The following is a 121,896-nucleotide window of genomic DNA, read 5'->3' as shown; positions in this document are numbered from 1 at the left end:
GCTTCCTTTCCTAGATAGCAATGATCTCCATTTCTGTTAATAACTTATTTGGAATAAACAGCTTACTTTGTTAGGTAGATGAGCCAGTTATGCAAATTATTGACAATAACTCAACCTCACTGTGTAGTTTAAGAGCTAATGCTTTTGAAAAAGTCTACTGGCAGTTAAGCATGCTTATTGCCTTAGGTGCTATTTTTTAGTAAAATCGTTCTATTTGATAAAATCTTTGATTTCAAACAATATGAACAAAGACGTGTTAATTTCTATTGTCTTGTTTTAACTTATCCTTAAAAACCCCGAGTTGATACAGTGAGCGACTGATTGAAGATTATAAATGCTCCATTTGCATAAAAAAGTCATTTTACATTTTAAAACCTTTTTGCATTTTTAAACAACTCGTGGTTTAAATGCTAGTCGCAACTCTTCCTAACTCGCCTACGGGGGGAAAATCCTAGAAAACGGAACTAATGGAATACAACTTATACTTTTAAAATTCTAATTATGACATTACATTGAAGGTGAGACCGAAACTGCTGCATCTGCTAGGTCAAGCGGCGGAATATGTCATACATGTTGTTTAAGTTGCGGGTGTAAAAGTCAAGTGCCCGGCAGACACCGGCGTGCCTCCTTTCTGTCTTCTGGGAACTTATAAACTAAGCAAATTCTCTCGCCCAGCGGTCCTCCTCCCTTCCTCCTCCGCCCTATTTTAAATGTAGATAGGGCGACTCAAGCCTTTTGAATTTGAAGGGCTGCTATCTGGGGCTCCATTCTTTTCATCATCCTGTTTTGAATGACACTGTGCCCGTATGGATTCTTTTCTAAAAACCAGCCCCCTGGATGCGGGGCTCCGTCCTCCGGGCGGTTTGCTGCTTTTGCATAGCAATCAGTACTCACTTCTCCAAACTGGCCATCCAGATACAGTTTGAGGATGCCTCGCCTAGCTCCTCGGAGATCTGGGATAACCTTGTGCTTTTTTTTTTTTTTTTATTTCACACCCGAGGAGGAGGAGCTTGCATAATGACTCAGTTCCCCATTGGAGTGGTCTGGAGGAAGATACAGTAGCCCCCAAACTACTACGTTCATTCAAACCCTCCCCGCGACTGGCCGCGAAGAAGCCAGCATTATGCCTTATTTTAAAATCTATTTTCTCTATTCACTGACCGGGGCAGGCAGGGCTGGGCCACATGGTCCTCTCTCGCAGCCGGTGCAGCTGTGAGCAGCAGATGGGATCATTTGCATTTTTCTTATATTTTCTTCGGCGGGCAAATGAAAGGATTTTTTAAAAAAAATTACATTCTCGCTGTGTGCCTAAAATATGCGGTTTAATTGTTGGATTGGGCTTCCGTGACCCTCACCAACCACACCCCTTCAAGTCACGGAGACTTGGAGGAAATACCCGAGGGGGTGGGTGGGTTGCCTATTTGTCACGTGGAAACCTCCAGGTCCGGAATGAAGTCTAAAGGATCCACCTTGATTCAGAGGGTGACTCGTGTTTTTCTGTTTTTAAGCGCTGGGCGCAGCTATCCTGTGGCGTGAGAGTCTGAGCGCGCGCGCTTCTGAATCTCGGGCTCTGCAGCCTGCAAACTTCGGGGAACAGGCGGGAGGCAGGTCTCCGGTCCCGGCTCCCCGCGGAGGCGGCCACCGGCTGGGGGAGTGGCCAGCCGCGGCGTTTCCCAGCGCCGCGGGCGCCCTCCGGCAGCCTCGGCCCCCGGCCGGCTCCGCGGGGTCTCGGGGCCCCCGGGGTCCCCGCGCCCCGGTGCCTTTGTGCCGAGCGCGGCGCGGGAACACGCGCCCGAGGGCCCTGGGGGCCGCGGAAACGCTGAGAAGCCGGGAGAGGCGCGGACGCGAGGGAAGGAAACGCCCCGCACGGTCGCCGTCCCGCGGAGAGAGGAGAGAGAGAAAAGAAAAGTAGAAAAAGAAGCTTTTCAGGTCAAACTCCTCGGGTCTGGGAAACCACGTTTCAGAGACACGACTCGTGGGGGCGGAGGGGGGAGAACACGCGGCGCGCAGGGGTCCCTGTTAGCAGCGCCGCCCGGGCGCCGTGGGTGCGCGGCCCCCGCCCCCCGCCCGGGCCCACGTGGAGCGGCCGCGCGGCACCCGCTGAGCGCCGGGCTGCCCGGTCCCCGGAGCGCGCGCCCGGCTCCCCGCCGCGGCCGGCCCTTCACGCCCCAGCGCCGCCGCCGCCGCCGGTCCCGCGTGTGCCCCGCTGGGGGGGAGGGGCGGGCCGAGGGTGGGGGCGGAGGGGTTGTGGTTCTAAGGCGGCGGGGGCTCCTGTGTCCTTGTGCGGAAATGACACACGGAGTCCCGTCACGTCACGCGAGAGCGCAGCGCACGGACACACACAAAGAGGGGAAAATACACGGCGCCCGCTCGCCGCCCCCAGCGCCTGCTCCCCGGGCCGCCCCGGCCAGGCCCGCCGCGCGCGCCCCCCGCTCCCCGGACCGGCGCTCCCCGCGCCCCCCCACGTGGCGCCCAACTCGGCGCGGACCCGCTCCGCAAAGTACAGAACTCGTGTCCCAGGTAAGCGCGGGGCGGAGCGGGCTGGCCGCGCGGCGGCGGCGGCTCGGGGCCGGCGGACGGGCGGGGAGAGTGGCTGCAACATCCATGCCGGGGTGGGGGCGGGCGCAGGGGAGGGGACGCGGAGGGGGGCTGCCGGAGCGCGCCCGGCGGCGGCGGCGGCGGCGGGAGCGCCCACTCCCGTGCAGGGCCGAGCCGCCGAGCGAGCCCCCGGCGCCCACGAGCTCGCCGCGCCCATTGTGCCGCGCTCCCCTTTGTGCCGCTCGGAACGCGGCGGCTCCATGGCGTCCCCGGGAGCACGCGCGCCGCGCGGGGCAGGCGGGGGGGGGACGCGGAGTGGAACGGTCCGCGCCGCCGTCGCCGCCCGCCCCACTCGCGCCGCGCGCCGGCCCCGCACCCCCGCCTGGCGCCGCGATGGAGCGGCCGGGGCCGCCGCCGGAAGGCTCCGCGGAGCCCGTGTGGGGGCTCTCGGTGCCCGAGTACGGCCGGGCTGCCGCGGGGGACGGTTCGGCGTGGAAAAGGGGGTGTCCGAGCGGAGCAGGGGGCGGGGACTGCTGGAGGGAGATGCCGAGCGGGGAGCGGGAGGCCGGAGGAGCCGCCGCTCGGGGGGAGGCTGTGTCGCCGGAGTCTGCAAATGGAGTGAGGCCGGCCCGCGGCGGCGGCGGCGGCGGCGGCGGCGGCGGCCGGGAGCGGACGGACACAGGCCCCGCCGCCAGGGGGCGCCGCGCTCCCTCCCCGTCTCCCACGGCGCGGTTCGCGCTTCCCGCTGCCCGGGAGCTGGAGGCGGGCCCGGCCCCCTGGGTGTGCACCCCGGCTGGCGCGAGGCCTTCGTGGCCGGCCGCGGGCTGCAGCCTGGGGCGCTCGCCGCTGCTCCTGACCTTCCCCCTTTCCCTCTGGCAAACGTGCTTACCCACGCAGACTTTGCCCACTCGCCTTATTGGTGCAGAACCTAACCTGTGTACCGAGACGTGTAATTTTCCCCGAGGTGTTTTTACAAAGGGGAAAGGGTGACTGCTCTGGTGGCCCATCTGGAAGAATGCTGTGCGCCGAGGCTAAGCAGACAGGGGTGCGTGGGGTAGTGCTAAGCACTCCAGAGTCGAAAATGATCCACTTTACCTTTTTAAAGTAACTTCGGGATGTTGAACGTGCCACGGGGAGGGGGCAACGTGTACGGCAGCTGAAAGCTAAGACTGCAGAAAACTGAGGCAAGGAACTGAGCTCTGGGTATATAAACAAGGAGGATGGAGGAGGTTTTTAGGCTATCCACTCCCCATCCCCACCCCTTTTGTGTGTGTGTGTGTGTGTGTGCGTGTGCGTGTGCGTGTGCGTGTGCGTGTGTGTGTGTGTGTGTGTTTTTAACAACCATTCCTGGTTTGTGGCTTTGTATCACCCATACAGGACCCTGTTAGTTCCCACACCCTCATTAATGAGATTTGCCCAAGATTTTGTATTTTCTTAAAAGAGTTTTCCATCCCTAGCCACTAACCCAGAGTCTGATAGGTGCTCAGTAAACATTTGCTAAATGAATGGGGAGCCCCTTGGATTCCAGAAGAAAGGTGGGTTCCCCGCAGCCTGTTCTTGCTGCTGGGTTCTTGCGGCCTGTGCGTGGTCCTTAAAATGTAATTCCCGGAGGAGCCTTTACAATTTGTCACAGGAAAACTCCTGCCACTGAACGTGGGTTTTACCAGAGACACCATTTCCTTGTTGAAGTAATTTAAAAGAAAAGTTTTGTGTCGCGCCCCCCCCCCCCCCCCCCGCCTTTGCTACTAAAGCACCAGAAACAGTAAAAGAGACCAATTAGGACCTAGCAGACAAGATAGTCAGCATCCCAGTCTGTTGAAGTGTATTACAATACATTTGACACACTGAATTCACACCTTCCCTTCTGGTCACTTCTGAGTTCCTAAGCATCCCTTATGTGAGCAAAGGAATAGCCGAATGTCTAATAATTAGGAAGAGAAAATTGGAATCAACCCTGATTAGGTGAAAATGTCCTGCAGAAATGTCTCATCTACCACTTTTAAAAAGCAAAACAAAACATTTCTTTATTGATTTCAGAGAGGAAGGGAGAAGGAGAAAGAGAGAGAGAAACATCAGTGATGAGAGAGAACCATTGGTTGGCCGCCTCCTGCATGCCCCCTACTGGGGATCAAGCTCGCAACCAAGGCATGTGCCCTTGGCTGGAATCGAACCCAGGACCCATCAGTCCACAGGCTGACGCTCTATCAACTGAGCCAAGCCGGCTAGGGCTCGTCTGTGACTTAAAAAAAAAAAAGTTATATATATATATATATATATATATATATATATATATATTATTGACTTCAGAGAGGAAGGGAGAGGGAGAGAGAGATAGAAACATTAGTGATGATAGAGAATCATTGACTAGCTGCCTCCTGGGGAGCAGAGCCCACAATCTAGGCACGTGCCTTAGACTAGCATGGAACCCAAGACCTTTCAGTCTGCAGGCTGACACTGTCCACTGAGCTAAACTGGTGAGGGTTCGTCTCCCACGTTTTAGAGCTCTCTAGAAAGCCCCTGAAACACTGATGAAAGAAACAACATGCATCTCAAATTTTATAATGTAGAAACATGAAGGTTGCTGTCAACCAGCAAAAACAATTTGGTGTTATTGAGTGGGAGGCTGGGTGCAGTGTTTTGTTTCTGGTACTTAATTTTGATGGCAAGTGGAGAATTATGGTTGCTACTCCTTTTTTTTAAATATATATTTTTTTTAATTTTACAGAGAGGAAGGGAGAGGAATAGAGAGTTAGAAATATCATTCAGCTGCCTCCTACACACGCCATACTGGGGATGTGCCTGCAACCTAGGTACTTGCCCTTGACCGGAATCGAACCTGGGACACTTCAGTCCGCAGGCTGACGCTCTATCAATTGAGCCAAACCAGTTAGGGCTGGTTGCTACTCTTAATAGTCATTATTGGCTAAAGGTCGTTTGGAGGAATTATTTGTGAAATTAAATCTGTGGGGTGATGGGACTTTTTTGTATCCTCCTCTCATTAGTGGTTACAGGGAGATATTTTTCATCTGCCTTTTCATAGAGCAGTACGCCTTCCCTCCAGAGAGTAAATTTTACTGTGTGGTAATTTTTTAACAATAAAATTTAAAGTCACATAAAACCCACATGCCAAAATCATGGCTATCTGAATGTGTTTTGTGTGCATCACCTTGCTCTTGCCTCCCCCTCCGGAGTAGACACTTCTTTTCTCTGCCTGCTGGTGTTCCAGTATCTCCTGCAGCATGATGATTCCAGCCCAGAGCTCTTGGGTTCTGGACCCAGCGGCCACACATGACCTGCCCTTGCCACACTGGGATCTCTCCACGTGGGCAGCAGGCCTTCGGCGCGTCAGACACTTGGAGTGTCGGGTTATGTTCGTCCCCGAATGACCAGGCTGTTGTCTCAGAGCTGAGTTTTTCTCCGCAGCTCACCCGGCACCAGTACCTGGCCTCCATTTTTAAATTTTTTTTTTTTTTTTAAATATATTTTATTGATTTTGTACAGAGAGGAATGGAGAGAGATAGAGAGTTAGAAACATCGATGAGAGAGAGTCATCGATCAGCTGCCTCTTGCACACCCCTTACTGGGGATATGCCCGCAACCAAGGTACATGCCCTTGACGGGAATCGAACCCGGGACCCTTCAGTCCCCAAGCCGACGCTCTATCCATTGAGCCAAACCGGTCTCGGCCTGGCCTCCATTTTTAATCCAACTTGCGACATGTGTAATCTCAGCCCTCTTTGTGTTTTGTTTCCTACCAATGACCTCTTCCTCTCTCCTGTCTGATCTTCAGTTATCACTGGACAGGGAGACAGCGGCACCCGTCTCCACAAAGGCCCGAGTGAACAAATCCCTCAGTGGTCTTGTGTGGAGGTTTGGGAGCAGGTGGGGGTTAGTTTTGCACCAGATTATGCCCCAACTCTAATGAGCTCGTGTGGTCATAAGACAACATATGAAAAAGTGGGAAGTACAGAGGAAATTCAGCTTATACCTCCCAGGAAAATTAGCATCATTGTCCAGTCAGTCACATGGGTGGCTGCTGGGATGTGCTGGCTCCCCTGTCCTCCCTGTGCCGAGGTTAAACTTACAAGCAGAGTCTTACGCCTCCTACCATTGACGCCGAAAGCAGATGCCCTTCCTTTTGCTAAGGAAGACGTCAAGTTTAGTCACATTCAGATAACTCAGTGTCGCAAGGGTAAGAGGCCGAGAGTCGCAGGCAAGCAGGGCCGTGTGTGTGTGTGTGTGTGTGTGTGTGTGTGTGTGTGTACGCGTACTTCCCTGCGTGCTGAGAGATGAGTTTGTGCTCTGGCTGAATAAGGAAGGCATTGACAATTACAGCGTCAGAACAGCTCGGGACAACATTGCCCTGGTTCTGTGAGGACTGGTGTTTCTCAAACAGCGTGTGCAGATGTGTCCAAAAATAAAAACAGATTGCAAGCATGTCGTGCACGTCCCATGGGCAGGATGCCACTGTCGTGAGGGCTGGGTTCTGAGAGACCCCGAGGCTCCCAGCCCTTCGTGTAAACCCGGAGACCGGCCCGGCCGGCGGGAGAGTGTGGCATGGGAACATTCTTCCCGTCCTTGGGGAGGCCGTTTGATTTGGTCCCACCGCCTCCCAGTTTCTCTCACTTGAAAGACAAGTCATAGTAGCCTTTTCAAAGGCTTGAAGTCATTTCATTTTGCAAATGTTAAAAAAGCAGTCACTATTAAGATGCACTTTAAACATCTTTTCAAAAAGATAACATATACTGGGTGCTGCCTGCCAGGCACTTTCCCCATTGTAGTTTTCGTGCACACTGGGCTCAGCTCCCATTTTACAGAAGAAAGAACCAAGGTTTGGGTGGGTAAGCACTTGCCCAGGGTTAGAAACCAGACATAGGTGGAGCCAGGGTTTTAACCTAATTATGGCCGACCCTAAAGGTTTGTAGGGGTTCCTACTTTTGCCATCAGCAGCACCAGTCCCTGCCTTGGTGATCTGAGGGCCCCTGTGGCCAGCGGACCTGCTCCCGCCTCTGAGCCCAGCCTCCAGGTGGGTGCTCAGCAGGGAGGGATGGGCATGCCCCTTGGGTCCCAGCTCTTCTTGGGAGACGGGGTGAGTCCATCAGTACGGGGTGCACCCCACTCCTTCCCTCTCCTCCACCTCCAGTGAGACACAGATTGCTGCCCCCCTGGTTCTCCGTCTGCAGCAAAAGAGGGCTCTGGTGAGGATGACGTGGCTAACGTGTGAAACGCGCAGACCGTGGAGCCGGCGCTACGTGGATGTCAGCTGCTGGCCTCCTCTTTGGTTTCATTTTTAAAAATCAGTGTGACCTGCAGGAGGGAGGTGTCAGGAAGGCAGGTCCTAGGGTGTGACCGTTGAGAAAAGGATGAAGGACTGGTGGGTTTCGTTAGGTCTTTGTGAAACCTTTTATATCTTCGGATGTGTTTTATTAATAACGCCTGTCAAGTGGTTTGAGCCTCCTCTTTCTGCTGTGCCTTTTTTAAAAATTTAATATATTTTATTGATTTTTTACAGAGAGGAAAGAGAGATAGAGAATTAGAAACATTGATGTGAGAAACATCCATCAGCCGCCTCCTGCACACTCCCCACTGGGGATGTGCTTGCAACCAAGGTACATGCCCTGGACCAGAATCGAACCTGGGACCTTTCAGTTCGCTCTATCCATTGAGCCAGACTGATTAGGGCTGCGGTGCCTTTTGTATGTGGCAGTGCTGCCCAGCCCCGGCCCCCCTGGTCTCAGGCTCCAGTCACATTCACCTCCTACGGCTCCCATGCTCAAGGAGACGTCTTCAGGGGTGAGAGCTTGCTTCCCTTTGCAGCTGGAAACCTGACGGGAGGTGAGGAGGGCCCACCCCGGCCTGAGGCCTGAGGCCTGAGGCCAGGGCCGCCGGGCCCCGCTGGCTGTTCCCAGACCCACACTGTTCCTGGTTTGGTGGCGTGGGACCCTGAGTCAGCTGGCTGGGATTTGAACCTCGGGCTTTCAGGAAGCCCACGTACTTCCCATTTCTGGGCCTGCTGCTTATCCTGTGCGACACAGGCCGGCCACAAGCCTCTGGCGCCTCTGATTAGCCTCGTGCTGCTCGCACCAGAGGCCTGGTCTGGCCGATCACTCAGGTCTGGCCAGTTCTCTTAGGAGAATGTGGTAGAGAGGCGCCACGCCCTGTGGGCAGCGCTGGCGAACGTTTTCCTTCGGAAGCCTGTGGGCATTGAGGATGAGGACAGTGAGCCTTTGCCTTTGCCAGGGAATCGCCATGCCAGGTGTCCCTGGCTCCTGTTGCCGTGGTCTTGCATCCAGCTCTTAACAAGAAGAATTTCCAAGTCAGATTCTTGTGTGACTATTACCCACTTTTTAAAAAAAAACACACACATATATATATTAATTTTTTTTACAGAGAGGAAGGGAGAGGGATGGAGAGTTAGAAACACCTTTAAGAGAGAAAAACAGCAATCAGCCACCTCCTGCACACCTCCTACTGGGGATGTGCTTGCAACCAAGGTACATGCCCTCGACTGGAATCAAACCTGGGACCTTTCAGTCCACAGGCCGATGCTCAATCCACTGAGCCAAACCGGTTAGAGCCTTATTACCCACTTTTAACCAGTGACCTCTCTACACTCCTTCCTTTTTCTGTGGCCCGGCCACTTCTCAGCTCCCCAGGCCGCCTCACCTTCTCTCTGTCCCCGTGCTGCCCACTGCTCCACCCTGAAGCTGGGGCCCCTAGAGCAGGCCTCCGATTTGCCCATTTGGGTCCAGTGTTCAGGTGTCAAGGAAGGAGGGGCCCAAACATCTCCCAGGGTGCTCACACGCAGGAGGACCCGGGAGGAAGGACCACAGGTAACAGTTGTCCACCCTCCAGAGTGCAGACACCCGCTGACTCACCCAGCTGCTCTCGGTCAGTCCGCTTTCCCACCAGCCGCACGGCCTCCTCGTGACCTGGCTCTCAGCCCTCAGCTCGGACCCTTCCTTCAGAAGATTCAGTCCCAGTTTATTTTTTCCTCCTCTTGTGAATTTGGCTCATTTTGATAAATACTTCAAGGTCCAGGCAAATGCATTGATAAAGCCTGTGGTGCATCCGCCAGGCAACGATGAAGCTGATCCCTGCCCCTTCTTTTCTTTTCTTTTCTTTTATTTTATTTTATTTTATTTTATTTTTTTATTAAGGTATTATATGTGTATAGTCCCTGCCCCTTCTTATGTGCTCCTGGGTTTGTGGCTGAGAATTTTCCCACATCCCCTCTCCCCATACCGAGGAGCTTTCTGTGATTCAGAGGCCATGATTCAGGGACAGTTACAAAATGAAAGGTCTTCACCAGTTGGTCAGTTGAAATGTAATGATTTGACTTCACATTCGTAGCTTGTGCTTCTATGTGTGGACATAACTTAGACTATGACCTCCCTAGTAAGGGTTACTACTTTTTTCTTTAAAAATGTATTCTTTGTTCCCAAAGAATTTGCATGCTCACTGTAAAATATCAGGAAAGTTGAGGAAACCATAAAGAGAGAGAGAGAGGAAAAAAAACCAACTATCCATAATCCTCCTAATTGGAAGTAATTACCATTTTGGCATATTTGCTTCTGGCTGCTTTATGACATTTTTAATTATGTAGGTGAGATATCCCCAGTGCACTGGGAAGGGTGTTGTCATTGACTGGCCAGCCCTGTGCTGACCAGTTGATTTTGAAGCTTTTTACACGTTGAATGCTTGGCTCTCGCTGTCAGTAGAGGTTGAGGCCATGCGTGGAGAAAATGTGTGGAAGTGGACTTCCTAACTTTGTGTGATGGTCTCGGTCCAGGCCACATTCCACTTGTTGGCCCTTCCGTTTTCTCTGCAGCTTTCTGTGGAGTTTGCCGGTAGTGGATTGTGGCTGGCAGTTTTGGCGTGGCCTGCCCCTGGAGTCCCTGGCTGTGCCTGACCTAGGTCAACTGTGAAGGGAGAGACCTACTGGCCCCGCTCCGTGTTTAGCCCTTCCGGCCGTTGCTCATCGTGATGATCACATACCGTAATTGTTGAGTGTGTGAGCTCCATGACAGAAAGTCTTGCTTTGGGGTCTTTCTACACAGAAAAAGATGTGCCCATTTGAACACTGACTAAGTTATTTTCAAAGTAGGCCTTTCTGTCCTGGAATTTTCTTGGATTAACATCTCTCCCCCGCAAAGGAAAAGCGTCTTGTAGGTATAAGTAAAAGTTTAAAATTAGCCTTATCTGGAGCACGGAGTTAATTATAAGTGTGAGTGGTCGTCTGCACAGCCCTGGATGCAGCCTGTTATAGAAACCCTAATGTAGTATCTTCTGACCTTGGAGTTCTGGCTGCTCTTTCCTTACTTATCCCCCTCGGACAGAAGTTCCCAGAGGTCCCCCTTGTCCTCCAGGCGCTCCCATGTGTTGGTTGTGGTCCCTTGTATAAGGGTACCTTTGGTGGATTCCCTGCACAGAGGACAGTGCCCCACTGCCACCAACAGCTCCCGTCACCCAGTGGGGCATGTGGCCACCAAAGCCCAGGGTAGGGAGACAAACGGCCATTCCTGACGGGTGATCTTGAGCATGAGCCCCCAGTCCCACGCCTGTAAAACAAGATGGTGTCTGAGGTTCCTTTGGCTCCATGGATAGAGCATCGGCCTGCAGACCAAAGGGTTACATTCCATCGGGGCAGGTACCTTGGGTGCAGGCTCCTCCCCGGCCACAGCCCTGGTCAGGGCATGTGCAGGAGGCAACCAGTCGATGTGTTTCTCTCACATCGATGTTTCTCTCAGTCTTTCCCTCTCTCTTCCACTCTCTAAAAGATCAATGGAAAAATATCCTCTCGTGAGGATTCAAACAAACATCAAACTGCCTGTTTCCTCACTTGTGAAATGAGGCCCACAGGCTTCTCCCTCACCGGATTGTTAGATTGGGTCGACTGTGAAGCTCTTAGCAGGGCACCTCCCGCACTGAAGGAGGCAGTGTGTGGAGTGGTGGCACCGCAGGGTGGCACAGTGGGGCTGCTGGCTTCCAGGACTTGTCCAGATGGCGGGGACCACCCTCTGCGCCCAGAGGTGGACACCTGCAGTGGTGCCCTCGGCATTGCCGACAGCCGGGGGCTTCCTCGCGGGAAGCCCGTTAATTTGTCTGGGACATGTTTCCAGCCCTTCACTCTCTTCCCAAAGAAACGGCTCCAAGTCCCCGTCTCAAAGCTTGCCTCTGGGGGAACGCAACCTAAAAAAAGAAATAAAATTTCCATGATACATTAAGTGAAAAAAGCAAGGAATGAAGATCCTAAACCTATTCTCAGGATTCCTTTATACTCTTTTTTTTTTCTTTTTTCTTTATACTCTTAACAGTTGTTGAGGGCCCCAAAGATCTCTCCTTTGTGAGGATGAAAGCTGTCCAATTTTCATGTGTTAGAAATTAAAACAAACATATTTAAATATTCATTTTAAAATTAACCATAATGCATTCATTATAAGTTCATATCAAAAGTATGTTTAGGGGAAACAACTATTTTCCCAAAGAAGCAATCTTGTGAAGAGAGTGGTACCACTTACATTTTTGCAAATCTCTTTTAACATCTGACTTAAGAGAAGACAGGCAGATTTTCAGATCTTCCTCTGCATTCAGTCTTCTGCAGCCCAGTCTTCTGCAATCTGACACATCATGCAGCCTTAGGAAAACTCTCCTGTGAGCCTGTGTGAGAAAAGGGGCAGTAATGTCCCAGTGTTATGAAAATAGTTTTGATCACATGGACCCCCCTGACAGGGTCTTGGATGTTATGATAAATGTGCTCTCCAAAAAAAGAAAAAATGCCCTCGTAGTAAAAGTGTCAATTTCCATGGTGTAAATTCTCCCGCTATGGCCGATTTCAGGCTACAAGCCTGACCCAGCTCACAGTGGAGTGTGTGTGTGTGTGGGCGGGGGGGGGGGGGGGGGGGGGGGGGGGGGCGGGGGCGGGGGCGGGGGCAGAGGTTGAGAGGATCTGGACAAGCCCGTGTAGGCCAGCTGCAGGGAGCCACCGCGTACGAAGCACACGCTGAGAGCCAGACGGACGCCTCTGGTTGGGCTCACCAGGAAAGTAGCACGGTAGCTTCCAGAAGAGTAACCCAGTGCCTGGAGGACTGGGCCTTTTTTTTTTTTTTTTTTTTTTTTTAATATATTTTATTGATTTTTTAGAGAGGAAGAGAGAGGGATAGAGAGTTAGAAACATTGATGAGAGAGAAACATTGATCAGCTGCCTCTTGCACACCCCCTACTGGGGATGTGCCTGCAACCAAGGTACATGCCCTTGACCAGAATCGAACCTGGGACCTTTGAGTCCACAGGCCCGATGCTCAATCCACTGAGCCAAACCGGTTTCGGCAGGACTGGGCTTTTAACCAACTCTTTTTTTTTTTTTTTTTTTTTTTTTTATGGCTTTTGAATTTGTTTCACATGCATGTATTATCTAGTCAAAAAAAAATTTTTTTTAAAGGGTCTTCCCTTTTTAAAATGGACTCTAAAAATGTAAATGGACCTGTAATTGTACATCTTTCCAGCTCTTCCATCGCTTTGTGGCATCTCTTAGAATTGGTTCTAAGCACCAGTGAATGGTTCTCACATCCTTGTCTTGCTTCACAGACTCCCTTCCCTCCTCAGCATCTTTCCAGCGCCCAGCCAGGTGCCTGCTGATAGCTGGGATTTAGATCCAGCCTCATTTCAGCATGAGGCACAGGAGCAGCTCCACTAGCTGGTACATTTATGCAGCCACTTTAAGCAACGTATTCTTTGTAATTTGAGATTTGAGTGGCTAGAGCATCTTACTTGTGAACATTTGGGATTACCTTTTCACCGTCTCTTTTGTGCTTTTTGTAAACTAAAGGCTTTTCTGAGAACATCCTGATCTTCCCTCAGCCACAAACAGAATTATACCCGTCCGTGGAAAATTGAATATTGTCCATCTGACTCTGTGCAGAAGGATAGAGAGAGACCAGGAAGGATTTTAATAAAATTATATATACTCCTGCGTGCTCTGCAACATTGCAGACCTTTCTGTCACAATGACGGTCACTTTGCCTCAGGCTTCCTAAGCTGTGTGTGTGTGTGTGTGTGTGTGTGTGTGTGTGTTTGTGTTTTAAAGAACATTTCACTTATTAGATTAACCACTGGAGATTAGTTCTGTTTGAGAGTTACCCTCGATGGCTCATTGATGCCTTAGAGCCTGTGCTGGGTTAGCTGGAAGCAGCAGCTAGCTGCACTGGTCTTGTTGACACACGTCCCCTTCATTCCGTTGAATCATCTTTCCTTGGGCTCGGTCAGAGGCTCTTGAGGGATGTAGAACAGCCACCCCTTGGGAAGAAAGCCGATTTTCAGGAACCCTGTGGCTGCATCGATGGCTTCACAATTTGAGATTGTGGCGAGAGAAATAAGATTTTTAAAAAGGAGAGAGACTGTTAGCAAGAGAAATGCTACAGCGTCCAGCAGGCAAAGGAGAGATTGCAGCCTGAGCAGCCTGGGTGGGCGGGAGCCGTGGTGGTGGGTGGCTCCTCCGTAACCTGTAGTTAAGTAGCGGAAGGAATGTCTGTGGCACGCCTGGCATCCGGATCCTCCGCATCCACCCAGGATGGGCAGCCCCGTGTGACCTTGGTGTCGCAGATAACCAGGAAGCTGAGGTAGCAAACACTGTATCCGTCCCCTCTCTGCAGCCCTGACGTGGATGTGCCGTCGCTGCGTCCGCCCAGGATGCCTGGAGTGACCCACACACTCCTCTGGTAGAAACTTCTGTGCTTGGGCGGGAGTCTGTTCATGAGCACAGGGCACACAGGTTTTCCAGGTGGTTGCCTGCAGATGAAGGATTTGTATGCTCCGGCTGCTGTTGGACTGAGAAATCGAGGGCTGAAAATTGGCCCCATGTTCAGCAGGGGAACCTCAGCAGAAAGCTGAGGATTCTCCCCGTAGTTCCTCTCCTGGCGGCTGACCGGAGAGAGCCCAGACTGGGCTTCAGCACTACTTCTGCCACTTGACAGTGTGTGACATTGGCAGGTTACCTGCCCTCCGTTCCCCCTTCCCCCCTTTCCAGTATTCAAATATTCTATTTCCTTAATCAAAATGTTAAAAAGGACTTTCCCAGCCCTGGCTGTGTGCCTTAATTGGTTGACCGTGGTCCGTGCACTGTGAGGTCACTGGTTTGATTCTGGTCAGGGCACATCCCAGGGTTTCCAGCTCAATCCCCAGTAGGGGGCATGACGGGGGCAGCTGATCTATGTTTCTCATCCTCTTTCTCAAAAAAAAAAAAAAAAAAAAAAAAAAAATCTTGAAAAGTATTTTTTTCCAGCTTGAGTGACAAATAGAAATTGTGTATATTTGAGGTATTGGTAAAATTGGGATTCAGATAACTCGGGGAGATGGAGATGCGGTGTCTGGGCGCAGGTCAGGGCTGCAGATGTTAATGAGGACCTTCAGCTCCCTCCCTACCACGTAGTTGTGGGTTTTCCAGGCCTTGCACATGGGAAATTCCCCAGCTTCCCAAAGAGCACGGCCTCTTTGCTGGCTGGGAGGAAAGGGCCTGCCATTCTGGGTTCTGGGCCTCTTCTGGGCTAAGTCAGCATCTGTCCCTGGTCTGTAAATGAACACGGACGTGCTTTCCAAGGCAGATGCGCCACAGACATGTTTTCTGAAGCAGATGCACTCTGGGCATCTTGAATGCTCAAAAGCCAGCCTCTCCCATCCCGCCTCCCTGCCCCTGCTGTGAGCCTTCTAGCTCCCCCTCTGCTTTTCCTCACACCACAGGTGGCTCAGGTGTGTGCTCCTCCTTTATGATTTCCTGACAGGATAATCCTAGGAGCTCAGAATTCGGGTGCTGGGTTGCCTGCAGTGTGTCACGTGGAGGTGGTTCAGAAAATACTCTTCCTGCTCACTGAGCCACAACCCTGCAGGGGCCACACCCAGCCCATGACTCCAGGCCTCATGCTCAGAGGTGGGTGGATGTAGTATTGGATGGCAATTCCGTCCTTGCTCAGCACTTGCGGTTGTTGATGTGTTTTTTCTCATTGGCTTCTGTTTTGTTTTCTAGGATTTACTCCTTTTATTTTATTTTATTTTTATTTTTAAAAAATATATTTTATTGATTTTTTACAGAGAGGAAAAGAGAGGGATAGAGAGTTAGAAATATTGATCAGCGGGGATATGCCCACAACCACAGTACATGCCCTTGACTGGGATTGAACCCGGGACCTTTTAGTCCGCAGGCTGACGCTCTATCCACTGGAGCCAAACTGGTTTTGGCGGATTTACTCCTTTTAAAGCTCTCTGCTAGCCAGAGTCTTTGTGGTTTTCTCCCACTTTGACCCCTTTCCCCCCCAAAAAAATTATCCTCCATCTCTTCCCTCTCCCTCTTTTTCTCTTCAGAATGTGCCTTGTTTTGTATAGTGTACCCCCTCCACCAGCATTTTCTCCTTTTCCCATTTCTCATTGCTCTGCTGCTCTCACCTCTGCCCTAGACTTGAGGGAACTGGTTATATGACCCTGTGGCAGGTTTCCAAAGGCAGTTGCCACACTCGGGCCTTCGCGTGAAGCCTGAGGTGCATCCCCTTGAGAGGCCCCTGACGAGGCTGGATTTCTGCCTACCATTGCTCACCCTCCTGCCCGAAGTGCAGTGGTGGGCTGGGCCCGCAAATGGGAAATTCCTGCCGGTGCCTCCCTCAGAGGCGCCCAGAGCAGGTGATGTCATCAAGCATGGGGCTTACTCGCCTGGACACGGAGGAATACAGAGGAAGGTGTATTTGCTAGAAATCACCACTGGTCGAATCAATTCTTGGACTATTGAAGTGTACTTACTGTTTATTTTCCCTCAGTATCACCTGTGTGTTATGTTTTCCCGATAGGAGATAAGTTTTTGGTAAGTAGGAATTATTTTTAGTGTTAATTTCAGTTTCAAATAAAGCTTAAATGTTCTTATTCATTCTGACTCTGAAAATGAGCAGCGCGGGGGCTGAAAGAATTGTGCCTGTCGTAAAGCCATGTGGCGCTCCAAGAGCAGTGCGTCCCATCATAAGCACCGTGCCCGAGGGGCTGTTATTAGTGAGTCTGGAAGTCATCCTGGGCCGAGGTCACGTAGATGCTCCTTCTGGCTTGCCCCATCCCCCAGCACGCCGCTCACCGGTGTAACACAGGACCATACCCATCCCACAGCGCCTCAGGGGATGGTTGCCTGGGCTTTGTAGATGGCCTCCCTCTTCCTTATAGAAATTAAAAAATATATATATTTTATTGATTTTTTACAGAGAGGAAGGGAGAGAGATAAGAGAACTAAAAACATCAGTGAGAGAGAAAAACATCGACCAGCTGCCTCTTGCCACACCCCTTACTGGGGATGTGCCCACAACCAATGTACATGCCCTTGACCGGAATCAAACCTGGGACCTTCAGTCCACAGACCGACGTCTATCCACTGAGCCAAACCGGTTTTGGCCTTATAGAAATTTCTTGAGCGATGCTCCTTAGTCCTGCTCTCCGGATCCTTAATCAGAGTGAGACTGATATTTGCATCCATCAGTTGTGGAAACCATAGCTCCCCAATGTCAACAGCAAAGGCTGTCCCGTGTATGCTTTCGCACTAACTCATTTATTCCTGTTGTTGTTATGGGCATGCTGGTATTTAAACTAGGGAATCTCGGAGACTTAGTAGTGCTTTTAGTCCTGGTGTCCCTTCCATTCCAGCTGGGGCAGTGGGAGTCAGGCCAGCCTGCACCAGGCCCTGAAACCCACGCAGGGCTCCTTCCACCCCGCCCGCCGCATTCCCTCGTCAATAAAAAAGAAGGGTTTGGGCCAGATGGTGTGGAACCCGGGAGCTATAAAAACCCACAGCACCTCTTTCTCTGAAAGAGAAAGTTGTTTCTGAGGGGAAGGCTGGACCAGCACCATCCCATAAAAATGTGATGCAAGCCACATGATGTCATTTAAAGCTTTCTAGTAGCCACATCAAATAAGATGGGATTAATTTCATAAAGTTTTTAAGTTAGCCCAATAAATAAAAAACATAATCATTTCAACATGCAATCAATATAAAAAATTATTAATGAGCTATTTTACCTTCTTTGAGTTGTCCTGAGGCTTTGAAATTCAGAGTGTGCGTCTCCACTCGGACCAGCCACGTTTCCAGTCCTCAGTAGCTCCATGGTCAGCAGCTGCGCTGATGGGCAGCACAGGTCTCCCGGGACCCCTGGAGTCCTAAGACCTCAGCTCTGTTTGCAGGGTCCACAGCTGGCATCCTTGGCCAGCCTTTTCGTTTTTTGTTTTGTTTTTTTTTTTTAAATATATTTTATTGATTTTTTACAGAGAGGAAGGGAGAGAGATAGAGTTAGAAATATCGATGAGAGAGAAACATCGACCAGCTGCCTCCTGCACACCCCCCACTGGGGATGTGCCCGCAACCAAGGCACATGCCCTTGACCGGAATTGAACCCGGGACCCCCCAGTTCGCAGGCTGACGCTCTATCCACTGAGCCAAACCGGTTTCGGCAGCCTTTTCGTTTTTGTGGCTGGGATTTATAAAGCGGAGACGAACGGATGACTTACACTGGAGTCTGTAAAAAGACCGCTCTTCTTCAGTAACGTTCCCCTTGCTCCGTAAGCGCTCTCGGTTGGAGCTGGAAGACCCGTTGGGCCCACGTAGAGTCTTGGAGAAGCGCCCCCCGCAGGTGCACAGAAGGCCTGTATACCTTGAGCAGCTGTAAACAAGAATAAGGGGATGCGATTCTCCATGATGCTGCTGAGCCACGTGGGCTTAATCTTCTTCTCTCCAGAGCCAGGGTCGGGAGGGGAAGGGAATGTCTCTCTGGGAAGGAAAAATTAAGAAATAAATCAAGCAATAAATCAAGACTTTGTCTTTGTCTTTTCATGTAGTGGAATAGAAGATGAACTCAGCTGAATTCGGTGAAGATGTAGAAGAAGGTAAAAAAAAAACCAACTTACTAAAATTATTTTTTAATCCTATTATTGGGCCATACATTCACAGGGTTCAGAAATATAAAAACGATACAAAATGAGAAACCAGCGAAAAGTCTCCCTGCCCTGGTACCTTGTCCATGTGTCTTTCCAGGGTTACCTTTTCTAAGGACATCATTTAAAAGTGTTTCTTTCCCTCCGTCTCCTCTCTCTCCCCCACCCTCCCAAAAGACTTCAAACGCAGTTTCGAGCAAAATGTTCTTGGGACGGGGTTTCATTGTGTAGCGCCAGTGTGGAAAGATAAAAACCCCTTGGTTGGAAGGTGCAGTTTTATTGTGACCAGACTTGATCACCAAGTGGTCGTATCAGAGGGCAGCCCACAAACAGCCTGTCACCGCGCAGGTGGGTGGGGGGAGAGACCCCGCTGATCTCTGAGCCGCCCACGGTCTTCTCCCGCTGAACCCTCTCTCTCCTCTGCCGCAGTTCTAAACAATAGCACCGTGAAAGTGGAGACGGAGGCGGCGGATGCTGCCCTGGACTGCTCAGTGAATTCGAGGTCTTCGGAGAAGCACCCTCTGGACAGTGCCTTCACCTCCCTCCAGGACTCCAGCAAGCGCAAGCAGCCGGGCAGCGAGGGCCAGCCGGACCCCGTCTCCAGCGTGAAGCGGCGACGGCTGATTCCCGAGGTAAGGGCCACCCCTGTGGGCGCTCACCCTCCACCAAGATGCTGGATCTCTGCTCGTGGGATCTGGGCAGCTCCTGAACGCCTGGGCGTGGGAAGGCTTTTGCTCCAGCCGTCCCGTCTCTGGCTTGAGGGTCTAGAAGGTGTCCTTAACTGGCATCTTGACTGTCTGGGCTCGGTGTGGGGAAGGGAGTCTTCGCAGCATCTGCTCGCAGGGAAGGCAAGAATTTGTTGACGGCAAGCCTGGGTTTACATGGTACGCTCTTAGCACCGATTCCTGGGAAGGTGCCAAGGGTAAGCAGGTCTTTTCCTAAATCAACTTCATCTTTTATGTCTATTGTGGGAGTTCGTTGCCTAAAGAAACTGTTCAGTGAATCATTTTTGTAAAGTGGGGAATTCTTCTATGTCATATCTGTTTTTCCTAGAGTTATCTATTTTATGAATTTATTTCTTAGCACCTTCTGGTTATATTGAAGTCTGCTAAATTCTGGGAAAGTGGAACTGACATAGTGGCCCCCTCTAGCAGCCTGTAGTCCAGATGGGAGATAAGACATGTACACAAAACATTGAAGACTGAGCCCGGCTGGCGTGGCTCAGGGGCTAAGCGTTGACCTATGAACCAGGAGGTTACTGTTTGATCCCCGATCAGGGCATGTGCTTGGGTTGCGGGCTCAATCTCCAGTGTAGGTTGTGCAGGAGGCAGCCAATCCATGATTATTCTCTCTCGTTGATGTTTCTCTCTCTCTCTCCCTCTTCCTTCCTCTCTGAAATCAATAAAAATAAAATATTTTTAAAACAACAAAAATGAACAGTGAAGACTGGGGAGGGATAAGAGTAGCGGGTCCCCTGGGATATCTCGTCAGTGAGCCTCCCCACAGGTCAGCAGAAAACACCGCAAACTCTTAGAACATGTTCCCAAACTCTCCAACGCGCGCCCCCCCCCCCCCCCCCCCACACACACACACACACACTTCACTCACTCTCTTTGGGAGGACCCAGGCAGTTACTTCAGTTTCTGCATGTCTGTCCCAAAGAGACCCCGTTTGCAAGGCTCATTATGATGGGGTATCATCCTGGGACTATTATAGGTTTTCATTATCTACTATTACATGCTAGGAAAGCTCCGAATAAATTGGGCATTTATGGATTTTGGAGACTGGGTCTTCAATAAGTAAAAACTATTCTTCGAGTGGCAAACTGATGAAGTTAAGAATTTCACCAGGATTCAAATATACGTGTGTACGTTACATCATAATGAGTACTGACCTGCATGCCACATCATGGAACATTGAGCGATACATTATCTACCTTACTACCTACCTATCTGTTTGTTTGTTTATTTATTTATTTATTTATTTATTTAATCTACCTATCTATTTATCTAGATCCTTCCTCCAGAAACAGCTTTGTTGACATACAGTTTATATACTATACAATTTTCTAATTTACATTGTATAAATCGGTGGTTTTTCGTATGTTCATAGAGTTGTACGACCACAATAAATTCCAGAACATTTTCATTACCCCTCGAAGAAATCCTGTACGCACTATCAGTCAGTTCCTATTCCCTATTGCTCTAGCTCCTGGCAACCATTAATCTACTTTTTGTCTCCGGATTTGCCTATTCTCAACATTTGTTAGAATTGGAATCATAGAATACGTGGTCTTTCGTGTCTGGTTTCTTTTACGTAACACATGCTTCCGGGGTTCATCGCGGCTGAGGCATGTATCAGTGCTTCGTTTCTTTTATGGCCGAGTAAGATTCCGCTGTGTAAAGATACCAGTTGGTGGACATTTGAGTTGATTTCACTTTTTTATTATCATGAGTAATACTTGGGCAATACATTTTTAAATATCTATAATGTCCGGGGGGGGGGGGGGAGGTTGAATTTTCTTATACCTATATAAGCATTTTTTATTTTTATTTTTTAAATACAGGGTTGATTAGAGATATCTCACCTTTGACTGGCTTCCTAACACCAGCCACTGGCTGTATTCCTTGTTACCCTGGGGAAATCTTCCTGTGTGAGTGGCAGTTTCTAGTGCTGTAAGCAGTTACTACAGATTAAATCTCAGATTTCTGTCTGCTGAGATACCTTTTGTAGCAAATGAAAGCTACAAGATAGTTAGTAGACTAGCTTCTTTGAAAAACATTTAACCATTTGCTTTTTCTTACGTTTTACTTTAAAAGGTAATTTATTATCCTTTTCCCTAATGACTGGTATGTAGGTGTTCTGCATTTTTATACTTTACAACAGTGCTGCAGGACCAGCGTGTAAGTAAGCCAGGGCCCTCTGTGAGTGTCCTTTGGATTGGGTTCCTCAGTTTATTCTAAAAGTGTTGAGAAGTTTGAGAAGCACTATGTTAGCTCCTGATGGAGCACCTGAACATTTTTCTTTTGTTTGTCATCTGCTTATGGTCAATCCTACAAAGCTTTCCCTCGCTGGTTTGGCTCAGAGGATAGAGCGTCAGCTTGTGTACTGAAGGGTCCTGGGTTCGATTCTGGTGAAGGGCACAGGCCCGAGTTGCAGCCTCGATTCCCATTAGTGGGTATGCAGGATGTACCCTATCAATGATTCTCTCTTATCATTGATGTTTCTATCTCCCTCTCCCTTCCTCTCTGAAATCAATAAAAATACATTTTTTTAAAAAAATCCAACAAAGCCCTTTAAGTGTGTGAGTAAAGCCACAGTTTAGAAGTGGGACACAGAATTGAGCCTATGGATTTACTTTTGCTGTATGCCAACTCCCCCGCACCCCTGGGGGGGGGGAGGGGCGAAGGGACACCAAAAAAAACAAAAAACAAAAAACCTTAAAACAGGGGTCTTCAAACTATGGCCCGCGGGCCACATGCGGCCCGCAGAGGAGTCTGATCCGGCCCGCCAGGTTTTTTGGGCAGTGAGCGCAGCCGAGGTGTTACAGTAGGAATTAGTAGTTCATATAGTCTGGCCCTCCAGCTCTCTGAGGGACCGTGATCTGGCCCCCACTTTAAAAAGTTTGAGGACCCCTGCCTTAAAACAACCACCATTTTATTCAAAATTGTGTGTGTCAGCTGATAGTTCTCCTGATTTGGCCTGACATGGCCATGCCAGGTAGTGTGGGATGACCTCACTCCCACATCCAGGGATGCCCCTGGGCTGGCAGGGAGGACTGCAGCTTCCCCTGTGCACTTTCTCACCCTCCCCGAGGCCAGTCCGGGCTTGTTCACATGACATGGAAGAGTTCCTGGGAGCAAGACAGGTCAAGCTCAGGACTGCAGACTCATCAGGCCTCTGCTTGCATCAGTTGCTAACGTTCCACTGGTCAACGTCAGTCATGTGGCCCAACCCAGGTGCCCGGGTGGGAAAATAGATCCCACCCCTGATGGCAGGAGCAGCCAAATCCCATTGCAAAGAGGCTGTCGCACAGGGTGGGGCAACTGGTGTGCCGTTTTCATCAACAGTTACCACAATCAGCATCAAGCTCCACACCTAGAAGGAATTCTGACCGTGTGAAGCCTGGGTGGTGGCCTTTGTGGACACAAACAGTATCACTCTTTATGCCTTCATTCAATCAGTCTCTGTTCCCACAGCATCATAGAGAAGGGAGCAATTTCATATTCTTGGAGCAGAAAGAGAGAGAAGGTTCTTACGATTTGTGTTTTAGTTGAGTCCTTCAGGATGTGAAGTAAGTCAGAAAAGATCTGGAGGGTGAGAAAGTGCACAGGGGAAGCTGCAGTCCTCCCTGCCAGCCCAGGGGCATCCCTGGATGTGGGAGTGAGGTCATCCCAGACTACCCACCGAGGCTCACAGCGGAGGTGATTGCCCGCACATCACATGAGTGATGTGATGGTTTCAGCTTTGTCCGGCCCGAGCTTCAGGTACCACCTGGGAATTCTGACATGTTCAGAGAAAAGGGAACCAAAATATATTTGAGTATTTCTAGTATGACTGGTCCAATTTACATATTCTAATTGGTCACATATGTTTACTTGGCAGTGGTTTGCTCTAGTTCTAATTCATTGGATTTTGGCAAGGAAAGGACATGTTTACTCCTGGGTTTTCTTGTGGGTGTTTCATTAGCTGTGTTCATTTCCCTTAGTGATTATAAAGTGAGGCTGATCTCCCTGCACCCCTTTCTGTGCTGTAAAGAGAATATATATGTGAGTAAAACCTTTTGAAATTCTTGAGCTCCTTGTAGAAAGGTGTCATGTGATTTCAAGGCAGTATTTCCTTCTAAACTTTGTGTGAGTCAATTTGTCAGTAAATCAGGAGCCTCAGAACCCTGGAGACTTCAGAACAACCTGTCAATTTTATGGAATTATAGTGCATGTTGATTTTTCAGGATGGTACTAGTCCTAATTCAGAGTGAATAGTCCTTTATTCCCCCCCCCCCCACACACAAGTTTTCTCTGATCCCTCTTACATACGTGATGGCAGGGGTGGAGGTGGAGGTGAGTGTGTGCAGCTTTCTTCAGCACAGTCATCACAGGGTGAGACCTGAGGACGCAGGAGGCTGAAACAAGCAGGAATCAAAAGATGGGAAGCAAGCGCAGTAACAGCATTGGGGGGAGGTAGGAAGGAGTTCAGGGGGATAAATGGTGATGTTAGGCGACTTGACTTGGGATGGTGAACACACAATACCATATACAGATGATGTATTGTAGACTTGTACACCTGAAAGCTATATGATTTTATTAACCAGTGTCACCCCAATAAATGCAATACAAATTCTTTAGAAAGTAATAAACAATAACAGTAACAAACAAACAAAAAAACAACAGTTGAGTCCCTACTTGACAAATACCACCATTCCTTATTTCATGTATCCAAATAATAAATTAGTGATGAGAGGGTTAATATCTTCAGACAGAGGAGAAAACTCAGGCATGTAAGTTAGTAAAGTGCTGGGATGCCGGGGCGGGGTGGGGGGTGGGGGGGCAGCCCTGTTCCTGGTGTAGAGTGATTTGGATGCGCAGCTCCCTACTCCCCATCCAGGCAAGTGAGCCCCACCTTCTCCTATCCAGCCCATAGGAACAGGAAATAGCAGAATAAGCTGAAATTCTGGAGTCAGATAAGGGGAAGTTCGCATTGGGGCCTTTGGCCAACTAGTGACCTCCCAGACTCAGTTTCCTACATGGTGATGAGGGATGATACTGCTCACTTGTTTCCTAGGTGTGCCATTGAGATCCATGTAAGGAGCCCAGCACGGGGCCTGACCCATGTCAGCCTTCAGAAATGTTTACTTACAGTCCCCCACCCCCATATCCAACCCCACCCCTTGTGGGCACTATTCAACTGCCTTCCTCCAAGGGAAGCCGTCTGATGCCCTTTAGGACACCCAGGCCTGAGCACCCTTGGTTCTGAACACCATTCAGGTCAGAGCTCAGAGGACCACCTGTCTTCGTCCCCAAACCCAAGGGGAGGGATGGATTGGAGTGGTAACTCTTTTTTTTTTTTTTTTTTTTTTTTTTAATATAATTTATTGATTTTGTACAGAGAGGAAGGGAGAGAGATACAGAGTTAGAAACATCGATGAGAGAGAGTCATCAATCAGCTGCCTCTTGCACACCCCCAACCGGGGATATGCCTGCAACCAAGGTACATGCCCTTAACCGGAATCGAACCCGGGACCCTTCAGTCCGCAGGCCGATGCTCTACTGCTGAGCCAAACCGGTTTCGGCTGTAGTGGTAACTCTAACGCTAAAGGTGCGTCATTTGCAGCAGACTCATCAGGGCCGAGGGCTTGTTCATGAGTGACCTTTGGTACAATATTAAGAGGAAAAATAAAAACTCACTTAAAAAATTTAACAAAAGGCTCTAAAAAGATTGATTGGGTGCCTCTGCTGGAACAGACTTCATGGACAAACACAGCAGATGTAGAAGCAGCCAACACTCTTATTGGAAATAATCTTTTTGTTCATGGACGTGGGGACGATATTCAAAAGCTGTATGTCTGGCAAAACTTAGCTTTGTTCTCCTCGGGGGGTTGTTATGTTTGTTTTTTATCTTGAAGTGTCACTGGTTTGTTTTTGGAGAACAGAAATGCCATCTCGTTCATTCAGTGCAACTGTACTGAACACCTCCTCTGTATCAGTTACTGTGGGACCAGCTGGAGACGTATAATGGTTTCCACACAGCCATAGCCGATAGGCATTATGGCTGGTCCTGTTTCCACGAGGTGCAGGAAGTCGGCACTGCAAGCCTGCTCCATTGGGATCTGTGCACTTCGGCACCCTGGTGGCTCTCGGGCTGTGGGGCAGTTATAGGACGCTGTGAGGACGTCCTGCCCTGATATCTTGCAGTTGCTTCTTTTTCTTCTCGTTCCCATTGTAGTTGCTTTTTCTGCCAAGATCCTTATTTTTCCAGGACTCATTCCTGATCCTCACCGTACGCTGTTTGGCAGTGTGAGGGTGACCCCAAGGGAAAGGCCATGAGGGCAGACATTGTGTCTGGCTCGTTCCCTGTGAGCCCATGGCCTTGCACAGTGCCTGCCACATGTTGGGCACTCAGTAGTATTTGTTTACTGGCTCTGTGGTAGAGAGCTCTTCCATACCTTATTGCTAAACAGTAACTGATCAATTAATGATGATGATGATATGATACGATATGAAGTAGAGTAAGAAGAGGAGGAGGAGGAGGGGGAAGAAACATTCTATTGAAAATGGAGAAGGTGAGCATCACTCCCACTTCATTTACTTGGAGGCGTTTCACACGTCTGCCCTTGATGCCGCATTAATTCTCCACTCTCTGCCCTCTCGAAGGCATGCTGCTCTCTTGGTGGTCCAGTTTGCTTGGTGTTCCAGTTTGCTGACTCTCTGGGCACCGTTTAGCAGCTCCTCATTCGCTGAACTGAAATCGGTGACTGCTCTTGGATTTGAAGTCCTGAGAAAGCTGTTTAACCCATGGAGCATCTCCATGGTGACACAATCCCCGAGATGTCGCTGAGCACAGACCCGTGGGATCTCCCCTAAGCAGTCTCCTTAGCCCTCACCTGCAACCCAGCATCACCCCTTTTGTTCAGATTCTCCAGCGGGGAGATTGGGGCATCCCCTCTCGAGGCCGAGGCTGCTGGTGGTAGAATGAAATGCCCTGATCACATCCAGGATAGATGCTGGCACTGCCGAGCCTCAGCTCTGCTGCCGAGTTCCCATCTGGTTAGAAGATGAACCTTGGAGAATCACGAATGGTGTGTCAGCCAGACACTCAGTGCCAAGTAGCAGATTTAAGATTTCTTGATACTCCTAGACAGCTGAGCAGAGATTTTATCAGCGGCTGCAAAGGCAGCCAGCCCGTCGTCGCCTTGTCAGCATTTGTGGAGTAAATTGGAGCACTGAGCTGGCAGGTCACCGCTGTGGAGATGTCTGAGAACCTTCTCTTTGGTGCTTACGTTGTGTTTTGTGTCGAATTGTGTATCCGAGGTCTCTGGGAGTGAGGAGTGTTGCCCTCTACTGGGACTCAAACTTAATTTTTTATTCAAGCAGGTTAGCCAAAAATGTTTCAGCCGGTGGCGATGTTTCTCATTTGTTTGGTAGAAACTGAAATGTTTTTATTAATGAGGCTGAATATTGAGAGTTCTCGGGGGGATTTCCAGTTGCGATGCACCCTGGCCTTCTGCCTGCTGTGGGAGGCCGGGGAGGCAGAGGTTGTCTCATGTTGGAATTCAAACAGTTCACCCAGAAACTTCCCCCTGCCTGCTTCCTAGCCTGGGATTGGTTCATTCGGGTCTCTCTCTAGAACCTATACTCTTGCTGCTTGGCATGTGGGTTTCTGGTGATCTCTCTGCACAGAATCTTTTTTTTTTTTTGACAATCTAAGGGAAAATAGGTCATTGTCCCTGATGAAATACTCAGGTAGTGCATGCTTTAAAAATTCTTGCGGCACACCGTTGAAAATCGCTGAACTAGTTTCTATTCCTTAGCCTATGCCTGCTGATAAACACTTGTTTCCCACACCGGCGCTGCCCATTCTCTGACAGCGAAAAGGAATCTGACCTGGGACCTACAGGCACTGAGCCTGGGGGAGGGGGCCTTGCACAGAATCTTTTTAAAAAATATTAGTGGAGTCACTTGTAAAACAAAGACCCTGTTTCTAAAATCATTCCTAATGCAATTATTATTTCTTTAGTGATGGGCATTACAAACTCAAATTTCTCTATATTGGTAAAACCTCATAGTTATCTAATGATCCACGGTACCGCCAAAGTTATTTTGGTATAATAGGATTTAAGGTGCATAAGTTGCTAATAATCGAATTTACAGCCTGCAGGAATTAGCAAATAAGGCACCTTGAATTTATTTGGGCAGTGCTTTTCAACAGTGACCCACAGCCATACTCCATCTTGCAGAGAAATACAGCTCATATATATGGATTTACATGTGATTATGTAGCTACACACAGAAAACTTTCCCGAATTTAATTCGTGTAGAGTGCACTGTGGTTTTTCTATTCTAGTTTCTTTCGTACTTCCTCCTTCCCTCCCTCTTTCTTCTTACGCTAGTCATGATCCATCAAGTCAGTTGCACCAATTTATTAATGGGTCATGATCCACTGTTCCAAACACACTGCATTAGGGGTAAGATTTCTAACTCTCTCTATCCCTTCCTTTTTCCAGGTTTCTGATGTGTGTATTGAGGGTAGGGGTGGGGGCTTTCTTCCTTTCATCCTTCCAATTCCTTTGCTTTCTGCCAGATAGCAGAACAAAAAAAAATATGTTGAGATTAAAACCCCACCTCCAGCTCAGTTGTCCTGTACTCCTCCCCGGGCAAACAGACCTGTAAAATGCACCGTCCCCTTGTGAGCTACCCTGCTCCTGGCGCTGTAGGCAAGCTCTCTTGCTTACCAGTTGAGAGTAATCATTACAACTAGTTTTATAAAAGGCCCATAGGGTTAACTCTGTTCTGGCTTAGGAGTAACATTATTTAATAATAGTCATAACCCTGGCCGGATTTCCCAGTGGGTTACAGCATCAGCCCATTGAAGGGTTGCAGGTTCAATTCCCGGTCAAGGACATGTACCTGGGTTGCAGGTGGGGCACTGCAGGAGGCAACCAATCAATCTCTCTCTCTCTCTCTCTCTCTCTCTCTCTCTCTCTCTCTCTCCTTCCCTCCTACCCTCCCTCCCTTCCACTCTCTCTAAAAATCAATGGATAAAATGTCCATGTCCTTGGGTAAGGATTAACGACGACAACAAAATAATAATAATCATATTGTAATAATAAATATTAAGTACTTATGCACATTATCTCATTAAGTCCTCACAACCCCCAGAGACTGGTACATTATTATTATTATTTTTTTAATGTATTTTATTGATTTTTCACAGAGAGGAAGAGAGAGGGATAGAGAGTCAGAAACATCGATGAGAGAGAATCATCGATCAGCTGCCTCCTGCACACCCCCTACTGGGGATGTGCCCGCAACCAAGGTACATGCCCCTGACCAGAATTGAACCCGGGACCTTTCAGTCTGCAGGCCAACGCTCTATCCACTGAGCCAAACCGGTTTCGGCGAGACTGGTACATTATTTATCCCTGAGTTATACACAGGAAGCTGAGACAGGAAAGGTCGTGTAATGTAACCAAGGGCACACAGAGGACAGACAGCATGACAGTTGAGCTGAACACTTATCCGTTCCTTTCACCTCTCTACAGTCATGTTATTCATGAAGCCAGCAGCCTGTCTGAGCTGCTCCTGTCTTATACATGTGTTTGAGAGTGGTAGAACCCCTTGCCCTGCCTTAAACTTCCATGCATGTGGTTGGCTGGCATTCATTGAGCTTCTCTGTGTCTCGGGCACTGTGCCAGGCACTGGGGGTAGACTCAGGAATGTCCTGCTCCCATCAGGTAATCATCCTGCTACTTGGGGACGGGAACAGCTTGGTGAGGAGACCCTAAGAGGGAGTAGGGCAGGGGCAGGCTCCTCAACCCAGCATGTCCTGCTCCTGTGCTCTTGGGAAGTGTGAGGGTGGTGAGGGACAGGAGGGGCCAGGGCCTCTGACCCTTCATCAGCTTTGACAAACCCTGAGAAAGTATTGGGCAGCTCTGTGGGAGCATTAAAACACAAGAATTCCTGTACTACCTTCTTCAGGTTCCTAGGAGAGTAACATAGCTTTTCTTTTGCATGGTTATCAACAGAGATATAAGAGGAAATTTAACCTTTCTGTAATATGAGTCATTATTTTGTTATCTAAAAGGGACAAGGACGTAGTTGATTCATTTTAATGAAAATGGCATGGAAGGTTTAGAAGGATCAAAGTTTTGTGATTATGTGACCTCTCGGCCTGTTTTACCTCTTCTCACACTGTGTTGCTCACCTGGCCTCGTGGAATTGTCTCTTTGCCCTGCGAGGGGAAAACCTCCCATGCGGTTTGATGCCGGCATTAGTTATCTGAAGGTTTACAGATGACACTGACCCTGCCTGGATGAGAGCAGGCCCCGGAGCGGACCAACGCACACTCCGCCCAGTAGAAGTGCAGACGCAGGGATCGGGATCCAGGCGACTGCGGTTTCAGAGCCCGGGCGGGGCGGCCTAAGCCAGCCGTGTTCCCCAGGTGCAGGAGCACCCTGAGGACGCACTTGGTTCCCGCCCAGCCCGCAGCTGCCTCGGCACATGCCCGTCTGTGGAAGTGAACCCTTTGTGCCTCAACCCTGTCTGCTCCCTGGACAGCCAGCAGTTAGCTCTTTTGCGTAAACCCTGGAAAGTATATTCCCATACATTGTGGGGTCAAATTCAACAATGTACAAAAACAGCTTGTACAGTTAGGACTGGATTACAATGAATGGCACATGAAGTGTACCGTTTGGTAAGTTTTGGCATGTAGGAGCTAGTATATCAGTAAAGCCATCGCCACAATCAAGATAATAAACATATCCATCATCGGCTACCATTCAAGTTTTGTGCCCCTTTGTATCCTCCCTGCACTCCATATAACCACTAATCTGCTTTCTGCCACTATCGATACGTTTGTGTTTTCTAGAAATTTATGTGAATGGAATCATAAAGTATGGTCTCTTTTGTTTGTTTGGCTTCTTTCAGCATAATTTCTTAGAGTTATGAGTGCCAGGTGTAACAGTTTTTATACATAGCAAGTGGATCATACATAGCAAGTGCCCTTCTTAGATGCCTAAGATACATGTCAGTTCATTGCAGACTGCGGGTGGCTTAGGACAGCGGGGCTTCCTTTCCTCCTGGAGTTCTGGCTGAGCAGGGCTGCTGGACCCGCAGGGAGACCAAAACTTAGACACCTGAGAGGCCCCATCGTTTCATGGACGCTCAGCAGCACGGGCTCTGGAGCATCTGGGCTAGCCTGGCCCTTTTCCAACCCGAGATAAGATGTGATTCCAGGCGGCGGTGGAGTGGGCAGCACATTCCACCGACCGGACCCCGTTCTTCTGTGCCCACCACCGGGCATCTCGGTGCCCACGTGGTGACAGCCTCCACTCCTGGAGGCTGTGGTCAGTGAGATCGCCGGCCCAGGAGCTCCTCATTCCCCGGGTCTCCCTCCCACCTCCAGCAGGGTTCTTGCCCGGCCTTGCCAGCCACCGTGCTGTCTCCGGTCGGGCCCTGGGTAGTAAGTCCAGCGCTGGCGGCCTGCAGCAGCTCCAGCCTTCCGGGTCCAGTCGGAGCCTCTCTCAGGAAATAGGGGGCATGAGCATTCTGGTGCATTTGTGGTGCATTCTGGACAGAGTGCCTCAGGGCGAGGGAATCAGCTCCTCACATCTCCTTGGCGCGTGCGCGCGCGCGCGTGTGTGTGTGTGTGTGTGTGTGTGTGTGTGTGTGTGAGTGAGAGAGAGAGAGAGAGACACAGACATGTGTGGGGTGCAGTAAATCAGAACATCCCCTAACACACCTTGTGTTTTCCAGGCGCTCCTAGCAGGCATGAGGAACCGGGAGAACAGCTTGCCCTGCCAGGGCAACGGGGAGCAGGCCGGCAGGGGCAGGAACTCGGTCTCCGCGTGGCCGGGGGAGGAGGAGCCCTGCAGCGACGCGACCGCCCCCTCCTACAAGAAGCCCCTGTACGGCATCTCGCACAAGATCATGGAGAAGAAGAACCCCCCGGCGGGGGACGTGCTCAGCACGTACGAGCTCCTGGAGAAGGCGAACCCCGGCAACAGCCCCTCGCCCCTGCGGCTCCTGAACGAGACTCAGAAGCGGGACGGCGGCCTGGCCTCGGCCACCACCGACGGCGACCCCAACATCTACTTCCTGATCCAGAAGATGTTCTACATGCTCAACACGCTCTCCTCCAACATGTCCCAGCTGCACAGCAAGGTGGACCTGCTGTCCCTGGAGGTGAGCCGCATCAAGAAGCAGGTGAGCCCCCCGGAGACGGTGGCCAAGTTCCAGCCGCCCCCCGAGTACCAGCTGACGGCCGCCGAGCTCAAGCAGATCGTGGAGCAGAGCCTGTCGGGCGGGGACCTGGCCTGCCGCCTGCTGGTGCAGCTCTTCCCCGAGCTCTTCAGCGATGTGGACTTCTCCCGCGGCTGCAGCGCCTGCGGCTTCGCGGCCAAGCGCAAGCTGGAGTCGCTGCACCTGCAGCTCATCCGCAACTACGTGGAGGTCTACTACCCCTCGGTGAAGGACACGGCCGTGTGGCAGGCCGAGTGCCTGCCCCAGCTCAACGACTTCTTCAGCCGCTTCTGGGCCCAGCGGGAGATGGAGGACAGCCAGCCGGGGGCCCCGGGGGCCGGCTTCTTCGAGGCCGAGCCGGTGGACACCGGCCACTTCCTGGACGGCAAAGACCAGGACGAGGCCCTGTCCCTGGACCGGAGCAGCACCATCGCCTCGGACCACGCGGTGGACACGCAGGACCTCACCGAGTTCCTGGACGAGGCCTCCTCGCCGGGCGAGTTCGCCGTGTTCCTGCTGCACCGGCTCTTCCCCGAGCTCTTCGACCACCGCAAGCTGGGCGAGCAGTACAGCTGCTACGGGGACGGCGGCAGGCAGGAGCTGGACCCGCAGCGGCTGCAGATCATCCGCAACTACACGGAGATCTACTTCCCCGACATGCAGGAGGAGGAGGCCTGGCTGCAGCAGTGCGCCCGGCGCATGGACGACGAGCTGGAGGCGCTGGGGCTGGACGGGGGCAGCGAGGGCGAGCCGCCGCGGGACGACTGCTACGACTCCTCCAGCCTGCCCGACGACGTCTCCGTGGTCAAGGTGGAGGACAGCCTCGAGGGCGAGCGGCCGGGCCGGCGGTCCAAGAAGATCTGGCTGGTGCCCATCGACTTCGACAAGCTGGAGGTGCCGCAGCCCGACTTCGAGGTGCCGGGCGCCGACCGCCTGCTCAGCAAGGAGCAGCTGCGCGGCATCTACGAGAGCAGCCTGTCCATCGGCAACTTCGCCTCGCGCCTGCTGGTGCACCTCTTCCCCGAGCTCTTCACGCACGAGAACCTGCGCAAGCAGTACAACTGCAGCGGCTCGCTGGGCAAGAAGCAGCTGGACCCGGCGCGCATCAGGCTCATCCGCCACTACGTGCAGCTGCTCTACCCGCGGGCCAAGAACGACCGCGTCTGGACGCTGGAGTTCGTGGGCAAGCTGGACGAGCGCTGCCGCCGCCGCGACACGGAGCAGCGGCGCTCCTACCAGCAGCAGCGCAAGGTGCACGTGCCGGGCCCCGAGGGCGGCCGGGACCTGGCGGGCTACGCCGTCAGCTCCGCCGAGAGGTTCCGCGAGGAGTACGAGGGGCCCCCGCTGCCCCCCGAGCGGAGCAGCAAAGACTTCTGCAAGATCCCACTGGACGAGCTAGTAGTGCCCTCGCCCGACTTCCCGGTGCCCTCGCCGTACCTGCTGTCCGACAAGGAGGTGCGCGAGATCGTGCAGCAGAGCCTCTCGGTGGGCAACTTCGCCGCGCGGCTCCTGGTCAGGCTCTTCCCCGAACTCTTCACGGCCGAGAACCTCCGGCTGCAGTACAACCACTCGGGCGCCTGCAACAAGAAGCAGCTGGACCCCACGCGGCTCAGACTCATCCGCCACTACGTGGAGGCCGTGTACCCCGTGGAGAAGATGGAGGAGGTGTGGCACTATGAATGTATCCCCAGCATCGACGAGCGGTGCCGCCGCCCCAACAGGAAAAAATGTGACATCCTCAAGAAAGCCAAGAAAGTGGAGAAATGACGGGTACCCGCCCCCCGGGCCTGAGCCTTCCTTCGGAGCTACGTGTACGGTATCCACAGACACGCACCTTACGGCAGGGGCAAGTGGCTTACTACTTTTGCACACAAGACACCACCCACCCAACCGCAAGAACGAAGCCTTACGTTTGGTCTCTCTGACTTACGGCCTGCGTCCCCGCGTCCCCCAGGGGTGTGGCCGGTTTGGGGATGGCGGAGCTGGGAGAGCCGAGGCCTCGGGAGCAGGCTTCTCTCTCTCTCCCGGCTTGCCCTCCCCTTCTTCTCAGTGTGAAATGCAAATTCAGCAACTCCTGTTCCTCTTCCCACGTTTTACATCTTCCATTTTTATCAATTGTTTTTTAAATTAAAAGAAAACCCTTTTTTTAAAAAAGATCACTTGGGCTCTTTGGGGGCCAATTTGCTTAGGAGTTGGGGGGAATCTTTTAAATATTCATGGTGAAATACTGTTCGATGACTTCAGTTGCCGGGGTTTCTTTTGAAGATAGTTTCAGATTTATGAAATGTTTAGAATGGCCGTGCTTCTGCACAGTGGCTGATAGCTGCAGGTGGCAGAGAGACCGACTTGACTGACCTTGTCTTTTACATCTGGTTTTGAGGAGTCCGGATGCCCCTTGGATGGCGGCAGGGGGACGGGGTGACGGACATCCCGTCGCCCCACGGCCCCTTCCTCCCTGCGCTGTGGTGCCGAGGAGGGGCTTCCTCGTGGCCTGGCCCGTTGGTCGTTGCTGGGTGGGTGGAGTGTTGTGCTCCCTCTCTGTAGACAAGAACACTGGATGATGATGATGAGATGAATGTAGATAGACGTGGAAACACGTTCACAGTGTCCTTTGAGCTGTGTCCTTCCACTGCCCCCTTCCCTCTCCATCTTAGGAGGCTGGTGGGAGGGGCAGACACGTGTCCTTGGAGAACAGTGTGTGTGAGTAATCGGCTTGTTTGCTGTAAGGACGGGTCCCTTTGGACCCACCTAGAACTGTTTACTTTCTGTGTGTGTGTGTACGAAACCTGGGTTCTGGGGGCTGTGTGGTGACTTCACCACAGCTCTGTGTTAGCTCCTCCAATCAGTATGCATCCTGTTCCTCAGGGCAAGCCCAGTCCTCCCGGTATTGGAAGGACACAGGTCATCTCAAATGGGGCTCCGTGTCCCTTCCCAGGGCCCACTCAGAGCTCTCCCCTCAGACCCCCTAGAAGGCCCTGCTGCCCTGCTGCCCGACATCTTGATCCCTTGCCTTGGACTGAGACGTTTCTTCTCTTCCCACCGGTTGGGAAGGTCACACTATTCCAGGCCAGTGGCGTGTTCTCCAGGAGTCCCAGCCAGGAAATCCCCCAGGAGTTAAAGTTCTTGAAAACAATACTTTTATGTACCTGACTTTGGGGCCCAAACGCCTAAGAGGAAAAGGAAACAGCCTAGAACTCAAACGGAATGCATCATACCAGGAACCTGCGGAATGAATGAATCACACGGGGCAGTCATAAAGCCCTGTGGCTTACACATTGGCTACCTTAAAACGCAGAAACAATAGAAGCAATCTGTGAATTGTCTTTATTCAGCTGACAAGGACTTTGGTTCCAACCAAGCAGGCTGGTTGGCTGGTTTGTTTTAATAGATATGACAGGATTTTGAACAATGTTTACGTGCCGGCCTAGCTTTATTAAAATTGCTTTTAAATGCCATTTACAGATTATTTCTGTTGGAACTGCAGTCCTACATTATTGAAATTTAGAAATGCACAGGGATTTAATGACTCTCTCACCCACCCACATTTCTTTTTAAAAAAAACAAGTGAGAGGATGGGGACCTACGTAAACAACTTCCGCTTCTTCGTGCCTGGAAAGAAGAAGGGACTGGAGCAGCCAGGAGGGTCACCCCACGCCCCCTCACCTGCGCCTTTCTCTATGCCTTAGTCTCCCAAACACACAAATGCACGCAAGCCAATGCACATGTGCACACATACATGCATGTACACACATGGCCTACCCCAACCCAAAGACGGCAGTGGCCGTCGCCCGCCAGCCCTGCTGGTCGGGGAGTGCCGTGGGATTCGTTCTGGTCTCCGGGATGCATCCGAGAGGATTCCAAGCCATGTGAACGTTGTCCTGCTTTCTAGAGGGTGGAATGTGACCCTGCAACTTCAGAAGCACAATCATTTTTTTTAAGGCCTATGTACCCACGTTAAAGAAATCAACAGGTTCTAGTTTCTAAGGAGGAACCTAGATCATGTTTTCTGGAAACTCTATTTGGGTGGTTTCCTTTTATACCTTTCCTGCGTAGGGCTTCTCCCCCTGCCCTCCCCAAATCTTAGTGTCCCTTTCCGTGAAGAGAGGTGGCCACACTCTGGGAGCTGTTTGCTATCCCTCTGGACGGTCTCAGCAGGAAGCGAATGCAGGCCCTGTGGCCTGTGTGGTGCCCTCCGTTCCCCAGCCATACAGGTGGGCTCAGGGGCAGTTTTTACATGAAGCAATAGAAGTACAAACTACTTATAAACTACTTGTATTTTGTTTGTTTTTAAAATGTATTATTTTCCATAAGATCTGTTGGCAAATCCCTTCCCCCTTTCTATCTAAATTTTTGGTTTTCACTTGTTTTTCGGGGTGTTTTTCTGCCTTGTACCCGGAGAAGTAAAGAATTAGCACAGACACATTCTGACGATAAGTGAAATAGCAAGTCACGTTAGGTGGTAGTGCCCCTCCTGTTCTGTGTTAAGGAGCTTTTAAAAGAATGTATGAAGGTAGTCATGGACGTCCTAAGTGTTCTAACCCTGCTTCAGCTCCCTCCGGCCGTGTCTGCCCGACCACAGCCCTGTGACAGGGAGTGAAGTCGTGTCTTGTGTCGAGGGTGTTCGTGTGCCCCTCCCCATCCCATGTCGGCCCTGAGCCTTCCTTTCTGTAAGTTGGGGGGGAGGGAGGTGTCATGTCAGCTGCAGTCATCAACCCACCAATGGGATCTACTGAGTGATGAATGGATTAGCTGTTTAAATGGTAAGAGTCACTGGCCTGACCAGACCCCAGCATGGCACCGGGTTCCTGTAGAAATGGCCTCGGTTTCCCCCTTTCCCCAAAACGTTTTGCCTCTTGCCTGAATGGGGAGGGGCTTTCTCAAGACCCCTGACTGGAGCCCGCTGGGCTCTCTCCCTGCCTGTGTAGCTAGGTGATGTGAAGTGGGGCTGGGGGCCCAGGGCTGTCACTGCCATTTGGGAATACTTGCCTTGCGTAGATCCAGCCTTAATGTTTTTCTGACATCCTAGTGGTAGCAGACCCTGCACAAAGCGGATATCAGAGTTAATACTGTGAGGAGACAAAATAACGAGAATAGTTTTACCAAAGATAATGAACTATCACATAATGTCTGCATTTTACCATGGATTTGAGTGCATCATTAGAAAACTGAATGTAACAAAAACCCAGGACATTTTTTGGAAATTGTATGCTCTCTAGCAACTTTGTGTGAATTTTTATACAAGCACTGTTTTATGAGTTATATAAAATGTTTAAAAATAGAAAAAAAAATATGGTCTCGTAACATCTTATTTCCTCAGGGAAGAGGTTTCTTGGTCTATTTGTCTTTCTCTGCGGCCTCCTCACTGCTCCCTTGGGGGGGGTGGGGGGGGGAACATGAATGCTTGGGGCACCCCAGCCCCTGGGGCTTCCCCACGTGGGGTGTTGGGGCTGTCGCTCACCGGATTTCAGTTTGTCACAGCTGAGTGAAAAGCTACCAAATAAATCCTAGCCCCTTTCTACACAACCCGCTTCCTGGCCACACGGTGTGTGTGGGACACACACACACACACACACATACACTCTATCTTTCCCGGGAGCCCAGCGCTCCCTGCCTGAGGCCTGGCAGAGCTGCTTTTCCCTTTGGATTAAATGGGATTTGCTTCCTCAAAGCTAACATGTTATTAACTGATAACAAAAGGATGTGTGTTTCTTCTCAGTCTCCAGCTAATTACAAATCGTCAACTTTAATATTTCATAGTAGCGGTAATGTCTCAAGCTGTCAGAGGGACTTTTTTTTGGCCCAAGGGCCGCAATGTTGAAGTAAGCTGTGGCTTGTGATTGGGACACTTTCCCCCCGGGAGTGAGGGCTGCTGTGAGCCGACACCTGTCCCCGAGCCACGCGCAGTTTGGGACTGGTCAAGGGCTGGAGCCCCAGAGGCGAAATATAATACACGAGCGAGTTTAAGCAGGACTTGACGCAAAGCTAAATTCTTAAGCCCCTTCCAGCTGTAAGTATCTTTGTTTTCTACCAAAAAGAAATTCAGCCAGGACCGGTTTGGCTCAGTGGTAGAGCGTCGGCCTGCGGACTGAAAGGTCCCGGGTTTGATTCCGGTCGGGGGCATGTACAGTGGTTGTGGGCACATCCCCAGTAGGGGGTGTGCAGGAGGCGGCTGATCGGTGATTCTCTTTCATCGATATTTCTAACTCTCTATCCCTCTCTCTTCCTCTCTCTGAAAAACCAATAAAATATATTTTTAAAAAAAAAGAAAAAAGAAAATTCGGAGGATTTCCATCTGTGTGAGCTGCTTTAGGAAGTCTCGGAAAAGAGCGCCACCCCAGATTGATTTCCACGGTCACTGGGAGGGAGATGCAGTGGGCTCTACGGGAGCTTCCAGGTCCGTCTGAAACCCCCTGGCCCGTGGTGGGAAGGGAACAAGCCTGTCCTGAGCCTGCTCCTCGTATTGGCACCTGACATTTGTGTAGCATATACCATGTGCGAGCTGTATCTGGATCCTCTCAAGAGCCCCGGAAAGTAAACCCCATAATTATGCCTCTTAAGACAAGAAAGCTAAGTCCCTGAGGGGTGTTTATGCCATCACACTTAATTCTCATAAAAACTCAGTGTTTTGGACACTCTGCTCTGTGGTAAGGAAGAAGAGAGAAGTAGCTTCACTGTCCAAGTTGACACAATTTGCAAATTGGGGTGCCAGGATTTGAATCCAGGTTTGTCTCACCATCGCATACTGTCTCAGGAGCTAAAACACTACATTCTGCCGAAACTGGTTTGGCTCATTGGATAGAGCATCGGCCTGCGGACTGAAAGGTCCCAGGTTCGATTCTGGTCTAGGGCATGTACCTTGGTTGCGGGCACATCCCCAGTTGGGGGTGTGCGGGAGGCAACTGAGTGATGTTTCTAACTCTGTCCCTCTCTCTTCCTCTCTGTAAAAAATCAATAAACATATATTTAAAAAAATAAAACACTACATTCCCAAGTCACAGTACACGAATGTTCAGGTCCAAAAACAATTGCAAGCCCATGTCCTGTCACCCACATCTGCTGAACCTCTGGTGGGCCTGGGTATGGGTGTGCTGGTTTTAGAATTGCCTTGAGTGAAATAACTGGGAATTGTGGACAGACATGTTCTGGTAGTGGTACATTTCTTGAGATTGTGAAGTTGACTGCTGTGGATTGCATTCCCCAAGAGCAGAATCGGAGACGGGGGTTCTTGTGCAAGTGGTCCAGGGTGTGCCGTCAGGAGGAGCATGGGAAAAGCAGATGAAAAGCCACGAGCAAGAGTGTGGTTTCCACTGTCGTCTAGCTTCATCCTGTCCACTGGGAAACCCTAGGGTATGGATTCGTTGGCAGAATTAGTCCCCGTTGAAGCCTTGGGGCTGGTTAAGGATGCGTCTGAGATCTTGCCCATGGGAAGGGGGTATCTCACCTGGCGGGGTGGCTCCAGAAGGGTCGCTGGCCCTTGCAGCTACAGGATAGAGGCAGTGGCAAAGGGGGGGCCGGGTGGAACTCCATCAACACCCACAAAGGGCAGAACCGCCAGAGGACGTGTTAGACCAGATTGTTGGGCCCTGCCTGCCAGAGGCTCTGATTCAGTAGGTTTGGGAGATGCTGGTGCAGACACTGGCACTCTGAGACCTCCTGCACTACAGTAACTTCACAAAATTCGCCGCGATTATCTGTGTATACCGAAACTGAAGGCTTAGCACTTTCCTGACCATTAGAAATAGATCTGAGCTGAAATAAGTGGTTTCCTGTTGTGTTCAAATAAAACTGACTGCTCCTTCACGAGCGCTGAACTCAATTTTAGCTTCTAGGTCAGTAGGAAGAGGCGGTTTGCCTCAGGGCTGAGGGGCGCTGCCCAACGAGATGCCTTCTGCCAGAACATTTCTGCGTGGTGGAGCATGTCCGTTGATTTTATTTGAAGAAGTAAGAATTTATTTGTTCTATATAAAGTTTATAGTCCTAAATTCATTTGTTCTCAATAGAGTTTATAGTCCTGATGGTCCAGATGGTGAGCTGTGCCCCTCACAGGGGTTGAGAGCACGTAATGCCACAGCCCCTCCTTCCAGAGGCTCCCCGTGTGACAGCTGTGTGTTCAGAAGGGCTGACCGGTCCTGAAGTTACAGGGAGCTCTGTTTTTCGTAAGCACTCCCATGTTGTGAGCTCCTGTAATGGGTCGAGAATGTGCTAGGGGCCTCATAAGCATTATTTCAGTTAATCCTCACAGAAGCCCTGTGGGCTAGGTGTTTTTATCCCCCATTTAACAAAAAGAGATGCTTCCAGAGGTTAAGTAACTTGGTCAAGGTCATAGAGGGAGCAGAGATGGCCAGGCTGACTCCAAAGTGTGTGCTCTTGATTTCTGTGCTGCCATTTGCAAAGCTGTGTGGAGTACATTTCTCCATGTCTCTACCTAGTAGTCTCCTTTGTTGAACTTTTGCTCACTGTCTGCAGTCTCTGAGCTTTCTGGATCCATCTAAGTAGGAGAGAATTTGACTCAAGAAAACTTTATATATATATTTATTGATTTTTTTACAGAGAGGAAGGGAGAGAGATAGTTAGAAACATCGATGAGAGAGAAACATCGATCAGCTGCCTCCTGCACACCCTGTATGGGGATGTACCCGCAACCAGGGTACGTGCCCTTGACCGGAATCGAACCCTGGACCTTTCAGTCCACAGGCCAACGCTCTATCCACTGAGCCAAACCTGTTTCGGCTCATGAAAACTTTTAATGCCACAGGAAATACAACAAGGAATGCAGGAGGAATTATCTCTGCCTCCAGAGGAAGTTCCTTCGGCAAAAGCATCTGAAACACCTGCTACCTTCTGGGCACTGTTCCATGGTTCTAACAAGTCCCAGCCTCCCTCGTTGGTAGTGAAGCCTGTCTGAACTTGGAGAGAAGGTGCTGGCGGTAAACAGCCCAAAACCTGACGTCCTGGCCTGGAACTTGTTTTCCAGACGCAGGTGGGCATTGGCAGCCTGAGGCCTGGCTCTGGCCCTCAGTGCAGACAGCTGAGCCATCCCAGGGGGAGCAGGGGTAGGCTTTGGTCTGAGGTGCACATGTGGGTCCCCAGTTCCCTGACTCCCCTGTTGCTCACAGGCCGGGACAGTGCTGCAGAACACAATAGCCCTGGTCTTCCTGGGGCTCCGCTTCTGACACAAGGTATTAAAGCCGAGTCTCCTTGGATTGGATGAGCTGAAATCTCCGCACGGGCATAGTCCCAGGCTTGATGAGGCATGTGCTCCAGCACATGTTAGGCCCATGGGGATGGGTGCCTTCTCTTCAGGTTATTCACAGCAGTGGTGCTGCATAGATCCAGAGCTGGCTCCTATCCTTTCAGCCTCACTTTGGTCTCGGAATCAAGAGTTAAGGGATTTTCCCCAGCATCCTAAAGAAAATTATCACATACTAGTATTCTGTGGGGAAATATAGGATAGTATCTAACTCCTCTGAGTGGAGCTCCAGAAAACGGATATAACCAGTCCAGAATAGAAACTGCTCACTTTATTTTTAGGGGAGAGATAGAAATATCCATGATGAGATGGAATTGTAGACTTCACCATCCTCCTTTTAATGTACCTGGTCTATTAACCAATAACGATGAGCAAAACAATAAAAGAGCCAGCAAGCACGGCTTTGAGAGCGGCGGGAGAGGCCGTCTCAGAGCCCTCTGTGAAAGTCCACGCTATAGATGGGCAGGCTGTAGATGGGAGCTTGTGTAGGCGGTGGGAAAACGGCACTGGGCACTGGGCGGCAACCTCGTCCTTGAGTTCGGCTTGAAAGAATTCAGAGCCAAGGAACTTAAGTCTTAAGAGGAAGTTTAGAAAGTGACAGAAGTAGTAAAAGGGCCCTTGGAGCTTAGTAGGAGGAGGAAGAGAGATATGCATCTTGAGGAAAAAGGGAGGAGAGGCACTAGGGCATACTCCTGGGAAGAGAGCATGCCCTGGGGAAAGCAGGGGGTGGGGAAGGGAGCTGGATGCTCCTTAGAGAGCTTTTATCTGAAGGCCTCAGGGCAGGATCTCCTGAGCTTGTTTCCCCAGTGTCTCCTGGGTGGGTGGGTGGGTGGGGAGTGTCTCCACTGAGTGGTGAGTGCCAGGAAGTCATTGACCAATGTAGCAGGTCCTGATATGGTTAGTAATTTTCTTCTTCTGACTGCTGCTTCTCTGGGCCTGGAGCTGAAACAACTGAAGCCTAGATGTCACCTTCCAGGAGTTAATGCTTAAGGGAGTGGTCAGGCAAGGGCCAGTCGTTTTGCCTGTTGCTAGGCACCTGGGGCTTTCCGCCCCGGTGACCCTCTGCACCTGGCCCAGGGTTCTGCTCTGCTCATGCTGTTTAACTGCCTGCTCCACTTGCATTACAGGAAAGGAAAACTTATGAAGTATGTTACAACTACCCCTCTTTAGACTACATTAGACTGGCAGAAGTCCAAAAACTGGGTCACCGTGCTAGGGGCTGGCTGAGGCTATGGGCCTGCAGGCACTTGGTGTGTTGCTGGTGGGAGAGCAGCCTGGTGCAGCCATGGTGGAGAGGAAGCAAGCACTGCTATTGTGGCGAGGGGAGTTGGTGGAGTCTGGGAGAGGAGATGAAGGCCTTCCCGGGTAGCTCAGTTGGTTAGAGCGTCATCCCGATAGGCCAAGGTTGCAGGTTTGATCCCTGTTCAGGGCACATACAAGAAGCAATTAATGAATACATAAATAAGTGGAACAAATTGATGTTTCTCTCATTCTCTCCTTACCTCCTTCTCTCTCTCAAAAAAAAAAAAAAAAAAGAAAGAAAAAAAAAAAGCCCTAGCCAGTTTGGCTCAGTGGATGGAGCGTGGGTCTGCGGACTGAGGGGTCCCAGGTTCGATTCCAGTCAAGGGCATGTACCTTGGTTGTGGGTACATCCTCAGTGGGGAGTGTGTAGGAGGCAGCTGAATCAATGTTACTAATTCTCTATCCCTTACCCTTTCCCTTCTTCTCTGTAAAAATTTAATAAAAATATATTAAAAAAGAAAAAGGGGGTAGGCAAAATGTGGTGGATGCACACTGGGATTTATTATGCAGCAGAGAGTAACACTGGATTAGATGTGCCTAGAGTGCCATGGATGGATCTTAAAAACCATTCTGAGTGAAAAAAGACTCAAAATGAAATATATAGTAATGCCATTTATGAAATGCAAATGTGTAAAGAACAGCAAAACACGTTTTACAAGAATGCATACCAACAAAGGTACACAGTGCACACATTAGAATAGTTGGCTAAAGTCAGGGAGCACCTGTGAAATACGTGAAACCAAGAGGAGGAAAAATGATCTGGAAGAGGGTGAGTACCGGTGTGAGGGCGTGTCCTCCTGGGAAAACTTGTGGGCGTGCGTCCCCATTCCATGCAACGGTGTGTTGGTAAATGGCTCTCCAGGGAAAATAAACTCTGATTCATGGTGTTTACGATTTCCAAGGTGAGACTACCCTGCTACCGTTGCCTTCAAGGCTGATTTTCAAAGACAGTTTGGGAGACACACCCATGTTGCTCCTGAGTCTACCATTTCCTCTGCTGCTCCCTGCTCATCAGTATCCTAACAATAACTGTTTTAAGGCCAAAATCTCTATGTCCCAGATAAGGCAGAACTTCAGTGCAAGTCATGATACACACGGCATACCCTTTGAGGCTCATGGACCAGGCATTACCACCCAACTGAAACCTATTTTCTTCTTCGTTTCTTGAAAAATGGTAGTTTCTATCTCCCCAATCATTATTGACCAAATAAACCACAAATAATCCCCCAAATGTCTACTTTTTTTTTTGTTGGCTGAGAAATGCAATTAGTACCATATTTCCTAGGAAAAAAAGCTATTTCTTTGAAAGGATTAACTATTGCTGGTAAAAGGGCTACATAGGCCTCTATCTGAAAAGGAAAATGGGACAGGGAGGCCTGCAACCTAGTTTGTATCTGGTTAAAACTACAGTCTTCTTCCCCACTCCGACTGGCTTGGGTGGAGCTGCAGAACCTAGCCCCAGGGCCCCGCCAAGACTGACTTGGGCGGAGCTTTGGGGACCCTCAGGGGCCGCCACAGGAGATGTATAGGTCAGAGCCTCCCCAGGAGTTGAGTTCAGGCTTTTGTATCTGAATTTCCCTGGACTAAGCAGATCTGCAAAATAAAGGTTAAACTTCCCTCCCTCAGAGTGCTGGCTGATCGTTCTCCCTTGCATCTGCTACAACATACCAAATCATAACTTTAAAATGTTCATCCTTTAAAAACTGCAAACAGCCGAAACCGGTGTGGCTCAGTGGATAGAGCATCAGCCTGTGGACTGAAAGGTCCCAGGTTCGATTCTGGTCAAGGGCATGTACCTTGGTTGTGGGCACATCCCCAGTAGGGGGTGTGCAGGAGGCAACTGATTGATGATTCTCTCTCATGGATGTTTCTAACTCTCTATCCCTCTCTATTCCTCTCTGTAAAAAATACATAAAAAACAAACAAACAAAAAACTGCAAACATACACTAGCAGCATTTCCATACTTCTCCGGAAAAACAAGAACCATTAAAAAATTTCTTCCTTGTCCTGCCATCAGAGGAGGGTCTCAACCTCATCACCATGGACATTCTGGCTCAGATAACTCTTTGTTGTGGGGGCTGTCTGTGCACCATAGGATGTTTAGCAGCATCCCGGGCCTCTACCCACTCCATGCCTATACCATCCCCAAACCAAAAGAATATCCAGACACTGTCAAATGTACTCAGTGGCAAAATCAGCCCCAGTTGAGAACCACTGCATTAGAAACATCCAAATCTTATCTGAGGCAGCTTTGCCGGGACACATCGTAAAACAGCTGTCATTTGTGTCCAGTAGGAATAAGTGTGTACAAAGAGTTCATAAATCTTTATGAAATGCTTTTGTTTATGATCAGTTTTTGCCACGAGCTGTGACCAAACCAACATTTTCCATTATCAGATATCTTCTTAGTTTAAGTTTTAGAAACAGAAAAGTCTGGAATGGGTCCAAGTCTGCCAAATAGCTAGCTAGGTACTAATTACCAATAGTTTCAAAAAGCTGTTCGGCCCTAGCTGGTTTGGCACAGTAGATAGAGCATCAGCCTGCGGACTGAAGGGCCCATGCCTGGGTTGTGGGCTTGATCCCCAGGAAGGAGTGAAAGTGAGGGAGAGAGAGAAACATCAGTGTAAGATTGGTTTCCTCCTGCATGTGGGCACCCCAACCAGGGCTGGGGATTCAGTATGTAAGCGAGGTACGTGCCCTTCACTGGAATTGAACCCAGGACCCTTCAGTCCTCAGGCTAAGGCTCTATCCACTGAGCCAAAGTGGCTGGGGCATCCTTTGTATTTTTCAAACTCTTTAAAAATGTAAAAACATTGACTGCCATGCAAAAGGCCTCTGGTTGCCTTAGTTTATATAACCCCTGCCCTCAACAATTAATTTTAAATGGGCCCTAACCAGCCTATTTGGCATTTATTAGGATTTTACTCATCCAGACTTCTGAAGAGAAATTGAAGGGGAACTAAAATTAGCATGTTGGTAATTCAGAAAGGCTGAGGAGAATGAGGTCTCCCAGTGCTCCCTTCAGGCTACGAAGGGTACCTACCCTGGGCTTGGTTTTGCCTTCAGAAGCCTAGACTCAGGGAAGCTGACCATCAGGGATAAAACTGAAATAAAAACACTAACAACAAAGCCAGGTTATGTTCCACCGCCTCCCAGGCAGTGAATGTGGGGAACAGCAGGCTGGTCGTTACAGCCCTCTCTGGGCTTAGTTCCTCCTGCATACATCTATCTCACTCATGCTCCTGAGGTCAGATTAAGCACAAATCAAGCCCAGGACAGAAATCCAGGCTGCGGCCGTGTCTCCAAGATATGGATCCTGATTGCTACAACATGGTTCAGCAGATTCCTCAAATGATGAGAACTTTAATAAAAATGTCAGCTTTTTGAGCTAGCTTCTTCCCCCACCAGTAGAAAACACTTCATCGTTAAAAAGCAATCCATTTATTTCATCACACTCTGTTTAGGCAATTTTAACTTTTTCCACCGTCGTAAGACCACTCTGTATTTTTCACTTTCGGTCTTCTCTTCAAACACTTTCTTCAGGAGAATCCTCATCACTACCACTGTTTCCGTTTCCTTATCTTCTCCAATTAGGAGATCCAACGTATCTCCCACTTTCACCTGAAAGTTAAGAGACAACAGAGCCTTTATTACATCTTGGGAAATGCAGGCCAATGCAAACATCTCTGCTCTGGGTTTTCACCAGGCGATCACCACCTGGGGCAGGTGAGCAAAGGTCCTGCCTCCTCTGTAACAGCCACTTGGTTCCTAGGGCCGCACTCAGCTGCCTCAAACACGTGCACCTCAATACCAGCCAGTGTCCTGCCTTCAGACCCAGACAACTGGCAAAACTTGTGGACAGTCCCTGAGTGGTGTGACTCACCTCTCAAATACTCACCTCTGTTGGATGATTTAAGGACACATCTGAACGGGGGCATTTATTTTTATAACAATGGCAAAAGACAACAAGTGGGGTGCAGTCTTTTTTTTTTGGGGGGGGGGCAGTCTTAGAGATTATGTGCATAGTGATTACTACATGCACTGAGAAGACAGTTTCCAGTGTAACACTTTTCACGGTTTCAATCCAGATGAGATACATGGTTGTGCACCAGGCAGTTTGCTGGGAGTCACTATGGAACAGTGCTCAGCTGTATCTCTTGGAGAAATGGAAAAAGCTGTATCTGCTTTTCTCTGACTGGCCCCAGTGATGCCCCATCATCAAGAGAAACAAGAAACAGAGACCAGCCAAAACCGGTTTGGCTCAGTGGGTAGAGCAACGGCCTGTGGACTGAAAGGTCCCGGGTTCAATTCCGGTCAGGGGCATGTACCTTGGTTGCGGGTGCATCCCCAGTGGGGGGTGTGCAGGAGGCAGCTGATCGATGATTCTCTCTCAACGATATGTCTAACTCTCTATCCCTCTCTCTTCCTCTCTGTAAAAAATCAATAAAATATATATTAAAAAAAAAAGAAAAAAAAAAAGAAAGAAACCAAAGGGATGGTTACCAGAAGGTGGGGGGCGGGAGGGCCTGCAGGGAATGTGGACAGGTGAAAAGGTGAAGGGGAATACGGTCAATAATACTGTGATAAACTGGCATGGTGATAGATGATTACTAAAATTAATGAAGCGACACACTTTAAAGTATAAAGATGTTAAATCACTACACTGTATACCTAAAACTAATAGAATATTATATACCAACTATACTTAGATGAATGAAAAGAGGGTCAAGCTGGATGCTGATTCAGTAGGTTCAAAGGGCTGAGGTCAAACCCATTCCTGCCCAGAGGGAGCTTTGGGTTGCGCTAATACAGGGCATGCCTAGGGCATTCAGTCATTGTTGCCAGGGGGCTGCGAGCCCAGGATGCACACCTGGTCTTAGCAATGCCGGATCCAAGGGGATCTGCCCAGCAGCCAAGGAAGGGGCTAACTGACCCACGCGCCATGTGCTGCTTCCTCTAGAACACAAGCAGGGATGAGCACGGCCATCTCAGACGGCTCGCCATTCTTCCAAGGGGAAGGGGAACCCCATGGGTGGGCCATGGACTTCAACTGGACACTCATGACCACTTAAAATCCTACTAGAAGGCTTCTGTTTAAGAGGCATGGCGCCAGATGCTGGCTTTTACCTTATTTCCCAGTGACTGCTCTCTGAGGCAGCCATAATTTCACGCTTCTGGAACATCTGTTCTCCCACCCACATAAGGCTTTTGTGGGCACAATACTCCGTCTACAACATGGGACCACACAGCTGCTCACCATGATGCCACACTGATCAATCCAGACAGCCCAGAGCAGGCGGGTGAAAACCCACACAGGCCTGTTTTAGACCATTAACTCTCTCCGCTTCGGGCCGAGAACCAGAAAGGCTCACCCACACCAGCAAGAAGACTGCTTCTCCCCAGGGTATGAAGAATAGACCGATCTAGGAATCACCTGGGGTAGGGGATCCTCCTGTAGTTCTACTGGGTTTAATAAAAAAATAAAAATAAAATAACCACACAGCTCCAACTGAGTGGACACCTAACGTCCAAAAATACAAGGCTCGGGGATCTGTTTCACTAAAGCTCATTTTAATTAAGTAATGTAGGCACATGATATGAAATTTAAAAGGTGCAAAAGGACACAGAGGAAGGGCACGCCTTCTTGTGTACCTTCTCATGCACATACTGTGGGTGGCGTCTGCCCTGTAAGAGAAGAGCAGGCTCACAGGTACCCGAAAAGCGGGAGGAACCGTCCTCTCCCCGCCTGTCCTAGAGAGAGGAGGATTCAGGCAGACTTCAATCCCCACACCTGGACCCACCGTACACTCCTGTCTGAATCAAGTTACCCAGCACCTACAGCACTCGGGTCCCAACTGGTTTGCAGCTCACAGAACAGCTTTGCTCAGCTGCAGGCAGCCACGATTACAGCTGCAGCATCAGGCCAGCGCCTGACCCTTCAGGCCAACAGCCATGCACGGGGAGGTGTTCTTTATTCCTTGCAAGGCCCTGTCCTTCCTAACATGGGAGACGGCAAAGCAGACACAAAGCAAACTGGGATTAGGGACAGTTCCAAATATCTACATTTCAAATCTCCCCTTAGCTGCAGTTACTATGGCTACCAGGTCTCCTAGTAACAAGGCGGTAGAATGTTAATACTGGCCCCTTCCTTTGCTGACCCTCAGGAGAAATCTGGAAGGCAGCCGAGATAACAGAACACCCAAGGCAGAATAAAGCAGCAGCAATTGGGCTGTAATTAACAATATCTGGTAGCAGAAGGGGAATAATATCCTTGGGGTGTTTGTAAATGAGACCCCAGCACAGGCACCGGGCACCAAGGTGTCTTGCCTTTGGGACATTGCGGCTGGTGAGAAGGGGGCTGGACTACAACCCCGAAAAAGCAATTAATGGTGGGGAAGGACCCGATCTCTAGAAGTGTGGCCGTAGTGCCCGACTTCCTGCGGCTCACAGAGCAAGGACTGACACCCAGGCTGCTAGTCAGGTGCCATCAGAGGGAGAGTGGGCCTTGTGACTTGGCAGCTGACCCGAGCGCTGAGGAGTCGTGTGCTGAGGAGTCGTGTGCTGAGGAGTCCCCTTATCCTGTCCACGCTGGTCCCGAAAGGGCTCTGAAGAAAGTGAAATATGAGAGAAGCTAAAATAAAACCAACCTCCAAAAGTGTGTCTAACTTGCCCGGAACGCTGGTTCCCTGGACATGAGGAGGTAGATTATGTCTGCCAATGCCTCGGAGGTCTGTCTTCCTAACTTTTTAAGGGTCTTTGTCATTCATATTTTTGTTTTGTTGACTTTTACTTTCATTATTGTATTTTCCAATTATGAAAGGGACACATACTTATAAGAAATTCAGAAAATGAGAAGCATGAAGAAAATATAACCCAGAATGCCCCACTCAAAGAATACTAATAACATTAATATTTTAATTCTAGATGCATATATTTATGTAATTTACTTTCACAAAAGTACATATATTTAACAGAATTAACAAATACGATTTACTCTAACAGTGGATACTGGAACTACATTTTCTAAGGGACTTCTTTTGCTTCCAGTCGTGTTGACGTGGAGCTGTCAAGAGGACATGACCGCTCCTGTGTGACAGCGCCGCACAGAGCAGGGTACCCAGCAGGTGCTGGGGGGAGGGGTGGCCTCCGCCGGCACAGAATTACACATCTGCTCAGGTAACAGCGGGCCAAAAAACCTCACCACAGATCAATGTTTCTTTTTAGCCCGATTATGACGACTGAGAAGTTTAAATTACAGATTTTTGCCAGTTCTGATTGTCATCTTAAAATTTTAAAGAAAAAAAAGGGAAAGCTTCCCCTCAAAGTCAATATGGCTTCAAAAGAGCAAGTGATCCGTGTGACTGAGGCCAGCTGGTGATTCTCACTAGCGTGCCCAAGCCCCGGGGAGACCTGAGAAATGGAAAGACAGACACAAGGATGCCCCAAGTAAGGAGCCCGAGGGGAAGTTAGGGGCATTAATTGAGTACTTGCAAATCAACAGCTCAAAAGCTCTGGCGGTCTTAATATCTCACCGTTCTGCTTTTCTTCCATAATTTCTCCCCGTTCAGCCTGAGTTCACCTTTGTAGAATGCATCTTCCACTTTGCTTGGGAAAAAAAAAAAAAATCAAAGTGCTTTAAAATAGAAATATATTCAAAACCATTACTACACAAGTTCGAGAAACACACCTGCCATTAATGCTTATTCTGACAGTGACTTATTTCCCCACAAAATCTTCAGCCTGGGTGCTGGGATCGTGAAAGTCAACTGCTCCCTCATGTATGTAAAACAGGGAGACCAAAGGGAACTCCTAAATAGACGCTGTCCTGCTGCAAAGATTTGCTAGTACCATCAGGTAATCAGCACCTTGCCGGGGCTTTCCAAGAGGGCTCGCACTTGCACCAGCCGTCTCAGAAAGGGGCCCATTCTCCGCTTGACCTTCTGTGCAGCAGCTCCCTTCAAGGTGGCAGCTCCTGTGATTCTCAACCAAGAATGAGCACTGCTCTGTGCTCTGACAGAAAAACCAGGCACCTCACGTATGCTGAGGCCATTAAGAAATCCCAGTAGGGGGTGTGCAGGAGGCAGCTGATCGGTGATTCTCTCTCATCAATGTTTCCAACTCTATCCCTCTCTCTTCCTCACTGTAAAAAAAAATCAATAAAACATATTTAAAAAAAAAAAGAAAGAAAAAAAAGAAAAAGAAACCCTCACTAGTCTGCTCTGAGGATTGGGGAAACTCCAATCCCAGCAGCTGCTGATCTGTCTGAATTTAATCACTGGAGCAACTAGACCAGGGAAGGATGCAGACAAAATCAATGCCCTTTCTTCCTGATGCTCTGATTCCAAGTGACTGACTTTGAATGGGGCTGAGGAACCTGCAATCGGGGTATGTGCCCTTAACTGAGAACTGAACCTGAGACCTTTCAGTCCACAGGCCAATGCTCTAACTACTGAGCAATTGGCCAGCGCCAGAGCCTGCATTCCCCCCCTCCCCCCAAATATATTTTTATTAATTTCAGAGAGGAAGGGAGAGGGAGAGAGAGATATAGAAACAAATAAGAGATTGTAACAGTGGATACTGCATGCCCCACACTAGGGATCGAGCCCACAACCCAGGTTTGTGCCCTGACCAGGAATCGAACTGTGACCTCCTGGTTCACAGATCTACACTCAACCACTGAGTCACTCCAGCCAGGCCAGAGCCTGCATTCTTAACCACCATGTTATATATACTGCTTCCGTTGATTTTAAGAGGTATTTTTTTCATGCTACAGCATTTGTGAAACCCACATGCATTTAAGCTTACAATATACATCTTTTTTTTTTTTTTTTCAGTATACATCTAACACATTCCTTTTCTCCTCAAAGATGTTATTAATGGTTCATCTTACAATCTTATGGGAGTTTTAGAAACAAGGAAATACGGCACATGGGATTTGCAGTCACTTGACTTCTTTGGGAATCAAATTTTTCATCTATAGAACTGAAAGAGGTTTCCTCTAAGGTCTTTTCATATCCATGGTTACTCTTCACAATACTGATAATGCTGACATGTTAAAATAACCAACAAGAAGACAAGTGATTTTGTAATGAAATGCACATCATACTTACTTTCTGCCAACATCTAGGCCTGTCTTCAGGATGACATCATACCGAAAAGACTGCACTACTTTCTCCAGGTCTTTGTAGTCTTTGACCACACTGGGGTCATCCTCCAGCTCCTCTTCTTGCTCATCCACCTCATGATCACTCTCTTCATCAGAGTCCTCTTCAGCTTCGGCTTTCTGCAGACCCTTTTTAGTGGATTTTTTAGAGCTTGTTTTACTTTTGAGCCTTATAGAAAATGGGAAAATATATTCTGGAGCTATTAAAAGTCCTGGGAGTCTCAGTGAGAAAATATTATGGAAAAATGTTTTATAACTTGGTGCATTTAATTTGGTATTAGAAAAATAGAAGTATCGATTCCAGGAAGCACAGTGTTTGTGTGAAGGTGTCCCTCGTAGCGCTCCCCAGAGCCCAATCCAGGCATCTGGTTTTCTTAAAATACTGGTGGGCAATCTGACACTAGTCACAGCCATGGTGCATATAACCTGCAACAGACAACGACTCAGTTTTACTTCACAAGTGCAGTGTCCTGGCATTTAAAAAAAAATATATTTTATTGATTTTTTTACAGAGAAGAAGAGAGAGGGATAGAGAGTTAGGAACATCCATGAGAGAGAAACATCGATCAGCTGCCTCCTGCACACCCCCACTGGGGATGTGCCCACAACCAAGGAACATGCTCCTGACCAGAATCGAACCCGGACCCTTCAGCTTGCAGGCCAACGCTCTATCCACTGAGCCAAACGAGTTTTGGCTGTCCTGGCATTTTTACAACACAAACCACACACACCCATGAACACTTTATACCTAGTACTGTCCTGAAGCTCCCCTACAAAAAGCCGTATTGGTTTGCATGTACGAAGGGCCATGCAGTGTACCATGGTCAGTCTTCAAGCTGCAATTAATGTGCTTACTTCATAGGATGGCCATAAGGGTCATACTAGATACTAATATCTGTGAAAACACTGGTTCTGTTCTTTCCAACCCTTGAATTAGCTTGATACTGACTGCTACTGAAAAATATTAACAATAGTTCTCGGTTTTTTTTCTTTTTAAAGAAAAATCTCATGGAGAGAAAGATTACTGACATAGGGCACATCCACACACCAATGACTTTGCCAAGAAAGGACACCAGAGCATGACTTCCTAAAACACAAAGTGAATCTCTAAACTTTATTTCAGCCTCCAACCCCAGCAAAACAGAGCTAGGAATGATCCAACTGGACAGGTGTACATTTTACCACCTTTACCTCAGATATCTTCCCACTGACTGCAGAGGCCCTAGCTAGCAGAGAAAGGGAGGCACGGAGGTGGTGACATGCCAGAGAGCAATCGATTCCCACAGTACCTCAAAGGCACAGCAACTATATGATGATGATGGTGGCAGACTTTTCCCACTCCCATCAAGATGGTTTTAATGGCCGAAGCCGGTTTGGCTCAGTGGTAGAGCATTGGTCTGCGGACTGAAAGGTCCCAGGTTCGATTCTGGTCAAGGGCATGTACCTTGGTTGTGGGCACATCCCCGGTAGGGGGTGTGCAAGAGGCAGCTGGTCGATGTTTCTCTCTCATCGACGTTTCTAGCTCTCTATCTTTCTCCCTTCCTCTCTGTAAAAAATCAATAAAATATATTAAAAAAGAAAAAAAGAAAAAAGATGGTTTTAACGTCGTGAATAGTAATGCGAGGAGGGTTGCCACGTGGTCAATACCCACATATTTTAAGTCTGAAAATGACTGCGCCAAGGCTATCCTTTCAGACTGATCTGGTCATGATTCGAACGACTTTTCCTTCTTTTTTTAAAATATATTTTTATTGCTTTCAGAGAGGAAGGGAGAGAGACAGAAACACCAATGATGAGAATCATTGACCAGCTGCCTCCTGCACGCCCCCAACTGGGGATTGAGCCCCCAACCTGGGTGTGTGCCCTTGACCAGAATAGAACCCGGGACCCTTCAGTCCTCAGTCTGATGCTCTATCCACTGAGCCAAACCAGCCAGGGCTCCTTCTTACTCTCCATTCATCACAAAGCTGACAGCAGCAATTACCTGTAAGCCCACTAAACAGCTCATAGCTAGCCACTTCTAAATTATATTTGTTAACATTTTGGGCCTTATTTTTGTTGGCATAAATGAGGCACTCTACAGAAGCTCAACCCTATATTTTAGTGCTCTTGGGACCCCAATGTGAGTTGTAAATGAGAAATAAAGCAGTCTCAATCTGAGGGTGTTTTTTAACACAACTGTAATTTGAAATGATTTTTAAATGCTACAAAATCCCTAGAGTACTCTAAAATACTGAGTAGAAACTACTTGAAGCAACTTAAAGAGAAATACTGAAATTTACACACGTGGTCTATCTATAATAATATAATACAGAACAGATAATTATTCATAGAAAGAACTTTAAATTTTATATCAGTCAGTGATAAGGAAGAAAATAGTTTATGGCCCACTATAATACAATTTTTTTAGTTACCTAATGATGAACTACTTTTTATTTTACCAAGTAAAATATTTTTACCCTTTATTTTGCCAAGTAAGGATTTTTAGTAGTAATGTAATTTTTAAAAGAAAAGAGATTTCAATTATTATATATGAAATATATTTTCATGGTAGAAAATTTGAACCCTGGCTGGGTAGCTCAGTTGATTGGAGTATCATCCGATACGCCAAGGTTTCGGTTTCAATCCCTGGCCAGGGCACATACAAGAAGCAAACAATGAATGCATAAATGAGCAGAACAACAGGTTGATGTTTCTCTCTCCCTCTCTCTTTCTAAAAAATAAATAAAGAAATAAAATTTGAAAAAACAAAACAAAGAAAAGTCAAATTACCAATCATCTCCTCTATGAAACTATTGTTAACATTTTTGGTATATATTCTTCACAGTGTAAAATTTTAAGAAAAATAATTCCCTTACTTCCCTGTTTCAACGAAAATAAGACAGTGTCTTATATTTTTTCTCCCAAAGTTGCGCTAGGTCTTATTTTCAGGGGATGTCTTATCTTTCCATGTGCTAGGTCTTATTTTCAGAGGATGTCTTATTTTCGGGGAAACACGGTAGTAGGTCCTCTCATACCTAGTCACTCAGCCAAAACACACAGGAAGGTTAACCATAAGTGGCCAGGGCTCCCTATCATCAGCCTCAGGAATTCTGTGTTGGGCTTAAGTTCAAGACTCATCAGAATTTATCCAGGTGATGTCTAAGTTATGGGCTAAGACAGCCTTGGTTGAAATCATCCCCTGCTGTTGGCCTAGACTAGACTGGTTTATAAGATGCTCATGTGGAAAAGATGAAGACTAACATTAATAATAAGTCAGTGTTTTTTAAACTGTGAGTCATGAACCATTATGAAGATGTCTACTTTTTAAGAGCTACAACCGAAGGGTACAGAGAATATTGCAGTGCATTACATATAATAAGGGTAAGTACTGCTAATGGTGCTTCATGAAACTTTTGTTACATTTACTCACATACGTATATATGTACACACACACACACACTGGGTTATCATGAAAAATGCATTTCTTGTGGATCACAATAAACAAAAAGTTTGAAAACACTGGTCTAAGTGACTTCAGCAAATTATTTTTTGCTGCCAGGTATAATGCCGAAGGCCATGTGTATGCCTTGGAGCTCAGGCCTGGCTTCCTGTTCCGTTCCAATTAACAACACTCCCGGAGCGGTTCCTGTCTGCAGAGACTGCAAGGCAGCCTCTCAGGGATAACTGTGCAAGCCCCTCATTTTACAAAAGAATACTAGTGAAAATGGGGCCAATTTAACAAGGTGCTAAATTAGTGATATAGCCAGGATTTCAATGACAAATCTTCTTAACACTCACTAATTACTGTGGGTCAGGCATTGTAATTAACTCATTTACCAGCATTCCTTCCAACGAGCCCATCTAAGTTACATGGTCACACAGATACTAAATGGACTCAAACCCAGGCTCCCTGGCTCCTAATCCAGGCTCTTCACACCCATGCTAAACCGCCCTCCAACCTTCTGACTCCAAATTCAATGCTCCTTCTGCTGCACCAGTGGTTCCCAGCCTTTTTTTTTTTTTTTTGGCTATGCCCCACCTAAGCATCTCTACAATTCTTTTTATTTTTTAATTTTTATATTTTATTGATTTTTTACAGAGAGCAAGAGAGAGGGATAGAGAATTAGAAACATCGATGAGAGAGAATCATCAATCAGCTGCCTCTTGCACAACCCCCACTGGGGATGTGCTTACAACCAAGGTATATGCCCTTGACCAGAATCGAACCTGGGACCCTTGAGTCCGCAGGTCCACTGAGCCAAACCGATTAGGGCTGTTTCTAACTCTCTATTCCTCTCCCTTCTTCCTCTCTCTCTAAAAATATCAATAAAAACTTTTTTTTTTTTTTTTAAAGAAACCTAGATTCTGCCTCAAGAGTTTTGAAACTGGTCAGAGGCATGGGAGTGCCAAAGGAGAGGGCTAACGAAGCAGTGCTGGTGAATACTGGGGTTCGTTGTATTTCATTGAAAATAAGGATTATACCACTGAAAAGAAGTTTCCCTCATTTTAACATGGCCTCCACTCTTCCAGGCTCCACACAAAATCCAGGCTTCTCCTCCACGCCCCCTGTCCACACTCACTGAGCCCTTTTCCAAACTCATGTTTGCACCAATGCTGTATGTCTTTTATAACATTCTTATATCCTAAGGGTAGTGACAGGGCCGGAACTGTGCCCCATTCCTCACTCCATCCCCCATCTGCTCAGCACATACAAAAACCAGTGAATACTGAGAATTCACTTTCGAGAAATGAAATGAGCATCCAACCTGTTACTACATCCACTCATATGCCGAGTGGCCAGTGAGGTCTACACAAAACACACAGCCCTTGTCAGGAAACTGCCATGGAAGCGGAGTGTGGCTGTCAGAGCAGTGAGTGAAAGCTGAGATCCAGAGGAGGCTGCTGTGGCACAGGCTGGAGCCAGAGCAGGGATGCCTGAGAAAAGTCCTGATGGCAAAAGTGGCCGAAAATGGAGCTCTGGGGAAACAGCAAGTTACAACAGCAATTTTTCACTTTCCAGTGAACCATTCTCATCAGCATGCTGTGACTTCTCATTCAAAACAAACCAACCAACTAACCTCTTAACCCCTCTACCCTCCAGCTGCTCTTTCTTTCTCCTCTTTACAATAAAACTCAAAAGGGTTGTCTATGCTCTCCTCAGTGCCTCTCATTTCTAAATCCATAAGGTCAGTTATTTGCCCCCGTCTTATCTTACTTTCTCAGTAGCATGTGAAACAACGATCCACTCTTGTTTTCCAGCTGTTTCACTTGGTTCCAGGACAACTCATTCTCGGCTCTCCTCCTACCTCACCTGCTGCTGCTTTTGGACACTTCTTTGCTGCTTCCTTCTCTTCTCCCTGACATCGTAATGTTGGAGGGCACCGGGGCTCAGCCTCCCCTCCTCTTCTCGCCTACATTCACTTCCTCCAGCTCCATCAGTTTTGGCAAATGTTTATCAAGACAACAGGCATCTCCATGGCTTTAAATACCACCTAAATGGCAATGACTCCCTAATCTATATCACCATTCTGGACCTTTCTTCCAAATTCCAGACTTCTATGTCTGTGCAGAACAGTTAATATAGTAGGCCTGAGACTGCTTTCCTTAGAAAGCCTGCTGCAAGGTGGCCCCTGACTGGTGTCTGGGAACCTGGATTTCAGGAGAGTTCTCACCGTTCACAGAACGGACAGGAGTGCTCGCTGTGCGTAATCTGTCTGTACAAACAACTTGATTTATGCTGAATACCTGCTTTCCTTCTGGGAGTCTGGAATTTTGGTCCATTTTCAATAGAGGATACTTATGTGACTAAATCCTAATGAAAACCGGGGACCTGGCTCTCTAATGAGCTTTCCTGATAGACATTTCACATGTGGTCACAATGTGTTGCTGGAAGAATTAAGCATGTCCAATGTGACTGCACTGGGAGAGGACTCTTGGCTTGGAAGGCTGATCCTGGTTTCCTCCAGTCTGTCTCATGCATCCTCTCCACTGCTGGCTGTGCTTCGTATGCGTTTGCTGTGACCCACAGCTGAATTCGATAGTCTTCCTAGTGAATCAATGAACCTGGCAGTGATCTTGGGGACCTCGGACACAATATCCAATTGCCTATTTCAGTGGTTGGCAAACACATTAGTCAATAAAGCCAAATATCAACGGTACAACGATTGAAATTTCTTTTGAGAGCCAAATTTTTTTAAACTTAAACTTGTTCTAACTACACCACTTCAAAATAAACTTGCCCATGCCGTGGTATTTCATGGAAGAACCACACTCAAGGGGCCAAAGAGCCACATGTGGCTCGCGAGCCGCAGTTTGCCGACCACGGGCCTATTCCATATCTCCAGTTCAGTGTGAGTGTGTAACAGGCACCTGAAACAACTGGTCCGAAAACAAACTCCTGATATATCCCCAGTCCCAAATCTGCTTTATCTGCAGCCTATCCCACCTCAATCAGTGACAACTCCACCCTTCTAGTTGCCAAGAACTAAAGCTTCCAGTCATTCTCGACCCTTCCCTTTCCTTCAGGCCTTTATGCATGATACCAGGAAACCAAGTTCCATAGCTCCCCATTTCCATTGCTACCACAGATTCAGGCCACCTCATCTATCACCGGGGTTACTACGGTACAAAGGCTCTCTGTTAAGAGTCTGTTCTCCATAGTGTCAGCGATTCTTTTAAAAAGTAACTTACACCATGTCACTACTTTGCTCAAAACCCTACGAAAGCACCTAGAAAAGCAGAATCCCTACCATGGCCCTAAGCCCTTCTGTAACCTGGCCCTTCCATGTCTTCTCTGAGCTCGTGTCTTACCTCTCTGGCCCTTCCTTACTCAGCTCCAGCCACACTGGCCTTCCCGATGCTCCTCATATACAACAGGCACATCTCTGGGGAGCCCCTTGTTCCAGCTGCACCTAGAATACTCTGAACCCGACATCTGCATGGATAACTCATCTTCACTTCGGTGAGGTCCACTCATTCTTTTTTTTTTTTTTAATATATATTTTATTGTTTATTTACAGAGAGGAAGAGAGAGAGACAGAGAGAAACATCAATGAGCAAGAGACATCGATCAGCTGCCTCTTGCACACCCCCTACTGGGGATGTGCCGGCAACCAAGGTACATGCCCTTGATCGGAATTGAACCCGGGACCTTTACAGTCCGCAGGCCGACGCTCTATCCACTGAGCCAAACCGGTCTCGGCAGGTCCACTCATTCTAACTCTGTTTAACAGACATCTCCCCCTCCCTACGTCCCTTTACTCTGCTCTACTTTCTTCCCCCGTGGCACTTACTTCCTGGTATCAATATATAACTTACTGGTGGGTTGTTTTTTTTTTCATGTTTATTTTTTGCCTGTCTCCCTTACTAGGATAAAAACTCTACAAGAGCCCTGACCGGTTTGGCTCAGTGGATAGAGCATCAGCCTGCGGACTGAAAGGTCCCGGGTTCGATCCCGGTCAAAGGCATGTACCTTCGTTGCGGGCACGTCCCCAGTGGGGGGTGTATAGGGGGCAGCTGATCAATGTTTCTCTCTCATCGATGTTTCTGGCTCTCTCCCTTTCCCTTCCTCTCTGTAAAAAATCAACATATTAAAAAACACACACACAAAAAAAACCTCTACAAGGGTAGGATTTTCACCTGTACTATTTCCTCTGCTGAATCCCAAGTGCCCAGAATAGTACCTGGCACGTGGTAGGTGCTTAATTACTCTGGAATGAAAGTAGATCAGGAGGACTGGACTATTGGAGCCCAAAAGAGAAGAAATAAAGACGCGGCTGGATGGATGGGCAAGAAGCTAGACCTCCAAAGATCCTTGCATATCTCAGATCTCCTTGGACTTGACCTAGAGGGCATGGGAACCATCCAAGGCCCTAAGTAGGTAAGTGACCAGAGATAGGAGTATTTTAAAAGATTTCCTTGGCGACACGGGGCTGAGCCTAGGGGTGCTCTAGGCGGTGAGCCTGCCGGCGGCGGTTTCGGGTGAGATGTTCGGGGAGGTAGAAAACCTGTGAACTGACCGAAGGCTGCAGAGGCGACGCTGCCCTTGACCCGCGGGAATCGGTCCAGGTCCCGAGCCTGTCCGCTACTCCATCAGGAGAACCTCGTCTAACCGCTTACAGGTTTGTGGCCATTAAAAATCCTCCCTTCTCCCGGAGACCGGAGGCGCACCGACTGCAGAGGCGAGGCCGGGCTCTCCTCGCGCCCTCCCCACGCCCGCGGGCGGCGCGCCTTCCCGGGTCCTCAAGGTCAAGGGGAGCGGAACCCCGGCGCCCGTCCCCGAGCTCCGGTCTGCGCCGGGGGACCGGCAGCAGCAGGAGCCGAGCCGAGCGTGCGGGCGGCAGCCTGGGCCGCCGGGTCCCCACGGCCCCTGGAGCCCCCGGGGCGTGCCGAGGCCGGCGGGCCACGGAGCGGAGACTCACGCGAAGGAGATCTAGCGGCGGCGCGGGCGGGGCGGAGGCGCGCGCCGAGCCCCAACTCCCCCAGGGCGCGCGGTGAAGCAACAGAGAGGGGTCACGGGCCGGGGGCGCCGCACACCCGGCAGGGACGCAGGTACCTGCACGTCAGAGCCGCTCCCCTCCCTCCCCTTCCCCCTCCCCCTCCCGCAGCCCGGCCGACCTCCGGCCTCCAGGCCCTGCCCTGCCCGCGCCCCGCCCCTTCCGGCGGCGCAGGCGCAGCGAGAACGGGTTGGGCAGGACGCACGGGTGCGGCGGTGGCGGCGGCGCAGCGACCCCTGGTGGAAGCTGCGCCTCGGAGGACTGCGCGGGAGGGCAGACAGAGGGACATGCCGCGGGCTCCGAGCCTAGCGCAGAGTTGCTGTTACACGTGGCTGAAGCGAGCTTAGGTTGATGCAGTGGGCCTTGAGTTCTCTGGAGTCCTTACCCTTGGGAACATCTTTGGGAATGACAGGCCGTCATCTTCTGCAAAACAGATACACTGCCAGAATTGACTGAGACTATAAAGGAAGTTCAGAGCATCTTTTCAGAAACAAAGCGATTGCGTAAGCCTGCCAGGTATGGATCCATTGGTTGGATGTCCTCCCCCTGCGCCTAAAGGTTGCTGGTTGACTTTCCAGTCAGTTTACCTGCCAGGATTTCAGGCTCAATCTCCCCTCCTTGTCCCCCTCCCCTCAGGGTGCGTGCAGAAGGCAGCGAATAGATGTGAGAGTAGAACATTATGTTTCTCTTTTTCCCTCTCCCTTCCTCTCTCTAAAAAAAAATAAAAGTAAATCCTGGCCAGTGGTGCTCAGTGGTTGAACGTCGACCTATGAAACAGGAGCTCAAGGTTCCATTCACTGTATGGTGGTCTGGGCACATGCCTGGGTTTGCCGGCTGGATCCCCAGATGGGGATGGGCAGGAAGCAGCCTATCAATGATTCTCTCCAATCATTGATGTTTCTCTCTCTCCCTTTCTTCCTTCCTCTCTGGTCAAAATATATTTTTTTTTAAATAAATAAAAATCAATAAAAATATTTTAAAAAGAAAATGACAGGGGAAAAAAGAACAAAGAGATTAAAAGATAAACTGAGTCATACCTGTCCAGCTTATTGGTCAGGCAGTAGGTGATTAGACGGCATAAAACAAAACAAAAACCCAACTGAAAATACTGCTTAGCAGTGAAACAGCCCTTTTGTGATGTAAAAAGACGAACAATGCCGAAATTGGTTTGGCTCAGTGAATAGAGCGTCGGCCTGTGGACTGAAGAGTCGCAGGTTCGATTCCGGTCAAGGGTATGTACCTTGGTTGCAGGTACGTCCCCAATGGGGGGTGTGCAGGAGGCAGCTGATCGATGTTTCTCTCTCATCGATGTTTCTAACTCTCTATCTCTCTCCCTCTCTCTATAAAAAAAAAAATCAATAAAATATATTTAAAAAAAAAAGATGAGCCAGAAATTAAAGGAAGAACTTCCAAGGACAACCTGTTGCATGAACACATGTTCACATTAATGTTCAGGAAGATGCATGCTCTGTTAAATTAGAAAGTATTTTTTCTTGTTTTCAGAGTGATCTCCCTTCCTTTCCCCATCTTACACACTTTCATTCCACTGTTCTTCACGGCTTCACATTGTGACTACTTGATTGCATTTGTGCAATCAGAAAAAGCAGAAATTCTTTCAGTTGCTGAAATGATACAACTGTTATTGGGGGAAAAAACATGTCTTCCCCCATTGCTAGTGGAAGTGGGGTTCTTGGGGTACTGTTGGAATGAGCATTTACAGAGGTCTCCAAGATACAGTACAAAGTGTTCTTTCCCTGGAATGACACCATGGTCCCCAAAGTCCGATTTCCCTTAGTCCAGTCATAGAAGAGGTGTTGCTGAGGTTTTAGTAAAGCTAGAAGCAAAGCCAGTGTCCAGAGTGTCCTTTCCATGTTGGAGCTGGGTCCCGTTCAGCATCAGGCTAGATACAGTTCATTAGTCCATTGCAGGGGTCCTCAAACTTTTTAAAGTGGGGGCCAGATCACGGTCCCTCAGAGAGCTGGAGGGCCGGACTATATGAACTACTAATTCCTACTGTAACACCTCGGCTGCGCTCACTGCCCAAAAAACCTGGCGGGCCGGATCAGACTCCTCTGCGGGCCGCATGTGGCCTGCGGGCCGTAGTTTGAAGACCCCTGGTCCATTGTGTGGGGTTCACATGGCCCCGGGCCATGTGGTCAAATGCAGGGACACAGGAGTGAAAGAGCCCCACAATCTCAGAGTCATTCGAGTCCTAAAAGAGCCGAGAGCACACGAGAGAGCATGAGAGCAAACGTCTTTGATTAGGGGCTTACCGTAAGTACCCAAATGTCCGCCCCTTGCAGTGGCCATGCCCGTTCTGGCCAACCATCTCTGTTCTCAGGTGTGATTGACAGCAAGCACCTTTACGGGGCATGTATCTGCCTTCCCTTTGTTGGACCCCTGTAATATCTGGCCTTTCCTTTGCTCCTTTCCTATTATTAAAAACTAGCTAAAAGAAAAAAAAAAAAAAAGCTAGCTAATTACAACTGTATCAGAACTTCATATCAATTCAGTTTACACTGTTGACATTCTATACAGGTGACACATAGTTGTATTTACTAGTTTAAGTCATTTGTAAAAGATTACAGATATACTGTTAAATCTTTCAGTAACAGGAGTTAATCATTATTATTATAAACAGACAAAATTGCCATATTGGGTTACATGAAATCAACTTGGTCATCGGCCTTTAAAAGACAAATATTTCGCCCTAACCAGTTTGGCTCAGTGGATACAATGTCGGCCTGTGGACTCAAGGGTCCCAGGTTCGATTCCGGTCAAGGGCACGCACCTTGGTTTTGGGCACATCCCCGGTAGGGAATGTGCAAGAGGCAGCTGATCAATGTTTCTCTCTCATTAATGTTTCTAATTCTCTATCCCTCTCCCTTCCTCTCTGTAAAAAAACAATAAAATATATATTTTTAAAAGTAAATATTTCACTAGATGAGTCAAGTTAAACTTTTAACTTAAAAATGCTAATTAATATTTTAAAATGGCTTTGAGGTTACAAATATTGTTTGTCTACTGAGCATAACTGATTTAGGAGACTTTGTAAGGAAATGAATACAAAGATTTATTCAAGGGTCTTAGGGTTTACAAACCGGAATTACAACTAGGCAATACTCAGAGTGTTCTGAAGAAGAAATAAAAGCAGAGAGGGTTCTTATGGTAAAAAGTACATCCTTATGAAGAATTAGGCCTGCATTCTTTTTTTTTTTCTTTTTTTTAAAATATATTTTATTGATTTTTTACAGGGAGGAACAGAGAGGGATAGAGAGTTAGAAACATGGATGAGAGAGAATCATCGATCAGCTGCCTCTTGCATACCTCCCACTGGGGATGTGCCCGCAACCAAGGTACATGCCCTTGACCGGAATCGAACCTGGGACCTTTCAGTCCGCAGACCTGCGCTCTATCCACTGAGCCAAACCGGTTTAGGCTAGGACTGCATTCTTAGCCACTGGATTCGTCTCAGTGTTTCTCTAGATCAAGCATGTCAAACTCGAGGCCTGTAGGCCCCATGCCTCATTTATTTGGCCCGTGTTAGCTTTTGAGTTTGACTTGCTTGCTTTAGATAACCAGTGGTCTGGATATTGGGTGTCAGATGGCCTGGATACATGAACATTCTTTCCTTAGTCCTTCAGGGGTTATCAGATGGTGATCTGGAGGTTTGATGTATATTCAGGCATTGCTGCAGAACTATCAATAGAAAGTTCAAAAGTTTAAATTCCCAAGCTAGTTAGAACAAGAATAAAATTGTTTCCCCATACCTTAATCCAGTGTCGGCAAACCGCGGCTCTTTGGTGTGACTCTTCCACAAAATACCACGTGCAGGCGCACATGTACAGTGCGACTGAAACTTAGTGGCCCATGCGCAGAAGTCAATTCTCGACTCTCAAAAGAAAATTCAATCATTATACTGTTGATATTTGGCTCTGTTGACTAATGAGTTTGCAGACCACTGCCTTAACCTATTAGATGTTAGTAATTTAACAGCTCGATTATAATGACTCCATTTTATTTCTTATTTATGATTTCTAACTTTTTCCACAAAAACCCCACATTTCTTTTCCTCATTTGAAGCAGCTCCTGCTATATTGCATTATGGGGATTGTAGTTTTTAGAGGCTTAGAATGTAAAGTAGACTAAGTTCTCATTTTGCTCATCAGGGTTGCACTAGTGCATACCAAAAACACAGAGTTAAGCTCAAAATTGAACCTACAAATGTGGGCTCCAGCTTTTTATTTAGCTCAAGTACTTAATCTTACATAAGAGAGGAGTAAGTCAGTGTTTATTACTGTTTTAGAGAGGGGAAGGGGGAGAGAGAAAACAAAAACGAAAACAAAAACACATCCATGTGAGAGAAACGCAGATTGGATGCCTCCTTATTAAATACATTTTCTTTATGCATTGAGAGATTATATGATTTTTCTTCTAATATGTTAATATGATAGTCTGTGTGTACATTTTCTTGTATTAAAGTATACTCGTATATACCGAGCTTTCTTGTTCACTTTTTGTTTGTTTGTTTGTTTTGTTTTTTGTTTTTGGTTAATTCTCACCTGAGGATATTTTTTCCATTGATTTTTAGAGAGGATGGTAAGGAGGGGGAGGGACTGAGAGAAACATCAATGTGAGACACAGTGATTGGTTCCCTCCTGCATGCACCCTGACCAAGGGCAGGGATCAAGCTGCAGCTAGTATGTGCCCTTGACTGGAATTGAACCACTGAGCCAAACCAGCTAGGGCAACTTGCTTGTTTTTTTTAAAATCTCCTTATGAAATTTATATTTAAGGTGAGTTTCTTGCAAACAACATAGTTGGTTTGTGTTTTTCGTTCACTATCACACTTATGAGTTTTGGTTACTAATACTTTGTTTATGATTTTTGTATCTATGTTAGGCTGGAATGGCACCACGTGTCTGACCCATGGGATCAGACCAAACAAGCTGATACCCAGAACAGTAAACGGAGGTGTTTTTCCCGTGATTGGGGTTGTGTCTTGTGCTACCAAAGAATGGACTCTGTGGAAGAAACTTAAGCAAAAGTGTGGAAAATGTATTACAAGCAGATTCAGATTCCCTGAATGGGGAGAGGGACCCAATAATGGGCTGCCAGTGAAGCCTTGTACTCTAGGGGTGTACATTTGCTACAAGCCTGCTCTGTAACTACCTGTGTCACTGCCTTATTGATTCCCTCATGCTTCTTGCCCAACCATGGATCTGAACTCTCCCTGCTTCTGTGTGTTATTTCTCAGTTCCTATGCTGAACTTCCTCTGTTTCTATGCATTAGTACACTTTGTTGTTACAGGCCCTCCGTTGTTTTTCCATGTCTCCCGCTTTGAGTCCAGAAACATTTTATTTCTGCTTGGTTGGTTTCTGTGGTTAGGCTTGCTCAAACCATCATGGTTGCCCCTGCCACTGTTCCACCTGCCTTTGTTTCCCACTGGACCCCTGCCATGACCCTCCCAGTCAAAAAGCAGTTTAGCTCTGAGGAGGGAGAGCATGTATGGAAGCGGCGGAGGGGGGGAGGTGGAGGCAGAGGGGGGGCAGCAATGGTATATATACACAGATAATAATTTAATAAATAAAAAAAAGCAGTTTAGACAGCCTCAGGGCACAAAATACCGAGGTTACTGCAACCTCAGTACTTTGGTTCTGGCTAGGAAAGGATTCAGAGTCAAGACCCAAACTGTAAGTGAACATTTACTTGGTAAATTTGGGCTTAGGAAACAAATTATAGAGGTAACGGAAGGGCCTTGGAGCTTGGGAGTGAAGAAGCTGATGGTAACAGTCTGAGGCAGGGAGAGGGAGAAGAGGGAGAAAGGCATGGGGGTGCTCTCTGAAGGCAGTGGGTACTAAGAGTGGAGGTTTAGCCGGGACCGGTTTGGCTCAGTGGATAGCGTGTCGGCCTGCGGACTGAAGGGTCCAGGGTTCGATTCCGGGCAGGGGCATGTGCCTTGGTTGCAGCACATCCCTGGTGGAAGGTGTGCAGGAGGCAGCTGATCGATGATTCTCTCTCATCGATGTTTCTGACTCTCTGTCCCTCTCTCTTCCTCTCTGTGAAAAATCAATAAAATATATTTTAATAATCTAAAAAAAAAGAGTGGAGGTTTTAGGGGAGGTCCCAGGAGAAGATCTCAGTGGAAGAACCAGCAGTTTTCCAGGTGTGTCCTTTCAGGGTTGTGGTCTCTGCACCAGGACCGGGGGCCATTATTCAATGCAGCTGGTCCTGACCTGGCTGGTTTTGTTGCTTTTCTGAGCCTAGAGCCAAAATACCCTGTTTCCCTGAAAACAAGACAGTGTCTTATATTAATTTTTGCTCCCAAAGATGCGCTAGGTCTTATTTTCAGGGGATGTCTTATTTTTCCATGAAGAAGAATACGGTACACATTTATTGTTAAATGAAAATAAAGGAAATTTATTACCTGTATACGGTACGGTAGTACGGTAGTTGTCAACACAAACCAGACAAACTGTGAATCCTACAGTATCAAGAATTTACTCATTTATTCAATGACAATCATGTCATCATCTTCTGGAACATCATCATAACAATCCAATTCTGAATTTCCTGGTGAATTTCTTGTGACTCCATTTCTTTCAGAATCAGTGGACCAAATCTCTCATGTTTAGCCTAGGGGGGGATGCCTTATATTTCACTCAGAAGGAAACCTGTAAGTAGGTCTTATTTTTGGAGGATGTCTTATTTTCGGGGAAACACGGTACTACTGAGGCTTTGAGTTATCTCTAGGGAGGAAAGGTCATGGGGTGGAAACTGCCTGACCATCAATATGCTAGAAGAAAAGTCTCCTTGGGGTGAGTTCCCATCCCACAATTGATTATCTATTGCTAGGCACCCAGGGCTTTCCACCCTAGTGACCTTTTGTACCTGATTCATTGTCCTTACTTTGCTCATTTCTAACTGCCTACCACACTTTATTTTTAAAAAATATTTTTATTGATTTCAGAGAGGAAGGAAGAAGGAGAGATGGAAACTTCAATGACGAGAGAGAATCGCTGATTGGCTGCCTCCTGCACACCCCTTACTGGGGATCAAGCCTGCAACCCAGGCATGTGCCCTGACTGGGAACAGAACCATGAACTCCTGATTCATAGGTTGACACTCATCCACTGAGCAACCACGGCAGGGCTGCCTACCACTTTCTTACAGCTTTAGAATCTCAATTATATCAGCCTCATTGAATGGATAAGGAAATTTTGCCTTTTTTTTTTTTTTAATACTGTGAAATAATTGGTATAAGATTGAAATAACCTTGTTTCTTTCAAGTCTGGAAGACTATATCTGCATATATCTTAGTGTGTGTGTGTATGTGTGTGTGTGTGTGTGTATGTGTGTGTGTGAAGATTTTATTCTACTGATTTAGTTATTTAAAACAAAAATATAGGACTATTCCAGCTTTCTGTTTCTTCTTGAATTAGTTTTGTTAACATTTCCATGAATTATTTAATTGTGTGTTTCCCAATTAAATGGCATAAAACCATTTCTACCTTTTCTCTCCCTGGCTGCTTGAAGATCAACCTCCATTCCTTTTACCCAAGTGCAAAGTGACCTATTGCATATTTTAGTTATGACTCAATCCCTTGTGGAGAAGGAACACTCTTGCTTCCACCCTCAAGGTTTTTCTGGCTGGTTCAATAATAAAATAGACATGGTACAGATTACCAAGAGAAAAATAAGCAAATTTAATACATACTTTTGTACGAGAACCCCCGCACACATGGGAGAGTCAGACACCCCACACGCAGGAGAGGTTCAGAGGCAGAAAGGGGTTCTGAGATATTAAGACATCCTGAGCTAGGGATGAGGTGTCATTGCAGGATAAGAAGAGCAGATGTTTAGTAAGTAGTTTTCACTTCTGCATGGGTAGGTCAAAAAGTTTATTGCTGATAAGATCTTTTTGTTGTTGTTAATCCTCACCTGAGCATATTTTCCCATTGATTTTTAGAGAAAGTGGAAGGGAGGGGAGAGACAGAGAGAAACATCCATGTGAAAAAGACACATTGCATGTGCCCTTGACCTGAAAGGAACCCAGGACCCGTCAGTCAATCCTTGAAGCCTAACTGGCTAGGGCTGATAAGCTCATACTTTGTGCAAGGCTCCTATTCAAATTCTTCCTAGTACTTAATGGGAGGGGCAGAAGTATTTAGTAGCTCCGGGCTACTAAAGTTGCCTTTAGCTCAAAATAATCTGCAAACCACAAAGGCATATCTTGGGGTGACTCAATCTGGACCCCCGCACCCTCAAAGGTGTACAAACCTAACAATGTTCCCAGTTATAAGGATCTTAGAGTCAATAGGGATGATAAGACAATGCCAATAATAAATAAGGAAGCAAGTGACCCAAAACTATCCAAAAATCGGGACTTTTTTAAAACGCCTCGGGACGCAGGACAAATTGTTAAAAATTAGGACTGTCCCGCCAAAAGAGGAACATCTGTCACCTTACCCAAAACGTGAAATGATGAGAAGAAATGACCTCGGCCCCCCAAAATATATTTAAGTATCAAAGATCATGTTGGGCACTTTTCAAAAAGAAATGTGCATCTTATTTGTTCTCTACCCTAGACTGAAGGACAAACCTAAAATTATAGCTTACTAGTAAAATGGAAAGTTCTTTGGTCAGAAGTATCCTCAGTTCGAACTATGTGGATTGGAATCATCTCTAGAGCAGCTTTTCATGTTTTGTGTAGTTATGTTCAAGCTTGGAATCTGTAACTTTGTTAGAAATAAGGCAAGCCCCCCAATTCAGGGGTCCTGGTAGAACACAAAACATACTCGGGAGCCAGGCAGCAAGGCAAACATCTTTATTTCTATGTAGAAGGGTGTGCACACATGGTCTGGAAACGAGCTCACTGAGCAGTGGTCTACTTGGCTTTATAATCCCTTTCTCTCACTTTTGATTGGAGCTCAGGCACACAGTCTTTAGTGATTGGCTAATTCAAAGGGAGGGGCGGGCCTTTGCTGTTTCAAGATGGCAGAGCTGCAAGTCATCTGGCCAACATGGCGGCTGCCAAGTCACACAGTCCAAAATGACGGCTATCTAAACTGCTTTTTGACAGAAAAGATGACTTGTTTCTTTTCACAATTTGTTCTAATTTTCTATGAATATTCTCCTTGCCACTATTCATTCTCTGCTGTCCCACAATTTCTTTTTTTCTTCCTTTTTAAAAAAAATATATTTTAGATAAGAGATCAACCGAAGGACTTGTATACATGCATATAAGTACAACCAATGGACACAAAACTCTGGGGAGGGAGGGTGTGTATGGGGGGGGGGGGCAATGTTAAAATATGTACACAGATAATAATTTAATTTAAAAAATCAATAAAACATATTTTTTAGAAATGAAAAAAAAATACATTTTATTGATTTTTCACAGAGAGGAAGAGAGAGAGGGATAGAGAGTTAGAAACATCGATGAGAGAGAAACATTGATCAGCTGCCTCCTGCACACCCCCCACCGGAAATGTGCCCGCAACCAAGGTATATACCCTTGACTGGAATTGAACCCAGGACCCTTCAGACCGCAGGCCGACGCTCTATCCACTGAGCCAAACCAGTTTCAGCTGTCCCACAATTTCTAAGATGCATACTTGGGTGCATAATATATTATAATATACAGGTCACTAGAAACTTTAAAAACTTTTAGAGATCAGGGAAAAAGTGAAAGGTTTAACTTGGTGGTGGGTGGGCAAGCTAAATACCCATCTCAGATGATGATTAAAGAAAATTAAATTTATTTAAGGAAAAGGGGATAGGAGATGGGGATATCCAAAGGAAAGGGCTTCACAGAGAAAAGGGGGCCTCAGAGACAAGTTCAGGGGGTTAGCCTGGGACAAGCTGCTGCTGCTGCCCATTGCTCCCCTGGTTGTATGTCTCATGGGGTCACTTAGAGGATGGGGGATATGTGCTGTGGGAAAATGGCAGGGGTGTGCTCCTTGGAGGGAGAGCATGCACTAGGTCCTTAGTCCTGAGCATATTTAAATTTCTTTCTTTCTTTCTTTCTTTCTTTCTTTCTTTCTTTTTTTTTTTTTTTTTTAATATATTTTATTGATTTTTTACAGAGAGGAAGGGAGAGAGATAGAGAGCTAGAAACGTCGATGAGAGAGAAACATTGACCAGTTGCCTCTTGCACACTCCCTACCGGGGATGTGCCGCAACCAAGGTACATGCCCTTGACCAGAATCGAACCTGGGACCTTTCAGTCCATAGGCCAACGCTCTATCCACTGAGCCAAACCGGTTTCGGTTCATGTTTATTCTTCAAAATTAAAATTTAATTTTAAAATAAAAATTGTGTGTATGGTGTACAATGTGATGGTTTGATATATATAGTGAAATGATAACTATAGCCTAGCTAATTAGTATTTCATCTCTTCACATAGATAGTTATTATTATTATTATTTATTTTTTTTAAAAAAATATATTTTATTGATTTTGTACAGAGAGGAAGGGAGAGAGATAGTGAGTTAGAAACATCGACGAGAGAGAGCCACTGATCAGCTGCCTCCTGCACACCCCCTACTGGAGATGTGCCCGCAACCAAGGCACATGCCCCCGACTGGAATCAAACCCGGGACCCTTCAGTCCCCAAGCCGTCGCTATATCCATTGAGCCAAACCGGCCTCGGCCACATAGTTATTATTTTTAAAAATGTATTTCTTTATTGATTTCATAGAGGAAGGGGAGGGATAGAGAGATAGAAACATCAATGATGAGAGAGAATCATTGACTGGCTGCCTTCATGCACGCCCCCTACTGGGGATCAAACCTGCAAGCCAGGCATGTGCCCTCGACCAGAACTGGACCTGGAACCTTTCAGTCTGCAGGCCTACGCTCTCTCCAAACCCACTAGGGCTAGATGTTATCTTTAGGGAGGAAAAATCAGGGGTGTGTAAACTCCCTGACCAGAGATATGAAGGATCAGGTTGAGCCAGTTTTCTGTGGCTCAACCCTGTACTAGAATATTTAAAGCTTGAATGGAAACAAATCCTATGGCATGGTCATGAAAACTCCCTTTTCTGGTAAGGGAAAAAAACAAACAAACAAACAGCCGGGACCGGTTTGGCTCAATGGATAGAGCGTCGGCTTGGGGACTGAAAGGTCCCGGGTTCGATTCCGGTCAAGGGCATGTACCTTGGCTGCGGGCATATCCCCAGTAGGGGGTGTGTAAGAGGCGGCTGATCGATGACTCTTTCTCATCGATGTTTCTGACTCTCTATCTCTCTCCCTTCCTCTCCGTACAAAATCAATAAAATATATTTAAAAAAAAACAAAACAAAAAAAACAAAAAAACAAACAAACAAAAAACTGGAGAAAATGAAAGAGCCACCATAAGTAATTGTATCACATGCTGGTAAACCTTAAATTTCAAGGCTACTAATTTAATGTTGACCTTTTGATAAGCGTGTAAGTCTAGCCAAGAAATAAGCCTTTGCTTTGTGTTTAAAGGGGAAGATCAGTGTGTTTCAAATGCTTGGCACAGTGTTAGGTGGGCTTTGTTTTCTTTTAAAAACAGCTGGAGAAAAATGATTGCTAGGGGGACGGGAAGTGCAGAATGAATCAATCTCACAAAGAATCAAGTTAAACTCACTCGCAGTCAGGCAGTTTTAATTGTCTTAGGAAGAGCGGAGACTATTGCTGTCTGAGTGATCTCAGCTGCTCCAGGGTAGGAACTCACAGGGCCATTCACACCATCTGTCCCCCCCGCAGCTCCATCTTTGAGTTGCAGTTTTCTGACACCACAAGGTTCCAGCATCTGGTCCAGCAATAAAACACACATTCTATCCTTCATTTATATAATACTTAAATCTCTTTTTTAACTCTGAAAATTGGACCCAGAGCTTTGCATATTGGTCAGTGAAGGGGGTCTACTCTGGTCATTTGAGAACAAGATCAGAGAAGAAGTATCAGTGAGACAGGTGATGGTAGTTTTCTTTTTCTTTTTCTTTTTAAAAAAATATATATTTTATTGATTTTTTTACAGAGAGGAAGAGAGAGGGATAGAGAGATAGAAACATCGATGAGAGATGTGCCCTACTGGGGATGTGCCCACAACAAGGTACATGCCCTTGTCCGGAATCGAACCTGGGACCTTTCAGTTCGCAGGCCGACGCTCTATCCACTGAGCCAAACTGGTTTTGGCTGATGGTAGTTTTCAACATAAATACCATTGGTGGGAATAAAGCAGTCTAAGCATTTGGTTTCTAAGTGTGTGTTAACAGGTAGATGTATGACTCTGGACACGTTGCTTAATTCAACTATAGCTCAGTTCTGTGAAATGGAAGTATTATAATAATAGTGCCTACCTCAAAGAATTGTGAGCAGTAAGGGCTGCAAGATTTGGCAGTTAAAAGTACAGCATGCCCAAATGAATTTGAATTACAGATGAACAAGTGCTTTTTTAGTTAAGGACGTCCAACTATTGTGATGGACACATGCACTGAAATTTAACTATTTTATCTGGCAACCCTCTACCTGTGATTACAGTGCCTGGCACAGATAAATAAGAGCTATTGTCCATGACTTCATCAAGGATACTGTCAAAGTAGAAAGGCATCTTACAAATCTCATCCGGCAGACAAAACTGTCACTGACATAAGATAAGCTGTAAATGATAGCTGGCTGTTTACCTCTCTACCCACGCTCGGATTGTCAGCTCCCAGAGGGTGAAAACCATGTTTTATTCCTGTTTTCCTACCCCCACCACGTAGTATCTTCAATGTGTTCTTCATGGCAGGATAAATGCTTACTAGGAAGAAATTCAGGCAAGAGGTTAAAAAGTTGGCTATGTCATCAGCACTGGCTGACTGGTCAACACAAATTTTCCCATCCACTTAGTGAGAGGAGCTGGGGCTGTGAGGCACAGAAAGCACCAAAATTATATAGAATGGTGATGAGCATAAATTCTGAGGCCAGATATCTTGGGTTTGAATCTTGGTTCTACTACTCAGTAGCAGTGTGGCTTTGCCCATGTCATTCAATCTCTATGTCCCAGTCTCCTTAACTGTAAAATAGGGCTGATAATATCTCTATTTGAAAGGATAATGGGGATTAAATGAGTTGATATGTATAAAGTACTTACCAGTAGAACAGTACATAACACATGGCATGTAATAATATGTAAACGTTAGCTTAAAGAAAATAGAAATGATGAGTTCTGGATCTTTGCTGACTGGTAGGGTCTCTCTCTAACACTCTTTTTAAAATATATGTTTTATTGATTTTTTTACAGAGAGGAAGGGAGAGGGATAGAGAGTTAGAAACATCGATGAGAGAGAAACATCAATCAGCTGCCTCCCGCACCCCCCTACTAGGGATGAGCCCGCAACCAAGGAACATGCCTTTGCCTGGAATCAAACCTGGGACACCTCAATTCTCAGGCCAACGCTCTATCCACTGAGCCAAACCGGTTTCGGCAAGAGCCAAATTGTTTAAACTTAAACTTCTTCTAACGCCACTTCTTCAAAACAGACTCGCAAGCCATGGTATTTTGTGGAAGAGCCACACTCAAAGGGCCAAAGAGCCGCATGTGGCTCAAGAGCTGCAGTTTGCCGACCACGGGTAGTATATAATCCAGTCACCCTTACCTACAGCCTCTCCACGAAAAGAAACACTTTTCTCTTATAAATGACCAAGACTGACCTTTGTCAAAAGTCCTTACATATTTACAGATTTTCTTCTTGACAAGAAACGATAATTATCTAGTAGAATGGCCTGGACAACTTATAGGGGGCAAACTGAGTGATCTGTGGAGGCGGGGCAGGCCGTGAACCTCTGAGGAAAAAGCTGCCCTGGTGTGCTCTGGGCCAACATGCTCACCAGCCAGGGGTGCTGGCCAGGCAACTGGAATCAACTGAAAGATCGTCCAGACATTCCTACTGGGCCATGCTAACTGCAATAGCCACCACGCCATCCAGTCTGCAGTGCTGATCTTCAGGGGGAGGACAGCGGGGAAACAGATAACTAAGCCCCCTCTCTATAAACACACACTTTCTTACACTTGTTTTCATTCTGAAGGACTGACTCAAACCCTGTAAGGAACTGCAAGAAAAGGAGCTGAGGGCTAAAGCAAGCAATGAGTTTGAGCAGTCCCTCCCAGAGTGTGATACCAGGCTCATTCTCTGCATTAGCATCACTTGGGACCTAGCAATTCACAAACTGGGGCTCTGCTCCTGACCCACCAAGTCAGAGTATGGAATGGCTGCTATGCTGGGGACAAAGGAAGTGCAATGTGCTGGGAGGGGAGACTGGGACCAGTGGTGGGTGCCTTATTAACCAGTTTGAATTTCGCCCGATAAGCATCAGGGGTTAAGTAGTCTCCCTCATACAGCTTTAATATGTGAAATCCTATTAAAAACTTGTGTGTGGCCAAAACCGATTTGGCTCAGTGGATAGAGCATCGGCCTACAGACTGAAAGGTCCCAGGTTCAATTCCGGTCAGGGGCATGTAAATTGGTTGCGGGCACATCCCCAGTAGGGGGTGTGCAAGAGGCAGCTGATCGATGTTTCTCTCTCATCGATGTTTCTAACTCTCTATCCCTCTCCCTTCCTCTCTGTAAAAAATAAATAAAATATATTAAAAAAAGAAACACAACAAAAAACTTGTGTGTGTTAGGCAGTTGAAGGTGTCAAGGTACGTTTGTGTTTGTCACTGGGGCTGGTGCTTGGTGGGTGTTCAACAAACCCTGACTCCTGCCCTTTTCCTATGCATTCGCCCCTCTTTTCTCTTAACAAGCCGCTGCTTCTGACAGGCTCCTCACCAGCTTGTGTCTGCGTCTCCAGAAGTTGCTGATTTCTTTCCTCATTTCCCTGGCTGTTAAGTCTGACAAAATTTTGTCCTCTTATCTATTATGGGCTCATTGATATGGTCTTTTCAACCACAGTTAAGATGTCTACTTCAATTTATTTGCTTTCTTTCTCCTGCTGAGTTTTTCTCTTTCCTTTGTGATAGATGACCTTTCTGCATGTGACTTAACAAAGGATGTCTCTGGCCCATCCATTACTGCCCACGACGTACAATCATAAGACAGCATAATAAATGGGCAGTTTTCAGGAACAGCTTCATTTTTAAAAGGGCGTCTCTTCTTTCTGAACGACCACGGGGATTCCAGTTGTGAGTGAATGTGCCAGGCAAGATATTGCTCTTAATTCTGATGGATTAATAACAGGCGCCTAATTCATTCTCGGTCCCTGACATGCAGGGCCAGCATACAAATAAAGGTGCATTCTAAGTATTTAAGAGCTATAAATCAAGTGAACGATTGTTAAATGAAGTGTGCTTTGTCATCCTACATTGATAAATGTACCTTCATAATGACAAAAAGTAAAACATGTTTAAAGTGCTGGTTTTCATGTGACAGAAAGTTGGTAAATATGACTAAATCTGGTTATTTTTTTAATTTATTTTTTTAATTTATATTTTATTGATATTTTACAGAGAGGAAGGGAGAGAGATAGAGAGCTAGAAACGTCAATGAGAGAGAAACATTGACCAGCTGCCTCTTGTACACCCCCTACTGGGGATGTGCCCGCAACCAAGGTACATGCCCTTGACCGGAATCGAACCCGGGACCTTTCAGTCCGCAGACCGACGCTCTACCACTGAGCCAAACCGGTTTCGGCTAAATCTGGTTATTATTGCATATATCTGAGTGTTCTGTTGATGGGCTATTGATTTGGAGGTGAGGCAGATATTTAGCAATGACCTAAAAGATTAAAAAAAGAAAGTATACAAAAAAACAAGGAAAGTATAGCCCAGCTGGTGTGGCTCACTGGTTGAGCATCTACCCATGAGCCAAGAGGTCACTGGTTTGATTCTGGTCCACGCACATGCTCTGGTTGCAGGCTTGATCCCCAGTAGGGAGCATGCAGGAGGCAACTGATTGATGTTTATCTCTTTCCCTCTCCCTTTCTCTCTTTCTATCATCAATAAAAACGTATTTTTTTTTAAAAAGGAAAGTATAACTGTATTCAAATATTATTTGAGTAGTTTCTTAATTAAAATAAATGTAAACAATATAAAAAGTAAGATTATTTAATATATGTATTTTAAAAAATATATTTTATTGATTTTTAGAAAGGAAAGGAAAGGGAGAGATAGAAACATCAATGATGAGAGAGAATCATTGATTGGCTGCTTCTTGCACGCCCCCTACTGGGGATGTGCCTGCAACCAAGGTACATGCTCATGACCAGAATTGAACCTGGGACCTTTCAGTTCGACACTCTATCCACTGAGTCAAATCAGTTAGGGCTAATATATGTATTTTATTTATTTATTTTTTTAATATTTGTTATTGATTTTTTACAGAGAGGAAGGGAGAGAGACAGAGAGAAACATCGATGAGAGAGAAATATTGATCAGCTGCCTCCTGCACACTCCCTACCGGGGATGTGCCCGCAACCATGGTACATGCCCTTTACTGGATTCGAACCCGGGACCCCTCAGTCCGCAGGTCGATGCTCTATCCACTGAGCCAAACTGGTTAGTTAGGGCAACAGATGTACTTCTTAAGGCTTTGGAATTTGGGAAATCCTAGATCAAGGTGCCAGCAGATTCCATGTTCTGGTTCTTGGACGGCCCTCTTTTCACTGTGTCCTCACAGTGGTATAAGGGGTGAGAGAACTCTGCGGGGTCCCCTTAATAAGGAAACTAATCCCTAATCACCTAAACACCTCCTACAGGCCCCACCTCCACAATGGGGTCAGGCTTCAACACAGTCAGGATGGCAGAACATGCCACCCCAAACTAGGCCTCTTTGGCATACGGATTATTTTGGAAAACAGCAGACACAGAAGGAGCTTTGAAAACAGAGACCTCAGCCTTTTGTAAGGGAAATGTACACTTATAGAAAAAAAAAAAATCTCCATTTGTAAGGGGTCTCCCTCTCTGTACTGTAAGAGGAAGAGAAGGTTGACTCTAATTCTCTAGACACTTATCAATGGAGAAGGCACGCACCCATACTGCCCTTTCCACTTGCTTCCTTTCCCTTCCTTCCTCTCTCCCTCCCTCCCTCCTCCCTTCCCTTCCTTTCCCTTCCCTTCCCTTCCCTTCCCTTCCCTTCCCTTCCCTTCCCTTCCCTTCCCTTCCCTTCCCTTCCCTTCCCTTCCCTTCCCTTCCCTTCCCTTCCCTTCCCTTCCCTCCCCTCCCTTCCCTTCCCCTCCCCTCCCCTCCCCTCCCCTCCCCTCCCCTCCCCTCCCCTCCTCTCCCCTTCCCTTCCCTTCCCTTCCCTTCCCTTCCCTTCCCTTCCTTCCAATTTAGTTGAAGATGGTGTTTAAACCTGAATCCTAAGCCACCTCATTGAAAGTTACTGATTTCCCCCTGGGTATCTCCCATGTATATATGAAGTATCCACACTATAAAAAACTTTTTTATTTTCTTTTGTTATAGGGGCCTCACCCAGAAACTTAGAACAAATATTTTTCTTGCTCTACAATATGAATTTTGGGGGAGACTCATTTAGTCTATAACACTCTGGGTCTGGAATTTTATTTCTTACCAATATATTACCATAGATCCAGGTGATAAATGAAATTTTACCTTCTTAGAATTCTTTGGCAAAAGGTGAACCAGTGGGGGGAAAAGATAGTATCAGTGATCACAATACTCCTTGAATTACACAATTTAAAAAATAATGTTACTCTTTCTCCCACAAGAATTTGGGAGCAAGGACAGTTTAATAAATACACTATTCTTCCCATTACCTACTCATACAATAAAATCAAATTAGGCACTATCATTTCTCTACCCTGGTTTTAATATACATTTTATGAGTTTTATATTTTATCCTACTGTGAGTCACTGATAAAGATTTAGGAGATTTTTTTTTTTATTACTAGTTATGGTCACAGGTGGAACCATGACTAAGGAATTTTTAAATTTCATTTTGGCATCACTTGGATGTCCCTTGTTTAAAAAAACAAAAAACAAAAACACACCAATAGGTCCAAAATGGAGTCACTTGTGCTAAGCCCACATCATCAAACCAAGATTTAATGCCTCACCTAATTTGTTTCAGACTCTCCCAGGAATGTAACCTTTAGTCAATCTTTAAATTTAATATATATAAAATAATTATATATATATATGTTGATTTCAGAGAGGAAGGGAGAGGTAGAGAGAGATAGAAACACCAATGATGAGAGGTAATCATCGATCATCTGCCTCATGCACGCCCCACACTGGGGATCGAGCCTGCACATGCCCTTGTCTTGAATCAAAACTGGGACCCTTCAGTCTGCAGGCTGACGCTCTATCCACTGAGCCAAACCAGCTAGGGCAACCAGCCAATCTTTAATTACCTGGTCAGCATTTATGAGGTAATCCACCCAAGAGACCCTTTTGGTCCCTCACAGCAAAGTAACTTTGTCTAAAACAATCCATTCTTTGTTAGAAACTTCCTTTCCCTACCTCCTTTTGCCTATAAAAGATTTTCTTTCTTTTTTTTTTTTTTAAATAAATCTTTATTGTTCATATTATTACAGATGTTCCTCTTCCCCCCCCCTCCATTGCTCCCCTCCACCAGATTCCCACCCCACCCTCTGCCCTTTCCCCACCCCTCATTGTCCTCATCCATAGGTGCACAGTTTATGTTCAGTCTCTTCCCACACCCCCCTCTCCCCTTTTCCCCGAGAATCGTCAGTTCACTCCCCTTCTATACCTCTGATTCTATTATATTCAACAGTTAATATTGTTCATCAGATTTAAAAAAAATTTTTTTTTTGGTTTTTAGATTCACTTGTTGATAATTACGTATTTGTTGTTCATAGTTTTTATCTAAAAGATTTTCATTTATATAGGTCTTCAGATCATTTATATAGGTCTACGTGCCAGACAGGATGCTGCCCAATCCATGAATTGTTAAATAAAACCAATACAATCTTTTCAATGTACTCAGTGGAGTTTTGTTTTTGAACACCCTATAGCCTTGGTGTGAGATGGGGCAGAGGCTACCTAAGGTTCTCTATAGGAAGTACTTCCAGGCTCAGAGCCATTGGTGTCTTAGGCTACAGAAGGAGAAAATAACGGATTAATTCATGCTTTCATATGTGATTAGCACACTGAGAAGGTCACTCTCTGTGTGCAGACAGCCCTGACATGGACAGTGCCGCTGCATTCTTTTGATGCTCCTCAGCTTCCCCTCAGCACAGTGTCTCCATTTCTGCTGAGGCTGACCCTGCACGGCAGAGTGCTGAAGGGTTGCTGTTTGGTAATTCATTGTGTTGAGCTGAATATGAAAGGGGCATATTCAGAGAGAAACATTTTATTACTTACTCGTCCAATAAAATCCAACAGGCACTATCATTTCCTGATGGAAATGGAGGTGGGTGGGGAGGTGGGACTGGAAATTCCCACAGGAAGTCAGGATAGGCTTGGGGCTGTCGTCAGAGAGGTGACAGAGACAGCATGAGAACAGATGCACGAACATGTCATGTGAACCCAAACTAGTGCACATTTGCACAGATAATTAGTGTTTGAACTGAGAGCGGTATAGCACAGGAAGAGCTGGGAGGAGCTGGAGTGAGCCCATTGTCTTGCATGTGGGATGGATGCCATGTTTCGTAAAGAAACAGCCATTCCTCTTCAGAATGCCAGCAGGTGCTCGGATAACCTGAGGCATATTAAAATTGTGAAGAGATTATTTGAGCAAAACACCTGTTCCAATTGGGCAACTCCAAACCGGAAGCTGTTAGGAGCGGTCCACGACGGGAGGTGGGCTAAGACTTTTATAGAACAGATGCAGAAGCAAAGCAAAGGACGCTACTTGATTGGCTGTAGCTTCAACACCTGTCGTACTTGGAAAAGCCTCTTTGGCTGTTTGTGGTTGGCCGACGTTTTAATTTCATATCCCTGAGTCATTGGCAGGCGTAGGTTCTGGTTTGATGAAAGCTGCCAAGGCATTAGAACCACCTCAGTCTAACCGCCTCCTTATTTAATTAATTTAACGGGGATCAGGTCCTCTGTATACAGTGGTCCCTCACATAGCAGTCAGGCGGGAAACTGGAGAATTGCTTGCAAAAGACCCCCATCTTCATCTCTCCTCTGAGCCTTCTGTTTCTGGTAAAATGTCATGCAAGGAAAGGATCGGTTCATTGTGTTGACTGGCTAAAGCAGTCCTGCTGGGAGTCGTGGGGGAAAGTATAAGATTACTTACCAAGATATCTTCCTGGGAGCCCTCTGACATTATGGTCACCTAACCCTTCTGTAAATTGCCTTTGTTTAATTCTCTCTCGGCCTATAGCACTTGCCCAATAGGCCAGGGCAAGCATGAAGTAAAAACACGTGCAAAACCCACTTTCCAGCCTCTATTTGCTTTGAGGATTCAGGTTTTAACTGACATTTAAAGTATAATTTTAAATGATAGTAACAAGCTCTTTACCTAATAAAAATAACAAAATGTTATTAACTTTCTATACTTTTATGCTTCCAGTTCTTTTGAGCTTGAATTCTCTATACAGACACATGATTGGTGGTGTGTTTGTATAGAGAAACATGATTGCTTACGCCCATGTTTGGTGCTCTATAATCCCAGGTCTCCAGAGTTAGTTGTTCCGGAATAGCGCTATCCACTATAGTTAGTGGCTATGGAGCACTTGAAATATGGCTGGTCTGACTTGAGGTGTATCTTTTAAAATGTATTTTTAATGACTTCAGAGAGGAAGGGACAGGGAGAGATAGAAATATCGATGATGAGAGAGAATCATTGATTGGCTGCCTCCTGCACTCCCTCCACCGGGGATCCAACACGTGACCACAACGTAGACATGTGCCCTGAACAGTATCAAACTGTGACCTCCTGATTCATAGGTCAACTCTCAACCACTGAGCCACTCTGGCTGGGCTAGAAATAATGTTCTTCTTATCGTGGAAAATACTACTTGGAAGCCTGACTGTCTGCACTGACTTGCTTCTGAGTCCTTTTGAGGAGCAGCGCTATTTGATCTAATCAAGTGACATCTGAGTCTAGTATCTCCTTGCCCTGGGTCACTTCTGTGGATAAGAGTAATTTATGGGGAGCAATTCATAAAAGGAGAAATCCTTTTATCTAATAAACAGGCAGGGGGGAAAAAGTTGGATCTGATCGATTGTAAAAATGCAAATAAAAATGAGACATTTTCCTCTGATAACGTTTTAAAAATATTTTACATGATAATTCTCACACTCGGTAAAGGTTTGTTGGTTAGGCAGCCTCACACAGTGCTCTTGTGAGTATGCGTTTCTAGAGGACAGTGTGGCAGTTTGTTTCTAGACCCAAACTTCAATTTTCAGGAAAGTATCATAAAAAAATAGCCAGAAATGCTCTAGCTGGTTTGGCTCAGTGGCTAGAGTGTCAGCCTGTGGAATGAAGGCTTCTAAGTTGGATTCTGGTCAAGGGCATATGTCCAGGCTGCAGGCTCGATCCCCAGTAGGGGGCGTGCAGGAGGCAACTGATCAATGATTCTCACTCATCATTGATGTTTCTCTCTTTCCCCTCTCCTTTCTCTCTGAAATCAATAAAAATATATTTTTAAAAATTAACCAGAAATGAAAACAAAACATGCATATAGGAATATTTATGAGGTCATCTATAATAGGAACAAGTGTCCAATTAGAGAGAGGATTGTGGAGTCATTATGAATTACTTGAAAGCCTGTACAGTACCCATGCAAGAAAGAATATGTTTGAAGAACATGCAATGACAAAGAAAAAATACAGTAAAACATGCTATAAGCATATCCTGACATAACACAAATTCAGCCATAACACAATTGAGCCCTATCCTCATCAACATCCCTTCTCTAGTCGGGTGCCCTAAAGTCCTGTTTCCTGAGGCGTGGGGAGTGTGGAGGGAGGACAGGCTGGGTGGGGAAACAGCACATGTCTCTTCTTGGAAAGCAGGAAGGGGAGAGTTCTGTCCCAATGTTCTCTCAGCTTTGAAAGACTCCAGGAATTGCCACTGTTGTTCTGGAAGTCCTGCCAACCCCTGAACCCAGATTCATCCCCATTGAGACTTGGAGCAGGTAAAGGCCCCCAGGTGTGTCCCACTGAAGCCAGGATCTGCGTGGATTTGTATTTTGCAGAAATCCTGGCTGGCCACCTGCACAGATCACCCTGATACCAGGCCAAAGTCTGTGCTTGATGCTTAGAAAGGCCAAAACTCGCCCAGCCAGTTTGAGCATCAACTTATGAACCAGGAGGTCATGGTTTGATTCCTGGTCAGGGCACATGCCCGGGTTGTAGCTCCATCCCTGGTGTGGGGCATAGAGGAGGCAGCCAATCAATGATTCTCTCTCATTATTGATGCTCCTATCTCTCTTTCTCTTTTCCTTTTTTTTTTTTTAAAATATATTTTATTATTTATTTATTTATTTTATTTATTTATTTATTTTTTTTAAAATGGCAGACTATATTAGATGGATTTTATTGATATCTATAGAACATTTTACCCTAAAGTGGCCCAATATACATTGTTGTTGTTGTTGTTTTTTTTTTAAAATATATTTTATTGATTTTTTATAGAGAGGAAGGGAGAGAGATAGAGAGCTAGAAATGTCGATGAGAGAGAAACATTGACCAGTTGCCTCTTGCATACCCCCAACCGGGGATGTGCCTGCAACCAATGTACATGCCCTTGACCGGAATCGAACCTGGGACCTTTCAGTCTGCAGACCAACGCTCTACCACTGAGCCAAACCGGTTTCGGCTCTTTCTCTTTTCTAAAAAAATACATATTTTTATTGATTTCAGAGAGGAAGGGAGAAGGAGAGAGAGAAATTAAAAAAAAAAAAAAAAGGAAAAAAGAAAAAGAAAAAGAAAGGTCAAAACTCAAAACATCAGAGTTTGGAGTAAGAAAAGGTTTACTGATCAAGAAGGTGCCAACCAAAAAGATGGGAGCCCTCCTAGTGAGACCTCAAATTCATGGTAAGAAAGTACAGAGTTCGGGTTTCTTTTATGTCAAGAAAAGGGGATTGGGGGTGGGGCAGGAGGTGAGCGACCAAAGCAGACATCTGGTGCTAGTTGATGTGAGTTTGGTCATGGGGTTCCTGTAAATTTTTGACAAAGGATGCATACTTCCCTTATCTCCTCAAGTTGCAAGTAGAATTCCTCTGACTAGCATGTCTATATGCAATACTAAGCAGAAGCTATTAGCCTGGAGGTCATGGGAACAAAGCAGTCTTGAACAAGGTGGAGTCAGATACCCAGCAATTTCACTGTTATAATCCCACTTATTACAGTTTATTCAACTGTAATGTGACCTCAAATTTTGTGATTAAATTTTTTTCTATTTTCTATTGAGTGAAAAAAGCAAAATAAAAACTTTATGTACATTTGTTTCTAAATCTTCAAAACAGATAAATAAATTTTAAATATATATATATATATATATATATATATATATATATATATACACACACACACACACAGAACAAAAATATTAATTTATTAGTGGTTACTTCTGATTAGTGGGCTATGGTAATTTTAATATTCTTTGTTATAGTTTTCTATATTTTCCAATTTTAAAAAATATTGGACATGTATTACTCTTAAAGTCTGAAAAAATTATGTAAAAGAATATTGAGAAGAACTTTTTTTTTAAAACTCACAAACCTATATGGAAATATATGGCTCTCAATAGAGAAATCCCTATCAGTCAGCTAGTTAAATTCATCTAGTCTTATTTTAATACTTAGTGTTTATTCTTTAGAATAACATCCTCAAAAAGCCATATTGGTTAAGATGACGCTGCACCTGCTTTAGATATTGCTGAGTCGAATCTTTAACAACCATGGTCATAGATGTAGAAAAGATTTCACAAGCTCTAACAATGCAGTCCCTTTTTCTGGCTCAATGTAACATTTCATTTCAGGCACCATTGTGTGTTCTGCTATAACACTCTTTTTGGTTTATAAAATATTTAATCCAATTTTCCTGGCCACTTACATTTTTACTAATCTCTAATAGCATAAGGAACCTCCTGCTTTAAGCCTACCTCTGGCTTTTCTGTGAGGCAAACTGCCCAACCCCGAGCTCTTCTTCCCCCCAGCCTTCCTATCTCGAGGTGCCGCAGGGAAACCAACTGAGGAAACTGATGCTTTGCCAAGTGATATCTCATTATTTCTTCTAAAGCTCAGTTTTTCATTTTTTCTGTAAGCTTTTTTGTGTATGTGCCATCTGGGCTCAAGAGAATTGTTTTCACAGTTGTCATAGGATGGATGCATTGAGGCAAAACTATAAATTCTGTTCAAGAACCTGTGAATAAAGGAAGGTGGAGGGGAGGGCGATTTTGAGGCCCTCGGGGCTGGAGAGTTGGCTTTCCACACACCTGCTTTGTGGGAGTCAGGGAAGGAAGGCCACAGAATGCCCTGACTTATGAATCTAAATGATTTTATCTAGCTATTTGTGAATAAATAATGGTACAAAATTCAAAAAGAACAAACCAGTATGCAATGAAAAGTGGGTCTTACTAGGGTGCCCTTGGCCAGCCTATTCCCCTCCTCAATGGCAAGCACTGCTATCCATTCCTTTTCTTTTTTTTAATACATATATATTTTATTGATTTTAGAGAGGAAGGGTGAGAGAGATAGAAACATCAATGAGGAGAGAGAGTCATTGATCAGCTGCCTCCTGCACGCCCCCCTACTGGGGATTGAGCCCACAACCCAGCATGTGCCTTTGGCTGGAATTGAACCTGGGACCTTTCAGTCCACAGGCTGACGCTCTATCCACTGAGCCAAGCCAGCTAGGGCATGCTATCCATTTCTTATGGATCCCTTTGGAAATATTATTTTTATGCTTAGGTTGTTTGTCTTTAACTACAGGGAATACCATACTGTATAGACTGTTCCCGCCTTACTTCCTGTCACTTAAGAATTTATCTTGGGGATTTTTTCTTTGTAATATATATATATATATTACAGGAATCAAAAGATTGTATATGTAAGGGTTTGTCACAGCACTGTTTTACTAATAGTCAAGGGTTGGAAACCACCAAATTAGAAACGTTAGGTCTAATGTATTGTTAACATTGATAGAAGTCAAATTCTTTCCATAATCCCATCAGCCTGGAGTGGAGGGCCTGCTTTCTCACATATGACAATAGTTGCATTTGAAAATAGTCACAGTTCCTGCACTTTACATTTGTTTTCTTACTTGGATAAAGCTTAAAATCCGAGAGAATTTATTTGGGAGACTCTTAGAGGAAACAAAGGGACTATTCTCAAAGAAGCTTATTGTGGTTTATTAGCTTTATAAGGCTTCAAATACAGTCAGCACAAAGGACTTATTTTTAACAGTGAGAGTGGATGGGTTCCTATAGCCAGCAGGGGGCAGCACATCCCCACAGAGAGTCAGATTGCAACTCCTGCTCCAGCCCTGGGACTTGAACCTAGAATTCAGTCAGAAGCGCTAATTCACATCACGTTCACTGCCATCTCAAGATTGGAGTTGGCTGGAATTTTTGAATGCAGAACAAAACTTAGCTTAAAAAGCAGAGTAAGTTAAAATATTAAATGCCAGTCAAATCTAGGATGGCATAGAATAAGGGGAAAGAGTATTATGAATATAAATAAGAATAGTGCCATATTGTAGAATAGAATTTTTATTTATTTATTTATTTATTTATTTTTTAGAATAGAATTTAAATAAAATATTTGATTATCCCAACTACCACTCCTGCTGTAAAGCACAAAAGGAATATCTATTATTGGATTAATATTCTATTTCATATCCATTTTGCTATTTAATATTGTAGTAACATGAGCTATTGTTGGCAAAAGGCAAAGCAAACAAACAACTGGAAAACTAACAGAAGAGGAGAATAAATAGAAAGAAGGAATTATATATATAAGAACTTCAAGGGAAAGTTTTAGGCAGCTTTCCTGAGTTTCTTGACTTATAGGAAATAGAATGGGGTGTATTTCACTACCAGGGCTAAGCCTTCAGGGTACAGAATTACCAAACCCTGGACAACAGTCTTTTTGGATAAGGGGGTAGGAGTGGGGTGGGGAGATGTGTGTGTGGGGGGGATGGGAGAGAGGGTCCGGTGGACTGCTAGGCAGAAGGGAAGAACTTGCTTTGTAAATTATGCAGTCTCATTTGCTGGTGGTGAAGAGGTGACTCACAGCGCATAGATCCCAAGGGTCTTACCAATTTTGGGTACTCTTTGTGCTTGAGATTTCTTTCATGAATCATACAGCTGGTTCCTGGGACCTTAAGTTGCTGGGGCAAATACCACCGGAGAGCTCCTAGTATGAGGCAGGCACTGTCCTAACACTTTCTGTACAATAATCCTAATGGTTCTATTATCCCCATTTTACAGATGAAAAGACTGAGGCCTTTTGCCTCAAGTAAAATAAAAGTACACAACCAGGATTTGGATCCCGGCAGCCTGTCTCTAGGGTCTGTATTCTTTACCATTCCATTAGTCCATCTCCTTAAACTAATAAGGAGGAAGGAGGAGGAGGCAGACAGAGGAGAGGGGGTGGTGGAGGAGGAATAGAACAAAAAGATGTACGACAACATGAACGGATCCATCTTATAAGCAGCTTCTGAAGAACCTACTATGGGCTCTGCCTTGGAACTAGGCACTCCTGAGCCACAGTCCCTTCATGCCCTGGAAGAGGAGTAGAGAAGCTGAACACAAACAGGTTATTTCTATACAGTGTGTTCACACGCACGACAGACATTCCCGCTTCCCCAAGCACATACTAACGTGGAAAGTTACTGAGTTAAAGTGGCTGACCATTAGGGCACAGAGCGATTCACTCACAGACCAACTACCGGGGATTAATTCCTCTCTCTCTTTCTCTCTCTCTCTCTCTCTCACACACACACACACACACACACACACACACACGGCTGTTCTGCAAAAGTGAAATTTAAACAAATTTACAATCTTATTAGGTTTGGTCTCGGTTGTTTGCTTTCAAGATTGCAAAAACACTAGGGCAAACCTAAACTAAAAGGATCATATCCGGGCAGTGAAAAAAAATCACACCAAAAAGATTCTACCAGTACAATTACTTCTACTTTTGATGTGTGCTCGAGAATTTTCACAACGTGAAATATCTGTTGCAGTCCATTAGATTGCCTAATGGCAGCTGTGGCCAAGTAAATGCCTTCTTCTTCGGAAAGCTTTTGCTCTTTAAAGGAAAGACGAACAAGTGCATTGCAACGGAGACCAAAGGAGTGCGTCGCCGGGAGTTCCAGAGGAGCAGCGGATTCCGGGGGGACCACCGGAGAGGCGCCTGCTCTCTGGGTGGCACCTGGGGGAGCACAGCCGCGTGGGGACCGGGCTGGGAGGAGCGCCGGGACCGGAGCCCAGCGGCCTGGTACCCCGCTCCCAGGAAGATGCGGGCCCAGGAGGTCCCATCGCGCCCGCGGGGCTGGGAAAGTGAGGCGCTCAGAGACAAAGCCAGCGAGCCCGGCGAGCGGCGGGCGCTGTAGCGCGGGGCTGAGCTCACCAACTCCTCTGCGCCCGGGCGCTGCCGGCGAGCCCCGCGGACCAGCCCCGGGAGGGCACGCCAGGCTCGGGGTACCCTCAAAGCCCGCACAGCCCCCCTTCCTCTGTGGCGAGGACCTGAGCACACCAAGCCAAAGGGGGGGACTCCCCTTCCGCGCGCGCCACAGTCCGAGCGAGAACCGGCGGCTGCGGGCCGCGCGGGAGGCGCAGACTTCCCTTTCGGGGGAAGATGGCTGGCCGGGGAAACAAAGGGAACTTGGGCCGGGCCCGGGGAGCGGCGTGCGCGGTCGGCGAGTTCGCGCCGGGTCCCGGGTGGGAGTCGCCAGGCGCCCGTGCCAGCCCGCACGCCGCCCGCTCTGGGAGGCACAAAGCGCCCTCCCCGGAGCCGGCGGCGCCCGGGCGCCCACCTGCCGGGGCCGGGCCACCCGCGGGTGTCCGGGCGGGGGGCGGCCCGGGCGGCTGCCGGGGGCTGGGGCGCGGGGAGTACGGCGGGGCGGGGCGGGGCGGGGCGGGGCGGCGCCCGGGCGCGCGCGGGGAGGCGGCGGCGGCGGAGGAGGCAAGAGGAGGAGGGAAGCAGGGAGCGCGGGTGGGTGGGTGGGTGGGAGGGCGGCGCCACGTCACGGCTATTGTAGCCATCCCGGTATATAAAGTCCAGCTCGCGGGCCGTGCTCCCCACTTTGCCTGCGCCCGCCCGGACCCTGCGGTTCTCCACCCACTCGGCATCCAGTGAGACTCGCTGCGCACCGACGGAGCGGACATGGGCAGAGCCATGGTAGCCAGGCTCGGACTGGGGCTGCTGCTTCTGGCGCTGCTCCTGCCCACGCAGGTGCGTTCCCGGGGCGCGGGGGCTGCGCCCGGGGTGGTGGGGATGGGGGTGGTAGGGATGGGGGTGGTAGGGATGGGGGTGGTGGGGGGTGGGGGTGGGGGTGGAAGAGAGGCTCCCAGGGGCTGGCCTAGAGCCCCACCTGGGGCCGCCGACTGCTACTCGGAGCGGGAATCGAACATAACTGACCCGCGGGCGGGCAGTGTGGAGCCCTCTCCCCAGCTCCTGGCGGGCTGTCGCGCCCCCGAGAACAATGCGGGTCCGCGCGTGGGCCGGGAGGACCTGCCCCACCCAGGTTCCACGCCGTTCCTCGCTCCGGGCAGCCTGTGCCCACCACCCGCTCCCACCCAGGGGTCCGAGGCGCTGGCAGGAGGTGGGGGGGGGGGGGAGAGGATGCACTCCCCTCCTCCCCCTGAGCTCCGGAGACCGCAGCCTCCATCGGGAGGTGGTCCCTGGATCCCCCGCTTCCTTCTAGGAGGGTTCGCGCCCCAGCGCGCCACACAAAGAGAGGGGAGCGGGGACGGTCCCTTTCGGAGGCGCCGCGCTCGGCCGTTTTGCATTCAGCTGGAGGAAGGAGGAGGAGGTTTGGGGATCCCGAGGAAGCCCCGGCTGTCTGGCTCCGTTCACCTGCCCCCGTCCCGCGTGGGTCGGGGCTGGAGCCTGGGCGGGGACCCTCTCCTGACCCTGCCCTCCCCCAGGTGCCACCTTCCATGGCCATCTCTGCTCACCTCCAAGCCCCCCCGTTGGCGGAGGTTGGCTAGCTCTTGTCCCAGGTCCCCACCGGGCTTTGTTCCCCCCAAACCCTCCACCCCGGGATCGGACCTCGCTCCACGCGCCGTTACTAGGAATCACGCCGCCCTGGGGAGGGGGAGGAGGAGGGGATCCCTGGAGGCCAGAGGGGTGCTGAGCCCGGGACACCCAGGGGGAGGTGTGGGGCCGGGGGAGGGGGCGCGAAGGCGCATTCTCTCCGCAGGTCGGGCTTGGAGGGCAGGGCTGGCTCTCCATTGCCTTCAGTTGGGGCTTTGTGAGGAGCGGCTCCCGAGCTGATCCGAAAACTTGGGTGCTCCGGGTCCTCGGTGCCCAGACGGGCCAGCTTCGCGGCTCACGGGGCAGCGCAGCCTGCGAGGGGAGCGCCCCCGCCCTGCCTGCCAGGCGGGTAACTGTACCCTATTGTTGTCTGACGGGCGGCTGCGCTCCCCAGGCTTTCGCGATTCCTCGGTGGGGGAGGGGCGCGGCTGCCAGAAACCACGGGTCTCTTCCAACCCCGTGTCCTTCCCAAAGAGACCCCCTTCTCCCAATTTTACAAAGGAGGTTCTAGATGAGAACATCGATCGAGTTTGGTAGGAAATTTTTTGTTTAATGTCAACATTACAATATGTTCTGTGTGGATTTTTTTTTTTTTTTTTTGGGCTGCAGAGGGTCCTTACTTAGATTCTCCTATTAATATATTAATATATTGGTCTCTATTTAAAAAGTCACCTGCTGCACCAAAATAACTCTGTATGAATGAAAGTAGATTACTACTTTCAGGGATCCCAAGCCAGGTCTCGCCCCCAAACAGAGCGCCCTGTTTTAAGTAATTTTCCATATGAGTAAATGCTTTTCTCTTAGTGGGGGTGCTATTTCCTGGTAGGGCAAGCTGACTCTTGCACACAGTAGGTGCCCAATAAATATATTTAACTTGATCAGGATTTTTTTTTTTTAATTAGTTTATTTTGTAGAGGATTAGCACAGCACTTGGGTCAATATTTGCTTCATGACCTTATGGGTTTTACAACAAAAGGAGCTGGTGCTGATGTAGACCGGTTTTATTTTTGGGTTCACAGGCAGCCCCATACATGTGGACCAGACCTGCTGGGTGCCACATCCTCCATCCCGCCTGTAATTAGAAGCCCTTGTAAACCCTCCCTTGCAGGGAGAGCTGAAATCTCCCATCTGCCTTTGTTCCGGGACAAAGGAGAGATTATCACGTGCCCCGCTGGACTGTGCATTTTGTGACTTGGAAAATCAGTGTGGTGAATGATGCCACTTAGGTGCCGGGACGCGGGGAGACCTTCGTTCTTGGCCCCAGCACTGGGCTTAGTGACCCGGCAGGAGGCCGCTGCTGAAAACTTCACACCAAAACCTCTTGGTGTTTTTTCGGGTGAAAACATTTTGCCTTAAGGAAAGGGCTCATTATATTTTTACATTTAAAACCAATATCATGGCCATTTTAATATGTAATTTTAAGATTTCTGCCCTGGCTGGTGTTGCTCGGTTGGTTGGTACACCAGAAGGTTACGGGTTCGATCCCCAGTTGGGGCACATAGGAGGCAACCAATGTTTCCCTTCCTCTCTCCAATTGCAAAAAAAAAAAAAAAAAAGATTTCAAGGGAGCAGATACTCTATATCCACTGAAGTTAAAACCAAGAGGGTATTAAATAGGAATGTTATCTAGCCAATCTAGACAGTGACTCCATTCTAGCACCATAATTCTCCACACTATAATATAAATCCAAATTATTTGTGCACTTTAAAGTTTCCCCCTTTCTGGGAAAAGAAAGGAAACCTCTTTTGCCATGCCAGCAAATCATTAAAGTCACAGAAACTTCTGTATTAATTGACAAAGAATTAAAAAAAAAAGGCTCCTGGGAGTTACAGTTTTTGGAGAACATATTTGTTTGATGTTTGGTTGTTGCCATCATTTAGCATCTCTAGGTAGTTTGTTTTGAAACTAGAGAGAATGATGTTGGTGGTGCTGAGGCAGAATTCAGAATTAAGTGATGTGGGTAAGGGAATAATGGGCAAAGAGCAACCTAAGACATCTGTCTTAATTGCATATTAAGTGTATGTGGAGGCACCTCGCACCAGTGGAAGTTTATCAGTGTAACTTTTTATATTTTTTTTAGATTTATTCAAATTCAACAACTCCTTCACCGCCTGTAAGTAATCCCTCCCACAACACGACTACCCAGAGTCCGGCAAATGCCACGACCAGGGCGAGTGGCGGTGCTCTGCAGTCAACAGCCAGCGTCTTCGTGATCTCGCTGGCTCTTCTACATCTCTACTGTTAAAAGACTTGGGCCAAGAAACATCTGTACTCCTCCCTCTCCTAAACCCAATCCAAATGGCATCTAGATATCCAGTGTGACAAGGAAGAAACAGGTCTTCATTGAATCTGCTAATTCACACCTGATTTTATCGACACGGAAAATGTTGAGGATCTCAAATTTGATTGGCCCGAAGAGCCTGTGCAGGGTTTGACTAGCTGATGATTGCCAACATTAAACCTGCTGGACTTTCACGCGCAAGATGAAGAGACACATCCCAAAATTAGTTCAGAGGCGATTTCCCTAAATGTGGCTTAAGAAGTATGGACACATACAATTCTACCTTGAAAACCAGTAGATTTTATCTAGAGATAAAGGATTGACATCTGGAACAGAGTCCGTTTTCATTTGGTTCATTAAAATTATATGGCCATAAAACAGTTAGGTAATGCAAAAAAGATACGGTTCTATTTATGTGTATACTATAAGGAACATCCAGGTGTTCCTGTAAATCCCCAAGGTGTTGTTCCACAGCACTAATTTAATGTCCATATGACTCAAAATAAAATTTTACACCGTTAAGCTATCACTGTTCTCTTGAGAGCTGGACTCTTTCCTCTGAGCCTCTGGATTTGACATAGCATTTGACTTTTTTGTGTGGTAATTTATATGTGCCAGGATAATGATGGGTTGGAACTTCTCCAAATCCAAGCATAATGGGTAAATTTTGCTGATATTCAATAAGAGCGCCAAATTAATGTAGCGAATCTAATTCTGAAGAGTAGAAGTACACTGACCTCAACTAATTTCAAAGTGCTTTTTATTTCTGCATAGGTTGAATACATTTTTACAATTTAAAAAAATGATTGGTTTTGAAGGTAAAATTGACAAACCTTGAAATTGAAAAGGCAAATATATGAAGGAGCCAAAACTGTAAATGAGGTGTTTGGGAAGTGAAGACTGGAAGCTTACATTAAATTCAGAAAAACTTTTATACTCTTCCTGTACATACTATTTTTTTTTTTTTTAAACTATGAATCAGAATAGCCACATTGGGAACACTTTCTGTTGTTGGTCAATATTTTTAGATAGTTAGAACCTGATCCAAGGCCTCTAATGTGCAGGCTAAATTTTGGAAAGTAAATCTTTTCACAATTGCCTCAATGCTCAGAACCCTCTTTAAAAATAGACATGCCCTAGTCTTTTGTTCGCATGGTCACACACTAATGCTTAGATGTTCCAGTATTTAATATGGCAAGAGTAGACTTGATAACCAAAGCCATTATTTTCCATCTTTAGAAATGTAACCAGGAACACCGTAACCAGCGGATCTTAAGCTACTGTGTGTGTGTGAATGAACATTCCCTTTTGTTTCATACCTGAATGCTGTACATCTATTTTGGATTGTATATTGTGTTTGTGTATTTATGCTTTGATTCATAGTGACTTCTCATTTTATGGAATTGATTTGCATTGAGCACAAACTGTAAATAAAAAATGGCTGAAAGAGCAACTCGTTGTAGTTTTTTATTGAAATCCCATAGGACATGGTACTAGGAGACTCCCTAACATATGTATTCCAGACATCCTCTTCCTTAACCTCCATTGTGTAGTAGCAGCCCAGTTACCCCTTGGTAGTCAATCACCCCCGATGGTACACTAACTCCCCTAACTTTTGTTGATTCAGAGGCTTGAGCTCCAAGTGGATGGGGGCAGTCTCTCCTTCAGTTTAATGGGATTATGACTGTGTCTCCTGTTAGAAGCATTCCTCCCTTTGGAACTGAGATCTCTAGACCAGCAGAATATAAGGTCTCAGGCATAGGAAGTACAATGTTTGCTAGTGGATCACTTATGGGGGAGGAGAGAGAGGGAGTACTCATGCGACTACCATTTTTATTCCTTGATTTCTGGACCCAGATTCCTTGAATCCTGGCCAAGGGAGAAACCACCATATTTAGAGCACATGTAGTCTCTTGGAGGTCTGTGCTTTATCCCTTCAGGGTTTTGGCATCTTGCTGGATCTCAAAAAGCCACTGTTCTATCAAGCTAGGTGCCTCAGGCCGGTGGGGAACATGGGCACCGGCCCACTGCCACATACCATCCTTGATCAGAGTATTGTGTGGGTCACCGAGATGGTGGGTGAGGTATTTACATTCATGGATGATAATCTGGCAGAAGCACTGCATGCAGGGAAGGCAAATCTATATTCAGAATGAGTGTCTATTCTAATAAGAACAAAATGCTGCCCTTTCTATGGTGAATGTGGTCCAATGTAATCAACATCCACCTGGCGGATGACCCCATGGTATTGTCTTCTATAGGGAACTCAGTGTTGGTCCCTGATGCAACAGATTGGGTGCTTAGCAGTGGCTGTGGCCAGGTCAGCCCTAGTACAAGTCCATGTTGCTGAGCTGCTGCATAACCTTCATCCCCCTCCCCCCTGCCATTCATTTGTGAGCCTATTGGGTGATGACGGTGATGGCCAGGGAAAGGTGACTGGTATCTGCAGAATGGGCTAGCTTACCCACTTGATTATTTAAGTCCTCCACTAAGGTCACCTTTTGGTAAACATTCTCATGGGAGACACAAATACTATCACATTCTTTTCCTATTTAAAGAGGTTGATCCATATACTTCTTCCCCAGTCTCCTCCTCACCAATTTTCCAATTACGCTTCTTCCAAGTCCATCCAGCCAAACTTGGCCACAGCCTACGAATTGGACAGACTCATACCTCTGGCCACTTTTCCTTCCAAGAAAATGAGCCACCAGGTTTACTGCTTGTGGTTCTGCTCACTGGGAGTATTTTCCTTCACCACTGTCCTTCAGGGATGTCCCAGAAGGGAGTTGTAGAGCTGAGGCTGTCCGCATTGGGGTGGTCCTGCATTTTGTACTGAATCTTTAAAAAAAAAAATTAAAAAAAAAATTGATTTCAGAGAGGAAGGGAGAGCGAGAGATAGAAACATCCACGATGAGAGAGATCATTGATTAGCTGCCTCCTGCAAGTCCTCCACTGGGGATCGAGCCCACAATCCAGGTATGTGCCCTGACCGGAATCAAACCTGGGACCTTTCAGTTTGCAGGCTGACACCCTATCCACTGAGCCAAACTGGCTAGGGCTATACAGACCCAAGTTATCTTTTTTCTCAACTGATCACAGGGAATTGCCCATGAGGCCATAGGTGCAGGCTGGGAAAGAGAAGGTAATATGGCAGGAATAGGAACCGTGGTCATTTGGGTTACGTCCTCGTGTAACTTGTATCTTCAGGGCCCAGTACCATAAATGCCACTTTCATTTGACAGTGGAGTGCTGCTGTGTACACCCAGCTTTATGGATTGGTGGTTAGACCACACCCAGTTCATGTTGGGTATTCAGGGTGCAAAGTGGTCTGTGGTTAAGCATTTAGTCTTCACTAAAACTCAGTGACAGGCCAAAGCCTGATTCTCAAAGAAGAGTTGCTGTCTACTGTGGCTGGCAGGGCTTTGCTCTGAAATTCTAAAATGGACCATCACAGCAACCATTGATCTACTATAAATTTATAGAAAAGCAATAAAAAAATTGGGTGTATCTTTTAAAAATTAATTGTCAATGCTCATAGAGGAAGAAACAGAATTACTTTTTCAACTATTTTTTCTTTAACATGATTTTAAACAAACCAGGGCTGTTTATCAGAAATATGCTTAAAATTCTATTTTGGGCTTATATTTTAAATATTCACACCTAAACACTAGACATATAATTTATGGCTAAATTCAGTAATGAGTAGCCACTGTATGAGTGTCCCTTGATCTAAGTTTAGCTTTAGTAGATAAAAGCAAACAGTTTATAGATGAGCAGATAGTTGAAGCACTAAGCCATAAAGTTAAGATGAGAAAAATCTATTTAGAACTAAACATATTCTAAACCCACATACCCAATGCCACCACTGTCCTTAAAATAGAACTCAAATATTTAGGTGTCTACTGGTAAAAAAAAGTATGAGTTTTTCATTTCACATAGACCTCATTTGGGGTTGGTATGATTATTTTTGCATTCCTTCCCTAGTATAAAGAGAGTCTTTTTTTCTACCCTGTTTCCCCGAAAATAAGACAGTGTCTTATATTAATTTTTGCTCCCAATGATGCGCTAGGTCTTATTTTCAGGGAATGTCTTATTTTTCCATGAAGAATAATACGGTACACATTTATTGTTAAATGAAAATAAAGGAAATTTATTACCTGTATACGGTACGGATGTACGGTAGTTGTCAACACAAACCAGACAAACTGTGAATCCTACAGTATCAAGAATTTACTCATTTATTCAATGATAATCATGTCATCATCTTCTGGAACATCATCATAACAATCCAATTCCTGAATTTCCTGGTGAATTTCTTGTGACTCTATTTCTTTCAGAATCAGTAGACCAAATCTCTCATGTTTAGCCTAGGGGGGCCCTTATTTTCGGGGGGATGCCTTATATTTCACTCAGAAGGAAACCTGTAAGTAGGTCTTATTTTTCAGAGGATGTCTAATTTTCGGGGAAACATGGTAATTTTGGAAGGAGGGCACTTTTTGAAACAAGCAAATCACAATCACAGTTTGCTTCTCAGTTTCTCTTCAAATTACACCTAAATGTAAAAAACAAAACAAAAACACCAAAAAAAACCCATGCATTTGTAAGACAATAGGAAGTTTCCATATTTATGATTTTGCTAAGAATTATCACTGTGAGCCCAAAGGGTCTGACTTAGCTTAACTGTCATGCTTCTCAGCAACTGGCAGATGCTAAGGTTCAGGAAACCTAACATGTCTAACACTGAACTCATAACCTTCCCTCCACATTACCAGCTTCTCTATTCAGAGCACCGACTTGCCAAGTCTCTCTCTCTCATTACAAACTCTGGAGCAGCCTCTCTCTTCTCTCCCATCTCTAATCAGCAGCAAAATCCTGTCAATTGTAAGTCAGAATTGCCTAGGCATTCGGCTTCTCTTCCCCTCCCCAGGCCTTCCACTGACGCACTTCAACTGTCAAACTCTGCTTTCCAGCCCTTAGTCTCCCCACCCTGAGGTTATTTTCTAAAATGTAGATCTGATTATTTTTTCCTTATTTTATTTTAGTTTTAAAATATATTTTATTGATTTTTTTACAGAGAGGAAGGGAGAGGGATAGAGAGTTAGAAACATAGATGAGAGAGAAACATCGGCCAGCTGCCTCCTGCACACCCCCTACTGGGGATGTGCCCGCAACCAATGTACATGCCCTTGACCGGAATGTAACCTGGGACCCTTCAGTCCACAGGCTGACGCTCTATCCACTGAGCCAAACCGGTTTCGGCTATTTTAATTTACTTTTTCTTTGTTAATCATCACCTGAGGATATTTTTCCCTTGACCTTTATAGAGGGAGTGGAAGCGAGAGGGGAGAGACAGAGAGAGAAACATCCCATGTGAGAGAGACACATTGATTGGTTGCCTCCCACAGGACCACTGCTGGGGCTGGGGATGGAGCCTGCAATGGAGGTATGTGTCCTTGACCGGAATTGAACCCTTTAGTCCTTGGGTAGACACTCTATCCATTGAGCCAAACCGGCTAGGGCTGTTCCTTACTTTGAAAATTTGGCTGGTGCCCTGGCCAGTGTGGCTTAGTTGGTTAAATGTGATTCTGTGCACCAAAAGGTCGCTGGTTTATTTAGGGGCACATGTCCAGGTTGTGGGTCGAGGTGTGTTCAGTGAGGGGAGAAGGGAAGAAGCAGCCCACTGATGTTTTTCTCTCTGTTTCTCCCTCTCCCTTTTTCTCTCTCTAAAAATTAACCAAAAGCATATTTAAAAAATCTGTTTAAAAAAGTTTAGCTGGCTACCTTTTGCCTATGGAAAGTAAAATAGAAACCCCCATTCATGCCCTGTAAGGCTCTTTCTTCACAGTCTGGCTCCAAACCAACTTTTAGTCCCACTTTCAACCATACTGGCTTGTTCATCGTTCTCTGAATCCACAATATCTTGTCATCTCTCCATGGCTTTGAGTGCACCTAGTCATCCAATTCAGTGGAGTGATTCAAAGCTGGATACTAGAACCAGGCTGCCTCAGTTGGACTATTGGCCCAACTATGACTAGCTAAAGGAGCTTAGGCAATTATATAAATTCTGTGTGGCCCAGGAGTCTTATCCATAAATGGACTTGATAGTAATGGTACCTATCTCATAAGGTTATTGGGAGAATTAAGTGAGTTAATACACAAAGTTTTAGAACAAAGTCTGGGTACATTGATAGTACTTGATAAGCATCGACCAGCATTCGTTTCTATTAATACATGAACATTGTGTTGACCTGTGTGTGAGCTCCTTGAGTCAGGAATTTCCAAATTCTGAATGGATGATTGAGAGTAGGTGCTCAATTAATGCCGAGTAAGTAGAAGAGCCAGCAGCAACACCTTCATTCCAAAGTGACTGGGGGAGGTAGAGGGAAGACCTTTGATACTATATTAGGTCATGGGAGGTGGTTGGACTGTTTGAAACTATATTAGGACCATGAGAAGGTCGTTAGGACTATTTCTAAACAGGCTGGTCTCTCAGGCTGATCAGTTTCCATCACATAGGCAGCCTGCTTATCTACCCACAGCAACGGTTCTCAATGCTACTGTATATTAGAATCACTTGGGGGGCCTTTTAGTAATAGTGATATCTGGGGGCGGGCCAGAAGGGATCACCTCTACCTACCTAGAAATTCTGATTGAATTGGTCTGGTGGAGCTCACTCTTCAGTAGTTTTTAAAAACTCCCCAGATTCTAAAATACAGCCATGTTGAGAAGCAAAGGCCCTAAAGTGCGAAAGTGCGCGTTTGCATAGCTCTGCTCTCTGAGACCAACCGGCTGGCAGGGGCTGCAGAGGAAGACCAAGTCCTGGCCTTTGTCTCCAAATCCTTGTGCCTGGCAAATATGCTCACATCAGGGATGTTATTAGAGACAAGGAAGGCCACTTTCCTCTAGTCCTTTCTTCCTTTCTTTGAATGTCTACCCCACTCAAAAGAGCACAGGAATTCATGCTAGAGTTGGCTGGGTCCGGTGCCTGAGACGCTGTCATCAGCAGATCCAGGTCCCAGTCCCGGGTCTGAAAACTTTCTGCATGGCTCTTGTGAGTGTCTCTGGGCTTCGAGAAGATTGGACTTGTTGGAGATACTTTCCAGTTTTAATACTCAGATTCTACCCACATTTTTAAAAATTGTGATTAAGAATGTTACATTTTCTCCCTCTGTGAATTTTGGTGAGCTTGCTCTCCCATTCATGAAAAATTGGGCTCAGTAGTCCATGCTGAGCTTACAAAAATTAATGCGACCTCATTGTTATTATCAAGGTACTGGGCATTCATCGTCTTCATTTGTTCTTCTATTTGGTTGTCATATTGCACCCCACTGCATTTTATGAAGTCTTGGAAAGGGATCCTCTTACTGATGGATGAGGGCAGTCTAATTGGTAGTTGCTGTCCATCTTAATGGAGATTGCAACAACCTTGAACTGTTTGATGGGGCTTGTGAAATACAACCAGAGACACAACCCTTGTAGAGACTAGGGTATGAATACAACCAGGAAACAGTCTCCCTTTGTAGCCTCTGCATACCTACATTCATCAGTATGCAATTGGTTTTGCATTTACTTATTATTTGCTTATTTATTGTGTCTCATTCTAGTAAAAAAAAAAAAAGAGAGATTTTGAGTCAGCTTAGAGAAATATGAATTTGAGGTAGAGTATGAATAAGACTAGGAAAAAACCCATGAGTTTATGGAGAAAACTCAAGAATGCCTGTCATGGCGTCCTGAGTAGCTGCTGTGGCTAATGGAAGGAAGGGGCCATGATTAGAAACAGAAGCTAAATTGCCTGTGCACTTAAAACACATGACTAAACCTGAAGTATTGAGTTCTGAGGATGAATCTTATTTATGTGTCCTAAGGAAGGGGCTTCCAGGTGAATTCGGTCAATGCCATTGGCATGGGCACTATCCCTGCAATAAGTGCAACAGCAAACTTCTTATGCCTATTTGTTATTTCATCAAGACATAGCGAAGCGTAATTTAGCAGAGTAATTTTGCTAGCAGCTAAAACAATGCTAACCAAATATGCAGCTCTGAAATGAAATACTTATAGGAAAAAAATCTAAATATTTAGAGGAATATATGGACAACGTCCTCCATGAATATATATATTTTTTGTAACTTTGATTGAGCTGGAAATAATAGCAAACACTAGTAACTACTCTAAATACTTTTAAATATATTTGCTCATTTAATACTCGAAACATTTCTTTGTGGTCAGTGCTCCTGCATTATCATCACCTTTGTACAGGTGAGGAAACCAAAACAGAAAGATGTTTGGTAGCTTGCCCAAGGTCCACCCTTGGTTGACTGATACATGAGCTTATGTCACGTCACTCCGTGCTTTCTGCCACTGCACTAACTTCGCCTATCTGAGAGTCTGGAATTATCTCCTGTGACTCTGGCTTCTTCAGTTGCCGTTTTGCACTTAAACATGCAGAAGTTGACATCATGTTGTTAAAGTAAAGAACCCCCTCAGGGCTGATAAGCAACTGTGATATGTCCATACTGAGGTGACAAACAAACCAATGGTGCAGTTCACAGAGGTCTTTGGTTTTCACACAGGATGTGAAGGGGCCCAACAAGAGCATGTGGGAGACAGTGAAGGAGAGGCAGACTGAGCTATAGGCAGACTGTGCCCCACACCCTTTCCTGTCTCCCCAGCCCCTCCCCACACCCCATCCAAGTACAGCACTGCCACGGGGATCTCTTTCACACTGAAGGTTTACATGTAGATTTTAATTAAGCAAAAAATTCCAAGGCAAAACAATAGAATATTACTGTTCTGTGCCATCACAACCACAATAATTTTTAAATCCCTGAATTTATTGTTTCTGATTATGTAAGCTATAAATATTCACTGCTAAAAATGTGTGTGTGTGTGTGTGGGTGGGAAGAAGTACAAAAAAGAAATTACAAGCCACCTATAATCCTATCACCAGCAATTTGCATTTTAATGTATATTCTTCATCTTTCCCCTTCCCCATGCATTTAATGTATTCTTGTGCATGCAAACATATATTTCAACAAAGTTGATTTATAACCTGCTTTTTTATTTAATAATATCTCATGTGATTATTCTTTTCTGCAATGTGGTTTTTAAATAGGTATGACATGCTACAGACTTCAATGTTTCCTATTATTAGATATTTATATGGTACCTAATGTTTTACCCATTATAAATAAATAATATTTTATAAGCATGGTTTACCTAGCCCTTGCATTTAAAACACATGACTAAACCTGAAATATTACGTTCTGAACATATTCCCCCCCCCTTTTTTTTTTTTTATAGTATATTTTGTACAGAGAGGAAGGGAGAGAGATAGAGAGTTAGAAACATCGATGAGAGAGACTCATCGATCAGCTGCCTCTTGCACACCCCCTACTGGGGATATGCCCGCAACCAAGGTACATGCCCTTGACCTGGGTCCCTTCAGTCCCCAAGCCGACGCTCTATCCATTGAGCCAAACCGGTCTTGGCTGAACATATTCCCTTTTTAGAACTTCCTAGAAGTATGATTTCTTGGTGGATGTTGTATGCTACCTAGATCCTCCCTTCAGGACTAAGGGACTCAATTTCCCCACTTCCTGGGGTGTTGATTGCTGATGGCTTACAACTGATTCACTTCCCAGGACCACCTTGGTTATGGCCTCTCCCAGGGCCAGCTCACTCTGGTGACTGATGTGGAGGTCCAAAGACTGAGCCTGCTTGCCTCCATCCAGGTCAGCTCTGAAGGGCCATCCTGCTCCAGCTCCATGGAACCATGTGAGGGGCCGGGTTCCAATGCATCAGAGCCCAGCTGCTTCTTCTCCCCAGCCCTGCCTCCCTCATCCCCTCACGGGTGTTGATCCCCAGGACATTCCCTAATAAACTCGCACACAACTCTCCTCTCAGCACCCGTTTCTCTGGGAACCCAAAACAAAATGGTACATTCATGTTTATGTAATTTTAGATAGTTTTACAATAATAGGAATGTATGCTTGTTAATATTTCTGATTTGCAGTCTTATCTGAAGAACTGAAAGAAGGCTAGAGTGATTGTAGTAGAAGTGTGAGATAAAGGTGGAGAGTTTTGCAAGGACAAGACCATAAAGGACTTTTCAACTTTAGGTATGAGGGACATGGCAGGAAGCAGATGACAGATTCAATTGGGTAATTCCAGGACAGTGGAATGAAGAGCCCATTTACAAAGCTGTGGGCAGAGTCTAGTAAAGGCTAAGAGGGATAAACATTACCTTGGGGCTGGGACCAGCATGGAGCCCTTAACTAGCAAACTTGGAGGAGCAGTTACTGGAATCCAGTCTGGCCCGGTGTGGAGAGGGCTGCCTGATAGGCAATGTGGCTTCAGTAGAGGGACACAGTCAACCTGAGGTGCTAGGCAGAGAGGAAAAAGGAGAAAAGGACTCGGCTTTACTCTCCTCCCACCTTCCAGCTCTCCTGCTGGTAGCTCCCACTTGCCAAACCCTCCTGGCAGCCAAAGTGCGTGGGAAACCCGGAGGCTGTCCATACAGGTGAGCCTCCAGGAACACAGCAGACGTGGTGAAGAGTGAACTTGAAGGGACAAAGTGAAGTTCTCCAGCACAGCCATGGACACGGTTTGGGTTTTATCCTAAGTGCATGGTGTTATGGGCCGAGTAGTGCACCTCATCTCCGCGCCCCCCCCCCCCCCCCCCCGCCCCATTCATATGTTGAAGTCCTAGCTGTTGGTTCCTCAGAGGTGATTGTTTTTGGAGACAGGCTTTTAAGGAGTTAATTAAGGTAAAATAACGTTCTATGGGTAGTCCCTAAATCAATATGACTGGTGTCCTCATTCGAAGGGATTTTTAGAAAAAAATATATTTTATTGATTTTTTACAGAGAGGAAGGGAGAGAGATAGAGAGCCAGAAATGTCGATGAGAGAGAAATATCAACCAGCTGCCTCCTGCACACCCCCCACCGGGGATGTGCCCGCCCCCCTACCGGAATCGAACCTGGGACCTTTCAGTCCGCAGACCGATGCTCTACCACTGAGCCAACAAAGGGACTAGGACTCAGACATTCACAGAGAAAAGACCAGGTGAGGACATTGACAAGCCAAGGGGAGAGATCTCAGAAACAATCAACCCTGATAATAACTTGATTTTGGACTTTTAGCCTCCAGAACTGTGAGAAATTAATGCCTATTGTTTAGGCCTCTCAGTCTGTGGTGTTTTGTCATGGCAGCCTCAGCACTAACACTTTACTTTGTCCCTTCAAGTTCACTCTTCACCTGGCTTCACCTGTCGGCTGTGTTCCTGGAGGCTGACCTGAGTGGACAGCCTCCAGGTTTCCCGTGATCTTTGGCTGCCAGGAGGGTTTGGCAAGTGGGAGGTACCACCAGGAGAGCTGGAAAGTGGGAGGAGAGTAAAGTTGAGTCCTTTTCTCCTTCCTCTCTGCCTAACACCTCAGCTCCAGTCATGAAGAGTTGAGGGTGGGTGACATGATCAGATATCTGTTTTGGAAAGATGGCCTGCCTATAGCTTGGAATTGATTAGAAGGTGGCCAGAGCAGAGGTTATTTTATAATCTGGATGAGAAATAGACTCCACTTCTAACAGTGGAGGAGAAAAGTGGATGGATTTAAGAGATATTTGGGAAATAAAATCAACACATTCTTGGTAATGGATTGGATATCTTGGGAGAAGGATAAGGAGTCTTAAAAATATTTTTTGATCAAATATTGATTGAACACCTACACTATGCCAGACACTGAAGGGTGCAGGTTGTCTCCTAGTTTTCAGGGTATACAAGTGAATGGATGGTGATCTCTGCAATGGGAGACCCTTGAAGACCAGGTTTTCTTTTTGAAAATATATTTTTTATTGATTTCAGAGAGGAAGGAGAGGAAGAGAGAGATAGAAATATCAATGATGAGAGAGAATCATTGATCGGCTGCCTCTTCTATGCCCCCTACTGAGGATTGAGCCTGCAACCCAGGCATGTACCCTGACCAGGAATCGAATGGTGTTCTGGTTCATAGGTTGATGCTCAACCACTGAGCCATACCAGCTGAACAGCATTGTTTTTATACAGGTATTTTGTACACACATTCAATTCCCTAAGAGTGAAATTACTAGGTCAAAGTGTATGTGCATGGAAAATTTTAGTAAGTACTGCAAAATTGACATCCAAAGAAGTTGTATCAATGTATACTTCCCTTAACAGCCTATAAGAATGCCCACATTGGACATTATCAATTAAAATTTTTTTTAGTGTGCACATTCTTTATACTTTTGATAATATATTGCCCCACTACCTACCAGAAAGGGTATATCAATTTCCATCCCCAGCATTCAGTAATTTTAGCTTGGATATTTGTGAATATCCAAGATATTCACAAATATCTTGGATATTCACAAATATATATATGGATATATATGTGGATATATATGTGGATATCAGTCACTCATCTATAGCCATTAATATTTTTATCTATAGAAATATATATACATATATGACATTCTCTCTACATATACATATATAAAACATATAACATGCAATCCTATATATTCTTTCTATATAAAGTGAATTCTATATTCTCTATATATTCTATTAGTATGTCTATATCTCTATGTATCTATAATCTACATCTATCTATCTATCTATTTATCTATCCAACATATAGAATAATTAATGGAATTGTGATCAATAGAATGGCTAACATTAAGTTACTTAACTTACGGTACACGTCTAAAAATTATTTCAAATGTTTTCCTAAGTGACCAGGTATTCCTAGACATGAATTGTTCTGTAGTTTTGTTTTTTAAAAAAATATTTTTATTGATTTTTTACAGAGAGGAAGGGAGAGAGAGAGAGAGCTAGAAATGTCGATGAGAGAGAAACATTGACCAGCTGCCTCTTGCACACCCCCTACCGGGGATGTGCCCGCAACCAAGGTACATGCCCTTGACCGGAATTGAACCTGGGACCTTTCAGTCCGCAGACCAATGCTCTACCACTGAGCCAAACCGGTTTCGGCTGTTCTGTAGTTTTTCTATAGAACATAGAGTTTGGGGTTTTAGAATATTTGATCTTCACCCATTTTCTCTGTCATTTATACTTTTTGGCGTTCAAACTATACCATTAGCATAAAGCATTACCTTCTCTTTTTGTTTTCTCTGAGGGGGCAAATGTGGTGGTTTAAAAATTAGATTTACTTTTGGCATGGTGGGAGAAAGTGAACACAGAAAAGTCCATGGGCAATTATAATCACTTGTTTTTCCATAATCAGAATAAATGTTAGCATTTTGTCATATTTGCTTCAAACAAACATTTTATTTTTATTGATTTCAGAGAGGAAGGGAGAGGGAGAGAGAGTTGGAAATACCAATGATGAGAGAGAATCATTGATTGCTTCCTGCATGCCTCACACTGGGGATCAAGCCCGCAACCCAGGCACGTGCCTTGACTAGGAATTGAATGGTGACCTCCTGGTTCATAGGTTGACACTCAACCACAGAGCCTTGCTGGCAGGCTCAAAGAAATATTTTAAATTAAAGATTTTAAAAAACTTTTTGACCTTTAAAAAAATCCACATACCATTGAGGACCCTGGGGTCCTCTCTCTGATCCCATTCTCTTCCCATCCTCCTTGAAGCAATTATTATAAGGAATTTGGTATGTATTCAATCCATGCTCAGTTAGTATATACAGCAATTTATTTAACTTCTACGAGCATTCTTTGACACAATTACATCACAATTTATGTATCTAATTTCCTGCTGATGAATTTTCTAATTATCCTACTATAAACAATGTTACAATAACATCCTTGTATATAGCCCAATGTGCATTTACTTTCTAGCATTTATACCTAGACATGAATTTTCTGAGTCATGGAGTATGCTCATTTTCAGCTATATTAGAGAGCAAGAAATGATTATTTTTTGTCAATTGACTTACCACATTTGTACATAACCTTAAACAACATGTAATGTTGCTTGTTTGTGTGTTTCAGTTTCTAGGACTTTGGAGTAAATTATCCCAAAATATACTCAAGATACAAAGGCACAGAGGTGTGTAGGGTTTCGGCCTGAAGATTCCAAGGCTGGATGTGGAATCATTTAAAGGCTAGTTCACTCCCAAGTCTGGTGGTTGATGTTGGCTCTCAGCTGAGGCCTTAGCTGGGCTGTTGGCCAGAACATCTCCATGAAACCTCTCTATGTGGCCTGGGCTAATTCATGACGTTATGGCTGGGTTCCAGGGGTGAATGGGGAGAGAGAACAAACCAGGTAGAAGCTGTTTCATCTTTTAAGAACTATCCTTGGAAGTAATACAGTTACTTGACTGTGTTCTATTCATTAGAAGCAAGCCAAAAGGCTGGCCCATATTCAAGGGGCGGGAATGGAGGCTCTACCTCTCCATGGAGCAGCGTCAATATCACACTGTAAAAGAAGCATGTGGGGTGACATATATATTGGTGCGGCCATTCTGGAAATAAAATCTACCACATTGTGACTTGGTTCTTTCTTTTTTGTAGTAAAAATTTTTCTGATTATAAAAGTAATACTATTAATTGCAAAAAAATTTCAGAAGAAAATAAAGCTTACCAATTATTCTATCACCCAGAAACAGTTAACATATTTTATGCATAGACACTTTAAAAAAATTATTGATTTTTTTACAGAGAGGAAGGGAGAGGGATAAAGAGTTAGAAACATCTATGAGAGAGAAACACTGATCAGCTGCCTCCTGCACACCCCCTACTGGAGATGTGCCAGCAACCAAGGTACATGCCCTTGACTGGAATCGAACCTGGGACCTTTCAGTCCACAGGCCAACGCTCTATCCACTGAGCCAAACCAGTTTTGGCTAGACACTTTTTTTTTGAAAACAAAAATCAGAGCATACTATATATATATATATATATATATATATATATATATATATATATATTGTTTCTTCATTTAAAAAATATCATTGAGCTTTTCAATGTCAATCAACAGAGCTTTACGCTATCATTTAAAAAGTAATGGTCTCTTTTATCGTGTAAACATATTGTCTTGATTTGTCCAATATCTTCTTAATGGACACTTAACTCATTTCTAAATTTTTATTGTTTTGACTATATGACTTTAAAATTTATATAAATGGTGTGATACTATGTGAAATAGTCTGAAATTTGCTTTTATCCACTGAAATTATGTTTTAAAGAGCTAAGTTAGTATGAAGTAACTATTTTTTATTAGTTAGTATGAAGTAACTATTGAAGTAATTATGAGAATTTTATTCTATAATTACACCACAATGTGTGCATCTAATTTTCTGCTGGTGGGCTTTCAGGGTTTTCCCAATTATGCTACTACAAATAGCATCCCAATGAACATTCTAGTACATGTCTCATTGTATATATATTCTTCAGGGTTTATACTTAGTAATGGAGTTGCTGGGTCAAGGGGTTATGCTTATTTTCAGCTATACTAGATATCAAGAACTGGTTATTTTAGAGGGCTGATTTATTAGCATTTCCTCCAGATTGCTGTTAGATGGACTTCCAAGGTTTCTTAGTAAGGTCTGACATTTATTAGAATTACTATGCTACTTCAATTCTGAATACATGCTCCTATACAGTGGAATGACCAAAATGAATAATTTATAATGACCTGCAGGAATGAGAATAGACAGATTTTTTAAAAAAAGTATTTTTTTATTGACTTTGAAGAGAGAGAGAGAGAGAGAGAGAGAGAGAGAGAGAGAGAGAGAGAAACATCTATTGGTTGCCTCTCATAAATCCCAACCCAGACCCCGACCACAGATCTAACCCACAATCCGAGTATGTACTGACCTGAGACCTTTGGGTGCATGGTTCAGAGCTCAACCAACTAAGCCACAACAGCCAGGGCTAAATAGACCTTTGATAGTAGTATTTTCTTGACATAGTACTTTGGTGTCATATTTGAAAATAATTTTAAAATCTCAGATACAGAAATGACTCATGCACCTTTAATTTATTCAGGAAATCTCTCACCAAATATCAGAGTTAAGCAACAACACTTTCATGCATCTTTGGCCTGAAATCACCAAAAGTGCTGTAAATTATCCTAAGAAACACGTGATGTGAAGACCGAAGAAGAGTGACTGTGTACTGGAATGGAAGCACAACCGGTCAGAGAGCAGAAAGGCACAACTGGTTTCGGTGGGAAGAATTTCCCTGTTCTTTGGTGTTGCTTTTGAACAACTCTGCTTGGTTTGTTTGCAAATAGGGATCTTTATCAACGTCAGCTAGCTCCTGGGATCAGATTACATAAAGTCATATCCTGTGTTCACAATGGCGCTTTTGTGTCTATAAATCTCAGCACATATTTAAAAGGATGGGTTAGTGTTTTGACAGTCTGACAAGAAGTTGGACTTACTGCTTTTCTATCCTGATTCTGTTCTATACTAAGCACCACATATAGTTTGTAAATGAAGTATTGCTCATGCGGTATAGTGCCAATTAAGATTTTGTTTTCTATATGTTGTAGTTTCTTTCTTAAACCCAGTGTAAGTCAACCCAAAGTCACACTCCATATTTCTGCTTCAGTTCTTACATTAAAAGAAAAGGAACAAGATTTCTTTTAGATTGCAGTTTCTATTTTGAGTAGAAATATTTTCACTGTTTTGTTCCAGCCCTGAGAAAGAAACCAGATCGCCTCTAGTTAAGGGTTCTTGGCTAGCCAAGTGAATCTTCTCAGATTTTGGGTCCCTGGCATGCATGATTGGGCCACTAGGTTCTTTATGGGCAGCTAGCTTCTGGGAATGAAATGGAGCTGCTGAGAAAATGTGAAACGAAATTCTAATATGGAAAATTATCCCACAAAGAAGAGACTTGTAACTGAAGGTATAATGTCACCACATGATTTCCCACCACTGCATTTGTGATTGATCCTGTATAAGGATCCTTTTTGATGCTTTTAAGGGGTCTGCTTTTTTTTTTTTTTTTCTTTGCTGCAAAAAGCTTTATTGTTTCATTTGGTCCAGTGCATGGGAGAGAGCTGCAGATGGTGAAAAGAATGGCGAGTGGTTTCGGGGAGAGGCTCAGGTAAAAGCCAGACACCTGGGGAATGCAGAGGGACCCTCAAGGGCCTCTGGGCTCCAAAGGCTCCTGGTGGTGCTTGAGGGTGAGCCTTTTGAGTAGATATGGCCCAGCCCAGCCTGGGAGCTGGCAGCCTGCAGACATTAGTCAGGTGTCACCTATCTTCTTGATGAGTTTCACCTCCTCACTCAGGAAGTGGTTTTCCAGGAAGCCACAGAGCTGAGGGCCTGCGCGGGTAGAACCTAGGGCCTGCAGCTCCACAAGGGCCTGGCTTAGGGTTCTCTCCAAGGCGTTGGTGGCTTCCAGGACGGTCACCGCACTGGTTTTGCAACTTTAAGAGCCGCTCAGTACCTCCTGCTTCTCCATCAACTCGGAGGCAGTGGCCCCGCCCTCAAAGCCACATGGTCTCCATGGAAATAGAAGCCCAGAGAGAGGTAGGTACAGGAGGCCTGCAGGTGCAGGCTGGCCAGGGGGTTGACGGCGGCCTCCACCACGGTGGAATAATGCTGATGTATTTGGGAGCTCATGGTTGTTCAGCAATAAAGAGTTAAAGTAGAAAAAACACTGGTGTGTTGGCTGGTCTGGGAGGTGGTTCTGAAGGTGGTGACTGGATAAGACGCAGGAAAGTGATCAGAGGCTGGAAGAAGGGGCCTCCCTGGGTCTGTTCTGCCCAAAAACTGTTGAAGCAAAAGACAGGTCCGGGACCACTGAGGGTACTGCCAGGGCTCTGCTCTTTATTTACAAACAAACAAACAAACATACTTCCTTCTTTAAAAAATGATTACAAATAAAAACGACTGATAATCACAAATTATAAAAGCAACTATGGAGAATAACTTTGCTGCATATTCTCAAAATGTGTTTTTCAGAGTCATTTAAAAAATTTATAGTTATTGTTGAGATTATTACATGTACCCCCTCTTCCCCTTTGGCCTCCCTATACCCCGCTTCCACCCTACCCCAGGCCTTCACCCAACTATTGTCTGTGTCCATGGGGTATGCATGTCTATCAATATAATAACATAAGCATAATATGCTAATTAGACCGGACATCCTTCCAGACGACTTTCCGGATGAAGCCAGGGCTGCGAGGACTGAGGCGGCCCCCCCAGCGGCAGGGGCCAAGGCAGCCATGGCGGCAGTGGGGGCCAAGCTCCTTGCACGAATTTTGTGCATCAGGCCTCTATTATGCACATAAGTTCTTTGGATAACTTCTTCCCACAGCCTCCCCCTTATCTCTAAGATCTGTCGGTCTGTTCCATGCTTCCATGCCTCTGGACCTATTTTATTTGTCAGTTTATTTTATTTATTAGATTCCACATATAAGCGAGACACGTGATACTTGTCATTCTCTAACTGAATTAGTTCCCTTAGCATAATAACCTCCAGATCCATCCATGCTGTCTCAAAGGTTAAGATATTCCCTTTTTTACAGCTGCATCGTATTCCATTGTGTAAATGTACCACAGCTTTAAAAAAAATATATATTTTTATTGATTTCAGAGAGGAAGGGAGAGGGAAAGAGAGATAGAAACATCAACGATGAGAGGGAATCATTGATGGACTACCTCCTGCATGCCCCCTCCTGGGGATTGAGCTCGAAACTTGGGTATGTGCCCTTAACTGAAATCAAACCTGTGACACTTCAGTCCACAGGCCAATGCTCTACCCACTGAGCAAAACTAGCTAGGGCATACCACAGCTTTTTTATCCACTCATTTAATGATAGACACTTTGGCTATTTCCAGATCTTAGCTATTGTAAATAATGCTGCTGTGAACATAGAGGTGCATATATTTTTTTGTGATTGGTGTTTCGGGATTCTTAGGATATATTCCCAGGAGTGCGATAGCTGGGCCCTAAAGCAGTTCCATTTTTAATTTAAAAAATATATATATTTTATTGATTTTGTACAGAGAGGAAGGGAGAGAGATACAGAGTTAGAAACATCGATGAGAGAGAGTCATCGATCAGCTGCCTCTTGCTTACCCCCTACTGGGGATGTGCTCGCAACCAAGGTACATGCCCTTGACGGGAATCGAACCGGGACCCTTCAGTCCCCAAGCCGACGCTCTATCCATTGAGCCAAACCGGTTTCGGCTCTATTTTTAATTTTTGAGAGAACTCCATACTGTTTTCCATAATGGCTTCACCAGTCTGCATTCCCACCAAGAGGGTACTAGTTTTCCCTTTTCTTCGCATCCTCACCAGCACTTATTGTTTGATAATTTATTGATGGTGCCATTCTGACAGGTGTGATGTGAAATCTCATTGAAGTTTTAATTTGAGCTCTCTGGTGATTAGTGATGATGAGCATTTTTAAAAATGTCTCTTGGCCATCTGTATGTCTATTCAGGTCCTTTGTCTATTTCTCACTTGGATTGTTTGCCTTATGGTGTTGAGTTGTATGAGTTTCTTATATATTTTGGAAATTAATTCCTTATCAATTATATCATTGATCAATATGTTCTCCCATACAGTGGGCTCCCTTTTTGTTTTGTTGATGGTTTCTTTTACTGTGCAGAAGCTTTTTATTTGATGTAGTTCCATTTGTTTATTTTTCTTTGTTTCTCTTGCCCTAAAATATGTATATATCGGTGAAAATACTGCTATATGAGATGTCTGTGATTTTACTGTGCATGTTTTCTTCTAGGATTTTTATGGTCCCACGACTTATAGTTACGTCTTTTGTCCATTTTAAGTTTATTTTTGTGTGGTATAAATTTGTGGTCTGGTTTCATTTTTTCTTGCATGTACCTGTCCAATTTTCCCAACATAATTTTTTGAAGAAGCTGTCTTTACTCTTCTGTATGCTCTTGCCTCTTTTGTCAAATATTAAGTGACCATATTAGCATGGGTCCATTTCTGGGGTCTCTGTTTTATAAGTTTTGATTACAATGGCTTTGTAGTGTAGTTTGATATATGGTATTGTGATCCTCTCAACTTTGTTCTTCTTTCTCAAGATTGCTGCTGCTGTTTGGGGTCTTTTTTGATTCCACATAAATTTTTGGTCTTTGTTTTAAATCTGTGCAATAGGCTGATAGTATTTTAATAGGTTGCTTTGAAACTGTAGATTGTTTTGGGTAGTGTGGACACTTTAATGATGTTGATTCTGCCAATTCATGAACACAGTATATACTTCCTCTTGTTTGAATCTTCTTCTATTTATTTTGTGACTGGCTTATTTCATGTAACATAATGTTCTCAAAACTTATCCGTGTTGTATATGTGTCAGCATATTCTTCCTTTGAAAGGCTGAATAATATTTCATTGTATGTATTTACCACATTTTGCTGATCCATCAATGGATACTTGAGTCACTCCTGAATTTTGACCATTGTAAATAGTGCTGCTAAAAACACAGTGTACAAATATCTGTTGCAGTTTCTACTTTACTTTTTTGAGTTTATACTCAAAGGGAAGTGGGCATGCTGGATCATGTGGAAATTCTATGTTTAATTTTTTGAGGAATAACCACATTGTTTTCCATAGTGGCTTTATCATTTTTACACTCTCACCAAGTATCTAAGAGTTCCAATTTTTTCACATCATTGCCAATGCTTGTTCTCTCCTCTCTCATAACAGCTCTTTTAATGAATGTGAACAATCATGGAACTCTTTAATGTCAACAGATGTACATATATATTATCTTCTTGAAAGACATTTGGCTTTTTAGTTTTTCATTGTGGAAAGAAAGTTGTGATCATTAAAATTTTTATAGGTACATACATCTTTGTGATTGTGGCTGATTATAAGCTTATATTATATTACAAAAAGTTGAATTAAAAGAATATATGTTTGATGAGAGCATGTGCTGAGGGATGAGAGTGGCCACGAAGAGGTCAATGAGGAAAAAAGGAGACTTATGTAATACTTTAAACAATAAAGAATTTAAATAAATAAAAAAGAATATATGTTTGCAATGTTACCTGAAATTTATGCTCTGAGAGTTTCTAATCCTTACACGCTAACCAAAATTGGATATTACCAATAAAAAGTTAATTTTGGCCTTAACTGGTTTGGTGAATAGAGTATTGGCTTGTGGACTCAAGGGTCCCAGGTTTGATTCCTGCCAAGGGCATGCATCTTGGTTGCGGGAGCATACTCAGTAGGGAGTGTGCAGGAGGCAGAGGATCGATGTTTCTCTCTCACTGATGTTTATAACTCTCTATCCCTCTCCCTTCCGCTTTGTAAAAAAAATCAATAAAATATATATTTTTAAGAAGTTAATTTTGTCAATATGATGGCCAACAAGTGATATCTCATTGTTTTTATTATATTTAGTTTCTACTGAGATTTAATATCTTTTCATCTTTTAAAAAATTAATTTTAATTTTATTTTTTTAATCCTCAGTCAATGTGATGAGAGAGAGACATTGACTCGTTGCCTTCCATCGGTGCCTTGGCTGAGAATCGAACCGGCAACCTTTCACTAGCTCCAACCAACTGAGCCACTCGGGCCGGTCTCCATCTTTTTACTTCAACCCCCAATCAAATGGATTGAAAACTGCAGATGAGTGGTTTTCCCAAAAGAAGGATTAAATATGCTACAGAGTCAAAGGAAATATAATTTTATAGTTTTCATTTTTAAATTTTAACATTTATTTCATCTAGAATTTATTTTAATGGCTTTATTCTCTGCCCCCTCTCCCCAATGGTTAGCTAGTTGTCACCATAGTATGGAGTAGACCATATTTCCCCAAATGATTTTAAAAGCCATGTTTATTATATTTTAAATTGTACAGTGTGACTCTTTTTTGGATTATGTACTTTGTCCATCGATGGGTCTGCCAATTCTTGTGTTAGCACAACACTGTTTTAATCACTATGGCTTCACAATATATTTCAATGGCTGATGGGACAAGCCTGCTTGCTTTTCTTTCCCCTCCCTGGAAATTTCTTGCTGGTCTTATGTGTTTATTCTTCTAGAGAAGTAATTCTCAACCTTGGCAGCACATCATAATCACTGAGGGAGCTTTAATAGACTCTGATAACTCTGTCCCCCTCCCAGAGGTCCTGGTTTAATTGCTCTGGGTGCAGCCCGGGAACAGAGAGTTTTAAAAGCTCCCAGCTGATTCTGATGTGCAAGCCAAGGTTGAATACCACTTTACAAGATGGACTTTAAAACTATTCTGTTTCTTTTCTATTATTTCCATCTTTGAGGCATTCAGTGTTGATTTGTATTGTATTGATGTGTAGGTTAATTTAGAGAAAACTGACATCTTTATAATACATTCTTTCTATTAGATTAAGTTACCATTCTTTGAATAAAATTAGAAACAGACTTTTGCTAATTTTAAGAAAAAGATAAAGGCATATCTAAAAGGATTTGGGTGGCTCACAGATGTGAAGGGAAGCGGAAGCTTAAAAAGAACAGAAGCACACACAGGGATCTGGGACCCCCTGAGTGCAACTCTACCACATTCCTCAGCTGGACCAGCTCTCCATCTTTGAGGCATTTTGCTCAAATTTCAGATTCTGAAAGAAAATGTAATGATCCTCACTTGAGTAACTTGTCTACCCTTTGGCTGGAAAAGGGCAGGATACTTTGGGAAAATTTTATTTTATTTTTTTAACTTACCCATTTGAGAGAGAGAGAGTGAGAGGTTTGTTGTTCCACTTATTTATGAATTCATTGGTTGATTCTTGTATGTGCCCTGTGACTGGGGATTAAACCTGAAATCTTGGTGTATTAGGACAACACTCTAATTAACTGAGCTACTCAGCCAGGGCAAGGGCAGGATACATTGGGTGACAGTCCCAACAAGCCTACACACAGTGGGGCAGGGTAAAGGAATCAGTAGCTGTTCCAGAAACAGGGGTTTGGGGTTGGGTGTTGGGCAAACAATGCCAACAAGGACAACAAAATTAGATGTGCAGTACATATGTGTGAGCAAGGCATTTCTCTTTATTTATATTTTCTTCAGTGTTCCTTGGTGGTTTATAGTTGTCTTTAAATTTTTTTTTTATTGATTTCAGAGAGAAAGGGAGAGAGAGAGAGAGAGAGAGAGAGAGAGAGAGAGAGAGAGAGAGAGAGAGAGAGAGAGGAACATCAACAATGAGAAAAATCATTGGCAATTTGGGAAATCAAAACATAGGTCTTTGCTCAACCACTGAACCATGCTGGCCAGGCACTAGTTTTCTTATTTAGTTTACATATTACTTATTTAGCTTACTTCTAAGTGTTTCATGCATCCTGTTTCTATTGTGACTAGTATCTTTTTTTTTTTTCTTTTTACCTGGTTATTTTCAACATATAAGAAAGTTTGGTGTTTGTTTTTTTAAATGTAGCTTTATTGAGGCATAATTGAGAAACATTACATTAATCTGACCACTAATATAAAACTCTCTAGTGGTTATAAAACCTTTGTGTTTCAGCCTGTCAGATTTTTCAGGCATTGTCTCTCTCTTTACTCCCAATATTTTATACCTTCTTGCTCCTTTTCTAATCATTTTGGCTAGTACTTCCATAAGATTAAATAATAAATCACCCTGCTTTGTTCATTATATTTATGGAAATGATTCTTCTTATATTTTATTATTAAATGTCACACTATTATAAATACATAATTTGTCATGTTTAGAACATTCTTGTATCAATGTTTCATAAACCTGTGTTTTAAATTGGCAATTCCTTTTTGGAATTTTAAAAAATGCCTCTTTCAGAATCTCTTGAGGTGATGTGATTTTTCATCTTTAAATATTACAATGACGCCGAAACCGGTTTGGCTCAGTGGATAGAGCGTCGGCTGCGGACTGAAAGGTGCCGGGTTCGATTCCATGTATGTTGGTTGTGGGTGCATTCCCAGTAGGGGGTGTGCAGGAGGCAGCTGATCGATGATTCTCTCTCATTGATGTTTCTGACTCTCTATCCCTCTCTCTTCCTCTCTGTAAAAAAAATCAATAAAATATATTTTAAAAAAAGTTTGCATAGAGGCCTCTCTCTACATGTATTCCATCCATATGGAACCAACAATATTTTACTCTTATCAAGGCTGTGCCTTTGGAGCAGCTCCCACTGTGGAAATGGTAGGCAGTGTGAACATTCCAAGGACAGGTCGAGCTCAGTGGTCAACTGGTTATCACATCCTCTTGGTGACCTCCTGCGGGGACTAATGCCATTCATGAGGACTCGACTCTCATGACCTAAGCACCTCCCCAAAGCCTCCATCTCCAAACACCATCACACCAGGCATTAGGGTTTCTACATATGAATTTGGGAGACAGGCATTCAGTCCATAGCAAGTACCTATTAGAAGAGGTCATTAGGAATCTTAATTACATTATCTGATTAATTCTCTCACCAATGTGTTCTACAGAGGAGGAAACAGACATGTTGAGAGAAGTTAAATAACTTTCTCATAGTCACACAGTTCAGTATGTCATAGAGCAAGAACTGATGCCTGATCTAACACCAAGTCAACGCCCTTTTCATGGTAGCAAGTTGCTTTTTGTGAGATCAGAATAAGTCTTTGAAAAGTAACAACTGGAATCTAAGATCTCTGCTTCCTTTTCAACTATATTATATATATATACACACACATAAAATTTTGACTTTAAGATTCATAAAATATATTTATTATGGCGTCCTTTGTTGATTTTGGCTTATAACATACATGACGTTGTTGTCTAGGATCTTTAGAACTCAGCAGGTGTATCCCAACAAATCAAACATATTTGCAGAGCCAAGTATTTGCGTTGTTAAGCAGTATCTATATATAATACCCAAACATCTAGCAATTAGCTTTCAGTGCTGTCACAATTTCAAAACAAAGCCCAAAAATTAGAGATGCATCTTAAGCAGTCTACTAAGTAACACACACATCTCCTGGTTTTAGTGAGTCTCCTTCAAATCTCTGGAAGCTGAACCAAATCACTCAAAGGCCACACCCGGTGGAGGCAGATTCTGTCTCTGGAAGATACCTTAGAGACTTGAGGACTTTACACCAGACCAATCAGTTCCCAGTCACATTCATTTCTTCCTCAGATGCTCAGAACCAAGGAAGACCCTTCCCCTGAGGTTACACCTAGGGGTGGAGAGGAGAAGGTGGGCAAAGGGAAGGAGTGAGAAAGAAGAAGGAACACAGAGACTAACCCATCAATCACATTAGAGAGGAGGCAACAAGCTAACATGGGTAACAAAGGTTGTTGGCACTCCGTGGGGTCTCGTTTGGCTTGCTGAGACTACGTTATTTCAGTTATGCTGCAAGAACCATTACCCTTCTCTACCCTTGCTACCACCTCTCCCCGACCTGAGTAAACTACTCAGCATAGAAAACAAAGCCAACCAGGTGGAGGAAAGCATTCGTGATATTGAAGATAGGAATCTAGAAATCATGCAGAGGGAAGGAGAGGGAGACCTGAGCATTAAAAAAAAAGAAAAGAAAAAAGAAAAAAGAAAGAGGATTGTGTGTGTGACAGTTTGCTAGGACCCTCCTGGTTTCCCTTCAGGGGTTGTCTTTCTACCTCCATACACTACCATTCCTGGGTGTCTAACTCACATTCAAGTCCCTTAGAAATTCTTTCTACCAGATCTTGCTCTTACCAAGTTCAGATGAAAAGCAATTATGATGCAATGTTTCAGTACAGAACAAAACAGCAGGCAAGTCTCTAGAGCCAAAAGGAGATTGTGAAATGGTGACATTTCAGGTACCATGACAGATGAAGGGCTAGTATCCCTAATCCATATGTGCTCTGGCCTCACTGGCAGTAGTTTAACGAACTATGTAGTTCCAAAAGTCCAAGACATTCCCTGAGTCCCAAAGGACAGGCCTCCAAGACCTCCTTAGGGGCGCTTTCAGGGTCATGAATTGGAAAGAAGTTCCCCCCAAATTAAAACCAGAACACCAACTCTTCAGTGTGTCTGGGATCTTTGTTTGGGTGTGGCCATGAGACCTGGGAACGTGAACAAACCCTGTGACAATGGCTCCCTCCGATGAGCTGCATCAGCCTCCCGGTCAGCACCCTCTCACGGAGAAGCAGAAAGCCCAGGAAAATCTCAGTCAGCAAAGGGGCGTGTTCCTAGTGATTGATATGTAGTTCAGGGTTTCCAATGTAATTACTATTTTGGCAGGATTTTAATTTTGTGCTGCTGTTGTATGATATCGTTTTGCTGCTAGTGATTTTTCACTCCCGAATATTCTATTTCAGCATGTAATAAAAATTCATAGCAGTGACGTCATTCTGTGCAAGGAACCCGATTAAATGAAGAGGTTTATGAATTTTTGTGTGGTTGATACAGTTGGGGTTATGTTATGTGTGTGCTGACGTGTGTGGCTTATTTATTTTAGGTTTGGTTTGCATCAGTGGGTGACTATATTATCACATGTAAATGAGTCTTCAGCTTCCTCCAGTCTTCAAGTTTCCCTACATTTTTTTTCTTTTCTTTCATGTCTTTGGTCTTAACTCCATTCCAATGGCTGGGGCATGGGTTGGGAGGTGGAGTGCAGGTTATTCTTCAGAGAGTGAGAAGGAAATATTCAAATATTTATGTTTATTTTAATAAAAATGTAAAGGAATCATGTCTTGCTGTAATTCAACATGTAGTTTGGTTTCAGGCACTCTCACTCATGTGGAGTCAGAGCAACGCTGCCCTTGTCATGAGATGTTCCCAGGACAGTGCACCGTGTCAGGGTCCCAACGCAGAGGGCGGGTGGTGGTGTCCTCTTGCCTTCCAGTGCATTTAAAAATGTTTTTATTGATTTTTAGAGAGAGAGAAAGGGAGAGGGGATAGAGAGACAGAAAGATCAATGAGAGAAACATTATCTATTGGCTGCCATCCTCCTCCCCACCACATGCCCCCCACCGAGGATAGAGTCTGCAACCCAGGCATGCGCCCTGACTGGGAATTGAACCATTGACCTCTTGGGTCCTGTGTCAATGCTCAACCACTGAGCAACACCAACCAGGCCTTCCAGTGCATGTTAATCAGTTTACACAGGCACAGATTTGTGAGTTTATAGATTATGCTTTCTAATTTAGGTAAAGTGTCCATCTGGTTCATAGATAAATGGCCAAAGAAGATTCCTGCAAAGAAACTCGTTGAAGAGAGAGCTGATAACACAAACTCAGGAAAGCATGAGAGTAGCAGGGGGTTGGGGGTGTTTTTTTTTTGGGGGGGGGTGTCTCTCTAATCCTTATCTGAGTTCTTTGTCAGCTCAGGTCTTCTGGAAACATAACCGCCTATAATTAGAGAAACAACTTGGGAGATAGTCCAATCTCCCCACTAATAATACATTGCCCAGTGATATTTCTGTATATGACATTGTTTTTATAGAATTTTAGTATTTTCAATTTCAGAGATTGACCTTATGTGACAATCCCTGGTGGTTCTGGGTCTCCCTCCTGCCTTCTCACAGGTGTGACTAGCATCATTGGGTCACAAGGTTTCTGTAGACCGCCATGACAGTCACAGAATGGTCCCATGGTAATGTATTTTTAAATTAGACTAAACATTATATTTTAAAAATGATCACTGAACAGAATATACATTTATTATAGAAAAGGCAGTTATTAAAAAAGAAGACAATAACAATGAACTAAAATCACAGGACTTGGGGATATTTACAGATGACAGTCTTTTCCAATCATAAATATACCTTTCTTTCTTTCTTTCTTTCTTTCTTTCTTTCTTTCTTTCTTTCTTTCTTTTGTTATACATTTTATTTGTAAACCATTTAAACATCCATGCTATAGATTAGCTAAATTTAAGGCCCTTCAAAATTGTCTGTAAACAATGGAAAATCAGGCACAAAATGTCTCTTTAATTCAAATTTCATGCTGTATTTTCTAAAAATCTGTTTTCTTGGAGAAGAAAAATAATGAATTATTTATTTGTTTTATGTTCCTTCAGATTCCCAGCCTGGCACTCAGCTTCTGGGAAAAGTTTCTGATCAGTTTACACAGGAACAGATTTGTGGGTTTATAGATTACCCTTTCTAATTTAGCTAAAGTGTCCACAGTCATCTCTGCTCATGAGGAGCAGGAAGTCCGTCAGATAAAGAGAGCAGCAGAGCGTCCCGCTGCAAGCTTCTGCTCCGCTCTTGCTCTTCCATTTACCTCTAATATCACATTGCTCATGACTCAGACCAGAGACTGGACATTGGAAAGTGGTTCAAAACAAGGGGACAAACAAGGGGAGAGTGGGGAATCATGACCTCAAAGCTTGTCTGGGAGGATGCAGCATGTCCACATTTCAGGGTCAGAAGAAAGGCAATTCTGAACAAAGTCGGAGTCCACAAAGGCAATCATGACCTTGTTCCATTTCGTTTAATGGTTCTGTTTTTCACATAGACTAACCATGTTCCAATTACTATGCTTTTAAAAAATATATATTTTATTGATTTTTTTTACAGATAGGAAGAGAGAGGGATAGAGAGTTAGAAACATCGATGAGAGAGAAACATCCATCAGCTGCCTCCTGATACCCCCTACTGGGAATGTGCCCACATCCAAGGTACATGCCCTTGACTGGAATCGAACCCAGGACCTTTCAGTTCATAGGCCAATGCTCTGTCCACTGAGCCAAACCGGTTTCGGTTACTATGCTTTTGAGAGGGCAACAGCTATGTCTTGTTCATCCTGTTGATCCTCAGTATCATGTCTTTGACCTAGTAAACACTCAGTAAACATTGTTGTTGGTGATCAAAAGAGTTGCCACCTATCTATTAGAATAGATCAGAAAATTCAGCCAGGTTGCTGTATACAGGAGTCAGTTGATTTTCTATAGCATTGTCAGGAGTTGAATGGTGGTTTCCAAAAGATATGTCCACATCCTTATATCTTGAACCTGTAATATTATCTTATATAGTAAAAGATTAAATATTATATTACTACTAGAGGGCTATGCATGAAATTCGTGCACCAGTAGGGTCCCTCATGGCTGCTGGCCGCTGGCTGGGTACTCCCTCCCTTCCCCCTCAGCCAGCCCTGTCCCCTGGTCCAACTCCCAGACAAACTCCCGGTCGAGGGGACAATTTGCATACCACACTTTTATTATACACGACACGGTAAAAGATGTGATTAAGTTAAGGTTTTAAGTCCAACGATAAGAGGAAGGTAGGTGGAGATGAGATATCTAGATGAGAAGGCAATATAAAGAGTGGGGTGATGAAGCCTCAAGCCCCCACATGCTGGGGAAGCCACCAGAAGCTGGAAGAGGCAAGGAAGAATCCTTCCTTAGAGCCTCCGAGGGAGCACACCCTGCTGGAGCTTGTATTTCTAGCTTTCCACGTTATGAGTGAATAAACACATGTTATTTTAAAGCCACCAAGTGTGTGGTGACTTGTCGTAGCAGGCTGAGGGAACGAATACAAGAATGCATGAAAGGACAGAGCTTGTTGTTAAGAGCATGTACCCTGGGGCCAGACTTCCCTTCTTCAATCCTGACTTCACCGGTTATTAGTGTGTACTGTTGGGCATGTTATTTACCATCGTAGGGCCATAGAGTTCACAGTGTAAGGGTAGTTCACATGGACCTGTGTCTGGCATGAGTGAATGTAAAATACATGCCAGTTTTTGTCATCTTCAAATCGTCGCTACAGTTGTTATTATTGCCAGCCACAGAGGACGCAGCACAAAAAGGCATTTAACACAGCAATTACAAATAAAGGCTTTATGTACCAGATCATAAAATTTTCCTGAAAGATATTGAAACCTAAATACAGGGGGAGGAATAGTATGATCACGGATAAAAATGCCTAATAGTGCAAAGATGTCAATTCATACAAAATTGATTTATAGATTCAATGCCATTCTGACCAAAATCCCAATAGGTATGTGTTGTTTTTTAAAGAAATAGGCAGAAGATTATAAATTTGATGTGGTATAGCAAGTAACTAAAAACAGCCACTACACATTAGAAGAAAAAGAATGAAATGTATGTTTAGTCTACACTGGAATCCTGCACAGCAATAGGAGCAGTGGAACGATGGCCACACACCATGGTAGAGATGAATCCCCTGAACATGAGATTAAGGGGGGGAGGGGAAATGCCAGAGACAAAATTTATAACCAGGCAAACTTAACATTATGTGATTAAACTATTAAGAGCAGTGGGAGAATTATTATTATAAAATACAGAGACGGTAACCTTTGGAGAGTCATATACTAGTAGGTGGCTTCCGAGGTATATTTGGAGTACAAGAATGTTCATTTTATTCTTATTCTTTAAACTGTTTCTATATTTAAACTTTATTAGTATTAGTATTATTTTTAATCCTCACCCAAGGATATGCTTCCCTCACCACCCCCCCGCATTGATTTTGAGAGAGAGAGAGAGAGAGAGAGAGAGAGAGAGAGAGAGAGAGAGAGAGAGAGAGAGAAACATCGATGTGAGAGAAAATCATCAATTGTCTGCCTCCCATATATGCATTGGCTGGAAATGTAACCTGAAACATAGGAATATGTCCTGAATGGAAATTAGACCACAACCTTTTGGTGTATGGGATGATGCTCCAACTGAGACACTTGGGCAGGGCTAAACTTTATTTTTAAAAAGGAAAATGAATATTATATTATATTATATTTAATTTATGCATTCACTTCAAGAAAACTCCCATGGAGTGTTCTTGTTTCAATGATTCTCTAAGTAGTTGCAATTTTTTAACTACAAAAATGTAATCTTCTACATTTTGTGATTTAGCATAGTCATTGAATTCTGCCCCCCCTCCCCATCCCAAATTCATGTATTCATATTTTTTAAAGTTGTTTTGTAAAGCTTACTTAATTGCACATGGAAGCTTCCAGCCAAGAGGACATAGAAACTTGGGGAGCTTTATTAAGGCTCCAATTTGATACGTTTCTCTGGGAGGAGCAGCAGGGCCCCACCTCTCTGCCTGCCACCCA

At 45.7% G+C, this 121,896-nt stretch overlaps 3 protein-coding genes across 5 annotated transcripts; 2 read left to right on the top strand and 1 right to left on the bottom strand.

Annotated features, from left to right (window-relative positions):
- The first annotated feature begins 1,481 nt into the window (after positions 1-1,481).
- Positions 1,482-37,293, top strand: BEND3 (BEN domain containing 3). The gene is made up of 4 exons (XM_084890534.1): positions 1,482-2,520; positions 18,388-18,435; positions 18,913-19,115; positions 30,954-37,293. Exons 2-4 carry the CDS (start codon positions 18,399-18,401, stop codon positions 33,204-33,206), a joined length of 2,493 nt encoding a protein of 830 aa, XP_084746660.1. The 5' UTR covers positions 1,482-2,520; positions 18,388-18,398; the 3' UTR covers positions 33,207-37,293.
- An 8,124-nt stretch (positions 37,294-45,417) lies between these two features.
- Positions 45,418-59,766, bottom strand: MTRES1 (mitochondrial transcription rescue factor 1). 3 transcript variants are annotated; one of them, XM_084890571.1, is made up of 4 exons: positions 59,558-59,766; positions 51,103-51,581; positions 49,525-49,597; positions 45,418-45,613 (listed from the first exon to the last, which is right to left on the bottom strand). In XM_084890571.1, the coding sequence occupies exons 2-4, from the start codon at positions 51,567-51,569 to the stop codon at positions 45,434-45,436; spliced, it is 720 nt and encodes a 239-aa protein (XP_084746697.1). In that variant the 5' UTR covers positions 51,570-51,581; positions 59,558-59,766; the 3' UTR covers positions 45,418-45,433. The 3 variants fall into 3 exon arrangements, with proteins under 3 accessions (XP_084746697.1, XP_084746696.1, XP_084746698.1); XM_084890570.1 differs by having other exon boundaries at positions 59,156-59,757; XM_084890572.1 differs by having other exon boundaries at positions 59,692-59,739.
- Positions 59,767-87,742: 27,976 nt separating this feature from the next.
- Positions 87,743-92,465, top strand: CD24 (CD24 molecule). The gene is made up of 2 exons (XM_084890575.1): positions 87,743-87,926; positions 90,812-92,465. The coding sequence occupies exons 1-2, from the start codon at positions 87,858-87,860 to the stop codon at positions 90,974-90,976; spliced, it is 234 nt and encodes a 77-aa protein (XP_084746701.1). The 5' UTR covers positions 87,743-87,857; the 3' UTR covers positions 90,977-92,465.
- The last annotated feature ends 29,431 nt before the right edge of the window (positions 92,466-121,896 follow it).

The sequence above is a fragment of the Pipistrellus hanaki genome (assembly GCF_964339955.1).
Source record: "Pipistrellus hanaki genome assembly, chromosome: 7".
Lineage (NCBI taxonomy): Eukaryota > Metazoa > Chordata > Mammalia > Chiroptera > Vespertilionidae > Pipistrellus > Pipistrellus hanaki.
The sequence above is the reverse complement of the archived record's forward strand: the minus strand, read 5'-3'. Positions and strand labels throughout refer to the sequence as shown.

Bases quoted from the DNA above. Each gene is read 5' to 3' on its own strand.
- CD24 (XM_084890575.1), top strand. From the start codon at position 87,858: ATGGGCAGAGCCATGGTAGCCAGGCTCGGACTGGGGCTGCTGCTTCTG. The intron at 87,927-90,811 runs GTGCGTTCCCGG...TATTTTTTTTAG, and splicing joins CGCTGCTCCTGCCCACGCAG to ATTTATTCAAATTCAACAAC.
- MTRES1 (XM_084890571.1), bottom strand. From the start codon at position 51,569: ATGGCTGTGACTAGTGTCAGATTGCCCACCAGTATTTTAAGAAAACCA. The intron at 49,598-51,102 runs GTAAGTATGATG...TTTTTTCCCAAG, and splicing joins GGCCTAGATGTTGGCAGAAA to CAAAGTGGAAGATGCATTCT. The intron at 45,614-49,524 runs GTGAGATATTAA...CTTAACTTTCAG, and splicing joins TATGGAAGAAAAGCAGAACG to GTGAAAGTGGGAGATACGTT.
- BEND3 (XM_084890534.1), top strand. From the start codon at position 18,399: ATGAACTCAGCTGAATTCGGTGAAGATGTAGAAGAAG. The intron at 18,436-18,912 runs GTAAAAAAAAAA...CCTCTGCCGCAG, and splicing joins CGGTGAAGATGTAGAAGAAG to TTCTAAACAATAGCACCGTG. The intron at 19,116-30,953 runs GTAAGGGCCACC...TGTGTTTTCCAG, and splicing joins GGCGACGGCTGATTCCCGAG to GCGCTCCTAGCAGGCATGAG.